Below are 144,179 nucleotides of genomic sequence, written 5' to 3' on the forward strand. Positions count from 1 at the left end.
TAACTAGGATAGTGAATACCATCCAATCTATCTCCTTGTGTATTTCATGAGAGTAAGAGAAGGTTAAAGCTTCCCATCTTACCTGAGATTCACTTGTGTCCAAGTGGACTGAGCTCTCTGCACTATTCTGCCGTTCAATTTGCTTCGGGGTGTGTGATTGGGCTGGCTGCAAATTCTTGGTTCTTCCATATCCTGCTCCACCTCGTGGTTGAAATCTACCTCACTTTGAAGAGCTCACTGCTCTATGGTTGCTGGTATCATGTCCTTTTACAATTTTCTTGCCATACAAACAAATTCCTGGGGATGGTTGCAGAGCAATGGCAAAGAGGGGCTTTTTTCCAGATTCCGTATTGCAGTAAGCATCAGTTCTCTCATGTACATGAAGGTAATGGAGGCTCTCCCAAACAGTACCAGGAATGAGTTAAAGGCAGCTTTGAGGGGTCTCCCCGGAAAGAAGGTAACCAAATTATCAGCAATAAACCAGATGGCATGGTCAAACCAAAGGGGTTGAGCTTTACACTCCATTCTTTCCTCATCGCATCTGCATTTAATATATGGTCTCCCCACATTAAAAATATCATTGACGTATTTCGGGGTTCTCGTTTTCGATTCATTAATCCTACTTTTACATCTGCCGAATACCCCTACTGGGGATGGACATCTGCCTGATGCAAACATGGCCATGAGGAAGAAACTGGCTAGCGCATGGCTATACACAATCGGGATATTAAAGTTCTGAGCCGCTTGTCTTGTTTCCAACTTTATGCTCTTAGTGGACTGCAAAAGATCCGTGAGAAATAACCAAGTGTAAATCCCATACTTTATTATCATGTGCCATAAGTTCTGCTTCCAGCACTCTAGGTGGGAAGAATGGATTGGTATAAGTGGGGCATGAGCTTTTTCAAGTATTTGTTACTAGGGTCACCATCAAATGTGAGAAGATTTTTTCTTGGTCGTTCTGAGATAGTCCTTCCATATTCCAGAAACTGTGTTGTGGAGGGGATTGCATACTCTGTGGAGGGATTAACCATTTCGAACCCATATTTTCTGCAAAAACTGGATTGACTGGGGGGTTCAAATTGAAGTTGAGGAACAGGTTCCTCATAGTATTTGGGGATGATTCCACAAAGTCCAAGAGAGCTTTGTTGTCTTCATGAATGATCTGGTCCAATGATTCATGGAGTTGTTTGATGAGACTAACTGCTTCATCCACTCTTCCTTTGCCGAGAACTAGGACTTTGCACCAATCATTGAAAGATAACTGCATTACTAACAGTCTTCTAGAATCCGAGTGTTCTTTTGCTTCTTGGGAGTCCAAACTGATTATGGTTTCATGGACTCTTTGAGGGAACATGGTCATGACTTCTTGGCATGCTTGAGAAGGGGCCGGTAGCCGATCCTCATAAACAAATTTGGTGAGGTCTGCAAACCAAATAGGTGCCTAGGGGGAGAGAGAGAGAGAGAGAGAGAGAGAGAAACAAACCCATCAAGTTAGGATCTTTGTCATCCTAACGAGCCTATCAAGGTGTGTGTTACCTACTAAAATAGTAAACTCTATTTCACTCTCAATACACCCTCTTGGTTCTCAATTAAGAAGCTACCCTTTGCACCCAATGCATCCTCATTCCCATGTTATTATTGTGCTCTATGTTGCACCATATTTTGTTGAATGTTGCATCCTGCTTTCTATGATGCTGCTCAAATATATCAATGGGCAAACAGCAGTAATTCAAAACTTCAAACTTCAAACTGCCCATTGTGTATACTGTGCAGAATTTGGTTACTTCTTTTAAAAAATGTTTCCAAAAACCATAATTCCCAGTTTGTCCAGAATAAGGTGTATCATAGAGTATCTGATAAGTACTTATGCCTTTCTTGTATCAAGACCACATTACAATATAGACAGCCCGTCATCTGATCTGGTGCTGCTTGTACGGGTCCTCCCAAAAGACATCAAAAGGTGTCAAAACCCTCTTGGGGGTAAAAAGTCTCTATAGTAAACATTCCTAAACTGAGGAACATTGTAGAGTGATCCGACTCACCAGTAAGTGTTTCATTCTCTTCCGTCCTCTTTAACCAAAAAGTTGGGATAGGTGGCTAGACTCACCTACGTCAATCAAGGTAAAACATGAGTTAGAACCAATGCTTTACACCTGTAACCGCAGGCTTCATAGCTCAGCTACTGTTGTTATCCCTGTCATTTCCAGCATTTCAAGAAAGAAAGGAGGATTCTTAAACAAGTGTCACGACTTTTCAAATGCTAATTAATTCTGTTAATAGCGACTACGACTTGCTCATAATCTTATAATCAATTGTATTGCCTAAACCAGAATCATCCAATCTCAGCATTACATAGGAGGATGTAAGCAAAAAGTAATGCTATTATGACTTCCAATTCTCGTCCATATAAGAATTTTCATTGCAAGAGTACATATCAAGGGGGGAGTCCCCCTTTATCCCTCCAAACTCGTGTTAATTTTCTGCAACCTGGAAAAGCAGTCCATCATAGTATAGGGATTATTCTAGTGTTCAAAATGTTATCACAACCAATGCAGTATCTTCATTTAGGGGTCATCAACACCCCTCCATTGTTATTGGAGTCACATTAAAAATACTTGCTTAAGCCGCACACTTATCAAGCTCAAGTAGCGAAGATAATGAACCTTTGTTTTAAAAAAATTTGTTTAATACAAAGCAATGTTTAGCACTATTAGTCTAAAGTTTTAAGAGTAAGAATAATGCACTTTTGTATTCAAAAAAGAGGATTAATACAAATTGAAATAAGTGAGACATAGAAGGGGTTTAATTTAAAAGGAATTTCAAGAAATAGAGGTGGTTTGAAGGGGTTAAAAAGGAGGAAAAGATCTTTAGAAAGTGTAAGCAAAGTGGAAAAAATTGGGGGTAAACCATAGTTTTCAAAAAATCAAAGAAATTAATTGAGAATTAAGGTGCCATGGAATAACAAGAAATAAGGTAAGAAGTTTTTAGTTATAATAAGAGGGGTTAAAGCAAAATAGAGAGAGGGAACAAAGAAGGGGTTAAGTGTGTGTGTGTGTGTGTGTGTGTTGCCTAATAGAACAGTGATTTCTAATCCTCCCTCATTACAACCCTCTAGCTCACAGTTATAAAACTGCCTTTCTCCCTTCATGCAACATCAGTCCTATGCCATTAATGCATCCTCCATTGCATAACATGCTTTAATCATTTTTATCCATACATACATATGCATATGTACAAAGAAATTTACTCCAATCAAGGTGCATAACAAATGGATATTGCAAAAAACAAACTATGTCTCTTTTTCTCAAAATTCTCAAACATAGTTGATAGCTTGATTCGCTCAAGTCATATCCAAGGATGTTTGTTGTTTTAGCAATATATGCATCACAGTAGATAGTCCACCCATTAACCAGTTACAACCAGCATGGGGCCTCCAAAAAAGTTGATCAAAGGCGTCAAAAAGTGAGAAAAGCAACCGGCTATTCTTAAAAACTGTTCCAGTGCTAAGGAGTAAATCTCATTTAGTGAGCCAATGCTATTGTCAAGTGTCATTATCCTCTCTTCTTGTTAACCAAAACAAAGCTAGGTAACTGGACTCACCTGCATCCATCCACAGGCACAGCATGTTAGAACATGAACACAATGCACTCTATAGGCTTCATGGCCCAACTGCAGTTGTTATCCTTATCAAACCCAACAATTTCTTATCAAGAAGGAGATGTCGATGGTGATGATTAGTACAGAGCATAAAGATCTTTCTCATAGATCCTATTGTCTGTAGTGGGTATTAATAACCTTTTCTTCTCAAGGGACTTAAGGGTCATTAGGGATGTGACTACTTAACTATCATCAAGCGCTTTTATTATCCCATTGAACAATTTCTGATTAAACAACAATGCGAATCTTCAAGATTCTAGTAAAAAGGTAATATTGTTGCCATAAAATACAATTAGCCTAAGGGTTACAAGAGAATGTCATTCTGATAACTTAGTAAGACTGTAGTGGGTATTGATAACCTTTTCTTCTCAAGGGACTTAAGGGTCATTAGGGATGTGACTACTTACTGTCATCAAGCGCTTTTATTATCCCATTGAACAATTTTTGATATAAACATTGCAGTCAAGCTTACAACAATGCCAATCTTCAAGATTCTAGTAAAAAAGTAATATTGTTGCCATAAAATACAATTAGCCTAAGGGTTACATGAGAATGTCATTAATAATGATCCCTAATAACTCAGTAAGACATAAAAATGCTCTAGTGTCAAATACCCACACCTAATATCATAGCATTCTTCTAAGATCTGAGGTGTCAGTTCATCCATATACTTCCTGGATCACTCAGGTGATAATAAATAGCTGGGCACAAGTATTTCAGTCATGCTTAAGAGTTCGACTTCATTAATACTTCTTTAACTATTGTTCACGATGTAAATATCTGCAGGGCATACATCCATTAACTCGTTATCAACCATACATCTAGTGTAACATAGACATCTTCCTATCGATATCTCAGATGGAAGGGGTCGCAACTCTCGATTGCAACAGGGAGACAGTGTATGTTATACTCTTTAGTCGCTTGAGATATTATCTTAGGGTCTTGAAGCTCTATTCGTCTATGTCGAGAGCATGAAGGCAGTAATTCTATGGCTTGGGTTCTTCAAGGATCACATTTAGTTATTTGGAGGGGGGTTTTCTCATATTCTTGCTAAGTATAGACCGGGATATCCCTCGTATCTCCGTTCTTCGTATCGTTCCAACAGTCCTCCTCTACTGAGGTGGCATTGGATGCTCTACTATCTCCGCTTAGGGTCGATGCTCGTCTTTTGGGTGCCGATGTGAATAAGGGATGTATAAGCAAGAATAGCTAAAATAGGGGACATATAAGTATTTCACCTTACCTTGGCTTACTGTGCTCTGTTTGTGAGTCGTCACTCAAGGGTTGAGCGCCATCGCATATCATTGTGTGACTCACGATAGTCGATGAAATAACATGAGTTGGGCTCCTCATGTTACATAGGTGCGTATCCAACTTGGAGCGTGTAGAAAGCAAGGTGTATACGACTGTGTCCTATTCAAGTCACACGTATCTACGTCATATGCCTCGCTCAGGGAGTTCTATGAGGCATAAGCAACTTGGCAACCCCGTTCGTTCGATATTACCTCAGTGCTTGGGGATGGCACTTCATGGGCATGCTCTCCCGCTCTAGAGTGTAGGGTAAATCCTCTTGAAGTAGAGACTATATGCCCCGTTCTTTTCGGATTGCATGCAGGCCCCCTAGCACCCAGGACACGTAGCGAGAGTGGACTAAAATATAGTCGTGTATGTAAGAGGTGGATCGCGAGTTGGATCCATGCAGACTTGTTAACCATTCGCTCCTACAACGTGATCCTTCAGAAGCGAAATGCATCTGCTACGGAAATATGACGAGGGGGAGTGTCAAAATATAATGAGGGGGGTCGAAATACGATGAGTAGAGGAGAGGGCAGCGTTCGTTAGTCCATCTCTTAGCACTTTGACGTGCTCCATGGCCTGCAGCATCTCACACTATAGGTGCAAGAGTCTGCGAGATGGCCATGGGTGTCGTTTGCTGCATCCTCAAGCTCTAGAGAGCTCTCAGCTGGCACCGTGTGCTCCTATACTTGCTTCGTGGGTGTAAAGGAGTAGAACACAGAGTAAGGGGGGGAGAGGCAAGGTGGTGAGGCTCCTCCTGACTGCTCAGGAGTGCGAGCAGCTCCCACACGGTGACAAGGGTGGCTGGGCTGGAGGGGGAGAGCGAGTATGTGTAACTCACCTGTGTGCCCTCTGTTGCCTTGTGTAGCTGAGAATCGCGTCCCTCGAGACTGTAATGAAGAGCTTTGTCAGAGCTGGGTCGTCATACCAAGGTCCTCCGCTCCCTTAAGAGCTTCCTGCGTCTTGAAATTTGGGTTGTCAGAGGTACTGAAGGGGTGGGTGTTGGGGACTCGTTGTCTTTACCCGATGTTGGGCTCGAGGCACTTCGCATACCCTTGATGGTATTGCCCTCAAGTGGCCGTTGGGGACCATGCCAAGGGCGGGAAGGAGGGAGGGTAAATATGCATGTGCTAGTGCGCCTAAGTACCATGTACTTCCCACAGGCTGTATGGTGGGGTGCGTGGGCAAGGATGTGGGAGGTCTATGATGTGCTATGAGGTCTACTATGGGGGTCCTCCCCATAGTAGCTCTTATTAATTCCTTTTTGTCAAATATTTATTCATCCTTCCTAACCATCAGGCACCTAATGTGCAACACTCCGATGGACTTGAAGTGCATATCAGTTCTTGGGGGTCATCCAGTGCTGTTCCGACCATCTGAAGGGGTTCACTCAAAGGGTTTTTTGTATGTCCCCAGTTCCTCTGTCAAATATCCCCCAGTATTTCAAAAGGGGTCTGATCCCCTCCCTCTTGGGAGGCAAGTGTGTGTGTGTGTGTGTGTCCTGCCAAGCCGCAATCCAACAGCTGTCCTAGATCCACAGTCCATGTGTGGTCAGCTATCCACCCATCCTCATGGACTGGGATGGACCGCTGCTCCACATAAGGTTTCAAATGGTGTATTTATTATGGGGTATCAAGGGTAGAAGGTGCTTACTGATCCATTGGGTTATCGACCAAATGTTTAGGAAACTCCTCGGGAAGTCGTTTCTTAGGAACTCGAGTATCAATCCCCGACGACTCCTCCAATTGAACCCGTTCCTTTCAAATTTCTTCATCAACTTCTCAATTTGTACGAAGGCATTAAAATTCCCATTCTCAGTGTAGAGTATGGGCATTATTTGTGATAAGATAACTTTTTCCGCAAAGGACTTTGGTCGGTTCGCATTCTACTAGATGTATTGACATACCTTTTGTAATTAAGCTTCTTGAGCTTATCAAACCTACTTGTAACAGCTATCCCATTTTCTAGATGTACAACGATAATGGCCATGTTCAAGAAGGAAGCTTTTGATCCCCGGGGTTCATTCCATATGCCAGAGGAGTATGCTTTTGTAGATAGCAAAATGGTGTGATAGAAGACCACCACGCACCCCCCTAGCATCAAAACAAGAGCTGATTGAGATGAACACATGGCTCCTTTGTAATATGCACCTATCCCTGGGAGGGGAAACCTATAGACAGGTGTTTGGCATCCCCATGGGGTTCGCTTGCTCCCCACTCTAGTGCAACCTTTGCCTTTTTTGGTTCGAATACAATTTCACCATGAGACTTTGGCACCTAAAACAAGGAGAAGCCCTGAAAAACTTTAAGCACGCAACAAGGTACATGGATGATATCCTCTTAGTTAATGTACCAAACTTGAGACGTTTTCCTTGACCCATTAGAGGAGAGGGACCTCAAGAAGCCGTATTGGATCTACCCTCTGGATATCCTGGAAATCAAGGTGACCGGAGAACAATGAAGTCTTCTTCTGAGCATGAGAAGGCCAATGAAATCACCCGCTCCATCACTTGTATGAGGCCTGTTTCCCCTTGAACGGGGATGTTCTCAAAGCATTTGCCAATATCGACTGTGAATACACACGTTCTGGAATCTGGCAAGTTTATGTTTGTGTCATAGATTGATTTGACAATCCAAAGGCTTTAGAGGGGACTCCTAAGTCGTCCATGATTGCTTCTTGTAGGTTTGCACTAGCAACCATAACGGGTTCCAGGCATGCCTGTAGTGATGATAATATAAACGCGGCTATTTTTTAGAAAACACATACATGGGCATTTGTTATCCACCTGAATGAGCTTTTGTGTGCTTTGTATGTGCACATTAAGTAGGGTAATGAGTGTTTCTCAATAAGTGGACATATCTGAAAGGATAAAATGCTCCTAGCCAGTTGGTCAAGGAAGCCCCCATGCTCGACCCGAACAAAGTCCGGGCTGCTTAGCCTCTCATATGCTAGGGAGAAGCCAAGCTTCGTGCATATAAATGCCGACGTGGATGCTGATTTATCCATGGTGGTAACGAAGATACTGGATGTAATACGGTCTATCTCCTTCTGTATCTAGTGAGAGTAAGAAAAGGTTAAGGGATCCCCTCTGATATGGGGTTTAGTGGTTGTCAAGTGTACTAAGAAATTCCTTGCAAATGCTTCAAATGGTTTTGTAAGCGACCGTAGGCGGTCTAATTCCTGTTTACTAGCCAAGTCTATCATCTAGAACCAGGCCTGCATTAATGTATGTTATGTGCCCTCCACCTATGCACTCTCCCTTGGGATATGGTTCAGACCTTTCTGCACCTCAATGCGAAGTTGTTTGTTCTTTATTATGGATGTATCCAGTGTTACGACATGGTTCCAGTTTCTGTTGATAAACCTGGTCATGTCGAGCTAAAGGCAGTGGCATGATGTGTTCCCTTTATCCCTAAAGTATAGCCATGGTTTCATTAACTTCGCTCCCAAGTTGTCCTTAAAGGACCAGCTAATAGATGCTTCCATTATAAATGCACTAGCCAATGGCAAATCGTAATCCAAATAGAATTCAGAAAGCAGTTTCTTGATAGAAAAGTAGTCAAGAAGGAGATTATCAAATTCCAATGTTATGAATCCTTTATTATCATTCAAGCGGTGAGTGATTAAAGTAATTTCCCCATGAGGGAGGTGGATAAAACTCTTTGGGGGAAGGCTGTGTACCTGCAAAACATCAATCTTTCTCACCATAGAGGAGGTGCCTCACTAGCAGCTTTACATTGGTATCTTGTGTAAAGGACATTGTTTTTCCGCCTCTCATAATTTTTTAGGGCCTTACCTGAGAATCTCCTGTGTCCAAGTGGATTGAACTCTCTACACTATTCTGCCATTCGATCTGCCTCGAGGTGCATGATTGGACTGGTTGTGCATTCTTGACTCTTCCGTTCGCTCCCCCTCGTGATTGGAATCTACCCCGTTTTGAAGAGCTGGTTGCTCTATGGTTGCTAGTATCGTGACCCCTCACAATTTTCTCCCCGTATGAACAAATTCCTGGGGATGGGTGTGGGAGCAATGGCATGGAAGGGCTCCTCTCCAAATTCCGTACTGCGGTAAGCATCAGTTCCCTCATATACATGAATGTAATGGAGGCTCTTCCAACCAATACCATATCAAGGGTCTTCATAAACAGTAAGAATGAGTTAAAGGCTGCTTTCAGAGGTCTCCCAGGGAAGAAAGTAACCAAGTTATTAACAATGAACCAAATGGCGTGGTCAAACCAAAGCGGTTGGGCTTTGCAATCCATCCTTTCCTCATTGCATCTGCATTTAATATAGGGTCTGCCCACATTGAAAATGTCATTGACATACTTGGGAGTTCTCTTCTTAGTCTCACTAATCCTACTCTTGCATCTACCAAAGACCCCCACTGAGGATGGGCATCTGCCAGCTGCAAACATAGCCATGGGGAAGAAACTAGCCAACGAATGGCTATATACAATTGGGCTATCAAAATTTTGGGCCGCTTCTTTTGCTTCTGATTTAATACTCTTAGTGAACTGTATCAGATCAGTGAGAAACAGCCAGGTGTCAATCTTGAATGATTCATGTCATGCAGGTCCCATACTTTGTTATCATGTGCCATTAGTTCCGCCTCCAATACTCTGGGTGGGAAGAATGGGTTCGTATAAGTAGGGCATGAACTCTTTCTAGTGCTTGTCATGGGGGTCACCATCAAGTCCGAAAATATCTTCTCTTAGTCGTCTTGAGATAACCCTTCCATATCACAGAAACTATGTTGAGGGGGAGAGAGCAAACTCTGTGGGGGAATGAAGCACTTCAGGCCCATATTCTCTACAGAAATGAGGTTGATTGGGGGAGTCAAGTTGAAGTTGAGGAAGAGGTGCGCACGCGCACACACACACACACACACTCTTCTTTTTTTGGGTGAAACCACTGTATTTATATTAGAAAATCTTTTTACAATGAGAATACTCTACAAAATAGACTATTCCGAAAAATCAAAAGCAGTGGAAAAACACCTCTAAACAAAATACATCCAAGTCATCCTCACGACAAGCATCATACAGAGATTGTCGTAATGAGGCTCTAAAAAACTCGTAAGGTTAGAGCAATGGTTGCCCCAAGAAAACACACACACATATATACATAAGACTAATATATCCAATCGTACAAATAGCTTTGTTGCTATTGTGATTATTGAATAGCCTTGTACAAAAGAAAGGACTGGTATGGTGGTCACAAGCCTTGTTTTTGCAATTGTTGGGATAGTTGTTCCAAAGTATGCAAACATATTTTCCTACACATCTTTTGATAGTCCTACCATATTGCGAAACTAGAACATTTAAATGATCTATCAAAGCTTTAGGTTTTCTCTTTAAATTAAAAAAATAAAGAGAAGTAGTTTGCTCTTTTCTTCATACTTTCGATCAACACAACATGTGCTTTCAAATTTATTAACCTCCAAACATCCCAATTTTACATAATTCTTGTGATCAACACTCGGCATAATCTTGCTAATCTGGGGGTTATCAAGAAAAACTATTCTGGCCATAAAAAATGGGTGTTTCAACCACTATAACCTGCTGGAAGTGCCTTGCCATATTTTAAACAGCTAAATACAATGTAGTATAATTGGCCACATTAGATGAAAGTGGGGCTAATATTCACAATTTAGCCAAAAGCAAGACATTTAGAGTGAACTTAAATGATCTCAGACCGTTGCTCCTCATGTCAGTGGAGCATGCACATGGAGTAAACAACAATGACTTAACATATTAGCACAAAAGCTATCAGAGTAGTAGTCAGAAAAAAGCTATATTCTACTAACAGACCCAATCAAGCAAACCCTATTGTGTCAGCAAGGGAATAGGTACAATGACAACATGTAGAAGAGCAAAAGTTGTCAGTTTAGCCATTCCTACACGCAAGTGCAATTAGCCTCACAAGTCAACAAGAGGGCAAGTTACATAAGAGAAATATGGTGTGATAACGGTTTACCTGTTGTGCAGCTGCCATGACAAAGGGAATCACAGCGCACAATTCGCAAACAAGTCCTCGAAGAAAGAACCCGTTCTCTACATAACCATTGACCCAGAATGCTCCTTTGGCTTCGTAAAACTAGGAGTTGCGCAATGCCTACAAGCTTCTGATAGTCCTGGTAGCTACATATTGACTTTGAATGCCGTCCCACCTGATCTTTCTCGTGTTGGGGTAAAAAACCTTGAGGCAACAGATCCTTGTGACCCCAGCATTGGGCTCGAGGAGATAAGTGACAGTTTACTCGTCATTCAATATCATGACTTTAGCATGCAAGGAGTAATTGTAACTGCAAAGAGGGAGTATCATGTTCAAGCACTGAAAACAATCCCCACAGTATGGCTTGAAACAGATGTGGGTCGTGGCTCATTACCAACACCTAAGTGGAGGTTGGGTGTGGCGCATACCAACAATCAAGGGCTTGACATTGTCTAGTATTAAATATGCATCATTTACTTTGCTAAACATTCCTTTTCCAATTTATTATAAAGCATTTTACTTTTGTAAATCTACATAACCATTAGAGGGCAATTTTAGCCAATGATCTAAACAAGATATTTTCATATATGCCTTGCCCACCATTCCCCACTTTCACAAATGTTAAAATAATCCAATTGTGGTACACTGTGGTGCACCAAGGGATATCATGCCAACATTAAAAAGTAGGCTTCACTATAAAAGAATATATGTGTGTATGTGCGTACACTCACAAATACAGTACGTCAGCCTTGGATTATTTTAAGGCCATTTGCTTAAATATTCCTTGCCTTCTCCAGTGTCCAGGTGATTGATATAACCGTTGGGAATGCCCCCTGGGATTACACTTCAGAATAGACAAAAATAATGCGCAGTTCAAAAATTCTAAATATTTTGAGTCTCTAATTAAGAAGACGGCATGCAGGAAAGTGTAAGCTACAAGCAAGATAAACGGATCCCCATCTTTGATAGAAATGATAACAGAAGGTCTCTTTGTGGCCCGGGAACCATAAACCGCATCTCATCCTTTCACACATGCCTGCCTCATAAACTATGAATAAAAATCTGACTGCCGCTTGTGCATATGAAAAGAGTACTTGAACGAATTTGGCTATGGCTTAGCCTTATAAGTGATGGCTCTATTTTATGTAAATATGGTGCTCACATTGGAGATTACATAAAATATTATTCCATAGACAATTAAATAAGAGGAACGTGTGGGACTTTGAGGACAAGAGGAATAAAAGCAGCCTTAACTGAATCAGGAACTACCATTTGATACATTGATTTCAAGACATCCAGTGCCTTAAGTCATGATAGGCTTATTGGCTTGGACTTTGAGGACAAGAGGAACTAGGGAACAAGAGGAATAAAAGCAGCCTTAACTGAATCAGGAACTACGATTTGATTTCTTGCACATCCAGTGCCTTAAGTCATGATAGGCTTATTGGCTTTGCAGTAAGACTACTATAGAATTAAAGAAACTTTAGAAAAAGACAATACCATGTACCTTTAATGGACTAAACTAGTAGCATGATAAATAAATTCTCTCTTGTAAAACCTTAATGTGGTCGATTCCTTTATTGTTGTGTAAGGAAATTTATCGATCCATGCATTGCTCCCTCCATGAGTTTTTGTACCCACTTGATGAGTCCCGTCAGACTCCAGTAATATTGATGGTCTCCCCATATAAGATCTGCATACTCAGGATGGTCCACAAAAGGATTTCGATTGTGCTGATAGATAGTGCACACTCGAAAATTACGCAACTTCTCGTCAATTGAGGGGGGATCTGTAATGTTCCAATGCAGCAGTATAGACAGAAGTCCCATTTGTGCACTGCCTGCAACATTCTTTGAACTGTGAGCTCTAAGAATTGCCATTTCTAAAATACCCTTTCTCATACCATATGTTTTGCCACAGTTTGGACACCATTGATGGCCATCATGCAATGTAAATTGAAATTTTGTGTTCCCCACGCTGTCAATCAGTATGGAAATTGTACACCCAAAAAGAGTTGCATGCACAGAAAAGTACATAGCAAATCACTTCAAAATAAAACCTGAATGGTGAAGCCTAAAAGTTCTCAAGCAGAGTTAAAAATAGATTTTGTGACAATAAGCCTTTTTAAGTCTTTAAATAAAAAGAAACTTTATTCCTATACAGACTCCAACATATCCTCCCCAGAAGAGGGGCCTTGATTTAAAGCGTTGTACTTAGACACCACCTTAAGAAGTTATGACAGACAGAGTTGAGTTCACACTCGATGTGAAATCAGAGCTTTTGAAGAAATTGAGATGTGAGGGGAGAGATTGCAATTCTTTTGCGTTGGGGCTTGTGGACTCCTGCATGGCCTGTCCACGTGTCTGTCAGTTGTCAGGCTGACATGGCTACTGTGCATAGGACAGCTGCCTATATGGCAACCCATAATGTCTATATGCCATGTGATGACCTGGCCTAGCCAAGTCAGATGTGCATAGTTCTAAGCCCATGACACTCCCTCTACTCAAGCTGAAACAGGGCTAAAGAAAAGTGAATGAGTCCGTGTAAGCGGAAAGGAAATGAGAAGAATTAGACTACGAATCATCATCAATACATGGAGCCTCATGAGAGGCTTGATGCTTGATCTTGACTACATAAAAGCATTTGCAGCTGCAGGTACCCTTCTTATAAATCCTCATGGTTCCTAATCACAGACCTTCCTTGTATTCCGCATCATCTTGCCACCCACACTAGATGAAGGGGTATCATTCCAAGATCCCTTATACTATTGGAAGATACTTCTCTCATCAGGACTGTGTCATAACACTTCAAGACATTGAAAGGAAGCTAACTCGGTCCTCGAAAGTCTGTTCAGCTTTCTAGCTCAGATGAAAACTTGGAGAAATTGGTTTGAATAATTGGTTTGAATACTAGAGTTGTCTAACAAAGTCTTTGGAAAGGGCAACCAACTTCTTATAGAAACCGTTGTCCTTTCTAATTTCTCAAAAATTCTATAAAGCTAGACAGATCTAAGAGATACATTAGGTTTTCCTTTATAAAGGAACAACCACCATGATGTATGGCATGGTCACTAGGTTGGTCATCCTTTGCATTAAAACTCTTTGAACTCGGGAGAGTTGTTGTATTGTTTATTTTAATCGGGGGAACGTGGACTCATTGAACAATCAATATCACAGACACCATGCCCTTAAGGCATTAGCAACCATTTTGTCTACGCCTAGCATGTAGTCAATCATCCCCCTGAATTGTGCTAACATTCGGCTTCATCTAACTTGTCAGTCCAACCATTGATAGCTGGCATCGTTTATAGCCACATCAAGGCCTCACGATAATTGTGCACTCATGTCCAATCAACAAATGCACACAAGTCTTGAGAGAATTAAAAACAGCAAAGAGTTATTTATATCATTTACAGAGTACCGATTCTTGGTTGGAATCAAATTTTGCATGTCAAATGCGATCAATGGCCGTGCTGCTCCAGTACTGCACTGATGGCATAGTTAATAGCATTGATCCACAAATCAAAAGGCTGATCCCACTGTGCTAGAGCCAAGCATGGGGTCATGGTAGCTGTTTCCTTGTTGAATGTGGTTTGCAACTTAGTGAGCATCACCACAACCATACAGGGCTTTCCCTCTAGAAGCCTATCTTTCTGGACTATCATTGTAGAAGGTGCGAAGATAGGATCCTCCTCAACATGCCCTCACCTATCCTTGGATCTGCCACTGGGCCTTGGGCTATGCTAAGATGCAGGTGCGCGTCCGCGACTCAATCCAGGATCAGACCTAGCACTAGGGAACTAGACTTGCCCGGGAATGTCCTCCGGAGGTTAGGTAATGTCTCCCATGTTGCTTCCTCCTCAACATGATCCTTCCACTTGATCTTGTACTCCGTGATAGTTCTATTCTTGATCTGTCTTTCACCAAAATTCATGATCGTCCCTTCAGAGTACTCTCTGGGTGATCGATGTCTATTAGCATAAAATCTATCCCGATCTTGGGCACTTCTAATAGACTCCTTGGCAAACTACAACATTTCTTGCATGTCTTGCAAGAATGTCCTTACAGTATCATTTTGAATTCCCTTGAACCCAACCATAACTGGTGACTTAGTTTGAAACCCGTACATAAGCATAAAAGGACTGTAACCAGTACTTGAATGCTTTGTACTGTTGTAAGCAAATTCTATCATAGGAAGATAATCTTCCCATGAAGACTGTCTCTTAGAAACATATGCCTGAAGCTTATCTTCAACCAATTGGTTAACCTTCTTTGTACTACCATCAGATTGTGCATGATCTGAGAAACCCATACTTAAAGTAGTTTCCAACTTCTCAAAAACAAGTATCCAAAAGTTACTTGTAAACTTAGAGTCCCTGTCACTGACTATGTCAAAAGGCAAACCATATAGCTTAAACAATTGGTCCACGAACTCGTGAGCTAACTGAATAGCTGATATGGTCGATCTAGTAGGTAAGAATCTAGCCATCTTTCTCAGACAATCAACTATGACCCAAATGGAATCATGACCCTTGCGCGTTCTAGGCAAACCGGTAATAAAGTCCATGGAAATACTTTCCCATTATTACCTAGGATTTGCAATGGCTGTAATAAACCCGCGCTTCTAAGGCGTTCTGCCTTAGTAACCTGACAAACTCGGCAACCTACCACATAGCTTTCAATAAATGCACGCATCTTAGGACAATAAAAGGAACGTTTCACAAGAGACAGAGTCCGATGTAAACCTGGATGTCCAACACTAGGAGCATCATGACACTCCCAGAGAATCTTGAATCGAAGATCCAAAACATCAGGCAACATATCTTTCCATTCCGGAACAACAAGCCGTTCCTAATCATCCATTGATCTCCTGCCGCTTGTACCGTGGGTGGCACAATCCTTGAGTCCTGGTCAACCATGGAGCTCCCATCCTGGACCTTCTACCAATAAGAACTGAAATGACTATCAATTGCGCAAAGCCCTCTCAAGGATTGAAATAGGTCTGAGGATATTTTCGTATATGACATAGCATTTACAAACTTGACTCGACTTAAGGCATCCGCCCCACTATTCATCGAACCCTTTCGATAACATATTTCAAAATCAAAATCTTGCATTAGCTCTGTCCATCTAGCCTTTCTTCCCCTCAATTCCGACCCGTCACACACAAAGGCTGAAAGAAAGAACTGGCCTATTCCAAAGAAACCAAGCTCACTGCCTAGGGGATCTCTGATACTGGGGCTAACAACCAAGTCGGGAGACTATACAACCAGCGAATCCCTCGCAGGGTAAAGATGTAGAAAACTCCTGCAAGCCAAGCCTTGCAAAAACAAGCACGCCTCTCGATAGTGACCCTGGAGCCTAGAGTCCCACACTCCTTGGTGGACCGTAGAGTGTAAATGATATCCTGTCAGATGGCAACTAGGGTAGCTGAGGGTGAAACCGGGTGCTCAACTATCACAAGACTGCAACGAGCCACCCAAATGTTCTAAGCCGTGATGCTGGCTACCACCTCCCAAACACTGTCCTCCCTAGGAGGAGGAGCTAGGCTGTCAGGAGGGAGTGACTCGTGGAGTGCTATCCTCTGGATGCTCTAACCCTGTATCCGGTAGGCTAGGGAGATCTCATCAATCTGAAACGTGTGTCCTCCCTCTGTCAACCAAGCCACCATCCCACAGGTGTAGTCTCTCTGAAGGCTCTGCATACGTGTCATGATCCTGAGGGCTCCCATCCAAATCCTCACTGCGCTACGACAACTCCACAGGCAGTGCGGGATAGTCTCCAAGACACCATCGGAGCAGCAATGGCACTACCCCTCCACTCTCATTGCTCCAACCATGGTCCGATGGACAAGCCTCCATGGGTGGCTAGCCAGAAGAAGTATGAAATCTTCCTCGGCCGCAAATTGGACCACAATCGCGTCCAAAACCTGGAGCGACGAACATCCCGGGGCACTCTCTGGGTCACCCAATGCCCCTCCCTCGAGGGGGTCAATCTCGACAAGTCCATCTGAAGCCTCCTACCAATCTGTGTGGTGTAGGAAAAGAAGGGCACCTCATCCACCTGCTCAGCTAGGCCACCCTTGGAAGGCCAGAACCACTCTCCCGAATCCCACTGGACCTTCCTCAGGGGTCTACCCTCCCACAGCCAAAGGCGCCATCTCGGGGCGTCCTGCTCTGAGATACTGGGAGGGTCAATGTGCCACTCCTTTCCCAAACGTCCCACCACTCTGATCATCTGCCAATGAATCCCATCAAGACTCCCATCCATCTCGGGGTCTCTCTCAGTGAGTGGGTGGAGTAGGCCTCCTGGTCCTACACGGAAGAAGCCAGGGTGTGTGTTGCCTCGCTACATCAACATCCTCAAGGGGACACCAATACGGGAAAACTGCCCCAACCATATGATGTCTCTCCAAACGCGAAGTCCTTCCCACTAGGACTCAGGAATGGCTAAGTCAATCTCGCCCATCCGCTGCCCTGTCCCTCACAGATGCGCTAGGGCGTCAAGCCTCGCCTCTGCCTCCATGGGTAATCTGCCCCAATGGCCAAAGGACCCTGTTGGACCACTGTCCCGCTGTGCCCAACCAATGTTAGTCCGTTGTCCGAGCATACGTCCCTCCTAATCTCTGATCTCTGGGTGCCACATAAGGAGCTGGCACTCAAACTTCTCTCTGCATTTGGGCAGAGCACGGATGAGACCCCCTACCAGTCTCTGCTAGACCCTGTGAAGGCTCCTCATCAAGAGGGAACCCATCCCTGTAAGGGGGGTCTCTGAGAAAATCCATCTATGTGAAGGCTGCCACTGTCCCCCAGTGCATGGGGTATTCCTTAGAAGCCCTCGCTATAAGAGGAGCTTCCAAGGCTCTACACCTGGGGTGAGGCCACGAACCACCAACTTGCCCAAAAGGGCTCTGCTCTGCATCTCCGGATCAATGATACCCAAGCCTCCCAGTGCCTGTGGCATGATCACCGTCTGCCAAGCTACTCGGGCTCTAGTGTCCCTTGTGCCGTCTGAACCTACCCAAAGGAGGTTCCGTACCAAACGTCGGAGCTGCCTAATGCATCCTCTGTGAAAGCACCTGCGGGAGGTGATATACCACGCCGTGGCAAGAAGGACCTGGTTTGCCACTAAGGCTCGACCTGCTAGGGAGAGTTTGGCTGAGCTCTAGTAGAGAAGCTTGCACCAAACACTCTCAAGGACCGGGGCAATCTGATGCTCTGCTGTAATGTCAATACCAACCTGGCATCCGAGGTATCTCGCTGAGTAGCGCTCACTTTGCCTTTTCCCTTTTGAGCTGCAGTAAACTTGGGCTTGGCTTTCTCAACTGAAACCTCCCCCATTGGATGGTATTTCTTCTTGTTCTTGGAGCCAAACCTCTTGAATTTCTTCTTCTTGAATGGAGGGATCCCTTGTCCACTTGGCTTGGTCTTGGCTTGAGCATGTCTCTCACCACCATGGTTCTTCTCTTGCCAATCGGTAAGGCGGTCAGCCACCTCATAGGCTTCAGCCACTGTTTTGGCATGCTCCCTCATGAGCTCATCATGTGCCCAAGGCCTCAGTCTTTTGATGAAATAATACAGCCGATCGGCCTCACTCATCTCCTTGATCTCTAGCATTAGGGAGGAGTGAGCCTTGATGAACTCCCTCAAAGTTCCGGTGTGCTTGAAACTGTTCAAGGCATCCCGAGCCTTCCATTCAATGTCGGAGGGCAGAAATTGCAGCCTCAACCTTTGTGAAAGCTCCTCCCATGTCAAAATGGTGTAAGTGTTGCGGTTGTTCCTCTCATCTTCCTTGCAATTCCTCCACCATAGCTTTGCGTCGTCCACCAAGTAGGTTGAGGCATGAAGTACTTGCTGTTGGGGATCGACTATCTTGGCAAGGGCAAGGTATTGTTGCATGTCATAGATGAAGTTCTCCAATACCTTTACCTCTTGTGCGCCCTTGTAGGGTTCGGGCTCCTTAAGCTTCACCTGAAGCCTTCCAGAGGGTCCTATCCCATCATCTTTGATTAGCTTGCTCATCACATGAGCAAGCCCGATCTTTGCTGCTGCTGTAACAGCCCCTGGCTGGCCTGCAACTCACTAAGAGCAAGCTCTATGGCCTCAAGCCTTGCATCATGTTCCCGGAACTTGATCTTGGTCCGACTTCTTGTATTGCTTGGCTCAGCACCATTGACCTCGTTTGAGTGCCCATGACTGAGAAAAAGTGCTTTCAAACTGGCTGGTCTGTCTGTCCCAAAAAACACAGACTGTGGAAAAAACTGTCAACTACCTTGACTTCCCAAAACCTTATCAAGCTGATACTTTGATGAACTGACTCTGCTCAGTTCCTTCAGCTCTGATACCACTGTCACGAGGGCAAAGTTCTCACCTCAAAATTTTACACTTTTTCCTTTGCTCCCTGGATTGGTCCCCTACCGGGATCCCAAAGCTCCATCTCCCTTGCCAAGCTGCTCCTTCGTCAGGAATTCGAATCCCTTGATGGAGTGTTGATGAAAATGTAGGGAATTAGTCCCCTAGCTTCAAACGTCCAGCCGCCTCCTGCCTTTCCTCCTTGGTCCTTTGCCCCAACAGCCACTTGTCCTAAGGGCCAATCAATTCAAACTTGCCCGTTTGCATTTGAGCCCTTCAAGAGCCATGGGTGGGGATCCATACATGCTATGGGCTGCTCCCCTTAGGTGGATCATGTGGACATGCCAAAGGGCTGCTCCCCCTTGACTCAATGGAGGGCAAGGATTTCTCCTTGCTTAGGGTTTGTCGAAGCCGAACCTCGTACAGCTGCTCCCCTAGAGGTATAAGAGCCCTCAGCTCTTAGTCGATGCCAATGATGGTGAACGAGGAGTGGACTGAGACTGTTAGTCCCTTGTCAACGGGCCACCCGAGGGGGGGTAGGGACGCGGGGGACGGGTGGTGAGAGTGACCATAGCAGGGGGGGTTGAGGGGGGGGGGGAGGGGGCAGGGGGAACCCAAGAGGGGGAGGGGGAGGTGGAAAGGAAGAGGGGGAGGGGTTTGGGGAGGAGGAATATGGACGACCGCAGGCCCCCCCTATTGATCAGGCTCATCGGGGCTCTAGATCCACTCCTCCACGGCCGCTATCGGGCTAGCGTCTGCGGCTTCCGCCATCGCCGCATCTAGAGCTCCTGGGGCTCACTACTGCTGCAAGGGTGGGTGCACAGGCTAAACCTCCAAAGCGGGAGAATCGTCTGGATGGGCGGCAGCCCCTGTCACTGGGGAAGGTGGCTCCTGTTGTTCCTCCTTCGAGGCCTCTCCGTCAACCCTGTCCCTCTCTCTGCAATTGGCCCTCTGCCTGTAGCGCTTGCGGGCCTGTTTGCTTGGTTTCTTTTTCTTTTTAACCTGGGTCCAGTCCCCTTCTGAGGGGGTAATCCATAGGGTCTGAGACTCCTGTTGCTCCTGCCTGAGAGGGCGCTGGATTTGGGCCTAGGACTCGGGCCTGCTGACTCTGCCTACTCTACGGGGGAGGGGGGGGAGGCGCATGGGGGAGGCCACGGGGGCAATCTCTTGCAAGGGGCCCACTGTCTGCATCGAAGACACTGGCCTGGTAGCCCAGAAATCTCCACCCTCTGGCGAAGTGTGTCCCCTTCAAGGGTCTCGAGGAGGATCAACTCTGGGAGGGACTCTAGACTCTCAACCACCAATCTGATCCTAGGGACTCCATCATCTGCTAGAACTGAGGCGACCGACTCTGGCGGGGACTCGAGCATTGTGCCAAATGTCTGACCAATGGAGGGGAGGATGGCTCAATACTCCTTGGGGAGCCCTGGGAAGCGGAGCGTAACTGAAAAACGTGGAACATGGTGTGTCGTATCCATGTCCTCCACTGTGAACCCATGATACCAAGGAAAGAGGTAAACTAGATGCGGGCCAAGGAGGATGGGGCTCTGCTCCACAAGTGTCGAGGCAGTGTCAAGGGAGCTCAACTGGATGAGAAAAATGCCTCTTCCATAGATGGTGATCTCCTGGATGTAGTCGCCCTCTAATGTCAAGCTCGCCTGGATCCACTCTCACACCTATCTCCATGTAGGCGTGAGGCCCACAATTCTACCCACAAGCGCCTTGGGAGGGACTAAACTGCCTGATGTACCTGTTGCTTGTCAGCTGGGAAAAGAAGAACCTTAACGACTGTGGGAGTCGAGGGTGCTGCCATAAAGCCCCTCTGGCCAAACCAAAGGTCACCACCAAGATTTTCTTTCACTGTAACAAACACGAATACTCCCGCTGGAGGGAGACAAATGAAAAAAAGGGAGAATCGAAGAAGGGCGAGGCGAGGCGGAGAGGCAGAGAAGAGAGGAGAGGGCGGCAAGGAAAGTAGAGGGGAGGAGAGGAAGGAGGAAGAAAGGCGAAGGAGAAGAAGGAAGGAAAGAAGAAAAGGAAGGAGGGCGGGAGAGGTGGGAGAGGAGGAGGAGGAGGTGGGGGGAGGCGGAATGGCTGGGGAGGCACGCTAGCAGGAGGGGCAGAAGGACGGGAGGAGGTGCGAGGCGGAAGGGAGGAGGCTGAGAGGCAAGGGAAGGAGGGGTGGAGCGGGGTGGAGGAGCAGCAAGGGGAGATGGAGCGGGGCGGAGCGGGAGAATGCAGGGCAGGGGACAGAGGCAGAGTTGGGAAGGTAGGACGGAGCGGAGGAGGAGGAGGGGCTGGGCAGCGCGAGGACGAGGACGAGGGCGAGGCAATGATGGAGGGCTGCGAGGAGGGGGCAACGCGCGGAGCAACTGGGAGCCGCAAGCAGCCTACACGCCACCGCGGGCGCAGGGGGGAGCTCACCGAGCAACTCCATGCCTACCGCTTTGTAGGAGAGAATGAGTTTTATTTTAAGAAATTTTAAAAAAAAGTTCGTCAACCTTATGATCCCAAAACTGCTTCCCAGCTCCACCTGCACCTCCACATACAATCAGCACAGCATCATCTCCAGCAAATATCAGCTTCAGCCATAGCCCTTAACTTCGGCAACAGATGATGCAGGTTACAACACCTCCAGTAGCTCCAATCAATGCAGCATCACCGCGTAGCCCTGCGGCAGCAATTCCTGGAGTCCACATAGCTCCAGCTTGCAACAGACGCAGTAGTCACCTCACCAACAGGCTCTCTAGCCCCTAGAAGATGTTGGAAATGAAGGATAGAATCACTCCAACCTCGCAACCTATGCGGGATAGGACTCACACACTCAATGATGCAGACCACGCAAGCGAACCTCACTTAAAGGATAGAGTGTAGAAAGCATATACAAGAGAGAGAATATGAGAAAGAACTCAAATGTATTCCTCCACCAGATAGTGGGCAAAACCAAGCTCAGAGTGAGCACAAGATATCCACCAAGGGGCTGGCCAAGATCTGGAACTTTTTCTGGTAGACTACTCCTGATCCGTGTTGCCTCTTTGTAGGCTACTGCGGAAATGTGGCTGATGCTGAAATGAGGAGGAGAAGGGCTCTTTATATAGGGGGCTGGAGGCCCCTTGCACTGGCTGACTTTTGCATCGGTTAGCAGGCTGACTGGCGGACTTGCCAATCGGCCTATTTGGGCCCCAACAAACCCCCTCTAGGCAGCCTATAAAGGGCTGCCAGGAGGTCTAGTAGAGCTTGCTGCTCCTGCCTTCGTGGCCTTCTTCCAGCATTCTCTGCTGCTGTCCTGCAGCCCAGAACTGTCCCTTATCCCTCCCCCTCACAATATGTTCCTATGATCCAATGCCCCTTTGTCCCAACAAATTGAGGGCTCACAGGTGGGGTCATTGATCTCTAACACAATATTCCTTCTCTCATGGGTACATTTCTCCCATAGCCTCTACAACATAGCCCCAGCCACCATCAGAGGCACAGTTATCTCCTTAAGATAAGGTTGCTATGATGTAAACTATGATGCAGATGCAGGCTCAATAGACAGAAAACCACTTTGTAGGCAATGTTACGAATTGAAGGGTTGAGGGAAGAACATCTTAGACAAGGAAGAGAAAGAAGCTACCCACGAAACCAGAGAAGAGCACGAAGAAAGCAAAAGAAGCTGCCCACAAGGCCAAAGAAGAGCACATCTGGGGTCAGTGCAAGAAGCAAAGGAGGAACAGGATTGAGCTTTGCTAGTGTTATTGCTCCAGGCCAAAGCAGCAGAGCCTGACAGACTAAAGAAGCTAAACTTTGATAGATGAGATGGAATATTAATGTGCTCATCTCAGCTATAGAGATGATTTCAAAATTAATCATGTTGCAATTGCATGACAACCTATCAACATAAGCCTAGCACACCATAGTTGCTCTAAAAATGCTTCTCTATTTGATCTGTTATTACAAAATCACGACCAATTGATGGGAATAAGATTGGTTGGGATAAATCGCTTAGAATATTTCCTTAGTTACCCTAGATATACCTTGTACATGAAAGAAAAGGTCAATGTTTGTCTTTTGCCAAATGAAGCTAGATCTCAATCTCGTACTTCAATCCAAACATTGTCTTTGTTGACTCAAGAGACAACGAGAAGAGCATCTTGGCTTTCATGCACTTGATAGGTGAAGCCATCAATTGGTGGTACCAATAGCAACCAAGCACTACATGATGTACTAGAGACAGCTCATTATGCATGGGCAGAGTTGATCAACATATGATCCTCATTCACAGTATATGGATAGTCTTCTCAAACAGTTCTTTGAGCTAGTTCAAGGGGCCATGGAGTCAGTAACCATTACATTAATTGCTTCACGCAAGTGGCCATACAATTATAGTTTCAAACAATGACCACCTCAGTACATTTCTGCAGAGTCTTAGGCTTGACATTCAATGATATGTTCGGCACATGCCGTCTGTGATATATGACAACACCTGGGAGCTTGCTCAAAATTTCCATATGAATGGCCGTGACAAGTGGCATTGCCTCCATTTCCATCCTGCAAGAGTGCTCCACTTTTCATCAGGATCTACCACAACTTGCTGACCACCGACAGTTGGCAGGACAGCACCATTCCTAGGTGAGAGGGCTATCTGAATGTGAGTGGGTTTGAGGATACTACCTCCGTGCTCTTGCAGAATATTTCTTTAGTTCATAGATTTTGAAAGAATAGAAGCTGAAATGTACAATATTGCTTGAGTGATTAAGAGGTAAGAATTGCCCCCCCCCCCCCCCCCCCCCAAGCGGCCCTCTTATCCAAGCTCTTTATTACAATGAGATGCAAGACCAAGGTGTTGAACTTAATATTATCGACACCTTCCACACTTGAGACCAAACTAAAAAGACCCACACTTTAGCATGAGCTATGTACAAGACATCAAAATTAAGCTCAAGGCTGAGCAGTAAGCTATATACATAACAGTGTTTTTCAAGATAGCCTAGCTAGGTTGCTCAAGGCTCCCCCAATCCAAAGAGCAGATGCCTGCACAACTACCACTCATTCCACACATCAGTAACACTTAGCAAATGCTTTGAAGATAGAGAGATTGATTTAGCATAACTGTGTTCTTCTAGTTTTATGATGCAACTTCAAACGCTATGCAGAATACAATGTAAATCTGCTACAGATTTGCCTCTAAATTTGAGCGTACTTGTTGGGAGGAAGTAGCATTTCACAAGGGAGAGTACAAGAATTCAGAGGCAGATTTCTCTAGAAACAAAGATTTCATAGGGAGATGTGCTGTTGTAGGACTGTGTGGAGAACAAGCTTGTAGCAACAGCTATTCTACAAATGGGCTGCTGCAGACGGAATTCGATATTGTAGAGAAGCAGGCGCTCCTGCAGAAGGGGCTGCTCTGCAGAGGGAGGAAAAGGGGATGCTGTTGCTGTCGAAGGAGCAGAAAAAGCTGCTGCTGCAGGACTGCGTGGGAAGGAAATGCAGAGGCAAGAGGATGGTGAGCATGAACCAGCAAGGGGGGTCAGAAAGTGCTGGAAGAGGTGCTGCTGCAGAGGGCGCAGAAGGGGCTGCTCTTGTTGCAGAACTGCTACTGTGTGGGAAGGAACTACAGAAGCAGGAGGATGGAGAACTTGAACTAGCAAGGGGGGTGAGAAAGTGTGTGCCAATGACGGGAGGGCAGGCCTTCTTATATAGATCTAGGAGGGGCAGCTTCAAACGTGGGAATTGGTGCCCATTTTGGCATGGAGGCCTGGCTCTCATGCATGGCCCTGCACATGTCCCCACAGGCTGCCATGTGCCCTGAGCACGTCATGGGCTGCCATGTGTCCCATGCCACACGTCATGGCTGCCACTCAGCATGCCATGTCAGACTGCCACATGTCATGCTGAAATTGTGGACTAAGGTTATTTATTTTAACCACTCTTTATTTGCCGGACTATTCAGTTTGGGCGATCAATACTACGATGTTACTTTTGTAGCTCTATACAAAGGGCTAGTCTAGGGTAAGTTTGAGTTTGGATGGCCTTCTTTCATAACCTATTAGGCCTCTTAGTTTGTTGCCTTGTCTAGTATCTCTTTGACTCTTTCCTGTTCATAAGCCCACACAAGGCTACTATAAACATTCTCTTTAACACGTGCTGTCAGTATGCATTCTATGCATTTGACTACTCTCATGTTTAGATACTCGGGTGGGGTGGGGTCTTTGCGTTTCGCATACAGATACCGCTGCCAGGGGTTGGCTCCACGGCATGGCCTATTTTGGCTCTTCCCAGTTGCTCAGGATCACGCTGCTCGGCTACTCGGTGGTAGCTCTTGGACCTGGTTAGCCAGGTAACTCGAGCCCAACACTTTCAGCCTGGCCGGAAGGATGTATAAGACATCCAGAATTTCATGTTAGTTGTTTAAAAAAGTGACTGCTTGAGTTTTTATAGCTTGAAGGCAAACCCCAATGCTTCCACACGAACCAAAATGAATTCTGAACATTTAAGAAAATCGTACACGCCATACAATTATTCGAGAATATTCAATAAAGTGGAAAGATGCTTCAATGCCACATGGGAAAGTGTAAGCAAACTCGAAAAAGAATCCTTGACATTAAAGAAAAGGTTACACATCATACGATTATTCAAATAGTGAGTATTGGATCAATTCATGGAAAGCAAGCATTCGTTGCTCCTGCGAACTCCCTCCCTCCTCCGTTCCCCGTCTACCCCCCCCTCGCGTGCTGTGCAGCCCTCCCTCTACCTCCGTCAGCTGCTGCCGCGCAGCCAGCCGCCCCCCTCTCCTCATCCTCTGCCCGTCGTTCCTCCCCTCCCCCCTCGCCACGCTCCGCTCACCTCACCCCGCCTCACTCCGCTCCGCTCCGCTCACCTCACCTCACCCCGCCTCGCTCCGCTCCGCCCCGCTCCACTCACCTCACCCCCTCTCCGCCCGTCGCCCCCCCCCCCCGTTTCACTCCTCCGCCCTGCTCCCCCCCTCGCCGCATTCAGCCCCCCCCACCCGCCCCACCCCCTCGCGTGGCGCTACCAACCCCCTCGCCCCTTCCTGCCCCTCCCCGCTGCTGGCCACGCTGCCCCCCCTTTTTCCCTCCCCTCCTTACCTCTCCTCCCCACCCCCTCGTGCGGCGCTGCCACACCCTCCCTTCCCCTTCCTCTCACCCCCCTGCACTGCGCTGCCCCCCCCTCTCTTTCTCCTCCTCTTCCCCTGCCAACCCTTTCGTCACCACCTTCTTCCCCCCCCGTTTCCCCGTACCTCTCCACCCCCCCTTCCCCCCGCCCCCACCTTAATCCCCATCCCCGTTCCTTCCGTTTCCTTTCCCTTCCCCCGCCTCGGAGAGTAGTCGAGCGATATGGCGGCTACGTGCCCGGAACCAGTGGCCCAGACGGACCCCCCCCCTCCATCAGCCTATCGCGTTACATTGACAGAGCACCAGGTCTCCTTGGTGAAGCAGGCCGCCACGGATTTCTCCCAGACATCAGATTATGGGAGAGTCATTGGCTACTCCCCTTCACGAGCAGACATCAGGGACTGGTTGCAGTCCACCCTCTACCTCGAGGACAGTCACATTGAGGAGGTTGCACTCATGGGACATGGCATCTTCTAGCTTAAGCTCTCCTCAGCACAAGCTGCGAGCGACATGGTCAGGCGATCCCCTACTTCTGTGGGTGGGAAGATCATCCTCATGGTCCCATGGTACAGGGGTTTCAGTGTAGTGGACTTCGATGCCCACTTTCGCATTCCTCGCCATCCACTTACCCTTATCTTCCCAGGTCTCGCAACCGAGCTTCGCCCGATCATCAAGGACCTGGGGGCGCACTTTGGTTGGCCTATGCAGGACACCTACGTTGATGCGGCGGCAGCCCAAGGGGTGCCACGTGTCAAAGTGGCAGTCCTTGATCCACAGAGCATCCCCTCGGAGTTCGAGATAGAGACAGACACAGGTGTGGTGACGCAGCGCATTCTGGTCACTGGTCGCCCAAACCAGTGTCTGAGATGCCATGGCTTCGGGCACCAGGCGCGCTCATGTCCTCGCTTCACGGGTACAGAACCTCAGAAGACCCCTGTTCAGGCAACTCAGGATACTCCGCACCAGTCAGCGACATCCCCTCCCGAAGGGGAAGGCTAGACGGAGGACAAATGAAAATGGAAGGGAAACAAAGCAGGCCCCAAAAAACCTGCCCATCTACAGCAAGAGCCCCCTCCGATGGTCCCTACTCATCAGCAGCCCGGTAAGGGAAAGGAGAAGGTCAGCCAGCCTCCCCCTCATCCTTCACCCCGCCCTCCTCCCCCTCCCCCCTCCTCCTCGATTCTTTGACCCCCACCCCCTCCAGGATCCCCCTCTGCACCGGTGGTTTCCACTCCACTCTCTTCCTCGAGCATGATCCAGAGGGAACCCCCCCCTCACCTGCGCCACCTGCAGCCCCGAAGCCAGCACAGACCTCACCCTCGCCTATCCCTCCGGGCCCGGCGGAGGGGAGAGGCCCTTCCCCGCAGGTGGCCAGCACCCCTCCCTCTGGTTCAAACTCCTCATCTTCGTCCCCATGCCCAAGGGCTGCTCCTAGAGCTCTTCTGTTGGAGTTTTATCGAGCAGGTCCTTGGGATTACTTGGATGCAGCACGTATTGGCTCCTTCCCCGCATGCCTAGACATCAGCATCTTCTTCCTCCGCAAGGGGGCGGAGGATAAGGTGTCCATCCTTGCTCCACACGATGGTCCTAGCTATTCCTTCACTATCTCCAGTGAAGGGAATGAGCAATGGACGAATGAAAATGTTTGGGAGACGATACGAGAACAGTCCCAGGAGCAGGTGCAGGACTGGATTGGTAGCAGAGCAGCGGAGCTTCTTCAGCAGCAGTGGCAGGAGGGTGATGTTCATCTGCGTTGGCGCCACAGCGCCAAACGTTTCCGACTCCTGGTCATTATTAGACCACCGCTGGAGTGGGCCTATGCGGAAGGGATTCGCCCATGGAGGACATTAGAGGTAGCGGGCTTCTACAGCATTTCCTTGGCAGAGGCGTTGAGCTATTTAGAGAGAGCATACCACCACGGGATGAAGGGCCTTTCCCCTCTGCTGAAGGTTTTAGAGGATGGGTCCGATGATCCGGCCTCTCCTTCGAAACCTTCACAGAAGCGCCTTCGTCTCCACACAGGACATCCTCCGACCACTTCGACTTCGACCGCAAGCAGACAGCTATTTGTGGCCCACCTTCCCTCCTCATGAGTTTACGCATTATCTCTTGGAACGTTAACGGGTTCCACTCATTAAGCACCCGTGGCCCCAAGAAGATGGTGCTCAGACAGGAGCTCCAGCCAGCCTTGGTGGGAAAGGTAGATGTGCTCCTACTACAAGAACACAAGCTTTTGGCTTCACAGACCAGTATTTGTGGGAAGGTCCTCACAGGACGCTCCCACACCTACTGGGAACCTTCGATTGGCAAGCAGGGGAGGAGCGGGGGTGTCTATACCTCCATCGACGCTTCTCTAGTTCAGCATGTGTGTGGTTTTGGCACTATGATCCCAGGACGTGCGCTTTGGGTGGGCTTGCATATTGAGGGATTCCGTATCGGCATCCTCAATATCTACGCCCCGACTGATCTCCGACGTAGATCCGTTTTTTGGAGATCCTTGACAGACTTGTTGCCAGAGATGGACTCTTGGATTGTAGGAGGGGACTTCAACAACCTTGAGACCTTAGAGGATCAGCAAGGACGGGGCCCAGAGTTCCTTGGTATAGCTCAGTCAGAGCAGGCAGATTCGGACTCCTTCCTCTTCGCAGTGGGAGATCGAGACAGTTGGAGGGAGCCTTCCTTTCGCAGATGGCCCGAGAGTCTAGACTTCTTCGGGGGTTACAGGAGGGAGGGAGGCAAACTTCTAGAGCGGCTGGACCGTTTCTATGTCAGTGATTGGGCGCTTGGCAGAGGAGGAGAGTCAGGAATGGTTCCAGGGACGACACTTTCAGACCATGCCCCAGTCATCCTAGTCCTGGACTCAGCCTCTCAGTCCTCACCTCCACATTCATGCCGGATCCCAGACTCCATCTACTCCAGAGCAGCGGTTCACACAGCAGGATAGTGGACCTATGGGAGCAGGATTGGGACCCCACCAGGGATATGGCAGCACAGGTAGCTCAGGCGCTTGCTGAGTCTAGCCTCATTTGCCAGCAGGAGGTGATTCGGGTAGATAGTGGTGTTGGGCGCGGGAGAGGGGTCTCAGACGTGATCTCGCTTCGATTCAGCGGATGCAACAGTTTTCTCCGGGCTCTGAGGAGCTCAGACAGCAAGAGATTCGGGCCCGAGCCATGCTAGAGGAGATCACCCAGCGTCGCTCAGAGTTTTCATTTCATGCTTCCAAGTCCTTCTGGGCTAGGAAAGGCGACAGGATGTGCAGAGAGTTCTTCAGGACTCATTGACAGAGGTCAGCAGGGGAACAGCTCTGTTCTCTTAGGGCGCAGGATGGTAGTGTTAGGACAGATCTAGACGAGGTCCAGGACTTGGCGACAGACTTCTACAGATCATTGTTCCAGCAGGAGCCCCCAGACCCTCGTGGCCGCATTTGCAGGGAGGAGGTGTGGAGATCCACACCGCGGCTCGTGCAGCCTAGCATGAGCGACACCCTTCTCGCCCCTTTCACAGTTGCGGAGATGCAAGATGCGGTGAGCGCTATTCACCGGCCCTTGCTCGCAGCCTTCCAGCACATCTTCTCCATCGGGCAGATGCCAGAGAGCCTTGCGACAGGCCTGATTTGCCTCATCCCCAAAGGGGGGGACCGCCAGGTTATCAGACAATGGCGCCCAATCACCCTCCTCCCGACCACCTACAAAATCCTCGCCAAGATGATCAGCAGCCGCATCCGCCCCCTGTTACACGACTTGATTCATGACACCCAGACTGGTTTTGTCCAAGATCGCAGCATTTTGGACATCTTCACTTTCTCAAAGGTGACGGAATGGGCCCAGCACAGTGGCCAGCACCTTGCCATGCTCCTTCTCGACTTTGAGAAGGCGTACGATAGGGTAGACTGGTCCTTCTTGGAAGGTACACTCTCTCGGTTTGGTTTCCCGGACGAGTGGATCAAAGGTATTGCTAGCCTTTACAGATCGGCCTCCAGTCGGGTTATCATTAGTGGCAAGATGGGGGAGAGATTCACACTCGAGCACTCGGTGCGTCAGGGCTGTCCATTAGCGCCCTACCTCTTCCTATTTTTTGCGGAGGCCATGACCCACTTCCTTCGAGCCCGTACCACTGGTCTTCGCAGCATGCGTCTCCCTATTCGAGATGATGCAGAGCTTCTGGACTCCGAGTATGCAGACGACACAGCCCTATATGTGCAGGATGATGTCGAGTCATTGGAGCGTGTGAGATTGTCCCTAGAGATTTTTTGCCTTACGGCTGGAGTGAAAATCGACTAGCATAAGTCAGTTGGTTTTCTTACGGATCCGGGAGCCAACTCACAATGGGGTATTTTCCTGGGGTTCGCTGGATCCCTAGAGGACAGACGACACGTTACCTGGGATTCCAGGTAGGCCTGGACATCACACCGGCTCAGCAATTCTTGCCGGTCCTAGCCTCCATACGACGGAAGCTTGCTTTCTGGAGCACGGCTCGGCTTTCCTTGGCAGGCAGGGCCCTTGTGGTCAACCAGGTCCTTCTTGCCACTGCTTGGTATGTGGCCTCTTGCTGGTGTTTCTCGAGGACTTGTGTAGCCCAGCTGAGGAGACTGGTGCGGAACTTCCTATGGTCTGGTTCAGACGGTTCCGGCACCACCAGAGCTAGGGTCGCCTGGCAGACGGTCATTCTCCCCCACGCAAAGGGCGGCCTCAGCATCATAGATCCAGAACTGCAGAGTCAGGCACTTCTTGGCAAGCTAGTCATCCACGGTCTGACCCCAGGAGGGCAGACGTGGAAGCTCTTGCTACAGCATGGTCTCAGTGCGTGTACTCCCCAGAGAGGGGGTGTTTGGCAGCTTCTATCCAATGGATCTTCACTTCAGCTCCTTTGACTCAGCCCCGTTCCCCCTTCCTCCGTAGCCTCATCTCGGTCTGGAGGAAGTTGCGACACAGCCTTTCCCAGGTTCCCCCTAGCTGCCGAGAGGAGATAGACAGACAGCCCCTGATCTGGAGCAGCCAGGTGACAGATGTTACAGGTCGTCAGCTTGGAGAGAGATCCCATATCCCTTGGGCGCTCTGGGCGCGTGGGCCAGCGCGCTCGCTCCGGGTTTGGAGGGACGTCTACAGTCAGCTGAGCCCAGGCTAGCTGGCAGCAGCAGTAGGTACGGCACGTGGGATTCAGGCTCGGCGAGCGGAGATTGATGCTGCCATACAGGTTGGAGGATTCCCATAGTCACCGGACAGCTCTTCCCGGGAGATGAGAGGTGGCTAGGACAGTTCACTCCACGAGGCATTCCTTTGGTGGTTGCAAGCCTCTTCTCGGACTCCTCGGTACACTTCTTCTCCGTCACTGATGACAGTCGCCTACAGAGCAGAGAGGCCGTGATCGACCCCCAGCTTCCCTGGCAGTGCCTTCGCATTGTAGGGCTACAAGGGAAGAACGTGGCATATAGACCCCCTGATTATGCAGGACCAGGATTGGAGACTCTCGATATGGGAGGGCCGTTCCTTGACAGAGGTGGAGTGGGACCCAGGAAAGTGGCGTTGGCCACCATCGGAGACCTCAGAGAACCCTACCCCCTTCTTTTCTTACAGTGCACGCACGGGTCGGCGTGCTCTTGGGGCTCTCCAGCGAGGGCTACCCACACAGGCACATAGGTGGTATGCCCAGGGGATATCCTTGGTCTTTCTTCGCACTTTCTGGAAGACTCTTTGGGCTAGCTAGCGTCCGAGGAAGATCTCCTACTTCCTTTGGATGGTGGCACACAAGGGGCTTCCAATTGGCAGCTGGCTGAGACAGATGGGGCAGGAGGGGCATTGCCAGATGTGTTTTCAGGAGGAGTCCCTGAAGCATTGCCTTTGGAGCTGCTCGCATGCGCAGACGGTTTGGAAGGGAATCATGGGGATCTTAGCGAGAGCTAGGACCGATCACTTGGGGAGCCGTTTGCTGGTGCAGCACTGAACCGGGACATCACTTGGCCTATGAGTTCTCTAGACAGGATCCCGTCTTTTTCATCACGCAGGCCACCTGGGCATACATGGACAGCTTCCCTTGGCATCTGACAGAGACAGATGCAGGAGCGATGCCTCGGCACCCAGTTTGGGAGATCATAGGGAGCATTGCAGGCTGGCATATCTGGACTTCCACATGCGCGCAGACTGTAGGAGCTCAGACTACTTCTACTACCCAGACCCTAGCAGACATCTGGAGCACGATCATTCACACGCTCAAGGGTCAGTGGGATCAGATTCAGGGAGAGTCCCAGGCAGGGAAGGAAAAGAGACGACGTTTCCTTCGCGACTGGGACCACCGGGAGTTGTTCTTCCAGCACTCCACTCAGAGTCTTCAATGGCATTACGCCCCTCCACCATGGCTGTTTGTCCACTCTCCGATGATTATGCCCTAAGAGGCTTGTATTTAGCATTTTGACTCCTCGGGCTGAATCCATTTTGTGATTACAGCCCGCTGGCCTTTAGGCCTTCTTGTACTCTCGCTTTCAAGTAATATAACTAGCACTACTTTTTGCGCAAAAAAAAAACGATTATTCAAATATGTCCTATAAAGTGGAAAGATGGTTCAAGCTACAGGGGAAAGTGTAAGCAAACTCAAAAAGTGTTTTCTTAACATTGTTGTCGAGGACATCAACTCTTCTTAAGGGGAAGGAAATGTTGCATCAACGATAATAAGATGTTGTGTTAATGTCGAGGGGGACACCTTAGATTAGGAAGATAGAGATAAGGAAGTGGTCATTGGTCAATGGGTTTAAGTGAACTGTGACCCTAAGCCCTAGTAGTGCCTAGCTAGGACAGCGAGGACAGTTAGTACTAGTCCTAACTCCTAGGTCCAATAAGTGCCCTAAGTGGACTACTGCATAAATAGAAGGTGGCAATTGGGCTTAGGGATGAAGAATGGCTCATTCATGAAGCTTCAAGCCGTGGGACTTCCGTCTCGAGCTACCTAGGCTGGGAGGCAAATTCCTATCAACTATTGTACACAACGTAGTGTGGTGACAAGGGGTTGTAATAGATGCCCAATTCAAAGCTCTCATTTCATCATTTGCACAAACATGCCACACGTCCTCACAACTTCTTTTTAAGCCTTTGCATCATTGATGAGAATAATCCATCTACGTTAGGATGATTTACTTGGTCACAATCTTGATAAGGTCTAATTCCTCAAGAATGGAAAGAGAAGTGAAATGCACCCTGAGGGAGATTTACTTTTCCCAATCTGTCTCATACATAGGTATTCTGACAACTATCAAGATACCTCATCTTCTTCCATTCAACTCATTCTGTAAGGCATCACGCTTACAGGCTGAACTCCTAGAACTAATTCTACCAAATGATCTACCACCCAAACGGGTGGCAAACCATGCACCAACTCAAATGGAAATACATCTGCAAATTCTGCTTTCATTTTGGCAAATGCTCATGTTTCCCATGCATCTAACTTACAGATTTATCAGCATGATCTACTTCAGATGCAAAAATTACACAATACACACTCATACACTTCATGCTTAGAATTCGCAATCATATTAACACCTTCCAACGAGTTTACAAGGAACATCCAAATCACCCTGTAATACATAGGGTACACCCCCTTGGACAGAAGTTAATGATGACTCTGCTAATCAGTTTGGACATTCAACTTATGCAACCTCTCCTATAATAATGACCAAAAAAAAAAGATTGGAATTACAGAAGTAATTAATTTAAATACAACACTTGTACTTCAATAATTTGCTCTCTTTTTTTTCAAGAAAATTACTTCATTAAGTATGAATGAAAACCGCGAGAGCAAGCTCAAATGCGGGAGTACATCATGCAATGCATGAGGAAAAAATAGCTCAAAGTGAGCTAATAAAGAACCAAGGCGGAGGCTGAAAATGCTATCTCAACCCTGAAGGAAACTTAGAGAAGAAAGGAGATCCCCTCCAAACTCTGGAAAAAGAAACTCTCTTGGCAGTGGCTACTATGGAGGATCCGTGCATGCTCGCCCAAATGGCCATCAAAGTGTGTACTGTGTCAACTAGACCTTCTATGTAGATTTATATGGTAACGGGAATCTACGTCACTCATCGATCGCAAATCTGCTTCCCGGTTGCCATGTCCACCTAATTTCTGCATAAGTTTAGCATTGAGAACTACCAGAATCAATCAGGATGTGAACTATTCTACTCACGACCGATCCATATATGGGAACAAGGTCATTGGGTCTGAATACTTTCATGTTAAAGTTACAATCCATTTTGCAAAGACTTTGACATAAGACTATGTGTGCATGGAAGAGACAGTGTCCCCTTTGAACCCAGTCAAAGTTGCATTCTTTTACTTAGTCTTAAGACTTCAAATATTCCATCTGCATGCGTCCCTTTTGTCCACAAACGAAGCAATGACCCTCCTCCAGATACTAAAAGGTTTGCCTGCTTTCTTGACAGACTTTGTAGTCACTTCAGCAAGAGTCTGTAAAGGACTCGTGGCTTGAGTCTGTGAAGGCCTTGTAGGACAGAATTATATCTTCTTCCTAAAGTCCTTTGTCTCGGTGCATGTGGTAGGCTGAGATTTCTATGAAGAAGTGCCTTTGGCCGTAGTGTCAACGTAGATTTTTGCATATCTAATAGCATCCTCCAGGTTTTTACAACGTTATTGTCCACTTGTAGCGGGGAGCTTATCTACAACAACTTGAAGAACAGCAACCTAAAGAGATATATACCTAGATGAATCCAGGAACATTCCCAAACTCATCCTCTAAAAACACAACATAGTGCAGTTTCCATCTCACGATAGTCACTCATAAGATTGAAAACCATAAACTACATCACGCATAGCAAGGACTAGCTACTATGGCATCCCCACTGACGTCATCAGCACCCAACAGTGGGTGTAGACCATAGTATAAAAGTATGCTCTCACACATACAAATCCACACACCCACACATACTTGAGCATCCTTTCATACAAGTGTCTTTGTACTGAGTTTCTCTCGGCACTCCGGAGGTGAAGGGCAGGCTCAGCCATGACGAAGGCTAGCACTAAAGGAGAAGGCTAATCAAAAAGTAGTCCAAAATCTCTTCATCAAGCTACAACTGCTTGTGAAGTCTAAACAATTTAATTTTAGTCTCTCCCAAACGAGCATCTAAATCTAGCTGATAGGGCAACCCACCATTTAAGATAGAAAGAATTATCACAATACGAGCAGGTCGCAACTTGGACGAAAACTTCACAAGGTGAAATTTGCATGTCCGCTAATACGGCAGAAGCATACACCTGGATGAATCCATGAACATTCCCAAACTCATCCTCTAAAAACACAACATAGTGCAGTTTCCATCTCACAATAGTCACTCATAAGATTGAAAACCGTAAACTCCATCACGCATAGCAGGGACTAGCTACTATGACATCCCCACTGACGTCATCAGTGCCCAACAGTGGGTGTAGACCATAGTATAAAACACCTACAACAGGCACACTCACCACACAGGTGGTCACACACATGGACACACAAGCACACACACACAAACATAGGTATACCTTCATCAATTTGTTCTAACACCCATGCCTTGACCCCTAGCAGTAGTCTATGGGAAACTTCATGGCTTGCCGACCTCTAGTGGCAACACACATAATCCCGACCTAGACTCACTCTAAGTTGCATTGCCAGTAGACTCATTTGGACACCCTAGCTCCAACATGATCTCACTCCAATTTTGGTCCCTGGTTTACAATCTCTCTTGAAGGTTTCTTGACAAAATGACTAGCAACCCTTACAAAACCCAATACAATCTTTTCAGGGGGACATCCCAAGGCAAATAACCCTTATTGACCATCAACAACCACAAAAATTCTAAATTGAAGATGTGAGGAAATACCCCCCTTTGATGGCATGTCTTGTCCTTTTCCTTCTTCTCTTCCAAGCTACCATAGTGTGAGGTACATTGTCATTGGAGAGGTTCTTGGTGTAGTTCTTTGTATACCTCTTTTGCTTTTTGATCTTTCTTGCATCCCATATGCCTTCAAATAGATTGAATATGAAGAGGGTCTTACCACTTGTCAGAAGAACAAAGGCAGTGTCTACTCTTATACATTGAAGCTCGTACATAGTCAACATCCATGTCATCACAATATCATCATCATAGAATATACACGCTTTATCTTTGTTGAAGCAAGCATTCATCATGCAAAGCATAGTTTTCATAAAGATAGTCAAATCTTTGACTATACACCACTTCAATATGAAATATACCATGATACTTCCATGGTCCATATTGAAGTCAATACTCAGTCAATTCAAGATCTATCACTTCAAGCAACTAAAACCCATATAGAAGAAAAGTTTTTAAATGACAGACTTCTGGAAAAGTCAAGCTTTGACCAAGATTTCTGAGTTACCCCCAAATTGAGCAAGCAGAGATTGGAGGATCCAATTTGACATGTCCTGAGTAGCAACAAAGGGGGCATTTATAGCGCAATGAAAGCTCTTACTAAGGAGAGTTTTTAGTATGAAGCATGAGCAAAATGGTGCGTGATTTTGTTCGGGAAACGCTGATGAAAAGCGACTATCTTTTTGCAGAATTCTCCTTGGTCAGTGGACCAAATGGTCTCAGACTCGTACCCAAGACGTCTTATACCGTCGCCCAACTGTGGCTTGAAAGAATTAGAAAAGTGTATTCCCTATCGATGGAATTGTGCGAAACTTCGGTGAACAAAGTTAGAGACGGCATGGCGCATATACTGCATTTCTATCTAAATGCTTGCTGTTGTAGGTTCACCCCTACTAGAGGAGTCTACTGCTGAGAGCATTCCGAAAATGGTTGCGTGTGGTAGGAGAACCAAGCTTTGCAAGTTTTGGAGAAAAAGGAGGTGAAATATGGAAGAAGATGGAGAAGATGAAGGAGATGATGACACGTGGCAAAAAAATGGAGGCTAGGTGCTCAAGGAGGACGTGGCTCTGATACCAAATGAAGGGACTGAAAGGAAGTCATGATGAGATCAACAATGAAGGAGAAAGTGTAGTTTATTCATGAGAGAAAGTACCAATATATATGCCAGTGATACATTGTATGTGAGCTCAAGAGAGAGCATCCCAGATCCGCAAATCACTCCACTAATCTCTCCATGAATTTCTCAATCATCCACTAGAACCTTCCACACTCACACCTACTGACTGACACATCATCAATCACACCTACTACAGGCACACTCACCACACAGGTGGTCACACACATGGACACACAAGCACACACCCACAAACATAGGTATACCTTCATCAATTTGTTCTAACACCATCAACCCGACACAAGTAGAAGAAACAAGCCTGCATACGCATTGAACGCATGTGACTCATCTGTAATAACAAAAGCAGACAAATCTAGTTGGTAACCCAAAACATTCATGTAATACATTACGAATCTTTCAAACCTTTTTTTTTTTTTTTTTTTACAAATCTTTCAAACTTTCTACTTCACTATGAAATTTGAAAGGCTATGTCAAACCAGCATGTGGAACATCAGACAATTGTAGATTCACTTCACCATCAGCGTCAATGACTCCATATCGTACTGCCATGTATAATACAGCTCGTGCTATATCTCCTCTAACCTATAAAAGAATATGCAAAGTGTAAGATTGTACAAAGAGAAACAAAAGAATGATTAATATTGAGTCCTAGATACTAGTGCACCTATCTCCCTTTTGCAATGCACCACAAGCAACATAAAAAGATGCCAACCAAGACCTATCAGTAGGTTTCAGAAAGAAGCTATGAGCTGGATACAAGCTTTATTGCCAAAAGAGAAATTGAAAAATTAGAGAAGGCATACAGAGCAGGTAGCAACACGCTGGAGAAGTCAAGATAGTTTAGAAAGAAACTAAGAAGCTGAGAAGAAGGAAATGGTAGAGAATAGGACAATTTCTCAACATTTTGTCCACTCCATAAAACTGAGATGAACAGTAGCGTACGTCCTTGCTTGGAGCCCACAACATATGCACCATGAGGCACATTATGCTGAATTTGTTTGTCCTATTCGACCCTCTTTGCCCCTGCTTAATGGAGATGGTATTGCACATCAAATTGAAACTGAAGATAAAAATAAGCTACCGAGTGAAAGAGATCAAGAGAAATTGAAATGTGTATTTAGTAATAAAGCAGTTTTTCTGGTACATTATCTATAGGCAATAGGACAGTACATGTGTGAGCGGGAGGAAGCAGAATGCACACTCAGCCTACAGTAAACTACTACTACGAGGAACATGGTGATCTAGGATGACCTAGGATGGGTTCCACTACAGAGCTCATGTTGCTGTCATACCTCAGCGGATGTTTGCTGCAGGTGTTGGTACACTTTTGGAGCTTCTTTTGTACAACTTTCTATATGTAGAAGGTATCTATTTTGGTTGTACATCTGTGTACTCCCTCTCTCTTATCTGAAGCGCTCTCTGTATCTATACAAGTCTCGAAGCAAGATAACCTGGGTGTTGTACAGTGGCATATCTTCCGCGCTAGATGTCTTTTGCTTTCTTAGTTGGTAATTGCAATGGCATTTATCTATCTACAGGTGATATTAACTCTGCTACGTTACAGGCAAGTGTAGGTATGTTTTAAAACATTGTATCGATCCAAGGAGGTGAACATCCTTGGTGGTAAAGCCAGATAGCTTACGCAATGGATCAGCTTCAACGATGACTGAAGGTGGACTTTGGTCGAAGAAAGAAAGGTGACTTCAATTCAGCAGGTTGAAAGACACAAGCTGAGCACAAGGTGGACAGGATGTACAAAATGCAAAGATACAGGACAAGAGGTGCAGCATTGAGACACGATTGAGCATGTACACGAGTCTCAGGCTGAAACTGGCCTTCAAATGTCTAAAGGGCAGTGTATCTTAACTAAACTGACAACATCATTTACAGCCATATTCAATAACTTCCAGCCACTTAATTACAATGAAACCACTTAGAAAATAAACTTGCACAAATTAGATAGATGGAGACTAGAATGCCCCTACTCAATGAAATCAGATACGAGACACCCACTGGCCTCAAATGCTTTGGCACCCCTTTCGGTATTCATTTAATTCTTTGGGAAAAGGAATCTGCTTTTACAACAGGGGCTCACCCTTGTGCTATGCTTCCTCCAATTCCCCTGTCAGAGCCAATGCTTGGCCTCAACCTGCATCCAATTCCAATGCACACACTAGTTCCCAACTGCCAGGGCAAGGCTAAGGCATTTTCCCACGGTTTGTGTCCACTACAAAGCTGTCTAGGCATTCCACAAGGCATTAAGCTTGCTACACAGGGTTTGGCACAATGTCCAGCCTCTCAGAGCGACATTGCATCAACACAGGTGTCAAACTGCACATGTGACCTCAAAGCACGAAGAAAATCCACATTGTGCCCCTCTGGCACCAATCTAGGCACACCCTCTGTGACTGGGTGTCTATCCACAGCCTGAATGGCCAAGGGGGAAACTTCAAACAACAAAATGCAACAACAACCTTCCCAAAATGACAAAATGGAAATCAAAGGAGGGCTAGAACGACCGTACTCGCTGTCCTTGGAAGAGGGGTGAGCTCTACCCTCGCATTTATCCCTTGTTTGGCCTCCCAGCAGTGCACAGTGACCCTCAGCCATGAACCAGAGTAGAAAATGAAGGAGAGAATTCACCTCCTGAGGGTAGCAGATCCCAGAGCAAAGGCCAGCAGAAGAAATGGGCACCTAGGAGAGTGAAAGACAGAGAGAAAGAGAGCAAGTGGATCACGGGCAGAAGAATGCGACCGAACAGTTGGCAAGCTGCCTCGGGATGTGTGCAAGGGCATCATACAATCAGCCATACAACAGCCCACACAATCTGAAAAATCTGTCCGTACAGCCAGCAAATAGCTCATATATCAGTGTTGAAGACACCTCAGGATGCACGCAACATGAAACAGCCATAAAGCCTGCATTGTACCATCTGTACAGCAAGAAGGAAAGTCCGTACAGCCTGTACGGAAATCCGTACAGCAATTAATGTACTTCATTCGCCTTGATTTACGTGCCATTCAAATGGAAGGTCTTGAAATGCGTGCAGCCAGCCTTGGGGGGAGAGAAAAATCATCGTACAGTGATCACATAGAGCGAGAGAGAGAGAGAGAGAGAGAGAGAGAGAGAGAGAGATCCATACACAAGGTTAATCCACCAAGGTGCAAACAAAGTCCAAGGGTAGAGAGAGAAAATCCAGCTAGAAACTTGCTATCATATGCACACTTGGGACTGCCACATGGCTCATTAATGCCTCTAACCCTCCTACCAATGACACACTTTGGGTTTCCTTGGGTGCAACTTTATGAGCCCCCTAAACCTTGCCTTGCCCCTAGCATTTGGGTCTAGTGGGTGCACCTTGGGGGTTCTTCAGTGTCCACAGGTTTATTTGCACAACAAAAATCATGTCCTCGTGACACAGGTTGGAGGTGAAAGCATCTATTGATATCAACATGAGCCTTATATAGGATTTAATCAAAAGTGGTCCACACCTCATTGCTTAGATCAGCACGTCTATATCATTGCCTACATCACTCCTATCCCAATCCAAACCTATCACGCACACCCAATCATTATTTTACACCTCACTACACTCACAACACCACTCTAGAGTGCTTCTCTAATGTTTACATTACACGCTTTTTACATTGAATCTTCCCAACAAGCCCTCCTTCAATGGAAAGGAGGTATGAGCCGAAGATAGCCTGTATAGGCCCAATCTAAAGAGGACAAAATGAAGGCAATTCTTGGATGGCCAGCTGCATGAACAATCTTCAACAAAAGCCTCAAACCAACAACTTTGCACCAACCTTCAGATGTGCCACAGGTGAGGATGAGACCAGAAACACATCCCTCCTAGAGCTGGAACTTCATAGGTGGCGAGGGATAGAGAGGTTCAAACATAAAGTGGATGCCTTGACTTGAACCATCATTACTAGAGAGCCGAGATGCCCATTACATGAGCACTACAAGATATAAGAGCAGCAGATTACAATGACAATGACAATCTCCAGATGATATACGGGACCAGTACACAAGCACGGTAAGCAACAAGAATCAACAAACTCGTACAGGACAAGTTACGAAATTCACCTTTGCTTGTAATTGATGGCACATTGCAATAATCAACAAGACTGCAATCTAACCAGATAGAACAAGACTGCTTCATCCCAATTTGAGAATTTCATATGCTCCAAAATTTGCATCACTCTAATTCCCGAGTGCTTATAAGATTGGAAGCACAATGAGATATTCTTACTGCATGTCAAACGATGAATCGAAAACTTAGAAGCACCAATACAAGTAAGAGGATACAAAAAGTGTGTAATGATCCACCTGGAATGTGCTAAACAAGCACCAGGACCAAGTGAGAAATGCTCTTGAATGAGCACACAAGGCTCCAAGAATGTGCTACTTGAAAGCACCAAAAATGAGCTTGCATAGCTCTAAGAATGAGCACAAGAAACGAGAGTAATTATCTAGACGAATCCAAGAACATGCCCAAACTAATTCTCTAAAACCACAACATGGTGCAGTTTCACAAGAAGCAAGAGTATATATCCTGAAAGCACCAGGAATGAGCTTGCATAGCTTTGAGAATGAGCACAAGACGCAAGAGTATATATCTAGATGAATCCAAGAACATGCCCAAATTCATCCTCTAAAAACACAGCATAGTGCAGTTTCAATCTCATGATAGTCACTCACAAGGTTGAAAACCATAAACTCCATCACGCTAGCAAGGCCTAGCTATTATGACATCCACATTGACATCATCAGCACCCCACAGTGGGTGTAGACCATAGTTTACACATATGCTCTCACACATATAAATCCACACACCCACAAATACTTGAGCATGTGTTTATACAAAGGTCTTTGTACTGAGTTTATACAAAGGTCTTTGTACTGAGCATCCGTTTATACAAAGCTCTTTGTACTGAGTTTCTATTGGCACTCCGGAGATGAAGGGCAGAGTAAGCCATGACAAAGGCTAGCACTAAGGGAGAAGGCTAATTAAAATGTAGTGTCAAAAATCTCTTCATTCAAGCTACAACTGCTTGTGAAGACTAACCACAATCTCTTCATTCAAGCTACAACTGCTTGTGAAGACTAACCATTTCATTTTAATCTCTCTTAGACGAGCATCTAAGCAAAAAATGCTTTCACTTTACAAAAATCCCAAAGAATAGTGCAAAAAACTCTTGTTTTTAGGAAGGGATGCAGAACAGGCCAATGCCTAGCAACCTCAAAGAAACCAGGGAAGAAATATGACACAATTTTGCTGTTGGATAGAATGTTGATGATGGAATGTCAGCAGTCTCCCAAAAAATGTCGAATCTATAACACCAACAACACTCTGGGCAGAAAATGCTGGTTGGACAACCCACTCATGTGCTCAGATGCTAGAATTTTATGCTGAGCAGAAGCAGAAGGGCTGATTTCTAATAAGCAACAATAAGCCAGCTGATTTTGAGTAGAGAAAAAAATGTAATTCGAAGCTGAGTTGAGCAGATAAGTGACAACAAACCACAAGCAGGATAGTAGACAGGCCATGCAGATCACAAACTCCAGTAGAGGCAACTCGTAACATATTTTGAGCAGTAATTGAGGTGAGCAAGGTAGATCAAGAGCAAGCTGGGCATGTAAAAGTTTGGCAACATGGCGACCGCCTGATCTGCAACCTTAATACGGCAACGAAACCTTGATGACAATCTGCAGCTCTTAGATGATGTGAATCAGCAGATTTGATGCCTCCATATAGATGTGTGTGAGCAAGGGCAAGATCCAAGCTCTGATACCAATTGAAAGACACAAGCTAAGAACAAGATGGACAGGATGCACGGGATGCAAGATGCTTAACACGAGATGCAGCATTGAGATGGGATCAAGCATGTACATGAGACGCAGACCGGAGGTGAAACATGGCCCACTAGATGGCAGATGCATATAGACCGCCTTGTCACAGTCAAGAGTCACAATTGTAATCTGCAGTAGCATGACTAGCTAGCACAGAGCTCCTGCGAGCTTCCCTCCCCCCCACCGCTAGCTCTACCTCCCCTCCCTAGCCCCCCCCCTCGCCGCGACCACCCCCGCCCCCTGCCTCTCCGCCCTCGCCCCCCGCCCGCCCTCCCCCTCACCCGCCGCCTCTCCATCGCCGCCCTCGCCCCCCATCCCGTCTCTCCACCTCGCCTCTCCATCGCCGCCCCCTCGCCTCCACTCCCCCCCCCTTCCCTCGTTTCACCCCACCCCCCCCTCGCTTCACCTCACCCCCCCCCTCTCGCTGCTCCGCCTCTCCCGCCCGACCCCTCGCTTCACCCGCCTCCCATTCCGCTCCCCACGCCCCCCGCACCTCCGCCCGACCCCCATTCCGCCCCCATTCCGCCCCATTCCGCCCCCCCCCGCCTCCATTCCGCTCCCCTCCGCCTCCATTCCGCTCCACCCGCCCCCATTTCGCCCCCCCGCCTCCATTCCGCTCCCCCGCCCCCCGCTTCACCCCTCCGCCCCCGCCACACCAACCCCGCCCCCCCCGCCCTTCCGCGCCCCCCGCCTTCCCCGCACCCCGCACCCTTCACCCCGCCCCGTCCCGACCCCCCCGCCCCCTCACTTCGCCTCGCCCGCCCTTCCGCTCCACTTCTCCACCTCGCCTCCACCCTCCGCGTCCTCTCCACACCCAAGCTCCACCCTCCCACTTCGCCCCCCCTTTTTTGGGTGGCAGCCTGTTCCTCATCGGAAGCTTGCAGTTAGTCTTGGCGGTATGGCGGCTCCCTGCCCGGATCCGGAGGCCCAGTCGGACCCTCCCTCTCCAGATGCCTACCGCGTTATCCTGACAGAGCAACAATCATCTCGTGTTCAGGAGGTTGCCATTGACTTTGCCCGTACCTCTGTTTACGGTAGAGTCATTGGACACTCTCCCTCCAGATCAGCCATCAGGGACTGGCTCCAGTCCACTCTCCTGCTAGAGGATGGCCATATTGAGGAGGTGGCCCTTATGGGAAGGGGCATCTTCTGGCTCAAACTCTCCAATGAGAAAGCTGCGAGCAACCTGATTGCCGGTTCTCCCACATCGGTGGATGGAAAGATTATCATGATAGTCCCGTGGTACCGTGGATTCAGCGCAGCAGATTTTGATGTTCGGTTCCGTATACCTCGCCACCCAGTGACACTAGTTTTTCCAGGTCTTGCTGCTGAGCTGCGGCCGATTGTCAGGGACTTGGGCTCCCACTTTGGCTGGGTTATGCACGACACTTTCGCCGACGCGGTGACCACGGCAGGAGCCCCCCGAGTCCGTGTGGCTGTGGCAGATCCTGCGACTCTCCTTGCAGTGATCGAGATTGTGACAGATGCCGGCAGCATCACCCAGAGCATGATAGTCACCAGACAGCCAGGTCAGTGCCTGAGGTGCCACGGCTTTGGGCACTTGGCAGCTGCTTGTCCACGCTTCGCCAGCTCATCTCGACCCCCCCCCCCGCCCCCGCCCCCTCCGCCCCCGCCCCCCCCCGGACATCCACGTCAGGAGGAGCCGAGGCAGTCGGAGCCCGCCGGTCCAGAGTTAGTGGGTGGTTGGACCGAGGTTAGAAGGAAAAGAGGAAAGAACAAGAAGATGTCGGATAAAGGCAAGGAGGCAGAGGTTACCCTTCCTGCAGCAGCACCCCAGAGACCTGACAGGCAGCCGCCCCAGGGACCTGGGAGAGCTTCTTCTTCGACGGCAGCCCGCCCTTCACAGCCTCACATCCCCCTCTCTCCCGCTCCCCCGCCCCTTTCCACTCAGTCCCAGCCCCTTCCCCACTTTCCCCTCCCTTCGCCCGACCCGCAGCTTCAGCCCCCGTCTCTTCTTCCTCAGTCTCCTCCTCCTCCCTCTCAACCCCAATTCCAGATGCATCCCCATCCCCCCCCTCCCTCCGTTCCCCTCGACTCTCCTACAGAGTTAGCTGCACCGTCGGCTTCCCAGCCGAGGGCAGCCCCCGCTCCGTCTCCTCCACCTTCTCCGCCAGTCGCCTCCGTGGAGTCCGAGTCGCCTACCCCTCAGCCTCCTCCCCCTCCCCCCCCACTGGCAGGACACCCGGAGTCTACACCACCACTAGAGCAGGCTTCCCTGGCCGCTAGCCCATCAATGGCAGACTCTGATGGGTCTCAGCTTCAAGAGAGAGAGCTTCCTCGAGACTTTTACAGATCTGGCCCCTGGGACTACTTGGATGTGGCCGACCTTGGGACCTTCCCGGCTTGTCTCGACATCAGTATCTTCCTGCTCTGCAAAGGGGCGGATGGGAAGATTGTCGCCTTGGCCCCTAGGGATGGCCCTAGCTTCGCCTTCACGTTCCTCAGCGATGGCACCGAGACCTGGACAGACGACTCGGTTTGGGAGGCTCTCAGAGAGCAGACACACGCCCAGGTCTGCTCCTGGATAGGCCCGTCCGGTGGGCAGCTTCTCGAGACTCAGTGGTCCGAGGGCGATGTGCGCCTGCGGTGGCGTTGCGCCGCCAAACGCTTCCGACTGATTGTGATCCTCAGACCTCCCCTGTCATGGCCTCTCCCCCAGGATGTCAAAGCTTGGTCCCATCAGAAACTCTGAACCTTCTATGGGATGACCACTTCAGAGATCTCGAGCTGGCTCGAGAAAGCATTTGTTCATGGCACCAAAGGCCTCTCGCCTTTGCTGAAGGTGTTGAAGAACGGGCAGGACGACCCCGTCTCCCCCTCCAAACCTTCTCATAAGCGGTAGCGCCTCCATTCCGACATGTCTGATTCTTCATCGACTTCGACCGCGAGCAGACAGTTGTTCGCAGCCCCCCATCCCTCTCCATGAGCCTACACCTCGTATCCTGGAATGTGAACGGGTTTCACTCTTCTGGCACCCGTGGTCCCAGGAAGCTCATTTTGCGACAGGAACTTCAGCCTGCAATGATTGGTCGTTTGGATGTACTTCTGCTCCAGGAGCACAAGCTCTCTGCGGCTCATTCCCGTAGCTGCAGGAAGGTTCTCCCTGGACGTTCCTACACTTACTGGGAGCCCTCGATCGGCGCACAGGGGAGGAGCGGGGGTGTCTGTACCTCCGTGTGCGAGCAGTTAGCCCAGGGAGTTTTCGGTCATGGCACGTTGATCCCAGGCCGAGCCCTTTGGGTAGGCCTGGATTTGGAGGAATCCAGAATTAAAATCCTCAACATTTATGCTCCTACAGACCTCCGATGCAGAGCCACCTTCTGGAGGACACTTACAGGGATTCTTCCAGACATGGATTCCTGGATTGTTGGAGGTGACTTCAACAATCTGGAGACCTTGGAGGACCAGCAGGGCAGAGGTCCGGAGTTCACAGGTATGGCTCAGGCAGAGCAGTCAGCTTGGGACTCTTTCATCTTCGCGACAGGAGGGAGGGACATTTGGAGAGACCCGTCCTTCCGGCGTTGGCACGGGAGCCTGGACTTCTCTTGGGGCTTCCGCAGGGAAGGAGGCAGACTCCTGGAGAGGCTTGATAGATTTTATGTCAGTGATTGGGCCATCAGTAGAGGCGGTCAGGCGGGTATAGTTCCAGGGACGACACTTTCCGACCATGCGCCGGTGCTCCTTTCATTAGATTCGGCAGCCCAGACCCTTCCCCCCCGGTCATGCAGGATTCCCGACTCCATTTTCTCGAGGGTGGACGTGCGCAGCAGTATTTGCAGTCTTTGGGACAGAGACTGGGGGGAGTGCGTGGATCTGGTGGACTCAGTTGCGCAGGCTCTGCAGGAGTCCAGCCAGATCTGCCAGCTAGCAGCCCTACAGGTTCGACAGGATTGGTGGAGTAGAGAGAGAGCTCTTCGGAGGGACCTCGCCTCCATTCAGCGACTCCAGCAGGCTTCCCCGGGCTCGGAGGAGCTTCGGATCCAGGCCCTTCGAGCCAGAGCCCTCCTGGAGGAGACACTCCAGGGTCGCTCAGAGTTTTCCTATCACGCCTCTCTCTCCTTCTGGGCCCGGAAGGGTGACCGGATGTGCAGGGAGTTCTTCAGGACGCATGGCCAGAGAGCTGCAGGTGATCAGCTTCGGAGTCTCAGGACAGCGGATGGTCACATCGTTACGGATCCGAGGGAGGTCCTGGGGTTGGCCACTGACTTCTACAGGACCCTCTTCCAGCAGGAGCCGCTTGCCCCTCGTGCTAGTCGTGCCCGTGAGGAGGTGTGGAGGCACATTCCATCCCTGGTCCAGCCTAGCATGCAGGCGACGTTGTTCGCCGTTTACCTTGGATGAGATGCTGGAGGCCTTGATGGCTATCGACGGACAGAAATGCCCAGGTGAGGATGGGCTATCCCAAGCATTCTTCACCTCCTTCTGGGACCAGATCCATCAGCCCCTCCTTGCAGCTCTGCAGGGGATTTTCAGTAGCGGTCAGATGCCAGAGAGCCTTTCTTCGGGACTGATTTGCCTCATCCCGAAGGGAGGAGATAGACAGGAGATCCGCCAGTGGCGTCCGATCACTCTCCTTACCACTGCCTACAAAATCCTCGCCAAGATGATCAGTGCCAGAGTTCGGCCTCTACTCCCAGACCTCATTCATGACACTCAGACAGGCTTTGTCCAGGATCGCAGTATCCTGGATAATGTCTTCACCTTTTCAGAGGCGGCGGAGTGGGCTCAGCACAGCGGATCACACCTTGCCATTCTACTTCTCGACTTCGAGAAGGCCTACGATCGCGTGGACTGGTCCTTTTTGGAGGGGACTCTGGAGCGGCTAGGTTTCCCGACGGGTTGGATTCAGGGTATCTCAGCTTTGTACAGGACAGCGTCTAGCAGGGTCATCATTGGAGGCAGGATGGGTGAGCGCTTTAGCTTGGAGAGATCAGTGCGTCAGGGCTGCCCCCTTGCTCCTTACCTGTTTCTTTTCTTTGCCGAGGCCATGACTTACTACCTTCGGGCGAGGTCTACCGGGATCAGGGGTGTTCGCCTTCCACTCCGGGAGGACACGGAGCTTTTGGACTCGGAGTACGCAGATGATACAGCCCTTTATGTCCAGGACGATGAGAGGATGCTAGAGAGGGTGCGGATGGTCCTGGAGGTCTTCTGCTCGGCCGCTGGTGCGAAAATCAACTGGAACAAATCAGTTGGTTTTCTCACAGACCCTGGGGCGTGTTCCCAGTGGGGGCGATTTCTGGGTTTCAGATGGATTCCACGGGGACAGACAGCTAGATACCTTGGCTTCCAGGTTGGCCTAGACATCACGCCACCTCAGCAGTTTCTCCCGGTGCTAGACTCCATCCGACGGAAGCTGGCTTTCTGGAGCACTGCTAAGCTGTCTCTTGCAGGTCGTGCCCTGGTAGTTAACCAGGTCCTCCTAGTCACGGCTTGGTATGTGGCTTCCTGCTGGTGCTTCTCGAGATCCAGCGTGGCACAGCTCAGGAGGTTGGTTCGGAACTTCCTTTGGTCTGGGGAGGATGGTCTTAGAGATACCAGAGCCAGGGTTGCTTGGCAGACAGTCATTCTTCCGCAGGCTGAGGGTGGCCTGGGGGTTATCGATCCAAAGCTTCAGAGTCAGGCCTTGTTAGGCAAGCTTGTCATCCGCGGTTTGACCCCGGGGGGGCAGACGTGGAAGATGTTACTTCAGCAGGGAGTCGGCTCTTGTGTCCCGCGCCGAGGTGGAGAGTGGCTACCGTCCCTCACGTGGATCTTCACTTCCGCCCCGCTCACTCAGCCCCGTTCCCCACTCGTTCGTAGCCTCCTCATGGTTTGGAGGCAGCTCCGCCTCAGTCTCATTCAGTCCCCTCCCAGCTGTCAGGAGGAGATCGATCGCCAGCCGCTTATCTGGAACGGTCAGGTCAGAGATGCCGAGGGCCTTCAGTTGGGGGAGAGATCACATATCAGGTGGGATGGCTGGATGAGGGGGCCAGCCCGGTCCCTTCGAGTTTGGAGGGATACGTACAGACATCTGGAGATGGCTGATCTTGCAGACGCAGCTGGAGGTGCACGTGGAGTCCAGGCGAGACGCACGGAGATCGACGGTGCGATCCCAGCTGCTTGGTTGGTTCCACCTGAGCCTCAGGTCCTCATGCCTGGTGACACCCGTTGGCTGGGACAGTTCACCCCCCGTGGCATCCCACTGGTGGTCGCAGGACGTATGGATGACTCCTCTATCTCCTTCTTCGCGGTTTCAGGGGATGGACGACTCAGGAGAGAGGATGCGCTCATCGACCCCCTACTCCCGTGGCAGAGGGTTAGGGTCGTAGGCCTTTTGGGGAAGGTCTGGCGTACCGACCCTAGCATCGAGCAGGACCAGTTGCAGCTTTGGCGTCTTTGGCTCTGGGAGGGGCGGGCCTTGTCAGAGCTTGATTGGGGCCCAGGAGAGTGGTGGTGGCCAGAGATTGTGACAGGACAGGGACCGACTTCCTTCTTCGCCTACAGCATGACTCTGGGCAGGCGAGTTCTCGGGAGGATGCAGAGCCGCCCCCCCACCCAGCGACCCAGCTGGTACGCACAGGGTATTTCCAGGTTCTTTTTGCAGGCATTCTGGAAGGCCTTGTGGGAGAGCTGGCGGCCACGGAAGATCTCATACTTCCTGTGGCTTCTTGCCCACAAAGGTCTTCCAGTGGGGAGCTGGTTGAGGCAGATAGGCCAGGACGGATGCTGTCAGATTTGCCATGCGGATGAGGAGTCACCAAAACACTGCCTGTGGAGCTGCACTCGCGCCCAGGAAGTGTGGAGGTGGACTTTCGGGCTTCTTACTCGCGCAGCACCAGAGCTAGGATTGATCACTTGGGGCGCGTTCTGTTGGTGCAGCACCGCACCTGGTCTTCATCACTTATTCGAGGCATGCCAGCAGGACCCCATTTTCCTTATCACACAGGGGACGTGGGGGCCGCTCGAGGGTATCCCGCAGCACCTAGCAGAGGCTGATACAGGAGTTCGGGAGAGGCAGCCAGTCTGGGAGATTATTAGCAGCATTACAGGGTGGCACATCTGGACCTCGCGCTGCGCGCAGATCCTCGGTGGCACCTCCTTATCGACTGCCAGATCATGGCGGAGATTTGGATTGAGATTATTCATACCCTCAGAGGCCAGTGGGACCAGATTCAGGGAGACTCCCGGGCCGGTCAGGAGAAGCGGAGACGCTTCCTCCGGGCTTGGGACACACAGGGCCTCTTCTTCGAGCAGACTACGCAGGGCCTTCGGTGGCACTACTCACCACCCCGATGGCTGTTCATTCACACTCGTCATATCCCCCCGTGAGAGTATGATTTATTATGCTACCTTTTAGGGCTGCGTCCGGTTTGTGAACGCAGCCCGTCAGCTATAAGCTGACCTCTTGTATCTTGTTCTCGAAGTAATATAATTAGCACTGTTTTTTCGGCAAGATGCATATAGACCTGCGGCCAATCTACTGCATGTGCTGTAGACATCGACCTGGTCTAGGGCTTGCTTTCCTGTCCAACATGATGACCTTGCTGCCCTGGTACAGCCTCTTGTAGGCCACTCTATGGGCTATCCATAGATGCCATCCATTCCTTGGTATGAGACGTGTAGGCCTAGATATAGGCAGTTAGGACATCTGGTACATTTAGTACATGTACCACTTACTAGTTACTACTAGGACACCCTGTCCTAGGGTTTCATTATATTGGGTGTACTTTGTACTAGTTCTTTCATTCCATTGATTCATTACAGTAGCACGGTTTTTCTTTCCACGTTCATTGCTTGCCCTAGTCTACAAAGGTATCAAAGCAGGTTAAGGTCACACCCCTCAGCCATTTCCAGCCACCCCGAGCCCTATAGTTCTCATTGTTGGCGGCTGTTTGGCACCTGTTCATCTGCTGGTCCGCACGTTTTTTCAAGCCGCAGCTGAACGTGTGGTCACCCAAGGCTGTTTTGAGTTTCATCGCCAACAAACACCTCTTTTATGTTCCTACTGCATAGGCGACTACTCCAAAGCTGCATTTTGGCTCATTTTTGCCCTGGTCCAGCATTTCGAAGCACCATAAGTGACTCCAAAGCTGTTCCAAGGCCTACAAGAGCCCTAGACCAGCTGAATTGCACAGTTGTGGCCTGCTGCTGCATTTCGGAGTGCCCTAGACCAGCCAACTTGCATATTCTTGGCCTGCTGCTGCATTTCGGAGTGCTCTCTTGCAGCCACCTTGCTCTCCATTGCTGGTTCCTTATCTCGGGCTGAGAGCTTTTCACCTTGGCTGCTGCTGCATTCATTTTGAGGTCTACTCTAGCTGGCCTTCACTTGTGGAAGCTTCCAAACAACCTCTTGAACGATGTCATATACCCTTGCTGTAACGTCTTATTCCAGCCTCTCTTGGCACCCTTAGCTGCTATTTTCTGTCCATTTTACCTCTCCTACAAGGGTGACTACTTGTCTTCAAGTTTGGAGCATTTTTCCTTGGTGTAATTTTGACCAAAGTCACTTGGTAAGCTCCTACTGCATTGACTTCTTTTATTTCCCAGCAAAACAGTTTTTCTTTTGGTTCCTTGGAATTGTGGAAAGGCCCCGCGTTGCCTTTGGAAGTCTTTTTGCAGCAGGTACACTTCGTGATGGCCACATATTTGCAGTGAAAAAGCTTTGAAGCTTGTGCAGTAAATTGCCTTTGGATTTGGGAGATTGCACTCTTGTCATTTGCATTGTTAGTTGGTGCTTTTGCCTTGCATTTTTGCACTATGGCTAGCAACAAGGATGACTTATTTGAGATGCTTGGATCTGAGGACAAACTTGATGGCACAATTTACCCCATGTGGACTTGTATGATGGGGTACGTATTGGTTGCCAAGAATCTTTGAAACATTGTTGCATGTACTAAGGTCAAACCTACTAGACCTAATGCCTCTGGTACATTTGGTAATGCCTCTAGCTCATTTGCTGATGGGTCTAATGGTTCTTCCACTATAGCTCCCTCTTCCACTACAGTTGCCTCTTCCACTACAGCTGCTTTGCCTCCTACTCAGGAGCAAATTCAGTGGGATGGACATGATACAAAAGCACATGCCATGATTGCTCTGTCAGTAAAAAGGGTTATTATCCCTCATATCCGTTCATGCAAGACAGCTAAACAAGCATGGGATCAACTTGCCTCCTTATATCCGGTATAGAATGAGGCTAGAGTGGCCTATCTATGCAAGCAATTGAAGGACTTAAAGCTTGAAGAGGGTTGTAATATGGATGCCTATCTTACCAATGTTAAAGATTTGAAAGAGCAGTTGGCAAATATTGATGAGGTAGTCCTAGATTCTCGGCTTGTATGACCCTACTTTATGCTGGTCGTTGACGAATATAGTACGTACATGTGGGTGTATCTTTTATGGGATAAGGATGAAGCCCTTGGAAAGTTGAGTGGCACAAGATAGTGGAGAATGAAAGTGAGATGAAGGTGAAAAAGTTTCAAACAGATACAGGATGTGAGTTCATCTCAAAGGAGTTGACAAGTACCTAAAGGAGAATGGCATTCAATGCCAACTTACAGTTGCACATATAGCTCAACAGGATGGTTTATAGAACATTGCAACAAAACTCCATGGAGATGGCGTGGTGTATGCTACAAGGGAAAGGATTGTCTAAGGCATCTTGGGTTGAGGCGGTCAACACTGTAGTCCACATCCTCAACGAGCAAGACAGCATTGGAGGCTTACTCAGGTAAGAAGCCTTCAACTTCTCATTTTAGACTATTTGGATGTGAGTGTTATGCACATGTTCCAAATAGCTCCAGAAAGAAGTTAGATCCAAAGAGCAAGAAATGCATCTTTCTTGATATAGTCACGAATCAAAGGCATACAATTTATATGATCAAGAGGCAAAGAAGATCATAATTAACCGTGATGTGGTGTCTCATGAGCAGCCAAATAAGTGGAGGAGGAGACGGCTCCATCCACTTTATCATCAGCCACAAAAATAACTCGCCTTGTGCCGTACCCGAAGCAGAAATTCAACTTCATGATAGACATCGAGGAGAAGACTCCACTAGCACCACAGCCTGCCTTAGCTCCACAAGGTAAGCCACTTCCAAAGTGTGCACATGGACTTCCAAGGTCAAAGACGATAGAAGAGCAAAGCCTCCGAACACATAGTCCATATGACCTTATGCAAGATGTGACAGCTTCATCAAAAACCAGACTTGGACTTGGTAGATAGGCCTCTAAAAAGTAAAGTCATTGGCACTAAATGAGTATGGAAAGCCAAGTACAAGTACGATGGATCTTTGAAAAAGTACAAGGCTTGACTTGTTGCACTACTCACACGTTAAAGGCTTTGATTTTGAGGGTACCTTTGCTCCCACAGAAAGGATGACCACTATTCAGATAGAACTCGCCTTGGCTACCCATAAGAAGTGGCAAGTCTTTCAAATGGATGTGAAATCAGTGTTCTTGAATGGACACCTCAAGGAGGATGTATATGTGTCTCAGCCACCAGGTTTTGAGTTGCCCAGTTCCAAGAACAAGGTTTGCAAGCTTAAGAAGGCATTGTCCAGGCTGAAACAAGCCCGGAGGGCATGGTATCAACAGATAGATAGTTTTTTAATATCTATTGGAGTCTTGAAAATTGCTTTTAATACCAACCTCTATATTGCTAAGCAAGATGGCAAGCATGCTGTGGTTGTCGTTTATGTGGATGTCTTGATCATCACAGGAGATCATAAGATGATGATGCAGCAAACGAGGGAGTTGCTAAGTTCTAAGTTTGAAGTTCTGAGTTTGAGACTACAGACTTGGAATTATGCATGTTTTCTTAGGCATTGAGGTTTAGCAAGAGCCAAGCAAGATTTGCATTTCTTAGCAGAGGTATGCTCAGGTGACTCTGAAGGCATTCGGAATAACCGAGTGTAAGAGCGTGGTCTCACCCATGGAGGTGAATGCAAAGCTTTCAGTTTAGGATACATCACCACTTGTCGACATCTCCTAGTACAGGAAACTTGTGGGGAGTGTCATTTTTCTGTGTAACACCAGACCAGATATCAGCTATGCAATTGGTGTCCTCAGTAGGTTCTCAAATCATCCCCAAGAGAGCCATTGGAGGGCAAGGATGTGGGTGATTAAGTACCTACAAATGGGGCAAGATCTTAGTGGGACACTGCGACTCAGATTTAGGCAAGAGATTGTGATAATGGAAAATTAGTTTTTGGATTTTGTTTCTCATTTGAATCATGAGTCTTCTCTTGGATCAGTAAGAAACAACCAACAGTGGCATTATCTTTGACCGAAGGTGAGTACAAGGCAGCATGATTTCTGCTTGTGAAGCAGTTTGGCTAAGGAGGGTCTTGGAGTTTTATCAATGAAGCGAAAATCTTGAAGTGCGACAATCAAAGTTGCATGGCCACCGTTGCTAAGAACCCTCAGTTCCATGCCCTCACAAAACACATCGAAATTTAGTATCTTTATGTGTGGGAGCTTACCGAGGATGGAGTTGTGGAGTTGGAGTATTTACTATTGTCCCATGCAGTATAATTGCGCAGACATCTTCACCAAGGCTCTTGGAAGTGACCTCGGCATCTTCATTGGCTCGAGTTGGGTCGAATAGGTAGTTCATCTTCGGGTGAACATTGAGGGGGGAGTTAGAAGTAGCTCAAATGTCCACCTCTCATGTAAGTTACCCCCTCTATTCTGAATGCCACAATGTTATGAAGTCCCCACATGAGGAGAAGCCATGATGAGCACTGGATATAGGGAGGATCCCCTCAGATGGTTATGAAATGGCCTATGTGGACTTGATATCTAGTCGAGTGGGATAGAGCTTGATACTTGCGCCCTTTTTGGGGAAGTAGGTGGCAACCCCCACAGCCAAGGGTTCGGGGGCACTTCGGAGGCCCCAGTCTGACGGTACAACCTCTATACAATCCATCGTCGGCTCAAATATACACTTCTAAAGGATCTATAGTCGGTTAGTCTGACCAACCTGTATGGCACACCATAGAATAGTTGCCCCTCTTGTCTTGAGTAATCTCCGATCATCAGTGCTCACAGTCCTTTGTCCAGCATCTGTCCAAATCACCATCTAAGCTCTCTCTTAAGAGCGCACGGGTGGACAACAAAGCAGCCATCAGTTGTATCAAGAGTTTTGGTACATCAGAATTTTTTATTCTCTCCAGCATTTTATTGTGTAGGTACGTTTCGTTGTTATCTTCTGCTGCAAACATTTTCTTTCAAAATAGATCTCATCTGATGGATATAGAAAGTCATACAAAATCCGAAATTGTACCAAGACCAGTAACACACATCCGCTCATCTAGTCCACGAACCCACGCCTCCAATATCACTAGGTCTTGCTCCGCATCATATAGAAACAACCTTATCCAGTCTGGAACACTAGTATAGTCACTAGTCCAAGTCATTTACACTTTGGAATCTTGAAGATACCTAGGCAACAACAGGCTTGGAGGAAATAGAATGAGCATGGTCTTCAACAAAGATGCAGTAATCATATAGTCCAAAGCCATAAGCATGATGATTGCAAAACCGGAATTGCAACCTCCTGCTGCAATTTTGGCACTTCTACATCATCACCTACAACTCATGCTTACTCCAGGCGGCTATTCCATACAGTGAATGCTGTCCAGATTGATTGCCATTTGTTTTTGAGCTCCTGCTGCTTGACATTTCGGCAATTTCAACTTTTCTAGGCTCTCTTTGAGCATAGTTTCAGTTTTATGATGCTGGTATTTATGAGTTTCTATATATTAAATTGCCAGTTTCTGCCAGCACTAACATGTTTTGACACACTTCATGGTGCTTGGCTACCATTTGCACTTGGTGACTGACACAGCAAACTCTTGCACTAATTGAAATTTGCACAAAAGCTCTTCCAAGAGATTTCGATTAGATTTGAGAGCCTCATATCTGACAGCATTTGCATTTTTGCACTGTATGGCTTCACTTGCTTGATGATTTCACTATTGTGCACATTCTATAGCCCACCAACAGTAGATGCTGGCCCCCTTGCTGCGCTCCAGGATAGCCTATTGTGAGTGGATATGGATGACCAGGGCTTTTGGCCCTTTATATAGGGCTGGAGCCCCCTGAAACCTGCCGGCTGCCTATCTGCTGCAGATTTTTTCACTCTCCTGACCTGTCAAACAGCTCCTAACTACACCTGTCTGCTGCGCATTTCTCCTGTGCAGACATCTGGTGTTTGCAAACCTGCTCCAGCCATCTGGCACGGCCCTGAGAACCCAAACTTGCTGTCCTTGCAATGTGTGGGGAGGGGACCCCTAAAATCCCACCACGGTCTGGTTCATGGACAATATGAAGCCAATCGATGCAGATAGGAGGAGGTGTCTAAAGGAGTCATCACAGGAGCTGGAAAGTGATTATCTATTTCAGCTTTTTTATTCTTTTAAGGCTGAAATTGAGACTGATCCATAGCAAAAACTTTCAAAGATGGGTTCAGCTCTCTTAAACCTAGGAAAGACAAAAAATGAGGAAAACGCAGATCAGCCAGCTAAGGGACAGAATTCAGCAAACGAGAAGGTGCAAGAAATAAGAAAGGTAAATAAGAGGCCCTTGCAAAGGAAAAGACAGCACAGCCCGGAGGGTTTTAGGAGAGGTGAGAGGATGCTATAGGATGATGATGATGTTGAGGATTTACAGAATATGAGGAGGAATGGGAGAAGAGAGGTTGCAAATGCCTAAGAAAATGACACTTCATTGAGGAGTTATAGGTTCATGCCATCCGCTTCTCCACTGATGTCCATTCTAGACAATCTATAGGAGGTGGTCCGTATCAAGTTGGGAGACAAGCATCTTGAAGTGACGAAGTACAATAGTGATCACAAGCCCGAGATGCTTCTTGGTTGGTTACAAACTAGGAGCTCCAGTTTTGATAGAAGGTTCAGCATCAAGCGCTTGCACCCCAAGATATGGTTTTAAAGAATCAAAAAGCAAATCAAACAGCAGTTCCTATCTCCCAATTAGGATTATGGCACACTTGTATTACATTAGCATTGGGGGTCAATATTGAGTCACACATATCATAAAACCCAACTCGCTCAGAAAAGACAGCAATTACAGCTCATAAAAGACAGTAATTATACTTCATAAGCTCTCCCTCACTCCCTCTCTCTGTAGATGCACTAGGGTCCAGGACAAAACATCGGGCTGGACCCCCCCGAAGGTTTTTATTCATGAGAGAGAATCTGTTACAGAAGTTCAGCGCAGAGCTGTCTGGTAACCTCTACATTTCAAAACGTGAAAAATCCACTTTATTACAAGAGCTTCAAGCTCAATTCAAATTGGCAACATGCCACTTGTCTAAAATCTAGACTAAGTCCTATTACATGCCACTAAGGGCCATTCTGGAGTCTTCAAAGCTCTCGGTCACACGAACCGCCTCCTAGTTGCTTGTCAGGCTCCCGTAGCGCTTAGGAAAAATAATTCTTCCTAGTACCTGCAACAATTAATTAAAACGCACCACCATGGCACCCATTAATTGTTAGCGCTTTGCATGCAAATAACACACTGTGGACTGATTCTAGTCACGGTGGGCGTCCCCACTGAACACATGTGCACATCTAAACAAATATATTAAAAAATATATATATTTATTCTCTGGTTGACCGGAGTCAACACTCTTGATTATAATTAAGGAGCTTTGACCAAGGGTCGAGGCGCCTTAATTATAGCCAAGTCTCTCCAACCGAAGTTGGCACATCTTGGTTAACCGGGGTTAACCCTCTTGGCGCATGCCAAGTCTTGTTGACCGAAGTCAACACTCTCTGACCGTAGTCAGCTCTGTGGTTCTCTGGTTAACCGCAGTTAACCCTCTTGGTAATAAACCAAGTCTCCTTGACCGAAGTCAGGTTTACTTGACTAGAGTCAAGTATCTTTGACCGTAGTCAATCCTTTGACCATTGAAATAACTCTTTGACCATAATTAACACATATAAAACTCTTTAATTATGATGAAATAAATGGTCAACTGTACTTTGACTTAGGATATTTACATTGTGGTGACATCCCCTCGGCTTCTATTCAGTTGACCTCAACTGAAAAGCTTCCTTGTAAACATCCAAAAGCTGTGGATGATCGGATAACATGTCTTCGTCCATCCACTTGGCATCTAATGTCATATAATTCTTGAATTTTACAAGATACCTGTAAAACTGCTTACCCTGAGGGCCTTTACGTATAGTATGGTACACAATTTGCTCTAGCTGAAGGACTTCCTCCAGTTCATCCACTTCTGGTGGATCCTCTGATACTGGTTCTGTAGGCTCTGATCCCTGGAATTTCTTTAGAAGACTCAAATGGAATGCATTGTGAATCCTCCAATGCTTTGGCAATGCTAATCTGTATGCAACCTCATTTATTGTTTCTGTAACCCTGAAAGGGCCATAGTATTTGGGAGATAACTTTGCATACACTTTCTGTTTGCCTTTAAACTTGCGGAGCCTAGCTTTTTCAAACCTCAAAAGTACCCAATCCCCTTCCTTGAGATCTAACTGTCTCCTATGCTTATCTGCAGCTCTTTTATGTTTCTCTTGAGACCTTTCAATTGCTGTCTGGACTTGGCTGTAAGCTGTCGGAAGGTCTCTCACAAACTGATCAGCTGCAAATATTTCATCTTTGGTCCTCAATATAGGTGACAAAATCACCTTCCCATATATGACCTCAAAAGGAGCTTTCCCTGTAGAGCTATGTACTATATTATTGTAAGCAAACTCTACTAACGGTAGGTACTTTTCCCAGTCTGAACTTTGGTCACCCACGTAGCATTTCAGCATATCCAAAGCTGTAGAATTTGCTACTTCACTTTGACCATCTGTCTGGGGATGGAAAGAAGAAGAAAAATTCAAATTCGTCCCCATGTTATCAAATAAAGCTCTCCAGAATAGACTGGTCATTCTGGGATCTCGATCACTATCAATGGACTTAGGCATACCATGATGTTTAAAAATTTGAACCATGAAAAGCTTAGCCATATGATCTGCCTTTATGGTTTTGCGAACCGGAATGAAATGAGCTTGCTTGCTGAATCTATCAATGATAGTCCAAATCCCATCATTCCCTGACTTTGATCTCGGCAAATAAAAAATAAAGTCCATTGTAATACTTTCCCATGGTGCCTGAGGCACGGGAAGAGGCATAAGCAGGCCAGGTGCCTTCCGTCTATCATACTTCACTTTCTGACACGTAAGGCATTCAGTAACAAACTGATGTATATCTTTCCGCATCCCTGGCCAAAAGAAATACCTCTCTAGTGCTAGAGTTGTTGCTGTAATTCCTCTATGTCCAGCATAGGGAGGTGCATGGCATTCCCCCAAAATCTTTTTCCTCATCTCCTGGGTGATGCATAGGCAATCATCTTTCATTAAATACCCATCTTTCAGGGAATAGTGATTGGTGGATTGCCCCTCTTGCATTTGCTGTAAAATTTCACCAAAATCTGAATCATGAGCATATTGCTCCCTCATGCCTTCCAGGTCCTGATGATAAGCAATAGTCACATTATTGACCTGGGGTCTTCGGGACAAGGCATCTGCCACTCTGTTCCAAATTCCTGGGGTATGGACAATCTGAAAATGATACATTGACAGCATGTTTGCCCATTTCATATGCTTCTCGGAAAGCTTGGTCTGAGTCAATTGGTCCGAGTCAAAAAGTATCTCAGACTTTGGTGATCTGTCTTAACAGTAAAATCTGCACCCAAAAGATAGTGCTTCCATGTATGGATGGCATGAATTACAACCAATAACTCTTTCTCATAGATTCCTAGATATCTTTGTGCATCCCGAAGTCTCCTGCTTTCATAGGCTACTACATGGCCATTCTGATGCAATGCAGCCCCAACACATTCTCCACAAGAATCACAATCAACATCAAAAGATTGATAAAGATCCGGGACTACCAGAATAGGCTCTGTAGTCAACTTCTCCTTGAGTGTATTGAATGCTTTCTTCTGTGATATTCCCCATGTGAAGGCTGCATTTTTCTTAGTAAGGTCATGTAATGGAGCTGCAATATCAGCAAAATGTCTGATAAACCTTCTGTAGTAAGAACACACGCCTAGGAAACTTCGAACTTCATGCACAGTTTTCAGCTCTGGCCATTCCTGAATGGCACGGATCTTCGCTGGATCCATTTGTATCCCATTCTTGGATATTATATGCCCCAGATAGTGGATTTCTTCCAAGAAGAATTCACTTTTCTTGCTATTTGCGTAGAGCTGATGATTTCTCAGCTCTTGAAACACTATAGCAAGATGTTCTCTGTGCTCTTCTTCTGTCTTAGAAAAGACCAAGATATCATCAAAGAAAGTACCCGTAAAATGCTTGTACTTTCAGAAGATGCGATCCATCATTCTATTGAATGTGGCTGGAGCATTTGTCAACCCAAAAGGCATCACTAAGTATTCATACAACCCGAATGTAGTGCGGAATGCTGTCTTGTGCACATCCTAAGGCTGTATCCTCACTTGGTGATAGCCACTCTTTAAGTCTATCCTGCTGAAAACTGAAGCTCCATTTAATTGATCCAGGACATCATCAATGCGCGGAATAGGGAATCTATTCTTGATGGTCATTTTGTTCAGTGCGCGATAATCGACGCACATACGGAATGAACCATCTTTCTTCTGTACTAACAGTACAGAGGAACAAAAAGGAGACGAGCTGGGCTGAATCAACCCTTTGGACAGCAAATCCTGTACCTGAGCCATAATCTCCTCTCTCTAAGTCGCACTGACTCTATAAGGTGGTCTGTTTGGTGGCTCACTACCAGGCATTAACTCTATCTGATGATCTTCTGGTCTCTCTGGGGGTAACTCCCCTGGCAAAGTATCAGAAAAGCAATCTTTAAAGTTTATAAGACACTGAAACTTATCTTTGTCTGCATCATTCATTTCAGCATGCATATCATTCTCTTTTTCTTTTACAAAAACCATGTACGCAGAAATTGCAGACTTTATTGCTTTACCACATGTAACATCACATACAATGGGGATAGTCTCCCCTTTATTCCTGGCATAGTCACAAGAAACGTTTCGTCTGTTTCGCCGTTTCGCTGTTTCGACAGGTTTTGTTTCGTTTCGTTTCGTGTTGTCAAACGAAACACATAGGTTTTGAATTGATACTTAATATATACCCTTATAGGTACAAAAAGATATGTTATATTTAAGTTAGAGTGAACAAAGAGAAATATAAAGTCAAGATACTAAAAGGAAATTCAAAACATAAACACCTTGGATTCTAGAAAAAACGGGGCAAAAACGTTTATTTTGATTTGGGCGAAACAAAGGTTTCGTTGAGAGCGTTTCGTCCTATTTCGAAACGTTTCGTCTATTTCGCATTTCGAGGTTTCGAAGAGGACGAAACGGGTTTTCATGTGACTATGATTCCTCGCAATTAAACGCTGATTTTTTCCCCTATGCACAAACTCCAGCACTCTTTCAGGAAGGGTCAACTTCACTGCCTTGCGATGAAACCAAGGCATTCCCAAGACTACATCATGATGTTTCAGTGGAGAAATGAAGAAGTCTTCCTGATCCACATAACTCTGAACATGAAGACGGAGCTTCCCTATCAAAGGAGTAACTGGCACAGGATTCCCACAGAACATCTGATCGGCATCCAAAGCCCTGAGATGTTCGGCATCCAAAGCCCTGCCCAACTCCTCCGTTTTTATTCCCAGCCTCAGGGCTAGATCCTCTAATATGAAATTATCAGTAGCCCCTGGATCAAATAAAATTAGCGCTTGCTGGTCTCTAACTTTGCCCCATGATAGCAGAAATTCTCGTTCTTCTGGGTTCAAAGCATGGCCCAGTATGTCAGGAATTCCCCCCGCCATTGGCTTTTGCGGTCCTCGTGGCTTCTCTGCCTCTTTTCCCTTCGAAGTTGAAGGCTTTTCTGGGCACTGGGCAGCCACATGCCCCTCTTTGCCGCACTTGAAGCATTTCCCATCTCTACGGAATTCCGCTATCTGTTCAGGGGTGAATAGAGATTTGCCCTTATAAGTTCTTGAAAACTGAGTACCCCTCGGCTTCTGAGGCTGAAACCCTTTCTTTTCAACCTTGGGGTACTCTTTCTTTTCTGATTTTGAAAAATCAGTTTTCTTTTTGTCAGCACGTCCTGCATGCAAGGATGGCACTGTAGATGGATCTTGTAGCGGCACAAGACTCGCTACTGAAGCTGAATGCATAAGGTCTTGAATGTTCTTTGCCCCCAAAGCATTCACTACTGCCTGAATTCTTGGAGTGAGACCTGCTCTGTATTTTCTCATTTGGGTGCCTTTGGAGATCTTTTTGAAAGGTGCAACCTGTAAATAAGCATCCCAAAACTTTTGGTTGTACACATCCACTGTATCTCCTGCATCCATATGCAAGCTGTCCCAGTCTTGAAGAACATGGTCTCTAAACTGTTTAGGCATAAACTGCTGGTAGAAGGCTTTCTTGAAGTCCTTCCACTTCCTTGGGGCTGACCCATCTGTGATCTGTGCACTCCACCATGCACTAGCTGTTGCTGTCAAGTGCAAACTGACCATTCTTAACTTGGTGGATTCTGAAAATTTTTCTGTACCGAATGCAGCATCAAACTGTCTGATGAACTGCAATGCTTTGTCTGTATGACCATACTGTCCATTGTAGGTCATAAACTTGACAGATTTTCCTCCCTCTTTAAATTCCTTGGTCTCTTTGGAAGACTTTCTCTTCCTAGACTTCTTGTGTTTTCTTCTTTTCCTGGATGGTTTATCTGATAAGGAAGAAGAAGACACAGAAGTCGAACTCGAGGTAGACGGTGATGGACTAGGAGATCGGTGATGATGCCTCGATCTCTTTTTGCCATGGGACCGTCTCCTATGAGATCTCTTTTTCTCAGGCTGTACACGAGAGTGTGCCTCTAGCATTGGCACGTCATATACTGGATTAGGCATAGCTTCTGCTTGAAACAAATGCTGAGCCCTTGGATCCCTTTTGAGATTTTCCATCTCTTGTATACGAGTGCGTACCATCTGTTCAAATTCTTGTTGAGTTTGCGGCACACTTCTCTGTCTTGGATGTACATCCCTATCTTGTGAATCCCACTGGATAGGTGATTGATCCATATTCTGAGATCTGCAAATTTCACACACCGTGTAGGTAATTGATGCACAACTACCTTTGCTTTTCCAACAGAAAAATACCTCAACAAGAGGTGTTTTGCATTCACAATCTATGCCAGTACTGGCTATCAATTCAAGGCATAAACCCACACAGTTGTCAAAGCATCAACAACTATATTGCCCTTTTCTGGCTGCTGCAGATGGCTTCAAAAGGCATCTGTTTTTCCCTCTTTTCACTGCTCCAAGGCATGCATACTCTTTTTCTGCAAATCTCTGATTTCTCTGCTTTTCTGCTGCTTTTCTGACAGTAAAAGTCTAACAGATAAGTGAAAATTGCTAGCAGAAACAGTCTCTGCAACTTTTTTTTTTTTTTGTTTTTTGGTGAAAAGAACAGTAACCAGATGGAGTAACTGGCTAGTTACTCTAACCAGACTGACTGGTTCTGGTCTGGTTAGCTTGCAACTGGTCTAACTGGACTGGTCACAGTCTAGTTACAGTGACCAGACTGGTCTGGTTGGGTCAAGTTAACTAGACCTCTGACCAGAGTTAACTAACCAGAGTTAATTTAACCACTGGTTTGCCACCTCAACCTACCACGTGTCAGTGTGCCACGTCAGCTCTGAGCTGGATGCCACGTGTACTGCCACATCAGCACCTGCACGTGCATGCCACCTGGCTGCCACGTCATCTGCTGAGCTGTCTGCCAGCATGGACTGCCACATCATCAAGCCAACTGCTCATCTACCACGTGTACACCCAGCTGGCACCCTGGCCACGTCAGCATCCTCGTGGACGTTGCGTCACCTTAGCAGTTTCGTGAAGCTTTAGCGTAGAGGGCATCGCCAAGCATCGCGTGCACACAGCGTCACGGGACTAGCAAAGCTTTCCGTCCACTGGCCAAATTAGAACGATAGCGTGACTCGCCGCTCCTTCGCACCTTCTCCATGCCTGACCATATATGACGAATCTACATCATAACAAAGAAGACGCACAAGGCATCGCGTTCTTGGGACAGACGCTTCACTTTCGCCAGCACCTCGCACCCCGCTTCAAACGTTACGCCAAAGCACTTGCGTGCTATTACGTCAGTGAAGCACGACCATGGTTCGAGATTTTAATCCAGCCCACCAGCAGGTCTCATACGTCGTTGCTCCATCTTCCTTTGCTCCTAGATACGGGCTCCCTCGACTTGGGCTTCGGGTTTCTCTGTGAACTACGTGGTCAATGAGCACGGGAAATTTCAAAAGAAAACTGCACTCTCAGCCCTTCCGAGTTCTCGTCTGTCCATCCCTACGTACGATAATAGCACCCCTTCTTTGGAAATTTTCGACGCAACTAGTACTTGATCGTCACAGCTTTATGAAGCTGTGCAGCCAGGCTCTGATACCAATAAAACCCAACTCGCTCAAAAAAGACAGCAATTACAGCTCATAAAAGACAGTAATTATACTTTCATAAGCTCTCCCTCACTCCCTCTCTCTGTAGATGCACTAGGGCCCAGGACAAAACGTCGGGCTGGACCCCCCCGAAGGTTTTTATTCATGAGAGAGAATCTGTTACAGAAGTTCAGCGTAGAGCTGTCTGGTAACCTCTACATTTCAAAACGTGAAAAATCCACTTTATTACAAGAGCTTTAAGCTCAATTCAAATTGGCAACATGCCACTTGTCTAAAATCTAGACTAAGTCCTATTACATGCCACTAAGGGCCATTCTGGAGTCTTCAAAGCTCTCGGTCACACGAACCGCCTCCTAGTTGCTTGTCAGGCTCCCGTAGCGCTTAGGAAAAATAATTCTTCCTAGTACCTGCAACAATTAATTAAAGCGCACCACCATTGCACCCATTAATTGTTAGCGCTTTGCATGCAAATAACACACTGTGGACTAATTCTAGTCACGGTGGGCGTCCCCACTGAACACATGTGCACATCTAAACAAATATATAAAAATATATATATATTTATTCTCTAGTTGACCGGAGTCAACACTCTTGATTATAATCAAGGAGCTTTGACCAAGGGTCGAGGCGCCTTAATTATAGCCAAGTCTCTCCAACCAAAGTTGGCACATCTTGGTTAACCGGGGTTAACCCTCTTGGCGCATGCCAAGTCTTGTTGACCAAAGTCAACACTCTCTGACCGTAGTCAGCTCTGTGGTTCTCTGGTTAACTGCAGTTAACCCTCTTGGTAATAAACCAAGTCTCCTTGACCGAAGTCAGGTTTACTTGACTAGAGTCAAGTATCTTTGACCGTAGTCAATCCTTTGACCATTAAAATAACTCTTTGACCATAATTAACACATATAAAACTCTTTAATTATGATCAAATAAATGGTCAACTGTACTTTGACTTAGGATATTTACATTGTGGTGACACATATCCTAGCTGCAGCTCATAAACACGAGGAAAGTCGACACAACTTCCAATGCAGGCCGGGCAGAGACTAGGGGAAAATAAAGCCACAAAGATGTCAGTGCAAGTTTCCTAGGGAGAGACATGAAGCAGCTGTTCAGCAAACAAAGCAGAAGGCAGCCCAATCAAGAGGAGTGAGGCAGCCAACGAGAACTGCCAAAAAATGGATAAGGAATCCGGGTCAGCAGCACATCCTCACCAAAGCACTCTGAAGGGATGACCGAAGGGCAGGGGATGACCAAGGTAGCACTGGGCAGCAGCAGAAGCAAGCAACAAGGCAGTTAGATGGACGTGGGGCACATCAAGATGAAGACTGTGGAATGGAGAAATGACCCTTCTTTTATAAAAGGAGGGGCCAGCTTAGATGGACGTGGGGCACATCAAGATGAAAGGAGGAAAGATTGTGGAATGGATAAATGTAACCCTTCTTTTATAAAGGAGGGGCCAGCTTAAGGCAGCCCTTATGATATTCCAATTTAGTCCATGAGAGAAGTCTCTAGAAAATGCCCCTCTTGTTATTCAACCACCTCTAGAAATCTCTAAACTCCATCAATGTAGCTACACGTGGAAATTCGAGAAACAAACATGTATTATTTGCTTGTTTGATCATTCTCGGAGCTTCAAGAGGGCTTTCGACAAGCCAATTGAACTGGATGGTCTTGACCATTCTTATTGTTGCATTTACAGGCAATGATGAGTGAATACACACTGCTCAGGATCTTATCATGTTTAACTGCTCAGGAGCATAGAAATATGAGCTATTTGAGGTTTCTTAGATCCCACAATCACCATTAGGGGATAGTCAGCGCCTCCGGAATTATCATTAGTGGCAATCATTAATACCACATCATAGGACTACCGTCAACCAAAATGCTTCTTGGGGAACCAGCATGGTTCACCTGGAACCATCATTTATTTGAGGATCAGCTTCTACATCGTCTCTACCTGTCAGTCCCCCGAGGTCATTGTACACCCACCTTGCCATTTCAACCAAAACCTTCTTCACGAGGGGTTCTTTCATAATAAGGTTCCCTTAGATAAAACATCAAATTTGTTATCTATAGCATGTAAACCAGCATCCAGCATGCACAGTTTGTCATCAGAAACATTATAAAATCATTGCATGCATTGTCCAAGCCAAGGCCAAAATCTCGATTCTACTGCAATTCCATCTTGAACATGGAGTATTTCCTCTGGAGATGGTAACATGAGATACAACATGTGCAAGCAGTCATGCACTGTTTGTCATTAAAGCATTCATAAAATCATTGCATACATTGTCCAAGCCAACATGTGAGTTGGCCAAAATGTCGATTCTACTGCAATTCCATCTTAAACATGGAGTATTTCCTATGGATATGGTAACATGTAAGACAACATGTGCAAGCAGTCATGCAAGAGTGGAAACAGACAAAATTCAGTTTAGACCTGTGATGGTGGTGTCCAGCTCTTAGTGTCTGTTGCTGTATCTAGGGCAGCTTCACGGTGTGCAGGCACCAAGCATGTCTTGCTCCTGCTCTCTGTGCACTCCCCATAGTATTTCTTACCTCGTGCAGAATTGACTAAAGCCATGCAACCAAACCAGGAGGTCTCAGGTTCAATCAGACTGCCACCACCAAAGCTTGAAGAAAAACTAGTGGCAGGGTCAAGCATTTGAAGCTTTGAATACTAGTCTACCATTCACATCTGCAGGTCGTAGATTGTGCAAATCTGTGAACTCTGGCTTTCCTTTGGTCAAGCCATAAGAACGTGGCCATAGATGCTCCCCTATAGAACAAAGAATATTAGCAACATAGAAAGAATAAAGCAAGACAGTAACACTATCACAACACTCTTTAGACATGTAGACAAGTAGCCTTCTTTTGTGCACTTACTGTTCCACCCCTCTGGTTTTGCAGCTAACGCTTTTGGAACAGCTCTCTGAGTATAGATCTCAATACTGCAAAGTCCAGTTTACAAACCAATAAGAGGCAGCATTACTTGTCCTCGTCAATTCTTTGGTGAAAAATGTATTTGACTATTGTAAAATTTCAGCATTCAAGAAGTGCAAAAAATGTACACACTACATGTCGTGAGACAATTCAGGGTTGATCGGATCAGCAGCATCAAGAACTTTCAATGCACCCCAAACCTGCCAAATTGAAAATTCCAAGATCACTGGTGGTGTGTCCTTTGATACAAAGCAACACATGGAAAATTCCTTGCCAGATACAGACTGTGGTCTAGCTTGACCATTTTCAAGGAAACCGACATGAGTTGAACTAAGACTATATCTGGCATAAAGATCTTGAACAGAACAATAATTAAAGGTTGAGGAATGACCTGAGCATAAGAAACAGTACGATGACTACGGATAATCATATGCAGCCTTCTTTTCAAATCGTTGCCCTTCATGCCATCCACACTTTTGTAATACTGTGATATATTTTCGCAATCATAGACTGGCTTTGCATGTTGGGACATATTGGAAACTATTGCATGGCTATCAAAAGATTGTAAAACACAAAGTATAATTGCTAGATAACACTCCACAGGGCTCTTTAGAAGTGTTGCTGATCCAGCCTCGGAGTTGGAAGCACTCTTGGACACACTGCACAACCCACAACCAAAACTCTGATAGATAAGGGCTTTGGCACTCATGCAGAAGATGATGCAGAAGAAGCTGAAGTCAAATTCTCGTTTGCCAGACCAATAATCTAGGCAAAGAGTGTCATCCACATCTCAGGACATACATGTCTGTCTATTGAAGGCGTATAATATAGAAATAACAGTAAAGAGATTAGAATACAGTGTCTGAGGACTCTGATATTCTAACCTACCTCATTCACTCCACAGATTGCCTTTGTCCATTGAAGCAAGTCAAAGCTTAGCACATGATAACTTTGGGAAGATCTTATAAGAAAATGTAAAACAGAAAAAACCAATCGAAGTACTTCTTATGTGCCATGATATTTTTAGGTAAGAGTGTTTTTTATCTTGGAAGTAAGATTATATTTCAGATTTCAAAAACACTCTCTCTGAGGAATTCGTAACTGTTTCTGATATGCATTACCCAGAAGTTGCCAACAAGGAAACAAAGTCCAGCCTGGATCAAAACAATGACAACAGGCAGTACCCCAGGCATGCACCTCCTGCCTGCCCTAGAAGAAATAAATTCTGGGTTCAGTATCCAAAGTCTTTCTGTAACTGTGTTACCAGCCCCACGGTTGCATGCCCCTTTGAGTAGCACACTTAGTTAGACGCCTAGCTAATTGACAGCTGCCAAGAAGCCTGTAAATTGCAGCTTGAGATCCCTGCTTCCATTGACTCCTGCTTCAGGCATTTTTACACGCTTCAGTTTATTGCTAGGCTCCTTCAGCCCTAAAAGCCCTCTTCCTCTTCTGGCAAAAGTTCCACACGTTCAGAATTCTAACTTGACCTGCCATTGAACCCAAAGCCTCTACAGGTCAGCAAAGTTGCAAACTCATATGCACATTAACCCATAACAGCGATGATATTTGATGTGCTTGCTTTTCTTCAACTGCCTTATCTTTGACCCATTTAGGATATGTACGGCTGTATTAACTCCTCACCCCAATAGGCCTTCGAGAGGTTCTTTTCCCTCGTCATGGTCGATCTCGTTTTCATTATGACACGGTTCTACCTTTCAGCAACTCCATTCTCCTGACATGTGTGGGCTGCAGTAAGCTGTCGTTTGATCCGTTCTTCTTATAAAAAACATCAAATGCTTCTGAAGTAAACTCCACCCCTCTTTTCTTTTTTTTGCAAAGAAAGGAGCCTTCTATTAATGCTCGAAAAACTTCATACGAAACAGCAGCCTCGAAAATGCTGAGTATGGAAAAAACTGGAAAAGGTTGAAAGAAGAAAAAACCGGCCTGTTCCAGAGAAACCCAACTCACTGCCTAGGGGATCTCTGGTACTAGGGCTAACAGCTAGGTGGGGGGACTATACAACCAGCGAATCCCTCGCGGAGTGGATATGTAAAAAACTCCTACAGGCCAAGCCTTGCAAAAATGAGCGCGCCTCGCAACAGTCGCCCTAGAGCCTAAGGTCCCATGCTCCCACATGGAGCAGAGGGTGTAGATGATATCCTGCCAGATGGCGACCAAGGTAGCTGAGGGTGGGATCAGATGCTCACCCATCACCAAACTGCAGCAAGCAACCCAAATGTTCCGCACCGAGATACTAGCTACTACCTCCCATACATTGTCCTTCGGAGGAGAACAAGGAGCGAGGCTATCAGGAGGAACCCCCTCATGGAGCTCTATCCTCTGAATGCTCTGACCCTGTATCCGGTAAGCTGGGGAGACCTCATCAATCTGGAACGCGTATCCTCCCTCAGTCAACCAGGCCACCATCCCCCAAGCGTAGTCTCTCTAAAAGCTCTGCATCCGGGTCATAATCCTAAGGACTCCCATCCAAATCCTCACTACACTGCGATAGCTTTTCAGAGGCAGTGAGGGATCATCTCCAGAAAACCAGTAGAGCAACAATAACATTGCCCCTCCACCCGCATCTGCTCCAACCACGGGCCGATGGACAAGCCTCCGTGGGCACCCAGCCCAAAGAGTAGGAGATCTTCCTCGGCCGCAAACTGGACCATAACCACGTCCACCAAAACCTGGAACGGATCTCTTGGGGCACTCTCTGGGCCACCCAATGCCTTTCCCTCGAAAGGGTCCAAATTGAAGAGTCCATCTGAAGCCTCCTACCAATCCGTGTGGTGTAGGAAAAGAAGGGCACCTTATCCACTTGCTCGGCAAGGCCGCCCCTGGAGGGCCAGAACCACTCTCCTGCGTCCCACTGAACCTCTCTCAAGGGCCTACCCTCTCAAAGCCAGAGGCGGCATCTGGGGGCATCCTGCTCTCGAATACTGGGAAGATCAACGTGCCACTCCTTCCCCAGACGTCCCACCACTCTGATCATCTGCCAATAAATCCCATCCATCTCTGGGTCTCTCTCAGTGAGTACCTCAAGTACTCCAGGTCCTACACGGAAAAAATCGGACTACGTAATAATGCCTCGTTGCATCATCATCCTCAAGGGGACACCGGTCCGAAAAAACTGACCCAACCATCTGCTATCCATCCACACGCGAAGTTCCTCCCACCAGGACTCGGGGATGGCTAGGTGAAACCGGCCTCCGATAAACAAAAGGGCAGTGATCTTCTTCTACTCAGTCATAAACTTCATAAATGGCCACAATGCAAGCTTCGCTCACTTCAATTACTTAATGCTTCTAAATGGAAATGCTTTACAACAAGGGTTCAACCCTGCACTGTTCCTCTCTGCAAATCCTCTACTTGTCTTCAAGGCATCTAATCCAAGTGCACCACTAGAATTCCCACTGGCAAGGCATACTCAGGCATTCACTTCTGATCTGACACAACTTAGAGGCATTCAGGCATCCAAACCACTGGCAAACTAAGATCAAGGCAGCCTCAAGGCTATCACATAAATCCACATTGTCCTTAGGCCATCCACAGGATCACCCTTGCCTTTGGGTGCTTGCTAGAACCTGTAGGAGTCTTGAAAGGACTGCACACAACACGCATGCAATGCAAAAAGCTGCAAAGCTAGAAAGAACAAGGAAAAACAAAACCTGGAATCAACTCCCGCTGTTTGTGGCAGAGGGGCGAGCTTCTTCCTCGCACCTATCCTCTGTCCAGGCTCCCCGCAGGGTGCAAGTGTCTTCCAGCAATCAGGAGAAGAGAGAAATGAAGGTAGAGAGCGGAGGGTGAACAAGAAAGAGCTGTAGAGGAGAGATCGTTCACAGATTTGCCCGAAATGATTGCCTCGGGATCTGTGCCTGAGTCCTCCTAAGAGAGGGAGCCAAAAGCAATAGGGAAAGTTCCTCCTGCACCATGCACAGCTCCAAAACAGCTCCAGAAGCCACCACGCAGCTAGAAACATGTGCACAAAGGTCCAGCATAGCAAAAGACAACCCCAGGCACCTGTTGGAGGCAGCTGAACACGTCTGTACCGATTCCGTACGGACGTCCATACAGCCCGTACGAATATTTTCAAAAAGTTCAAAAATGACTTCTGGCACTTCCTAAAAGTGTGTACTAGCCTTGGAACAGTCAAAACAGACTTAAAACGGCTGAAAACAGGCTTGAAACAGCTCAAACACTACACAAGAACAACTGAAAACGTCCAACATCTCTAGGAGAGTGAGGGGAGAGAGATGGAAGGTGGGGGAAGGGCATGCATTGGACAGAGAAGGGTTTGCGAAGATCTAGCAAAATAATCACAGGATCTGAGCAGAGTCGCTCCTTCAGTAGGTCAAAAGCTGCAATTTCTTTGGGACCCCATCTGAAAGCGACCCCTTTCTTCTGTAAGGCATTTAAAGGAGATGCAATCTCTGCAAAATACCGAATGAACCTCTTGTAGTACGAGCACAAGCCCAGAAAGCTACGTACTTCATGGATGTTCTTCAAGTGTGGCCAATTCCTGATGGCCTCTACCTTGGCAGGGTGTCCATCCTAACTCCATCCTTGGAAACAATGTGCCCAAGAAAATGGATCTCATGCATGAAGAATTCACTTTTCTTGGCATTGACAAGCAGCTTATGCTTCCGTAGCTCCTCGAGAACAATTGCCAAGTGCTTCCTATGTTCAGCCTCATCCTGAGAGAACACGATGATGTCATCGAAGAAAGTGCCAACAAAGGCTCAGTGCTCTCTAAAAATCCTGTCCATCATTCTGTTTAAGGTGGCAAGTGCATTGGTTAACCCAAATGGCATGACAAGAAACTCGTACAGACCAAATAAGGTACGAAATGCTGTTTTTTGTGAACATCCTCTGGCTGAATTCTGATCTGGTGATAACCACTCTTCAGATCAATGCGGCTGAACATTCCAGACCCTTGTAACCTATCCAAAATATCATCTATCCGAAGTATAGGGAATCTGTTCTTAATGGTAATCTTAGTGAGGGCTCTATAGTCAATGCGCATCCGCCAAGATCTATCCTTCTTCTGGACCAAGAGCACCGGTGAGCAGTAAGGTCAAGATCTGGGCTGAATCAGCCCCTTCTCCGGTAGGTCCTTGACTTGGTTCATTATTTCCTCTTGCTGGGCTGCACTGACCCTGTAAGGAGGTCGGTTAGGAGGATTGCTACCAGGGATTATATCTATCGTGTGGTCTTCTGGCCTTTCAAGGGGCAACTCCTATGGAAGTGAGTCACAAAAACAGTCCCTAAACTGAAAAAGAAAATCTGTCCGCTGTTTTTCCAGCTTAGAAAAATGAGACTCTTCTTCTACTGACTTCTTTTCAGATGCAAACACTAAGTACGCTGAAAGATGCTTTTTCATTACGTTGCCAATGGCAGAAGCAGATACAACAGGGATGGTTTCCCTCTTCAATTTAGCATCTAGAACGTGGGTCTTGCCACGGTGAGTGATTGTGATTGTTTTATTCTTTGTATCCAAAACAGCCCCAACACGAAAGTGCCAAGCTATCCCCAGTAACACATCACAACCATTCAACGGCATAATATAGAACTCTTCTGTGTCCACGTAGCTCTAAATATGCATCCGCAGCTTGCCTATCACCAAACTAACTGACTGGTTGAGTGCCGGACAAGCCATATCTGCATCACACAAAGGACCCATCTCTTTTGCCCTTATTCCTAACTTTCCAGCCAGCTCTGGAGAGATGAAATTGGCCTTGGCTCCCGGATCGAAAAACATCAAAGCTGTCTGGTCTCTTATCTTGCCCCATGCCCGGCATAACTCTGTAGCATCTATACTCTGAACAGCCCCAATCAAGTCTGGCAAAAGACCAGCAATGGGCTTGGGCTTTTTACTTTTCTAATCAGTCCTCTTTTCCTCCTTGTGCTCGCCCTGCTCAGAAGGAGGGAACTTCCGCTTCTTATGTGGGCATTCAAAAGCCATGTGGCCTTCCTCCTTGCAAATATAACACTTGTTGGCATCATAAAGAATTTGCTTTTCCTCATCAGACATGCAGGTCAGTACTCGCCTCTGTCCTCCAACAAACTTCCCTGCTCAGAAGGAGGGAACTTCCGCTTCTTATGTGGGCATTCAAAAGCCCTGTGGCCTTCCTCCTTGCAAATATAACACTTGTTGGCATCATAAAGAATTTGCTTTTCCTCATCAGACATGCAGGTCAGTACTCGCCTCTGTCCTCCAACAAACTTTGCCTTCATGGGCTGCGAAAACTTTCTGAACTTCTTAGGGGATTCCGTCTTGCTGCCCTTTGACCTTGATGTCTCCTGTGAGCTTCCTTTGAACCCAGAAACTTTCCCTTGCATTAATGCATAAGTTGTAGTGGCATTCTCAACCAACTGAGACATATTGGAAACCCTTGTCTTCGTGTAGTAGTCCCAAATCTCCTTTGGCAACCCGCAGCAATATCTTTCAATTCACTCGGACAGCAGTACATGTCTGTAAGAATTCACTGGCAGTAGGGCTTCCCAAAACTTCTTACTGTAGTCCTCCAAATTTCTGCAATTTGCAGCATCCAACCTGTACCAGGTGGTCATGATATTCACCTCAAAAGTGGTAGTGAGCCATGCTGTTGAGAAGACTTGCTTGAATTCGAACCAAGTGGTAGGTGCTCTGCCTTGCAAGAGGAGGTTGGTCCACCATTGGAGCGCATTGCCCTTCAAAAAGGTGGCTTCCTTTTGGACTTTGGAGGATTCTGTGAAGTGTCCACCTGAGTAAGCAGCATCAAACTGTTGCACGAATGTCAAAGCCTTCAATCTATCCTGCATCCCATTGAAAGTCTCAAACTTGACAGTTGCCCCTCCCTCCTTGTAATCTTTCAATTTGCATTTAGGGGTGAGATTGTCATAAACGGGGGGCTGTAAAAACGGTGGGGGCATCACTGCTCCCGCATTCTTAACCATTCCAGCCGTACCCATGGTGGGGTTTGGCATTCCAGGTCCCACTCCCTGCATCTGTGGCATCTTCCAAGTATTGCCCATTGTCCCAGGCATTCTTGTCTGCATTCCAGGCTGCATCCCAATGTTTGAGTACATCATATTGGCATTTGCAAGGGGCATTCCACCCATCATAGGTTGCTGGAAATTCTGCATTCCCGGCTGCATGCTGCCCACAAAGCTACCTGGCATTCCGGGTGCCTTTGCGGATGGTGCCACCGTTGCCTGAAAAACTGATCCCCCTCCGAAATATCCTGGATGCATCGTGGGCTGAGGAAGGGCTTGCTGTCCCTGTTTAACTGAATGAAAGTTATTGGCATTACCCGCTACAGGGGTCATCGAGGGCATCTTTGACGGCTGTCCACCGAAAGAAACATGCCTAGGAGTCTTCTTATGCTTCTTATGTTTCTTCTGAGATGTCTTTTTGCTTCCAGAAGCAACCATAGGGGGAGGAGCTTGCATAATCTCCGTGACAGCATGACCTCTCACGGTGTGACATGCTTGCTAAGATTGATGGCTATAGCAACAATTGCGCTGAAGGTGTCCTTCACCCAACACCACCAAGGCTCACCTCTGTAGGAAGATGGTGACGATCCCGGCAATGGAACCACTGAAACCGGCCTTCGATAAACAAAAGGGCAGTGATCTTCTTCTACACAATCATTAACTTCATAAATGGCCACAATGCAAGCTTCAGTCACTTCAATCACTTAGCACAACTTAGAAACAAGCTTCAACAACAACAAAGGTGAGGCTAGAATACCCCTGCTCAATGAAAATAGTACACAGTGCACCCACTGGCCCCAAATGCCTTGGCACCCCTTACGGTATTTATTTAATGCTTCTGAATGGAAATGCTTTACAACAAGGGTTCAACCCTGCACTATTCCTCTCTGTAAATCCTCTACTTGTCTTCAAAGCATCTAATCCAAGTGCACCACTAAGCCATACTCATGCATTCACTTCTGATCCGACACAACTTAGAGGCATTCAAGCATCCAAACCACTGGCAAACTGAGCTCAAGGCAGCCTCAAGGCTATCACATGCATCCAGACTGTCCTTAGGCCTTCCACAGGATCACCCTTGCCTTTGAGTGCTTGCTAGAACCTGTAGGAGTCCTGAAAGAACTGCACACAACACGCATGCACTGCAAAAAGCTGCAAAGCAAGAAAGAACAAGGAAAAACAAAACCTGGAACCAACTCCCGCTGTCTGTAGCAGAGGGGCGAGCTCCTTCCTCGCACCTATCCTCTGTCCAAGCTCCCCGCAGGGTGTCTTCCAACCATAGTTACGGGAAATGCGCGTTTCAGGAGAAAAAATAGGCGAAATGGCATTTCGGGGTTGATCTAGAATAGAAACGGCGTTTCTGTGGGAAACGTTTCCCCCTGGGGAAAACGACGCGTTTCCCCGTTTCACCCCTTGGGGAAACGTGCCGTTTCTGCCTGCAAACCCTGACAAAACAAAAAAATTCCTGCGCAGCCCGTCACTTTTGTCGCTGCCTGTTCGCCGCTCCTTCCCTGCTTGCTGCTGCCCGTTTTGTGTCCTCCCCAGTGCCCAAGGCTCAAGCCTCAAGCCTCAAGCCGTGTCCTCCCGAGTGCCCAAGGCTCAAGCCTCAAGTGCCCTCAGCCTTCAGCCCTCTCTTCACTCTTGTCCTCCACGGTGCGCAGGCCCAAAGGCCCCTTCGATCTCGTGTTCTGCATAACCTCCAAGACAAAGGAGACCTGTACGGCTTCAATGACATGTTGTCCATGGGAGAAGAAGCTTCACCAAAACCCTGCGACACTGCCCGGCTGGCTGCCTTCCTATCAACAAAGGTGAAAATGCCGATCGCATCTCTGCTAAGAGAAAATCCTATCCTATGGCATGATCTATCCAATTGGATGAATAGGCCGTTCCTACCTCCAACCCTTGCCAGTCCTAAGCCCAACCAATCAATGCTAGAAAAGGGGCAAAACCTACCCAAGATTCCCATCAACAAGCTAGGCCAATATTTTGAGGGTGATGACACAAACGCCTCTATCCCCATGGTCTACCAAAACCAGAAGGTGGAAGCCATCCTAAATGGGGGAGCAGGAGTGAGTGTCTGCACCAAGGGATGCTAGGAGAAATGGGGAAAACCCGCACTCGAGCAAACCCATCTGGTAGTAAAGCTAGCTGATGGAGGAACCATTGAACCTCTGGGAGTGTTGACTGGCATAAATATTAAGGTGTTTGGATTCACGTACCCTGTCAAGTTTGTGGTCATGGACTTCACTCGACATCCAGGATATGAAGCTATCCTAGGCAACCCTTCTTGCGAATGTCCGGACTCGTGCATGACTAGCGCAATGATAATAGCTATTTATGGCACAAGGAGCAGACCATGAGAGTGGACCTACAAACCTACAAGGCCCACCCATTGGACACCTCTTTGCCACAGAGTATGACACCATTGCCCAAACCACCTCCATAAAACTATTCCAACCCTGTGACAAGGAAGAGGATGAGAAGGAGTCTAATGAGTTCTGGTATGCACCTCTCCCTGAGCCAGAATTCTCGCAGAACTCGATGCCCATCTTAGCCAACATAGATTTCCCAGAAAGAGGAGGGTTTTAGATCACCACCCCAGAGCTCAAGGGGCTGACCCCAACGGTCCCCCTAAGGATGTTTAAAATGCTCAAACCTCGAGAGGTAAGCAAGGGAACCATAAGGGTAAAATCAGATCTTCACTGGCTATCCTAAGTAGGCAACCACGAGTTCTCCTCTTACTGGGGAAATAGGGTAAGTAGGGTAACCACCCCTGTCGGCTCTATAAGTACAATGGAAGAGCCCCCTTCAGGTCCCAAATCCCCTATATCCAAAGGCAAGGCTAAGGCCAAAAACTCCACTGCTCCAGCAAAAAAAGAGAAGGAGATTGAGGATAAAGAAGACCTACGGCAGGTACTAGCCCACTACAAGGCCTACATTATTTAGGATCGTAAGATCTTATACCAACAAGATAAAAGATCTCGAGAGGATGGTTGTTCTTAAGGATACGATGGACCGTCGGCCCAGATCAAAGAAGTAAACCTAGCTTCAGAAGGGCAGGACCCACAACCCATATTTGTTGCCGATGACCTAACTCCCAGTGAGGAGAATGCCTTAGTAGCTCTCCGACAGGAATATAAGGACTGCATCGCTTGGAAATACATGGACATGAAAGGAGTACCTGTCATAATAGTACATCATACAATCCCCATGATGGATGACATCAGGCCAATACAGCAACACCCCTACCCTATGAATCCTAAATATGCACTCATAGTGAGGAAAGAAATCTAGAAACTCATAGATGCAGAATTCATCTATGAGATCAAGCATACAGACTAGGTATCACCCATTGTGATAGTCCTGAAGAAAAATGGAAAAATTAGAGTATGCATGGATTTGAAGAAGGTTAATGTGACACGAGACGTGACCACTACCCCCTGCCATTCACAAAACATTTTCTGGAAAGGATAGCCGAAAAGGAAGTGTATAGCTTCCTAGATGGATTTTTAGGTTACAACCAAGTCTCAATCGCCCCCTAAGATCAACACAAGACCGCCTTCGCAACCAAATGGGGTGTATATGCAACCAGGGTGATGATATTTGGATTAACCAATGCCCCTGCTACCTTCCAACGTATGATGATTACGGTATTCAAGGGGACTTTGTGGAAATCTTCTCGGACGATATCTGCGTGAACTCAAAATGGGATGACCACCTGAAAGATCTCAGGCTCGTCCTCGAGAAGTGCAACTTATGCTGCCTATCCCTCAACCCCCTTAAGTGCCAGTTTCCAACATGGTGTCATCTTGGGACACATAGTGTCCCAGAATGGAATCTCTACGAAGCACAACAAAATCAAACTCATTTTGGAGTTACCGCCCCCCACCGATGCTAAGGGAGTCCAACAATTTAGTGGCCATGCAGGCTATTACCGGAGATTCATCTTGTTCTATGCGAACATAGCCCACAAACTACCAGTAACCTTTGAGTGGACCAAAGAATGCCAAACATACTTTGAGACCCTCAAGCTACCTCTAGCCACCGCACCAGTATTGAGGTCTCCAAACTGGAATTTAATATTCCACATCCACATTGATGCCTCTAACTTTGCCATTGGATGTGCATTAGCCCAACCCAGGGAGCATAATTTGGATTACCTGATATACTTTGCGAGCTGTCAACTAAATGAGGCTGAAGTTAACCACACCACCACTGAGAGAGAGGGTCTCACCATGGTCTATGCAGTCAAGAAGTTCAGGCACTACTTGTTAGCTAACAAGTTTGTCTTCTTTGTGGACCATTAAGCATTGTTGTACTTGGTCAACAAACCCTACCTGACGGGATGCATCACTAGGTGGATGCTGATCCTGCTAGAATTCAACTTCACACTCACTGTGTGTAAAGACAAAACCCATGTTCTAGGCTAACCACCTATCGAGGATCCTGAACGGCGAAGCTCCAACGGGAGTAGAAGATGATCTCCCCAGTGCTTCCCTCTTCTTCCTCGATGTCATTTTAGAATGGGCCGCCAAAATTGGCCACTACTGGGCCAATGGACTACCCCTAAGCCAGGACCTCAAGAAGGATAGAGCCCGTAAACTCATTAAGGATGCAATGCCATATCAGCTGCTGATAGCGGGCCAACTCTACTGAGTGGGTAAGGATGGCATATTGTGAAGATGCATGGGCAAACATGAATACATCGAGGTGCTTGAAGAAGCCCACTCAAGAATCGCAAGAGGTCATTTTGCGTTTGATGTTACGGAACATAAAGTGCTGCAAGCTGGTCAGCACTCTTCAGAGACGTGACCGAATTTGTCAAATGATGTGACCCTTGCCGCCGTATCCAAATTTCACACAGGGCAGACATGATGCCCCTGACCGGAATCCTATTCGACCAACCCTTCAAGAAATGGGGCATTGATTTCATTAGTCCCATAAGCCTAGCTGCTAAGGGGACTGGGGCATGATACATCATCCTCGCCACCAACTACTTCACTAAGTGGGTAGAAGGAAGAGCCACGGTAAAGGCTGATGCAAGATCCATTACCAATCTTCTTGGCATTAAGGGAGATCTGCTTGCAAGTACCTTAAGAACAAAAAGAAAGGATGCAACGGGAGGTCGAAGCATTGCTTAGCTCAAAGAGGACAAAGACCACAACATCCACAGATGCAGGAGCTACTTCAGGTTCAAGTCCTCATGTGGCTACTGCATTTCGAAGTCCTCTTCCTTCTTGTGCTACTGTTTCTTCTTCTAGGAGTGCACAAGTTCAGACACCAAATGCTCCTTCAGCTATCCAACCTCCCAGACATAAGCAAAGCAGCTTATACACATCATGGCACCCGCAAAGAAAGGCACAAGTAGATGCATCGGTGGCTACAATGGCTTGCCATTCGGATTCTTAGCCAGGGTTGTAGCTCCTCTTCTTGTGAGCGCTTGTGGAGTAGCTTCGCCCACATCCACACAAAGAAGAGGAACCGTCTCGAAGTACACAGGGCTAATGATCTTGTCTTTGTCAATGCAAACTTGTGTTTGCTTAACAAGATGAGACAGGAGTATACACATGACAAGTATATTGGTTTTCATAGACCAAATGGGACCAATGGTACTAGGTTGAGGTTGAAGAGGAGGATCCCATAGATCCGCCAGATGTTGATGTATAGGTCTTATGGGCCAAGGCTTAGGGCCTACACTTTTTGGGCTTTTTACCTTTGTAGTATGTACTCTTTCATTTTTTTCCTGGAGGCTGAGATGGAACTTGGAATTTTGCAATGCCATTTTGTTACTCTTGAGTCATTATGCAAATTGTAAATGCATGACACATGTGGTGTATATACTATAGTTTATAATGTATTGGAATTTGGCATTGATGATTGATCATTGGTTGAACTTTAATGTTGTCTTTCTTCATGTATTCTCAAATGTGAGTACTAAACGGTGAGTACTTCTAGCAAAAATCCGTTGCATATAAGCTCTGAGCTGCTCCTGCGAGCCCTCCCCCTCCCTCCCGCAACCTCTACCCCCCCCTAGCTCCTCCCCACCTTGACCGCCCTCACCCCCCTGCCTCTCCGCCCTCACCCCCTCGCCCTCCGCCTCACCCCCACCGCTGCTGCCTGCACCCCCTCGCCTCTCCGCTCTCACCCCCTCACCCCCTCTGCTCTCACCCCTCGCCTCTCCGCCTCACCCCCTCGCCTCTCCGCTCTCCCCCCCTCGCCCCTCCGCCTCACCCCGCTGCGCCCTCACCCACCCTCCCCCGCCCTCTCCCCTCGCCTCTCCGCCCTCATCCCCCTCGCCCCTCCGTCTCACTCCGCCCCCCTCGCTACGCCTCACCCCCCCCTAGCCTCTCCGCCTCACCCCCCCGCCCCCTCGCTTCGCCCGCCCCCCGCCCCCCCACTTCGCTCCCCCTTGCCCCCCGCTTCACCCCCCCGCCCCCTCGCTACGCCGCCCCCCGCCCCTCCCACCCTTCCGCCTCGCCCCGCCCCGCCCCCTCCCGCCCTCCCGCCCCGCCCCGCCCCACCCCCACTCTCGCCTCTTCACCTCACCCACCCTCCATCCTCAGCCCCCACCCCCCACCACCTCCGCCTCCCGACCTCGTTTCCACCGCCCTCCGCCCTCCATCCTTCTCGCTCTCCCCCTCCGCTCTCGCTTGCGCCTCTGCTTCCCCCACCCGACTCACGTCGCCCCGGTTCGCCTCACCCGTCTTCTTCACACCCAGGCTCCACCCTCCCGCATCTATCCCCCCCCTTTTTTGGGTGGCAGCCTCTTCTTCATCGAAGGTCTCGCAGTTTGTCTTGGCGGTATGGCGGCTCCCTGCCCGGAACCGGAGGCCCAGTCGGACCCTCCCTCTCCAGATGTATATCGCGTCATCTTGACAGAGCAACAATCGTCTCGGGTTCAGGAGGTTGCCAATGACTTTGCCCTTACCTCTGTCTATGGCAGAGTCATTGGACATTCCCCCTCCAGATCAGCCATCAGGGACTGGCTCCAGGCCACTCTCATGCTAGAGGACGGCCATATTGAGGAGGTGGCCCTTATGGGAAGGGGCATCTTCTGGCTCAAACTGTCCAATGCGAAAGCTGCGAGCAACCTGATTGCTGGTTCCCCCACGTCTGTGGATGGAAAGATCATTATGATAGTCCCTTGGTACCGTGGATTCAGTGCAGCGGATTTTGATGCTCGGTTCCGCATACCTCGCCATCCAGTGACGCTAGTTTTTCCAGGTCTTGCTGCTGAGCTGCGGCCGATTGTCAGGTACCTGGGCTCCCACTTTGGCTAGGTTATGCACGACACTTTCGCCGACGCGGTGACTACGGCAGGAGCCCCCCGAGTCCGTGTGGCTGTGGCTGACCCTGCGACTCTCCCTGCAGTGATCGAGATTGTGACAGATGCCGGCAGCATCACCCAGAGCATGGTAGTCACCGGACAGCCAGGCCAGTGCCTGAGGTGTCACGGCTTTGGGCACTTGGCTGCTATTTGTCCACGATTCGCCAGTTCCTCTCGGCCTCCCTCGCCCCCTCCCCCTCCGCCCCCTCCCCCCCCCTTCGGGCAGCCACGTCAGGAGGAGCAGAGGCAGCCGGAGTCCGGTCCAGAGTTAGGTGGCGGTTGGACTGAGGTTAGAAGGAAAAGAGGAAAGAACAAGAAGATTTCCGATAAAGGCAAGGAGGCAGAGGTTACCCAACCTGCAGCAGCACCTCAGAGACCTGACAGGCAGCCGCCCCAGGGTCCTGGGAGAGCTTCTTCTTCGACGGTAGCCCGCCCTCCACAGCCTTAGGTCCCCCTCTCTTCCGCTCCCCAGCCCCTTTCCACTCAGTCCGAGCCCCTTCCCCAGTCGCACCCCCCTCTTTCCGACCCGCAACTTCAGCCCCCGCCTCTTCCTCTTTAGTCTCCTCCTCCTCCTTCTCAGCCCCAGTCCCAGATGCAGCCCCATCCCCCCCCTGCCTCTCTCAACTCTCCTGCAGAGTCAGCTGTACCGATGGTTCCTCAGCCGAGGGCAGCCCCCACTCCCCCTCCTCCACCCCCCCCGCTAGTCGCCTCCGTGGAGTCTGAGTCGCCTACCCCCCAGCCACCTCCCCCTTCCCCTCCACAGGCAGGACACCCTGAGTCTACACCACCACTGGAGCAGGCTTCCCTGTCCGCTAGCCCCTCAGTTGCAGACTCTGGTGGGCCTCAGCTTCAGGAGAGAGAGCTTCCTCGTGACTTTTACAGATCTGGCCCCTGGGACTACTTGGATGTGACCGACCTTGGGACCTTCCCTGCTTGTCTCGACATCAGTAGGGGCGGATGGGAAGATCGCAGCCTTGGACCCGAGGGATGGCCCTAGCTTTGCTTTCACGTTCCTCAGCGACGGCACCGAAACTTGGACAGACGACTCGGTCTGGGAGGCTCTCAGAGAGCAGACGCACGCTCAGGTTTGCTCCTGGATAGGCCCGTCTGGTGGGCAGCTTCTCGAGACTCAGTGGTCCGAGGGTGACGTGCGCCTGCGGTGGCGTTGCGCCGCCAAACGCTTCAGATTGATTGTGATCCTCAGGCCCCCTCTATCATGGCCCCTCCCCCAGGATGTCAGAGCCTGGACCCCTCAGAAACTCCGAGCCTTCTACGGGATGACTACTTCAGAGATCTCGAGCTGGCTCGAGAAAGCATTTGCTCATGGCACCAAAGGCCTCTCGCCTTTGCTAAAGGTGTTGAAGAACGGGCAGGGCGACCCCGCCTCCCCCTGCAAACCTTCTCATAAGCGTCAGCGCCTCCACTCCGAAATGTCAGCTTCTTCATCGACATCTGCCGCGAGCATCTGCCGCGAGCAGACAGTTGTTCGCAGCCTCCCAGTCCTCACCATGAGCCTACACCTTGTCTCCTGGAATGTGAACGGGTTTCATTCTTCTGGCACCTGTGGTCCTAGGAAGCTCATTTTGAGACAGGAACTTCAGCCAGCAGTGATTGGTCGTTTGGATATACTTCTGCTCTAGGAGCACAAGCTTTCTGTGGCTCATTCCCGTAGCTGCGGGAAGATTCTCCCTGGACGTTCTCACACTTATTGTAAGCCCTCGATCGGCGCACAGGGGAGGAGTGGAGGTGTCTGTACTTCCGTGTGTGAGCAATTAGCCCAGGGAGTTTTTGGTCATGGCACGTTGATCCCAGGCCGTGCCCTTTGGGTAGGCCTGGAGTTGGAGGGTACCAGAATAGGAATCCTCAACATTTATGCTCCCACAGACCTCCGGTGCAGAGCCACCTTCTGGAGGACACTCACAGGGATTCTCCCAGACATGGATTCTTGGATTGTTGGAGGTGACTTCAACAATCTGGAGACCTTGGAGGACCAGCAGGGCAGAGGACCAGAGTTTACAGGCATGTCTCAGGCAGAGCAGTCCGCTTGGGACTCTTTTATCTTCGCGATAGGAGGTAGGGACAGCTGGAGAGACCCGTCCTTCCGCCGTTGGCACGGGAGCTTGGACTTCTCGTGGGGCTTCCGCAGGGAAGGAGGCAGACTCCTGGAGAGGCTGGATAGATTTTATGTCAGTGATTGGGCCATCAGCAAAGGCGGTCAGGCGGGTATAGTTCTAGGGACGACACTTTCCGACCATGCGCCTGTGCTCTTATCATTAGACTCGGCAGTTCAGGCCCTTCCCCCCCGTTCGTGCCGGATTCCTGACTCCATCTTCTCGAGGGAGGACGTGCGCAGCAGTATCGGCAGTCTATGGGACAGAGATTGGGGCGAGTGCGTGGATCTGGTTGATTCGGTGGCGCAGGCTTTGCAGGAGTCCAGCCAGATTTGCCAGCTCGCAGCCCTACAGGTTCGACAGGAGTGGTGGGGCAGAGAGAGCTCTTCGGAGGGACCTCATTCAGCGACTCCAGCAGGCAGCCCCGAGCTCGGAGGAGCTTCGGATCCAGGCCCTTCGAGCCAGAGCCCTTCTTGAGGAGACTCTCCAGCGCCATTCAGAGTTTTCCTATCACGCCTCTCTCTCTTTCTGGGCTCGGAAGGGCGACCGGATGTGCAGGGAGTTCTTCAGGACGCATGGCCAGAGAGCAGCAGGTGATCAGCTACGGAGTCTTAGGACAGCGGAGGGGCACATCGTTACTGATCCGGGTGAGGTCTTGGGGTTGGCTACCGACTTCTACAGGACTCTTTTCCAGCAGGAGCAGCTTGCCCCTCGCACTCGACGCTCCCGGGAGGAGGTGTGGAGGCACATTCCATCCCTGATCCAGCCCAGCATGCAGGCGACGTTGTTGGCACCGTTCACTACGGACGAGATGTTGGAGGCCTTGATGGCCATCGACGGGCAAAAATGCCCTGGCGAGGATGGGCTATCCCGAGCTTTCTTCACCTCCTTTTGGGATCAGATCCATCGGCCCCTCCTAGCAGCTCTTCAGAGGATTTTCAGCAGCGGATATATGCCAGAGAGCCTCTCCTCGGGACTGATTTGCCTCATCCCGAAGGGAGGAGATCGACAGGAGATCCGTCAGTGGCGCCCGATCACCCTCCTCACCACCGCCTACAAAATCCTTGCCAAGATGATCAGCGCCAGAGTTCGGCCTCTACTTCCAGACCTCATTCATGACACTCAGACAGGCTTTGTCCAGGATCGCAGTATCCTGGATAATGTCTTAACCTTCTCAGAGGCGGCGGAGTGGGCTCAGCACAGTGGGTCACATTTAGCCATCCTACTTCTCGACTTTGAGAAGGCCTACGATCGAGTGGACTGGTCCTTCCTGGAGGGGACTCTGGAGCGACTAGGTTTCCCAGCAGGATGGATTCAGGGTATTTCAGCGTTATACAGGACAGCTTCTAGCAAGGTCATCATTGGCGGCAGGATGGGAGAGCGTTTTCGTTTGGAGAGATCAGTGCGTCAGGGCTGCCCCCTTGCTCCTTACCTGTTTCTCTTCTTCGCCGAGGCTATGACATACTACCTTCGGGCGAGGTCTACCGTGATCCGGGGTGTTCGCCTTCCCCTCAGGGAGGACACGGAGCTCCTGGACTCGGAGTATGCGGATGACACAGCACTGTATGTCCAAGATGACGAGATGATGTTGGAGAGGGTGAGGATGGCTCTAGAGGTCTTCTGCTCAGCAGCCGGTGCGAAAATCAACTGGAACAAATCAGTTGGTTTTCTCACAAACCCCGGGGCGTGCTCTCAGTGGGGGAGGTTTTTGGGTTTCAGGTGGATCCCGCGGGGACAGACAGCTAGATATCTCGGCTTTCAGGTCGGCCTGGATATCACGCCAGCTCAGCAGTTTCTCCCGGTGCTAGATTCCATTCGACGGAAGCTGACTTTCTGGAGCACTGCTAAGCTCTCCCTTGCAGGTCGTGCCCTGGTAGTCAACCAGGTCCTCCTAGCCACGGCTTGGTATGTGGCTTCCTGTTGGTGTTTCTTGAGATCCAGCGTGGCACAGCTTAGGAGGTTGGTTCGGAACTTCCTGTGGTCCGGGGGGGATGGGGTCTCAGAGATACCAGAGCCAGGGTTGCTTGGCAGACAGTCATTCTTCCGCAGGCTGAGGGTGGCCTGGGGGTCATCGATCCAGAGCTTCAGAGTCAGGCCCTGCTGGGCAAGCTAGTTATCCGCGATTTGACCCCAGGGGGGCAAACGTGGAAGATGTTACTTCAACAGGGGGTCGGTTCTTGTGTCCCACGCCAAGGTGGAGAGTGGCTTCCGTCCCTCAGGTGGATCTTCACTTCCGCCCCGCTCCCCACTCGTTCGTAGCCTCCTCATGGTTTGGAGGCGGCTCCGCCTCAGTCTCATACAGTCCCCTCCTAGCTGTCAGGAGGAGATCGATCGCCAGCCGCTTATCTGGAATAATCAGGTCAGAGATGCCGAGGGCCTTCAGCTGGGGGAGAGATCACACATCAGGTGGGACAGCTGGACGCGGGGGCCAGCCCGGTCCCTTCGAGTTTGGAGGGACACGTACACACATTTGGAGACCGTTGATGAGACCGTTGATCTTGCAGACGCAGCTGAAGGTGCCCGTGGAGCTCAGGCGAGACGTACGGAGATAGATGGAGCGATTCCAGCTGATTGGTTGGTTCCACCCGAGTTTCAGATCCTCATGCCTGGTGATGACCGTTGGCTGGGACAGTTCACCCCCCGTGGCATCCCACTGGTGGTTGCAGGTCGGATGGACGACTCCTTTGTTTCCTTCTTCGCGGTTATGGGGGACGGCCGACTCAGGAGAGAGGATGTGCTCATCGACCCCCTACTCCCATGGCAGAGGGTTCGGGTCGTAGGCCTCGTGGGGAAGGTTTGGCGGACCGATCCTAGCATAGAGCAGGATCAGCTGCAGCTTTGGCGACTCTGGCTCTAGGAGGGGCGGGCCTTGTCAAAGCTTGATTGGGACCCAGGAGAGTGGAGATGGCCAGAGATTGTGACAGGTCAGGGGCCGACCTCTTTCTTTGCCTACAGCACGACATTGGGCAGGCGAGTTCTCGGGAGGATGCAGAGCCGCCCTCCCACCCAGCGGCCTAGTTGGTATGCACAGGGTATTTCCAGGATATTTTTGCAGGCCTTCTGGAAGGCCTTGTGGGAGAGCTGGCGGCCGCGGAAGATCTCCTACTTCCTGTGGCTTCTTGCCCACAAAGCTCTTCCAGTAGGGAGCTGGTTGCGGCAGATAGGTCAGGACCGACCTTGTCAGATCTGTCATGAGGACGAGGAGTCACCAAAACACTGCCTATGGAGTTGCACTCGCGCCCAGGAAGTGTGGAGGTGGACCTTCGGGATACTTATTCGGCAGCACCGGAGCTAGGATTGATCACTTGGGGCGCGTTCTGCTGGTGCAGCACCGCACCTGGTTTTCATCACTTATTCGAGGCATGTCAGCAGGACCCCACATTCCTTATCACACAGGGGACGTGGGGGCCGCTCGAGAGCATTCCGCCGCACCTGGCAGAGGCTGGCACAGGAGCTCAGGAGAGGCAGCCAGTCTAGGAGATTATTAGCAGCATCGCAGGATGGCACATTTGGACCTCGCGCTGCGCGCAGATCCTCGGTGGCACCTCCTTATCGACTGCCCAGATCATGACTGACATCTGGAGTGAGATTATACACACCCTCAGAGGCCAGTGGGACCAGATACAGGGAGACTCCCGGGCCGGTCGGGAGAAGCGGAGACGTTTCCTCCGGGTTTGGGACACACAGGGCCTCTTCTTCGAGCATACTTCGCAGGGCCTTCAGTGGCGCTACTCACCACCTCTCTGGCTGTTCATTCACACTCGCCTGATCCCTCCGTGAGAGAGAGCTTTACCCTTTTGTTACCTTTTGGGCTGCGTCCGATTTGTGAACGCAGCCCATCAGCTGCAATGCTGACCTCTTGTATCTTGTTTTCGAAGTAATATAATTAGCACTGTTTTTTCGGCAAAATAAACGGTGGCTCCTTTTCCCTCTCGTAAAAGCCCCTTGCTGACGTGGCGTTTCCCCGTTTCAGCCCTTTCAAAAAATCCCAAAACGTTTCCGTTTCCCCCCTTGCCGTTGCCGTTTCCGTTTCCCGTAACTATGCTTCCAACAATCAAGAGAAGAGAGAAATGAAGGTAGAGAGCGGAGGGTGAACAAGAAAGAGCTATCGAAGAAAGATGGTTCACAGATTTGTCCCAAAATGATTGCCTCCGGATCTATGCCTGAGTCCTCCTAAGAGAGGGTGCCAAAAGCAGCAAGGAAAGTTCCTCCTGCACTCTGCACAGCTCCAGAAGCCACCACGCAGCCAGAAACATGTGCACAAAGGTCTAGCACAACAAAAGGCAACCCCACACACCTACTGGAGGTAGATAAACACGTCTGTATGGATTCCATACAACTGTACGGACGTACGTACAGCCCGTACGAAAATTTTTAGAAAGTTCAAAAATGACTTCTGGAAGTTCCTAAAAGTGTGTACTAGCCTTGAAACAGTCAAAACAAACTTAAAGCGGCTGAAAACAGGCTTGAAACAAATCAAAAACCTCAAAAACTGCACAAGAACAACTGAAAACGTCCAACACCTCTGGGAGAGTGAGAGAGAGAGAGATGGAAGGTGGGGGAAGGGCATGCATACACATGCATGACAAATGGCATCTCCTCCTTGCCATTTGCCCCTTCATTAAAGTCCTAACCTCCATACCAAGAACAACGTTGGTTGTCCTTGGGCCCAACTTTTAGACCCCTCTTTAAAGCCTTTGCCTTGCTCCTAGAACCTAGTGGTGCACCTAGACTTTGCCCTTAGGAACTTCTAGAAAGTGCGCACTTCCTCTAGCTAGTCCCTCACGGCCAAACCACTATAACCCCTGGGTTAAGCGTAGGTTGAGTTACAAAGATACTTTACATCACTTTTCACGTCCTCGTGACACTAGGTCAATCTCTCTCATTCGTTGCCCTATCCCTCGTAAATGCGCTAAGGCGCCAAGCATCGCCTCTGCCTCTGCCTCCATGGGTAATCTATTCCCTCTACCAAAGGAGCCGGTCGATCCACTGTCCCACTGTACCCACCCAATGTGAATCCGCTGCCCGAGCATACGCCCATCCCGATCCCTGATCTACACGTGCCAAGCAACGGGCTAACGCTCGAACTCCTCTCTGCATCGGGACTGAGCACAAATGAGGCCCCCTGCTAATCTCTACCAAACCCTATGGAGGCTCCCCATCAAAGGGGAACCCTTCCCCGTAAGGGGGACCTCTAAGAAGATCCATCGATATGAATGCTGCTGCTGTCCCCCAGTGCGTTGGGTGTTCCTGAGAAGCCCTTGCTGTGAGAGGAGCTTCCAAGGCTCTACACCTGGGGTGAGGCCGCGCATAACCAACTTTGCCTAAAAGGGCTCTGCTTTGCATCTCCGAATCAATAATACCCAAGCCTCCCAATGCCTGCGGCATGATCACCGTCTGTCAAGCAACCCGGGCTCTAGTATTCCTCGTGCCGTCCGATCCTGCCTAAAGGAAGTTCCGAACCAACCATAAGAGGTCCCCCTTCCCCATAAGGGGGACCTCTAAGAAGACCCATCGATATGAATGATGCTACTTCCCCCCAGTGCGTGGGGTGTTCCTGAAAAGCCCTCGCTGTAAGAGGAGCTTCCAAGGCTCTACACCTGGAGTGAGGCCACGCATAACCAACTTTGCCTAAGAGGGCTCTGCTTTGCATCTCCGAATCAATAATACCCAAGCCTCCCAATGCTTGCGGCATGATCACCGTCTGCCAAGCGACCCAGGCTCTAGTATTCCTCATGCCATCCGATCCTTGCCCAAAGGGAGTTCCGAACCACCGTCGGAGCTGACCAATGCACCCTTTGTGAAAACACCAGCAGGAGGTGATATACCATGTATACCATGCCGTGGCAAGGACGACCTGGTTTGCCACTAAGGCACAGCCCGCTAGGAAGAGTTTGACCGAGCTCTAGAAGAGAAGCTTGCGTCGAACACTCTCGAGGACCGGGGCGATCTGTTGCTCTGTTGTAATATCAATACCCACCTAGCATTCAAGGCATCTCGCTGTCTGATGGCCCCGCGGTAAACAGCGGAAGCCAAAGTCACTCCCTCACTCTCAAATCTTCTATGTCTCCTTAGAGCCTGTGAAGAAACCTATGGATTTTGTCCAGTTAATCCGCGCACCCGAGGCCTCACAGTAGATAGCCAAGGCTCCCCTGACTCTCTCCAAACTCGTTCTGGTGTCCTCTATGTACAAGGCCATGTCATCTGCAAACTCAGCATCTAGCAGCTCCTTCTCTAGTCTGATTGGGAGCCTCGACCCTATGAGACCCGCCACGTGTGATCTCAAGTAGTAGCCCAGAGCCTCTGCCACAAAGGAAGGGAGCGAGAGGGTAGTCCTGGCTGACCGAGCGAGAGAGAGGAAAGGCCTCGCCTGTGTGTCCACCGATAAGCATCTAACTAGAGCTCCCACATAAAGCGCAGAAACTCCTCTGATCCATCTGTCTGAGAAACCCAATCTCCCCATGGTAGCCCCCAAGAAAGACCACTCCACCTTGTCATCATAAGCCTTCTCAAAATCCAAGAGGAGGACGGCCAAAGACTGTGACTCCTCCCTGAACCAATCCACTACCTCCCAGAGCATGAAGATGTTGTCCAAGATATTGCGCTCCTGAACGAACCCGGTCTAAGTGTCGTGGATGATGTCAGTAAGACCGTAACCACAAACTCAAGACCTTGGCGAGGATCTTGTATCCAGTATCAAGCAAAGTGATCGGTCTCCACTGTCGGATGTCTGACCTATCTCCTCCTTTTGGGATCAAACAAATCCACCTCCTACTCAAGGCTAAGGAAGGGAGCCTGTGTCGAAGATCTCCTGCCAGGCTAGGCAGAAAGAGCTTGCTGTAAAATCATCCTCTCCATCTGAAAGAGCTCGCTGTAAAATCATGTGGTCACGTCTAAAATCTCATGCGGATCATTGTCCATGATGTCTTGCAGATCCCATAGACGCTATAACTGCGTGTCTGCCGATCGTGGCCCAGTGGTCTGAAAGAACTGCTTCGTCATCCTGTCCCCTGCTGTACCTACCGGGTCCAAGAGGAGTGATAGGAGAACTCAGCTTGCCAAACCTCCGTGTCCTGAAGCTCAAGACACGCGCTCTCAAGCACATAGGGAAAACCAAAAATTACCTTTTCATCTGCCAAGTCTGTCATGAATGGAATGCTGCCAAACATATATCCTGATATCCCCACCGTCACCTTCAAGTCTGACGTAAAAAGACGTAATTTGAAAGCATTTCTGGACTCCGTGATTTGAGCGATCAGATTTTTCCCAACAATTTCATGTTAAAAGGTTTTAGGGAGCCGTCTTTCCCTTTAGATATCAAATCGACGACACTAATCATGATTAAGGTATTCATCGAAGCGCATTCTGAATGAATTGTCATAGAGAGAAGACCGCAATAGAATCTCCTGTAAGAATTTGACATGAGCACAAACCAACAGACTACTATGAGTTATAACTTTCTTCACAGCTATATGCGCTATTTCATACAAGCACCTCAACTCTCTACTCAAGCCTCAAAGGACACCAGCCGTCGAGTTCCAAATTAAGCGCCATGCACACGCGCAGACACAATATAGCAACTCAAAAGTATGTCCAATTCTAAGAAACGCGATAACATACTTGTCAGTCACATATGGTAGGGCGTCCCTCTTGCGACAAATTTCCAAAGTTGTCGATTTTGAAATGCGCTGTGGCTTGGATGCAAAGAAATGAGCGTATGCGCACGAGAGTTGAATGGGGGAGCTGAGAAAAAGCCCGCCCGGAAACATATTGAGCAGTTGTTGATGCTCGAGAACCACCGCCTTCATTTCGCTGAGCAATTTAACTTTTCAGAGACACTTTTAACTCATCAACAGTTGCAACAGAACTCTCTCTCGGATGCCCAGCCCACCCCCAAGCTTCATGTGTTATGATCGCATTTAACAAAGGTTGCCATGTAGCTTGTTTACTAATCCAGGATTAAAATATTGGTTAAGTTCACCATTTTAAATGTTGGTTTAGTGGTTGTTTAAGGCTTTCTAGGGTCAGTTTTGGCCATCCTAAGTGCTTTTGTCTTTCATAATGCACACTAACACTTACACCTACAATAGCATTCCAAGGAGCAGGCCACCTTAGAGGGATTGCCACCTTGCTTTTTAAACCTTTAAAAATTTATATGCACGAGAGCCTTGACTCGTCTACGGCGGGTTAGCGACGCACCTTCATAAGATCTCATGCTAGGAATTGGGATCATATGAATAAGGTTTTAGGTTTTATTTATAAATCGCAATATTAGAATGCTTTTCAAAAGTTTTCAAATTGAATCCCGGGCATTACATACATCTCTTTCTCTCTCTCCCTCTCTCTATAATGAGAACACAATGATACAAAACAAAGTAGTGAGGCCTCCAACTCAATATGAAAATCAAAATGGTACGCAAAAGTGCATATCCATATACAAAAAGATATAGTATGTCTACTTAGATATCTCCCAATGAAAGGATATTGTAGATCTTTCCTCTACAATATAAGAGCCGCTAATCAAAAAAGGCGTTGTCTATGTAGTGTTCCGAGAGTCCTTGGTTGACGCATATACTCTGGACCTCCAATGATGCATATCAGACCTACGCAAATTTTTAAAAAATAAGATTAAGAATTCTATATAGTCAATAAAAAAGAAATTGCATGTTCAATGATAGGACACTTACTTTCGCGCACTAATGGTTGCACAATAAGCGGCGGTGGTCGCCTAAGAGGTCTCATAAAGGTGTATGCATAATCACCATTTTGTGGCCCTAATAAAAACATGCCAAGGCCCTAGTTCATATCCCAAGAAGCTTACAAGATGGTGTATGGACCGGCAAGTCCAGTAGCTCTATGTGCGTGAATTCTGTAAAAGCCAAGAGGAATCCACTCCCCTACAAAAACCCAGTCGCATCCGCTAATGCTCGTGGGCACACAGATCCAATGGTATCTTGAAGCATGAGTGTACTGTCCGGCCATTTGTGAATAGCAATGCTGCATGCCAGAAGACACGCATGCTAAAGTAATGTGTCCCTCACCACGCAACTAAGAGAGCAAACAATTGTATAGAAAGACCTTTCCAGATCCTCTTGGGCCATCAAGAAAAAACACCCCACTTGCCCTTGCATGTACTGCCACCAAAATTTGTTCAAGGGTAGCCCGCTAATAATTATTTAAAGTTATTTCCATACGTCGAGCGATTTGTGCATGTTGCCCAACATTGAGCATTCTCTCCTCTTGCAGTAAACTATTTATGACTAAGAAAGATGATCTGTCCACCATAGGCAACCCATCAAAATATGATAACCTTCGTCCATGCTGCAGAAGATTGTGCTCCAAATGCAATAGGGTCTCCTTTACTACCATTTCCTGACGATAACTCATATTATCCATAGTTGATTCAAATGCATGGAAAAAATAATCCAAAAGTTCCAAAGATATTGCATTTGAACCATTCTGTAAGAGTAGTTTTTCTGTTTTGTTCCCTGTCCACTATATTCCCAAATCATCATCATCCCAAAAGATTAGCATTTACCTTCAATCATGCAAGTAGCAGAGGGATTCAGTGCACCACATGGACCATGAACATTACACTATTTAATGACTTCATGCAACTCTTGAAATAATGCCACATCAGGAAGCTCAGCACATACCAATTGATCATAGTGGGTAACCTCTGTAGGTTTGAATGCACCGTCTAAAATCAATAGTATATGTGTGTGGCAAACCTCTCTTTTGAAATTCTATCACATAGACATACCCAGCCACTTTGCCAAACAAATTATCATTCAGAATTGATTGCATCATGTCTTTTTGCTTTTGATAAAACACACGGGTTGTCAGATTTGGTCGATCCTGTGCACTTTGGCCTAGCAATAGCTCTAGCTTCAGATATTTCATGCCATTTTGGACTGCAAGTGCATGTAATAAACAAATCAGGTTTACCTCTTTTTCTGACAATAACCATTGCATCTTGATATAACTGACACATATATCGTGGTCCTCCTATAAAGGAAGATGGCAACACAATTCTCCACCTTGAAGCATTGCCAATTACATTATGTGTCCCATCAACTGCATTCACCATGTCCCTCAATCCTTGATAAACTTCTGCATGCAGAGATGCTTTATTGTTCCATATCCATATCAGCCTAGATTCTTCTATGCTATTCTATGCATCGACAATGTATTGTTGTAGCAATCTTCCTCCACGCAAAAGGCAAGAATTTGTATCTTCTCTCACTTGCAGACGGTATGCATAGTATTGCCTTTGTGTAATGCTCTTATGACTCTGTATCTCATGTAATGGCATGTCATCAAGAACATCATTGTATGGCATGTGTACATGCCAGCCATCCTCCCCTCGAGGAAAGAGAAGAACGTACATGAGAGGCATGTATGATCGATGCAAATTGGATATTCTTTTAATAATCCCATTGCAGCTTAAAATTTGGATGTCTTGATTTCCAAGATCAAAGTTGTCCCCTTGCCTTGGCATGATAGCAGCAACCTCACTGGCAGTGGGAGCTAAGTATTGTTTGGAGGTTGAGTGATTTTCACAAATCACCATCTTCAAGTCTACATATGGATTTCTTTTTAAAACTTCCCCCACAACTAGCAACGCACTGCATATGGGTTGCAGGCATGCATCATTCCCTACAACTACTCCAAAATACCAGCATCCAACCCAGGCATCCCATTCAAACAATTATGTAATTCATGCTCTATGTCAAACATGTATAGCTGTGCAAAATGTGGGACTTCTTCTCTAATCGCATCAGGCAGGCTTATTCTACATTGGACCCATGTCCCCTAAAATCCTCCTCAACCACACTGCCTCATAAGAAGCAAAACATGCTGATTTGTACTCAGCCTTGGTAGAAGAAAGAGCAACTATAGGTTGCTTCTTGCTGACCCATGACACAGCTTTAGATCCAAGTGAGAAATAGTAACCTGTCACTGATCTCCTACTGTCACGTCTCCTACCCAATCCAAGTCACAGAATCCGGTCAAGATGTTGCCCTTGGTATTGGTGATGCCATAATCAAGTGTGCCTTTGATGTATTTCAGCACCCGCATCCTTGCCCTCCAATGGTTCTCCTAGGGCTTATTGGAAAACCTGCTTAGTACACCAGTCGCAAAGCTGATGTCCGGCCGTGTGTTGCACAAGTAAATCAAACTGCCCACAAGCCTTCTGTACTTCGCTTCGTCCACTAGTGGTGATGAATCCTCGTTTGAGAGCTTCACGTCAACCTCCATAGGGGTGCCAACTGTCTTGCACTCAGCCATGCCAAATGCCTTCAGTATCTCTCCAGCAGCATACTTCAGCTGTGAAATGAAGATCTATTTTGGCTCTTGCCAAACTTCAATCCCTAAACAGAAATGCATCAGTCCGAGGTCTATCATTTCAAACTCTCTTCCTAGGAAATGCTTTCTATGAGATCTTCTCTTCATGATTCCCTGTTATGACAAGGTCGTCCACATAAAGGACCACGATCATACACCTGCCTCCTTCTCTATAGATATACAAATTTGCATCAAATGGGTTCCTCTTGAACCGTTTTGCAGAAAGTAGGCATCAATCCACTGGTACCACACTCGTGGGGCCTGTTTCAACCCGTAAAGTGCCTTCTTTAGTTTACAGACTTTGCCTTTTGAACCGGAACTGGGGATCACAAAACTTGATGGTTGTTCCATGTATACCTCCTCCTTGAGATCTCCATTCAAAAAGGCGGATTTTACATCCATTTGAAACACGGGCCAAGTTTCCTGTGCTGCTAAAGCCAAAACACTATGAATTGTGGTTAGTCGAGCTATGGGAGCAAAAGTATCATGATAATCAAAACCATGTACCTGTGCGAATACTTTTGCCATATGGAGCCATACTCCGACTGCATAGCCTCCATCCACTTATCATCACCCTGTGCTTCTTCAAGACACGGGTTCTTCAGCACGGATCACATCTGTCATCAAAGCGTAGTTGACCAAGTGTTCCTGCACCCTTCTTTGCTCCTCTAATCTCTTGGACTGGCGGTGTTTGGATGGTTCCTCCTCAATGGTTGGAGGTTCTCTACCGTCCAAAAGCTGCTTTACCCACTTCGAAAATGGCCATTGCCATTGTGGTTCTGCAGGCTCTTCTTCCTCTTCTTTATCTTGAATCCTCCCAAGCACCGTTGGGGGAGTTCAATCTGCTGTTGGTGGTTGTATTGGATGGATATCCTGGTCCTGGTTGTTTGCGAAGGAAGCATCCTCCTCTAATTGATGCGGCTATTCTAAGAAGACCACATCGCGACTTACTATTACCTTCTTGGTAACATGATTATAGAGATGGTAACCCTTTGCCTCTTCACTGTAGCCTAAGAAAATACACTTCTGGCTCTTCAGTTCCCATTTGGTCCTATTAGCATCAGGGACATGCACAAAACAGTCACATCCAAAAACTCTGAAATGTGCAGCTAAAGGTTTCTTACGAGAAAAGTCCTGTAGTGGAGTCATCCCATTCACAACCTTCCTGTAGCTATGATTCAGAATGTAAACTACTGTGTTACATGCTTCACCCTAGAAAGACTTTAGCAAATCTTTCCCTTTCATCATACTCCTGCCCATTTCGCAGACGACGCCCATCTTGCGCTCTGCTACTCCATTTTGCTGTGGTGTATGTGGCAGGGGTTTCTGCCTTTTGATCCCATGACTTTTGTAGTAACTTTCGAATTCACTTGATGTGAACTCTCCACCTCTGTCTGATCTCAACTTCTTCACCTTCCTCCCCGTTTCTTTCTCGACCATTACATGCCATTCTTTGAACGTACTAAGACCCTCATCTAAGTACATCCATATCCTTCTATTGTAGTCGTCGATTAGTATCATGAAGTAGTAGGAACCACCCAAAGCTTTCGTCTCCATATTTTCGCAAAGGTCCGTGTGAACGAGCTCTAGAGGAGCCTTTGCCTTGCTGGCCTCTTTAGGAAAGGGCTGCCGATGCTGCTTGCCCATCATGCAAGTTTCACATACATCGGGCAGATCTATAATTTCTGGTAGGTCTACAATCATTCCACTTTTATGCATCTCCTTTAAAAAACTAAGGTTCAGATGACCAAACCTCTCATGCCACAGTAGTGTTGCTCACATCGACTTGAGCATTGAAAGCTAAGAGTTTGTAGATGTTGTGTCGTGTATCTTTACCAATGACCTTCCCTTGAATATCCAAAATCTGTGTGCCATTCTTATCGAAGTGAACTTTGAGGTCCCGATCCATGATCGCAAAAATGGACAACAAGTTCCTCTTGATATCTAGCACATAAAGAACATTGGACAACTGTTTTACAACTCCATCTAACTTGAGAGCAATCGTACCTTTTCCTTTTTTGGACATTTGGCATCATTGTCGATTGCTACCAGGATGTCATTCCCTACCGGATGTAGAGAGGTATGCCAATCCTTCTGACTGGTCATGTGGCGCGATGCACCACTGTCAATAATCCAAGGTTCATCTGCAGGTACATGAACTGCTTCTATGCAAATCTCCTCAATTGCTACGAATAGCTCTACTAGTACTACCTGCGCACTGTTGTTGGACTCTTTCTTTACTCCGTTCTTCTCATCTACAATCTTCTTCCAGCACTCATTCTGCTTGTGCCCTGCCTTGCTGCAATAGAAGCACTTGATCTTCTTCTTTCTCTTTTTATCATCAAAAGAAGATGGGTTACCAGAGTCCTTACCCTTTCCTTTCTTTGATCCAATCGAGAAAGCCGAATCTTCTCTAGTCCTCATCTTTTGACACATCTCCTCCTCCAGAAGCATTGCGTTGAAATCCTCAAAGTTGAGGGGTAGATTTCTGTTTTGCGTATTCAGCGCTATAACAAGACTGTCGTACTTTGGTGGGAGAATCCGTATGCACCTTCGTGCTAGATTCTTGTTGATGATGGTGATGCCAATCGCAGTCATCTGATCGCATAGATTCTTCACCCTGATGATGAAATTCTCTGCGGTTTCAGACTCAGACAATTTCTCATTCGCGAGTTGAGTCTCCACATTCTGAATCTGCATCTGATTCGTGGTCTCCTACTGAATGCCTCCTCCGCTATGGTGACATGTTGAATTAACGCCATGACAGAATCACTTACACTACAGACAATAGAACATTGCGCATCTGCATTTCTTCTTGTCCATGCAAGAATCTCATCCGTAGTTGGTATTATTTGTTGTCCTACATTGGCTGGATTCGGTCTCACAACTGGCTTCATGTCCACCCCAGTGGCAGTATTCCAAAGCTCATATGTGCTTAGGATGGTCTTCATCTTGAACTTCTAGAGTGGATAGTTAGTGCCATCCAACTTTTCGCTTTCGTTGAACGGTGGGATTCGCAGTCTTGCGGGTTGGGCCATCTCTCACAATCTACTCGCAAACAGAAACACACTACCAAATCTTCTTGCTAGAGCCCAAGCTCTAATACCATGTAAGAAAACAATACAACGTTTGTGCTCAACAGATAACAGGATCTCGTATGCAAGAGAGAAAAGCAGATAGTATGGAAAATAAAAAATTTGATTACTATAAAACTGATACAATAGATGGCACTCCCTCCCAACCGTGCGCTCTTGTGTGAGAAGCTTCGATTGCATGCTAGAAATAGTAGAGGACGGAGGCTCGATGCTAAGGAATCAGGGTTGCCAGACAGTGATGATAATGGGCTTCATGGGCTTGCTCTTATATAGCCACCAGTTGTAGTCGGTTAGACCCAATCGGGAGACCGACCCAATCGGCCCAAAACAGCCGAGGTCAGGTCCCGAAATAGGCCACCGACCACACGTTAGAACCGTGGCACAGAATAGAGCAACCAACCTACGGTTGCCATTCGGCCCATCCCGAATCATCTGGGGCTCCAAACGGGCCCCGTAACCCGAGAGTGGGCTGCCTCAGGAAATGCTCTGTCTACCCTCAGTGCGGTCAGTCATGGGATGCCTTCCCGCACTTGCATGTAGCCTAGTTGACAGTGTGCCAACTCTATCTAAAGCCGTCCAACCATTAGGCCACACATGGCCCCCATCTGCTGGTGTCCAAACAAGGACCTACCGGATAACGTAGCTACTCAAATGCCTTCTCCTCATATGGGGGGCTTACAAGTAGAGTTAGTTGGTTCCCGCATAGTGACATGGGAGTGGAGCATTGATATCTAACATCTTCCTCCCGTGTGATGTCATTATGCGCATCTACCTCTTGGCTCATATTGTGATCTTCATCTTTTTCACTAGATTCATCTGGATCAATTTGATCCGACATTGGTAGTGGCATCTCCATATCCACATCTCTATCTTCAAAATTTTGCTTACTTCATGGTGCAACTTGGATCATGTACCACCATCTTGGATCAAAACAATCTGCATGAAAAACCACCTATATTGAAGATGGGTGCCAAATGTCGTCAATTATATATATGAAATTATGCTTACGTACATGTATCAATGGATCTTTAAAACCAAAAGCTTCGATTAATTAAATCATTAGTATGCACCTGCTCATAGTGCTCGGGAAGAAAAAAGTATCACTTTCATTGGTCCAATGTTTGGTGGAGTCTATTGCAAAGAAATCGCTACTATCTTTTCTCACTGTCGCATGGGGACCATTGTAAATAGTTCTAAACCATTTTACATCAAGAATGAAAATACTAAATCATTTGAAATCAACTTCATAGATTTCGCGTATGGTTCCACAATAATCCAAGTGTGAGGAGAGAAGATTGGTATCTGAAGCACTTGCTCGGCTATCTTGTGTGATGACTTTACAATCATACGTGACTCTCTTTGAATTGATGCGTTCCACGTGAAAATTTCGTCCATATGACCATAATGCAGTGTACTTTTTGTACTATAAAAGAGCATCATTAAAATAATGAAGATGCATCTATTTTATAGCATATATTGCCACAAATAATCACTTAATTACGTCAAGAGATAAGAAACTTACATGCATCATACATCCAGATGATAACTCTCACTCGCGCTCATTTATTGTCTTTCCATCATGTTCGGCTTTACATAGAGCCAATTGTAGCCAATCAAGTGACATGTGAGTGGGGAGAAGAGCCAAATCTCGTGGATATGGTTGTGATCGCCTGTACATTACTCTGAATCTCATCCTTGCTGCATCTCCTTGCTATTGAGGATACAAACCTTATTGAATTTCTCCATTTGCTCTTCGCTCATCTTTCTTTCAATCCCTTTTCCTTAGGGAACCTCGCCAATGATGCGATCATCATCCTTGTTATGCTAAGCTTGCGGCATATCGGGATCCGTGGATGCAAGAAACTCCGTGATATATACTAATGACTCTTGCACAAGCCAACCCTCTGCCATGCTTGCTTCTGGTCTTGCTCTTTGTTTTACAAATCCCTTCAAAGTTTTCATAAACCGCTCGAGAAAAAACATCCACTGCCGACTATGAACGGTACCTGCAATAGCCACCTCATCAACTATTTGCACAAGTGGACTTGAGTTGTCATAATGCTCAAGGGAAAGTTCTTCTTAAGCAAGCATATGGCTTCGATGGATTCCACCCTAGCCTTCTCGATGCTCGATATGGAGATTTTGAGATATCCACCTATTTCACATGCCCATGTAAGATATTTTTGTAATCAATCTACAGATTATTTATCTTAAATTGAAGAAAATGCAATCAATGTGATTTGATAGTAAGCATACCTCACAATACCACTGATCTTGAATATAGCATTTCTAACGTCTTCTTATAAGCACCCTTTTATTGTAATTGGGAGGATGAACTCTCAAAGCAACAAAGAAGTCGTCAACAATATAACATAATCATAATTATGCTAACACATCACGATTATCAGTACACTAATTCTACAACTTAGAATACTTGTAAGACCTTGTGCCAATCATGGGACTTGAGCCCACTAAGCTTATTGTCCTTTGAAAATGCTCCTTTCAAGCAACGCATGTACCCTATCGGTGTTTGAAAAGAGGCAATGTCTGCCTTGACCGTTGCCTCCTCCCTCGTAGAGAGGATCCACGTTGCTTTCGGGAGGATAACTTTTCCCGAAGCATGCACTTGGGGCCACAAACGAGACATCCTATTCATAGCACGCAAGTCATCTCGCACTCCTCTCGAGTCTTTGGAACCAACCACATGTGCCCAAATAGTAGCCCCCACATTCTTGAAGATATGCATGGGATCCAAGACATGATTGATTTGTAACTGACCCCAATAAGGAAGCTCGTGAAAGATCGATAGCCTCTTCATACCAAGAGGAGGTTCCTCTCCATTTGCCCTCCAAGCCTGAATCCAGTCACTTGCCTTCAAATATGATGGTGGTGGATCAAGCTAACCTCCACGCGCGAGATGGTCCAATGGAAGCTATCGAGCATGACCTTCATAAACATTTTTCCTCATATGTTTGGAGTATCGTGCAAGCAGTTTCAAACCCAATCCACAAACAGGACAAGCATGGTACCCACTTGTAACAAGTCCTGCACGCATGCATGAATGTGTTAGTATAAGACATGAGTGCGAAAGAGAGTCATAAAAGCATAATCCTATATTATACATATAGAGACACAACCATGTACCTGCGCACTCTCCATATCTTGGGTAGTCATGCATGGTCCACATCAAGATACCCCTGACCAAAATATCATTGGTATGTCTAGGAGCTCTGGAAATATCAAAGACCCACACTCCTCTCCATAATATCTGTAACTCCTCTATCAAAGGTGCCATGTACATGTCCATATTTTTTGCCTTGTACTTCCCTGGCACAAGAAGTGCATGAGGTGTCCCTTTTTTATTGTTAGCCATGGTGGGATATTGTAATTCACCACGACTATGGGCATGTCGACCAAGATGTCGAGCGTAACCCAAAAGGATTCATGTGGCGAGCCCAAGATGTAAGTTGCATGGCTCTCTCGCAAAGTTTGGCCACTGATTGTCTATGTGCTTCCAAGCTACACAATCTGCGGGAATCCTCAATGTGTCATCAGTGGACCGATGAGATGCATGTCATGTCATCAACTCCGCTATGGATTTGCATCTAAACATGTGCTGTATTCTTACAATGATGGGAAAGTGTCTCAAGACCTTTACTAGTATCTGCTCACCCTGCAAGTCATCTCTATATCCTTACAAGTAGCCAAATCTCCATGCTCATGACAAAAGAGAATACAGTCATTACGGCAAGCATGGATGGTATCATAATCCATACCCACCATTGTTAACATCTTCTTTGCTTCATCTCTTGATGTGGGCATGGTATTTGGTATAGGCAACATCTTCTGGAGCAACCTATCACAATTCAAACATACATAGGCTTCGAATAATGATGATTTGATACACTAATCCATACATGATGATTCTCAAAACAAACAATATCCAAATAATGAGTCAAATTAATGCAGGAGCTATATTTAGATCTTGTCTCAAGGTTTCTTATCATAATGGTATCCAATATTAACCACGAAGTTAAATAGCTTTGACTTACCGATACTGATGGGATATCTCAAGGTGTATGCCCCAGGCACACCTTGGTTTCTATGTGCGTGTGCTAGAGGCACAATTAGGTGCCATAAGCACTATTAGGTGGTGGTAGATGCCACATAGGATGATTGAGAGATTCTAGGAGCTGATTGAGGAGATGATTATGGAGCTTGGTGGCTCATGTAGAGGTGCCTACATATGGACCTCACCTTTCTTCATTCCATAAGCAAGTAAGCATTCTCTCATTTTGTGTTCAGCTTCATGCTTTCCTTTCACTTCTTCAACATGGTATCAGAGCACTATGATCCTCCTTGAGCCCATTTGTGCCATGTCATCTTCTTCATCTTCTTCTTCTTCTTCACCTTCCTCTTCATTTTGCCCCTTTCTGCCCAACCACTTGGAGGGCTGAGTTCCCTACCTACAAGCAACCATTCCCAGGGTCCTTTTGGTTGGAGAGACCCTTCATATGGGCAAACTTCCACATCAGAGGAATTAGATAATGGTGCCCACGAAACCGTGCAACGGTCATCTTCTTCATGATGCCATTTCATACAATGCGACTTGCTAGAACAGCCATTCCAAAATTCCTTTGAGCCAAGCTTGCACAACAGTATGAGCTAGCTCCTATCCAGATTTGAAGGGAAATGGTCTACCAGGGAGGGAGAAAGAGCCAAAAAACCAGTCAACTTTCAAGCTACTGGCTATGGTGACGTGACATGGCATTTCACCTCTCTTCTTCAGTGGCTCTTCTGTGGTATGCCAGCTTTGTTTTTACCTAGAAATCCCTCTTTTCTTTGCTTTGAAGAGTGAGATACAAGCCCTCCAAGTTCAAGCCTTTGTTTTGGATAGTTTTGATAATGTTGTGAGTTTGGTGCTACATTAGATGCTACTTTAGCATTTCTGATGTTTTAAAGTATTGAATAGCATCAGTACAATTGTAGCTATAACTTTCCTTTAGATTGTTATACCTAGATTTGCTTGGAATACTTTCAAGCATGCAAGTTGAAGCATCATTTCCATTATGATTTGTAGTATGGAATTTGGCTACAAGTCTTTGCTACAATAAATGCTTGTACTTTGAAGCTTTTCAACTCTTTCTAGCCTTGTAAGAGAGTAGACACTACCCATTTTGGGTTAGACCCTCTCATGGCTACCTTCTTAAATATGGATAAGTTAAATGGTAAAGGCTTTCACACATGGCAAATGAAAGTTAAGTTTGCATTGATGAGGGAAAACCTCTGGGCTTGTAAAACCTGCTTCAACTTCTTCTTCAACAGCCTCTAATGCTGGAGAATCCTCAGCTCCTACACACTCGGCACGAGATCCTACTAGAGAGGAGAAAGCCTATGGCATTGTTGCTCTTGGCTTAGGAGATGACTATATTCATCACATTTCTGATTTGGAGTCTCCTTCTGAAGCTTGGCAAAAGCTTGATATTATTTTTGGTGCTAGCTCTCACATCTCAAAATTATCACATAAGATTCCTTTCTTTGAATTGAAGATGGCTAGTGGCACTCCCTTGGCTGCTTATGTCAATCACATGCCGAGTCTCACGAGTCAACTTGCTTCTATCAACTCTCCAATCACTACAAATGATGTAATGGCAGTATTGCTCAAAAGTATGCCTGAAGATTATGATCATGTTGTTACCACATTGAAAAATCTTCCTAATCCTACTCTTGAAGGTCTTATTACTACTCTTCAAGAAGAAGAAAGGGACATGGAACTCCGGAGAGGCAATGACACAGCCTATGCCATAAAAACTCAAAAGGGCAAGTTTTCACCTTGCAAACATTGTGGGAGGACTAATCACCTCTCAAAAGATTGCTTCAAGATCAATCCTTGCAAACATTGTGGCAAAAACAATCACCATGAAAAGTATTGTAAGGTTAAAAAGGAAGCAACTACAAAACCAAAGACTGCCAATCTACTTTCAGTTGATGTGCCTCCACCAGATGAGGCCTCCTATGAAGATTATGCTTTTTGAACCATCTCCATATATGCTCCAGATCTCTCTTTTTATGTTGAGTCAAGGTACTCTGCCTAGATATTCCTCCAAAATGAATGGAATAAACTATTGTGTGCTTTGTAAACACCTCTGGGCACCATATGATGTAGGCCATGTGTATGTGTTTTGCTCCATGGTACCTCCTACAGACATTGTGTGCATGTACATGCAGGGGAGATAACCATTTGAAGGTCTTATGTATTCCTTTTGTTGACCTCACACCCTTGGGAGCCCTTGCTAGCATGAGATCCTAGTAATAGATTTATCCTTGCCCATAAGCACTGTTAGGGGGTGGTAGATGCCACATAGGATGATTGAGAGATTCTAGGAGCTGATTGAGGAGATGATTGTGGAGCTTGGTGGCTCACGTAGAGGTGCCTACATATGGACCTCACCTTTCTTCATTCCATAAGCAAGCAAGCATTCTCTCATTTTGTGTTCAGCTTCATGCTTTCCTTTCACTTCTTCAATAAATAATCCATCAACACGTGCAACACCAATGGTGGGTACTGGTTCGGGCTCCTTCCCATACATCCGCAAGTGGCACATGATAATATGACGTTGATGTCGTACTTCTTACTTGCAATGAGTGCAATGACAATACAACCTCTCCGTAAGCCTCTTTGTGCTCCCGGGCATTGGTGCATCATCTGACGAGCTTCCACTCATCCCTTCCATCTGCACACTTCTAAAATCACAACATAAGTTGCAAGGAAATATATTAACAGTAATAGAATAGCATCTATGAGCTTCTTTTTTACTTTAAATAATAAGTGTCCTAAAGCGTCACTATATAGCGATGTTTTGCTTTGTTTAGTTGCTATATAGAGACAATTTGCTCTGTTTCATCATTATATAGTGATTGACTAGCATCGCTATATAGTGATGCTGTGGGCTAAAACCTGAAACCCCACGACGCGACGCTTTCTTTAGCATCTCTATTGTGAAAAAAGTAATCTCTCCTCCTATCTCATATCCGATGACCTCGCTTTTCTCCTCTCTATTCTCCACTCCTCACCACTACTCAATCCCTCTCCTAACACTTGTGCTCCCTCTCCACCCTTCTCCCTCTTTGCTTGTGTGAAAAGAAGTTTTTCAAGAAGGTGAGTCTCTTTAAGCAATGTAGGTTCATTTTTTGTGAGATTTCATTTTGTGAGTGTTGAAGCATATTTCTCCTTGTATTGCTAAGGCTATGTGCTAGTTTTCATGCTTGATTTTCAAGGGTTAGACAAAAAATGAGATTTTGTGAAAGAAAGAAGACTCACCTCTTCTAGTCTTTTTTGTATTTCTCTTCCTCCTCTTTCTCCCTGTCTCCTCAATCCAATCCCTTTGAGAAATTACTTCTTTAAACTCCTCCTTCCTCTAACTAGTTATTTGAAAAATGATATGTTTCCTCTCTTTTGTAGGACCAGTCCACAAAACATTGAGCGGGACTATTCCAGGTAAGAAAGTGCTTCCTCTTTTTTCCTTTTGTTATTTTTGTTATTTGCATTGGCCTGCAATAGTGATGGGCGTAGGAACCCTCTCTTCCCCTCTCTTCCCCTATTTCCTCTTCTTTCCCTCTTTTCTCCTCTTCCTTTCTCTTCTTTTTTCCTCTTCTTTTTCCCCTCTTTTAATCTCTTTTCCCCTCTTCTTTTTCCCCCTCTTTCAATCTCTTTTCCCCTCCTTTCCTTCTCTTCTTTTTTCCCTCTTTCAATCTCTTTTCCTCTTTCAATCTCTTTTTCCCTTCTTTCCTTCTCTTCTTTTTTCCCTCTTTCAATCTCTTTTCCCCTCTTCTTTTTTCCCCTCTTTCAATCTCTTTTTCCCTCATTTCCTTCTTTTCTTTTTTCCCTCTTTCAATCTCTTTTCCCCTCTTCCTTCTCTTATGTTTATGCTCTTTTCCCCTCTTCTTTTTCCCCTTTTTCAATCTCTTTTCCTCTTTTCCTCTCTCTTTCCCCCCCTCTTTCCCCTCTTTCAATTTCTTTTTCTCTCTTTTTCTTTTATGCTTATATGCTTTTTTCCCTCTTTTTTCCCTATTTCAATCTCCTTTCCCCTCTTCTTTTTTCCCCTCTTTCAATCTCTTTTTCCCTCCTTTCCTTCTCTTCTTTTTTCTCTCTTTCAATCTCTTTTCCCCTCTTACTTCTCTTATGTTTATGCTCTTTTCCCTTCTTCTTTTTCCCCTCTTTCAATCTCTTTTCCTCTCTCTTTCCCCCCCTCTTTCTCCTCTTTCAATTTCTTTTTCTCTCTTTTTCTTTTATGCTTAAGCTTTCTCTTTTTTTCTTTTATGTTTATATGCTCATGCATAAGCATAGGCATATGATTTGTTTCCTTTCCCTCTTCTTCCTCTTATGCATAAGCATAAGCATATGTCTCCTTCTCTTATGCTCATGCATAAGCATAAGCATGAGCATATGTCTCCTTCTCTTATGCTTATGCTTATGCATGAGTATATGTCTCCTTCTCCTTCTCCTTCTCCTCTTTTCCTCCTTTCCTCTCTCTTTCCCCCCCTCTTTCCCCTCTTTCAATCTCTTTTCATAAGCATATGTATTTGCCTATGCATAAGCATAAGCATATGTCTCCTTCTCTTATGCTCATGCATAAGCATAAGCATAAGCATGAGCATATGTCTCCTTCTCTTACGCTTATGCTTATGCATGAGCATATGTCTCCTTAAATGCTCCCACCAATCATCATGACACCACAACTCATGTTCTTCGCTTTGATGATGGCAATGATTAAATGTGTGCATCTGTAACTTCTTCCTGCTACTACTCTATAAGGAGTCTTCTTTCTTCTCATTGTTTCTCCTTTTGCAAACGTTACAAAAGTGTCTTTCGTTGCTGTCTTCATAACATGCCATTGATTTCCTCAACCCGCAACAATCAACTCCTTGTCTTGACCAAGCTTTTTAGCTTTCATGTCTCACAGCCTCTATCTACTTCTCTTTCAAGCCATGGCAAGCTGCATGTTGCCATTGATGACATGGTAACGATCAATAAACTGCCAGAATAGACCCTCCAGAACAGAGAGAAGCTAGCTTGTGAGGTGATCAAAGAATAGAAGATAACTTACCTAAAAGATGACAATGCCAAACCAAAGACGATGCAATGTCATGTCGAGGAGCGTGCGGGTTGCAGGTTATAGGTACTTAATATTCCAAGTTCAACAGATAAGAGATGTGAAAATTTTAAATTTGCAGGAGTGGTCGGGTTTCCCCCCTCTGACGATACATGTCAACAGAATTGGATATCCCAAACAAGTGCAATGTGGCCTAAAATGCTACAAAACAAAAATATACAAAAGGGCATGCTATTGAGTTTGATGTTGTATATTATGAAATGCAATGACCTTTGGCATGCTTATGAGCCATATAGCAAGCAAGTGCATGGAAAAAGAAACAATTCAAAATTGTAAATAATGCTGGATTTATTAAAAGATATTTGCACATACACAAATTCCACATTTTCAACTTCTTCCATTCTAAAGTGAATCTAGATACCAATATCAACAACTATCAATGTTTTAAGACCATCATGCAGTAGTACCAAGTTTGGATTCCAAATTTTCAATCCACTTTGGTATTCAACAAATCAAAAAAGGTTATGGAGCGTGCCCTCAAATGGGTGTGCATAACTTTATCCTTGGGTTGAGAGAAGCTCATGTAGTTTACTTTTGAATGATTACTTGGTTGCATGTACGTATAGAACAAAATTTTGATGTTTTTGAATAAATTGCTATATCTGATACTCTTCGGGATGCATGCTTCACATGCAACATAGCACTTGTAATGCTTTAATGGTCTCATTCCAAATAATTATTCCATAATTTTTTGGTCTCATGTTTAATTTTGAAATGTGCACTACAAGTTGAAGACAAAGCTTGCCAAATTCCATTGAGCAATGCGTAATTATGGGTCATGCAAGATACCTATATATAGAAAATTCCCTGAACCTTGCCAAAAGTGGCTACACCCAAGCAAACAATGACCCTTGACCATCAATCTATGAAATACACTTGCGAGTCATTCATTCTTATTTTTTCTTACACTTTAAGGGCTCTTTTAGTTTTTCTTAGTGCTTCTTGTTCCCCTAAGCCCTTTTCTAGCCTGCACTTCTAAAACCTATATTTCTTGCTCGATCTTATTGGTCCTTCTAGCTTTGATGATTGCCCTTTTTTTCTTGGTATATCTTAGGAATTTTTGAGCCTCAACCTAAGCAACAAAAGTAGAATTATGCTTATCAAAAGGAAGCTTCCACACCCTATTGAACTAGTCTTGGATTGACTTTAATTGAAAATGACTAGAGTCAGCAGTATGGTGAACCCTTACTCTTGTTAAATCAAACCTTGTGAGCACTAGTTTGTGGTCTAATAGAGAAAATCTAAGAAGAGTGAATGATTATTATTTCTAGGAGGTCCGGAGAGATATAGCATCTATCTAGTCTAGCTTCCCTTCTATTTTACCTTGCTTATCTCTTACACCAAGTGAAAATGTCCTCTGTGCTAGCATAAGCCAATTGTAATGAAACCTTGAGATTATCCCATACCTTCAATTCTCTCTCCCTAAAAACTCAACTTTTTTTCATTCTTATACTTTTGACTCTCTACAATGTTAAAATCTCCTAGAACAATAGTGTTGCCCCCAAAATACTAAGAGGGTCGCAAGTTGCTTTTTTGTATTTGGTTCTTGTGGGTGCATATAAGGAAATAAAAATATAGTGATACCCTTGAGGAGAACCCACCTCTCTTCTAAGTCACAAGAATGATTGATAATACTATCTTTAAAATGAGAAAGGATACTGATAGCTATTCCTTATTTGCCTTCTTCATGGTTGGTATAGAACCATTTCCTCCTTTTGTCCATTGATTTCAATGTATCTTCCAATTGTTTAGTAACTTCAACTTCCTACAAAGCTAAAAAGGTAGGGGTTAAAGTATTTTCCCTCAACCAAGAAGATAATTCTCACCCTCTTGAAGAGTTACTTTGTCCACACACATTAAGTGTGAGGAAATATAGGTGCTTACTTACCATGTTTGTTCTTCCCTTCTTAGCCTTGGGGGGAGGGATTTTTGGCACAATTGTTGCTTCCTTCAACTGTGAAAGTATTATTTTATTATGTAAGGTGACAATTGCTTCACCTTGGATAGAAAAGTCCTCCCCCCCAATATTAAGAAGGGGAATCTATTCTTTTAGTTCTTCCTTAGCAGCCAAATTTGTGACCATAGCATCTACTTGATTTACTTCTTTTTCAAAATACATGACTTGCTTGGCCTAATCTCAATGTTTGCCATCTCAGCATTGTTCTCTTGTATCCACTCTTTAGTCCCCTTGTCCGCTAAATCCTCAAAAGAATTTTTTTAATAAGGAGGGAGGCCACTTTGCTCTTTACCATGAGATTAACTTAAATTTCCTTTACCACTAGTTGTCTACCCCCCTTAGCCCCTCCTTCTTAAGGTTGCTTCTCTTGTGAGAGGACGAGTTAGTTTTGGAAAACTTGTCATTCATAGTAAGGGGGAGTCTCCTTGACCACCTTAAAATTATTCTTTCTCTAGGGACAACTTTTATAGCATAGGAAGCAAGTCCATAGAGAAAACAAGAATGAAGGAGGTTCTTATAGACAAGTGGTTGTTCTCTATAAACCTCTCCATTTCTACTCATGATAACATGAGCTTTAGGTAGGTCTTTAGCTAGGTATAGCTTTCTAAAACTTGGGGATTGCCTCTTAGGTAAATAAATTGTTCTCTTTCTATTCCTACAACCTCACATAGACCTCAAAATAGATTGGCATCCTAATTGCACATTGAGAGTCGAAGGTCAGGGGTTTTACCAAATAGGGATGTCACTTGATCTAGGGTTATCAAGTTAGAAGTAAGGGTACCGATGTTCAACATAGAGAGGTGGGTTTCTCAAGGTCCAAAGTCCCTAATTTAGAGCCATGAATACCATAACTTCCTTATAAAAAAGGAAAACATAGTAACCTTTATGGAGAAATGTTACATTGGTGACTATTAGACCCTTCCTAACCTGAGTCGCGATACTGCATTCTTGAGGCTAATGGTCAATGATTGCTTGAGTAGGTTCTCCAGTGAGTTGGGTGTGCATTTCACTATTTGGAAAAAAGATAGAGAGAAGTTGTGTGAGGTATAAAGCATAGGCAAAGATAGAGAAATGCCACTCCACACAATCCTTTTAAATGAAACCACAAACCCCCAAACAATATGTCCATTATGCCAAAACATCAACAAAGAAAAACAAGATTTGTAAGTAAGTAATAACTACATTGAGAGCTTTGATGACTACGACATGGAAAGACCAAAGAGGTCCAATGAACAAAATAGACACAACATTGACATAATTAACTGCTTGATCTCATTAACTCCAACAAAAACATATGAGTCATTATTAAATATCCTATTTGACTCCATAAGGTCATCAACGAGCTCATGTACAAGCTGATGGTTATTATTTACAAGACTAGATCATATCCATACTGAAGAAGACATTACAAAAGACCATGTCATAATAGATGTTGCAACTACCTCTTGCCCCAAAGCAATCCTTTGCAACTCTCTTACAAGATTCTTGAACTCCTTACAAGTTGATTATAGCATACTTTGATATGATGGCTCACAATTGGCAATACCAAAACATATTTCCACTATCAAAAAGAGGTAAACACACACTATACTTATAGATGATCCATGCTAGCCGCCAACTTTGATGCCACTTTTCAAAAGAAGAAAAAGCAGAACCTACAATATATGGAGTGGAATTGAACAAGCCGTTAATCTTGAGAGAGCTATGTAGGAGTTCTAGGGTTCAAAGAGGGTTGTAGGGAATAGGAGGAGTCCAGGGTTGAGAAGTGGAGAGCTATTCTCCTTCGTGGAATTGAGGGGTAAGGGTTGAGAAGGAGGGACAAGGGAGGATGGAGGACAAAGGAGGAGGGAGGAGGAGGAGGAGGAGGAGGGAAGAAGAAGGGAGGAGGAAGGAGGAGGAGGGTGGGGGAGGGAGAAGGACGAGAAGGAAGGAGGAGGAGGAGGAGTACAAGGGTAGGGAGTGCAAGGGTAAGGGCATCCTAAAACACAATAGTGTAAGAGAGCATGGACGCAATGGAGATCAATCACATGAACACAATAGTGAACTTGAACACTGAACCCCAAAAAGTGGGAGCTTAATTCCATTGAGAGATATTTATACATGTTGGTCTCTACACAATCCGTAGGTGCCTCCATAGTGGAACATCTTTGGTAGGAGACCTTTGGACAAGAGTCCCTCCACATTTGGGGGGGACCTTTTGAGTCTCTACACAAAGTGGGGGGATCTTTTGGGTCTCTACACAAAGTGGGGGGACCTCAAAAAGTGTAGGCTTTTAGTCTTTCTTTCTCTAGATTTAGTATTTCTCTCTGTAGATCCTAATTTTGCAAGTATGATTGGATCTTTTCTAGAGAGGATTTTGGCTATCCTCCTCCTTTAAGATTCATCATACCATCTTTTAGGCTCAAGATATTACAAGCTTTGCCGCTACTCTATACACACAATGCTCTCATCATTGTTGCCCTAGACTACACTTCTTGCCCTTGTTGCCACAAGGTCAACAATTCCCTTGGACCGATTTGATTACTTGTCCTCGAGTTATGGTTGAGTCTGTAGATGATGTGCTGTTGCAGTTGCCTTTACCCAATGAGTATGGTAAAGACGGCATCGGTGAGATAGATGGAGCGAGCTTCTTGTCAATCTTTTTTTTGTAATCCATGAACACCATAGAGTGTTTGCTCAGTTTTTAAGAAGACAGTGTCAACCATTTCTTCAAACAAACACACATAATGCCCTTGAAGAGATATGGCTCTTTGAAAGAGGTGACTTGTTGTTTGAGCATCTATCTGTTGATTTGGATTGAAGCTGATGTTGGGTAAATGGTCATCAATGGTCAGGGACACCTCCAGGATACCTCCAGGATTACTGCTAAGGCTTCACTCTATTTTGCACTTTCCTTGAGTGTTTTGTCATAACTGCCCTGCATAATTGATGCATGTTTGTCCAAGGCTCCGATGAGTGTTTCTTGGCTTGCCCATTTCATCTTGGAGGAGCATCTACACTATTTGGATCATGATGATTGGCATCCCACCGATAGTAAAGGGGTATCACATCAAATGTGGGATATGTTCAAAAGGAAGATGGAGCTTGGTACTTTTTGTTGAGCAGCTTTGGTCTATGCCAAGCAAGCAATGGCTCCAATTTGTTTTTGATGTTTGGGATGATTTGCGCTTGGTGAATACTCATTGAAATTTCGGAGAGGTCCCATCCTCCTCTTGACAACATATATGGATATTGCCTCCAAAAATCACCAATGGGATTCCCAAAAAGTTCCCAAGCATGGGAATCTATTTGTATTTTGTTACAACTCTCATGTGGGTATGCGATTAGGATTGTCCAATTCTTGAAGCTCATTGATGGAATCATTAATGGTCTTCCATTGAAAACTCAAGGGAGATCTGAGGAATATGTGGTCTTGGGGGAGAGGAAGAGGTTATAGGGGAAAAGCTTGAGGTCAAAGCAAGTAGTGAATTTGAGAAGGTAGAAGTACGGATGTTGGTGGAAAGTGGAGGGAGGGCAAGGCAAATGGATTAAGTGACTTGATAGTCCTCAAGGGATGGATTGTCAATTGATGGAAAAAAGTTAGGTGTAACTAGATGATAGGAGTTAGATTCTTGGATTAGTAGGTGGTAGTGCTAAGAGACATGGTGAGGAAAATGGGTTAGCGTGGATTTCTAGAAAGGTATGGAGGATAGTACTAGAGTTAGCAAGGGATGTGAGAAGATCAAAATAGAGAGTGGCAAGATAGGGGAGATTAGATTGACCACATATTCCTTTGGCAGATCTTTTTGTCACTTCTACTAGGCATTGTCAGCTTTAATGTAGGATTTTTTTGGGAGTTTTATCCCAAGGAAGTTGTTGGTGATTGTTGCAGTAAGGGTAGGAGGCTAGCTACTACCCAAAGAGGGGGGTTTAGCATTCATATAGTAGTATTGCATTAGGTTTTAACCATATGAGATTTGCATGCACTGAGAGACAAAACACATTTTTCTCATCCTCATCCATCTTCTAACATAGATCTTGGAGAGTCTTTGTGCTTACTAGCTTGGTCCAACCAAGACCAGATACATGTAACATCTTGATTTGCAAGTGTTTCCATGGTATGCGTATTCTTCCTTCAAGGTGATCCTCTTGCTAGTGGGCTACAATAAGCTCTTGGTATAATGTAGTGATGCCCTGTAGCAAAAGATCTTGTGCTGACCCATTAGCATCGTCATCGGCTTGACTTAGTAGTTGAAGTTCCAACTTGGAAATTATTTCCTTTTGATTTTGCAACTATATGCACTTTTCTTTATACTTACCCAGTGTTGAGGTGTATGCAAGCTTTAGACTATTGAATTATTGAGCTGCTTTTGGCTGCCCTGGCAATCGATCATTAAGCATACAGAGTTGGAGTATTGCTTGTTCTTAAGCATCCAATTCTACTTTGATACTCATAAGTGTCTCCCTTGATGCCATGCATTCCTTCTCTATTGCTTGAATTTGATGTTTACCTTCTTTGAGGTTGTTTGGCAACTCATTGTTTGTGTCTATTGTGGCATGGACCTGGTCCTATTTAAGTAGCAGTCTTTCATTTAAGTGCACCATTTACTTTTTGAGATCCTCACAAGTGACTTGCATTTGGGAGAGGGTTAACTCAACCTCTTCCTTTCTGTTCAAGGCATCAAATAGATGTAGGTGTTTTTCTTGGAGAGAAATCGTGGGTTGTAGGGCATCCTTTCTACTTTCTATTAGAGAATTTTGTGCAAGGAGCTGTTGCTACATTTTCTTTGCCATGCTTTCCTTGAGCTTATGAATTTCAGTCTTGGCACTTTGCAACTTGGTTTGGAGTGATGGGAGCATCTACCTTTCCATTTCTCTTTCTTGCTCATCTAATGCCATGGTAGCAAATAATTGTGACCATTGTTGTAACTATTGACTATGATGTTGTTTGCTCTGGAATGTGCTATGACCTTGCTTGTATTGGACATATAGTTAACTCCCATGCGCCCATGTGGAATTTTGATATATTTCTTGAACAATAGTCTATTTTATGGTGCCACTAGAGACATTTGAGGGTTGTGACTCTAGAGTTGTGGAGTCATCAATGTTGGTGACTTGTGATTCTTGAAGAGGCATACTATTTGGCTCACTTGCAAAGTCATTGTGTGGCATGGTCTCCTCTTGGATTTCCACGCTCGAGGGCCTTCTGTTATGATAGCAATATTGAACTGACTTGCAAGATTCTTTGGCTAAGTTCAAACATAGCAGGTATTGGTACGAAGGATTGTAGCTTCTCAAAAAGACTTCCTAGACCCTTTGACTGCAAGAAGTTGTATGCATCCGGTTGACATGGCGAACGTTGAGACTCATGGCCATACAAGCTATTTTGTTTCATCTGTTGCTAGCTCTTTGTTGGTTTGGCCATCAAGTTGTTCTACACCTGCATCCTGCATAGTCAGTTGCTTGCCTTGATTTCTCCTAACTCTAGGGTCCTTTGGTTCTGTGGCATATCTCCTTGGCATGTTGCATTTATTTTCTCATCGATATCACTGTCCAAAACTACTAGCCATAGTCGTTTTGGTGCTGACCTCTGGGTTGGTGATTCTCGATCTTGTCCTTCTTAAGGTTGGTGATTTGAGGAGGGTTGTTGAGGTTGAGATTTGGGCCATTTGGCATGGTGTCACTTTGCCAATGGCATTGTAGGACTTTTTCCCATCTTATTGGATTGTCTTTATGTTGGAATTTCACACATGAGTCAGACCCCAATTTGATAGTGCCGATATAGTGCCATATACTAAGAGTGCCTGTTTCTTTTGTGAGTGGCTAATGTATTCTACTCTTTTTGTGATGAAGGTGCTGCGTGTGTGGACCAAAGCAAGAATGTCTTAGGGCTTTTATTCATGCAATTTATTCGTGGTGCTCAAAATGTGTGAGTGCACTATGCATGACTAGTGAGGCAGGCATTCCTCTTATATGCTTAATTTGCTTAGGAAATCATAGGGTAGCTAGGACTCATTCATTACCTCTGAGCCCTAGGTTGAAATCGGTTGAAACTACCTATATGTGGAAAGATGTACATATGCTAGTGAGTGCTCATGATACAATCTAGTCCTAACTCTGGAAGACTTGGCCCCCCAAAGTCTTCATTAATGTCTAGGATGGCTTGCATGTTGAAGTAGTAGCGCTTCAGCCAGCTCCCATTTATTGTTGTTGTGAACTGGACTCCATCCAATGTTTCTAGAATGACAGCTCCGATGGGGTTCATTTTTTTGACTCTATACGTAGAAATTTGAGTTTGCCCTTATGGACTTTGGTATTGTACAGCAAAGCCACGTCACATTCCTTGATGTCTTTAGCTGTAAGGTTTCTATCAAACCATGCCTTCCTTCTACATTTTTCTGTTGTCATGGCATGGTAGGTGACTACTCTAGTCTCTGTGTGCTTCTCGGGGCAAGTTGTTGTGCATGGTGAAGATGCAACTATTTTTATCATGCCCACCGATTGTACAAACGTGGCACCACAACCTTGGCGGTGGATTGGCTTGTGCATTGATCTTGGCTCTTAGGATGGGGCATTCATTTGCTGTATGATTGGCGATGCAATATGGACACCTTACATTTTCTTGCCTTGGATAAGTTTGAGGTGGCAGCTGAGATATGTGAAGCTTTTGTTCCATGGCATGCATCATTTCTTCTCTGAGCTTCATGGTCATGGCCTCTAGGTGATCTTCATTAGATGTTTATGTATTTGACTTGGCTTTGCTCTTTTTAGAGCGCTTATCTCATGCACTTGCTCTTTCATCTGCACAGATGGTGTCAGAGTTTGTCATGCCATCCTCGATGTCAATGGTTGCCGCATGAGCAGTGGTGCCAAAATGTTGTTATTTTTTCTCCCGTGTAGGTTTTGAGGGTGTCGATCACCTAGAATCGTCTCGTTGCTCGTTATAGCATAGGTGTTCACAAGTGTAGCATAGGTCCTCGAGTCCTATTCCAATGAGAGGTGTAGGCTAAAGCATGGAAAGCAAATCTCATGCGTGCGTGGGTAAGAAAGAGGGCTTGATCACAACAATTGATGGAGGCTCTCGCCTCCTTGGGAGTTCAAGGTTTAGAAGGGGATTGCAGGGTTCAAAAAGGAGACAAGGTTGAGAGAGCTATCTAGGAGTTCCAAGGTTCAGAGAGGGTTGCAAGGTTTAGTAGGAGTACAAGGTTGAGGAGTGGAGAGCTAGTCTCCTTCATGGATTTGAGGGGTAAGGGTTTAGGAGAGGGACAAGGGAGGAGGGAGGAGGAGGAGGAGGGAGGAGGAGGGAGGAAGGAGGAGGAGGAGGAGTAGGAGGAAGGAGGAAGGAGGAGGAGGGAGGAAGGCGAAGGAGGAGGGAGGGAGGAGGGAGGAGGAAGGAGGAGAAGGAGGAGGAGAAAGGAGGAGTACAAGGGTAGGGAGTGCAAGGGTAAGGGCATGCTAGAACACGATAGTGTAAGAGAGCATGGAGGCAATGGAGATCAATCACATGAACACAATAGAGAGGATTTGGCTATCCTCATTCTTAAGATTCATCATATCATCTTTTAGGTTCAAGATATTACAAGTGGATCTTTGCTGCTACTCTACACACACAATGCTCTCATCATTGCTGACCTAGACTGCACTTTTGGCCCTTGTTGCCAGAGGGTTAACAATAAAGGTCTCTCCTAAGTTCACATGCATTTGTTGCGGAACATTAACATTCAACAAAAGGCTTAAGAAGCTAAGTCCATCCATAGCCAAATTCTACAAGACCATAACTTACTACTACCACCTTTTTTATCAGTATGAAGGGTGCTTTGCGCATCCTACAAAAACCAAGCATGGAAGAAGATGGTTGCGATATTCAACGTGAAAAACATGACTATGGCAAAAAAGATGACATCGGTTCCCACGTTAAACAAATCAGGAGTCCATTTTGCCAACTAAGAGAACTAACATATGATGGACAATATGGAATACATGGAAGTGTAGTTAATGTCCTTGCAGATGTTGAGACATCTCAATGCATCCTTCCACAATTCATTAGTGATAGCACTACTATAATGGTAACTATCAAAAGGAAGCTACAATATAATCACAACTACATGGGTGGACTTGTCCGACCAACATTGACGTTGAGAGCAAGAGTTAATGAGTTGCCCTTGTACCAAATGCACAATGTGAAACTCAACACTAGCTAGGCCGAACACATAAAGAACATGCAAAACTAAGAAACTACAATGTATGGTGATGAAAAAATGATAGCTACAATGATAGGAGAGGATGACATCAAAAGAAATACCTTAGTGCACAGTATATATAGTAGTCAACAAGTTGTGGACTTGAGGATAAAACCATTGTCATTGCACCATCCGAAGGATTCAATCCTCTAAGCATGTTCAAAGATACCCATTGTGAGGAGTTGGAATTCCCAAGTATCTTCTATGGTCAAGCAAGAACATATAATATCCTAACATGTACACCTTATCAGACCATAGCACAATGGGAATTAACAAATAATATCCCAATATCTACACCTTATCAGACCATAACACAATGGGAATTAACAACTAAAGATAAAAGGTTTGCATTAAGCATTGAGAACTTGTTCTTTAAAATGATGAAGATATTAGTTTGGAAAGTTCTATCTTCAACATGGGTACGGATGAGGAAAGCAAAAATTAGCAAAAGAAGAGAAGTCCATGCAAGAGAAGCAATACCAGACACAAACATTGAGAGATACTAAAATCCAACATTGGATTTTGAGATCTAGTGTGCCTTCGAGCTTTTCTAGACTATAAGCATAAACTAAAGAATAATCTCTTTGCAATGGTGCAATAACTAGGATCTCCCACGTTCTTCATAACCTTCTTTGGAAAGGAGAGATCGTGGGAACCTCTAATTTTGTGCTTGGAAGAACTCAGAGGCAATGGATCATAGGCTCTAAGAGCAACAACAACATTAGAAATACACGACATGATTTGATCAAGCCTTGTCATCACTACTAGTCAATATTATATGCACGGATTCAATGCAATGAAACATTTGCTACAGAAGGCAACGATTGTCAGAAAAGTATTGGACTATTTGTTCATGACTGAATTCCAAAATTGTTATACCCAGTATGACCATGGCCTATTGTGGATTGCACCAATGCTATAGTCATCAACTAACCAAGATATTTGTTGTATTCATAGATCCATATATTACAATGGACTCTTCATTGCTAGAGACAACAAAGAAGGACATTCAAATGCACAAACACAAGAGAACATGTAAGAAAGGAAGAAGGGCATGTAGATTTGGATTCCCGCAGCCACCAATATGTACAACACAAATTCTATCACCACTTAATGCAGAACAAAGCAATGTAGAACACAAGAAAACACTCTAGAAAATAGAATCTATACTAAATGACTCCTCAATCATGTCAATCGACTTTGACACATTCTTGTCGACATATCTGAACAAGAATATATTACCACACTGAGATTCAAAATAAACGAGCCAACATTTTCCTAAGAAGAGATCCAAAAGACATTTCCACAAACAACATCAATGCTACGATAACAGTGCCCTGGGGAGCAAACACGGACACACAATTCATTCTAAACCCACATGGTGATGTAGCTTATTGCACCTCATACATTGCAAAGGAAGATAGAGCAACAAAAGAAGTAGTTAAACAAGCATTGAATGAGAGTATAATGTCCAAAGCACCAGCTAATGAACATGTACATAAAAGAGGAAATGCAATACTAAACACTCAACACATATGTGCTCAATAGGTTGTCTACCTTTCCCTATCCCTACCTCTAGTAAATAGTACTAGAAGACACAGTTACATAAACACTAGCTCACCCAATGAGTGCACACTCTTGTTAAAGAGAAGGTGGGAACTAGAGAAGATGGACTCAGAAAGCACAGACATCTTCTTTGATGACATTATCACTAAGTATCGAAGAAGTCCACTACACCTACACCACATTTGCCTTGCACAATTTGCAAGCGAGTACTCACATGACAAGAAGGCAACAAGAAAGAGAAGAAAAGAAGAGATCTTAAGATTTAATAACTATAGCAAGAATAAGGACCCCAAGAACCACTACAAAGAAGAATGCCTTCTATACTTATTTTTCATCGAAAGGGAACACTCTCTAATAGAAGAGCTTCCAACAACATGGCATGACTTATACAATGAGAACAAGCAAACCATTAAACATAATAGAGCCATATTTAATAAAATGTTACTACCAATAATAAAGTCACCATCACATAGTAACACAACATCAAGCTCATTGGAAATGACAAGACAAAATGAGCATCAAGAAAAATATGATATTTGTATGGAAATGGAAGGCTTAAGTAAGAAGAGGAGCATCGACCAAAGTCAACCCAAGACACAAGGTAGGATGCAAAACATAGAATATCATGAACTCTTCAGGAACTTAAACAACGAACAACGTATAATAGTACAAGACATTACCTTGGAAAAAAGAAAATATGGAAATAAGCAATTCATTCTTTTTCTATAAGGAAATGTGGGAACATGAAAAACTTACACTCTCAACATGATAGTATAAGCATTGTTATGACATTACTCTCGTAAAGAGAACACAAACGTTTAACTCCCACGAGTGCTTCTACTGGCATACACAGGTAAAGCCACTTTCAACATTGGTGGAACAACAATTCACTCTACGTTGCACCTACCTCTTCTCATGTCCAACTACACATGCCTTTCAATGCTATACTAAAATTTGGAATTACAAGTTCTAGATGAATTTTCATTGATTGGATTAAACACCTTCATTGCCATTAACATGTGTATGAGAGAGATTAAGCATAACCACCACTCAGAGCCATTCGGAGGAGTGGATGTGCTATTGTGTGGAGATCTTTGCCAAGCAAGCCCGACAAAGGATAGTTGGATTTTCTCACAAAAAAACACATCCTTCGCAATAATGCCCCATATGGCGAGGAAAGGTCACACACTATGAATTGATTAAACCAACGAGACAATATATTGACATGATCAATAATAATGGATTAGGACAGCAACGAAAGAAGACCTTCTTCACTTGAACGTGAGATACAGATGCAAACCCATAGATATGACAAAAGTACCACACTTATTTTACACAAACACACTTAAGGATAAACACAACAACGAGGTCTTCACCATTCTTCAAGGTAAAGAACACATTCTACATGCGATCGACAAGAGACATAATACTTGTAGCAAGTCAATACGCACATCAGATGACCCAAAAAACACAACTGGCTTGCATTCAAAACTACAACTGAAGGTGGGCATGATCGTGGAGATTTGTTCAAGAAATCTGGACATTAAGGGTTTGTCGACATTAAGAATGGCCTCGTCAATGGGGCCGATGCTGAAAACATGATGCATCAAGTAGTTTGGATACAGTTCAATGACATTAGGACTAAGACATACAAACCTTTATGTGAACAACACATCAGATACATGAACTCCATTGACCCCGATCCAATATGAATTCCATTAGGAAAAAACAACTTGAACACAATCAAACGAACACAATTTCCAGTTCAACCTGCATCCTCACGAACAATACATCGTTTACAAGGACATTCGCTTCTCTATAGTACCATCGACTACCATTGAGGCGAAGCGACAAGTTAAATGAGAATAAAGGCAAGCCCTGGTGGCGTTCCGGACGGATGGTGTGAACGGACCCTTAATGTAACCACGTTTTGTGAGCACATTCTTGTGTCTTGTTCACGCTAGTTCTCAACTTCACAGAAATGTTGTCGGCTCCGACTTTGATCTCAGGCCCTTATCATCAGGACGGCAGAAACAATAGCACAGCTGGAGCACGAGCACGGGCATCGCGACGGGCTCTTCCTGCGGCGGGGCTGCCTAGCACCTCTCTCTGGCCTTCGTATTCCAGGCCAGTTGTTGTGAAGGGCAGAGTATTGCAAAACAAGGAATGGAGCAAGACTCCGCCACGGTGTGATCTTCCTCATCCTCAAACAGGTGGTCAACAGTCAAGAGATGCGAAATTTGTTCTGCTGGTCCTTTTCCAACTACTTCAAGAAGTTCTAGTGTAGACTTGCTACTTCGCTATGGCGGGACAGATCTTCTCTTTGTTCTTTTGTCATCGGGTTTTAGTGTAGATTACGTTCCCGAGCACAAGTTATGTACAAAGCGTTTATGGCAGGAAGAGAGTGTCGATCCCTCTGAACTGTGGGACAACAGAGTAGGTGACCAACGGGTATGGCACAAACTGCTCTGCATAGCTGAAGATGTAGAGATATGTGAATATCATGCTCTAGAAATAGTGTGCTGATTACGAGTCTGGTGATCTGTAACAGATAGACATACAGGCTAGGCATTGTTTAAGTACCAGAAAGGTACTGTGGATAGACAGCTGGAACGATCCAGGTTGGGTTACAGGTACGGAGGCTCAAAATAATGAATGCCAGGGAGTCAAGGAAGTTAATGAGGGCAAAGCACCTGATTGGCATGAAAAGCAAGAACGTGCGTGCTCAATCTCTGGAGAACCTGACTTGACCCAGGTGCTAGCGCACCGTGGCTGTCTGTACAAGGCTAGCTTTAGACTGGATTCACAAGCTCCACGAGAGGGCATCGGTTGGCACATGCTGAGCTTAGAGGAGACGCTCGGTAATTTGGATCGGACGGCTGAGCTGCCGTCCGTTGAGAATTGCATTTACGTTTCACGAAAGGCTAGGAAAAATGAAAATCTAGCATATGCCAAGCGTGCACATGAACACATTTGCAATAATGGGCTGGAAACTCATAGAGCTGTTGGGAACTATGTTGTGCCAATGTTTGTGGAATGTGGAAGTGTGCCGGATGCTCAGCAAGTTTTTGACAGGCTAATACATCTGAATGTGCATTCTTGGACTTCTCTTATACTAGGGTATACGCAATGTGGGCAAGCGCATCATGCTCTCAGCTTGTACCAAAAGATGGTAGAAGGTAGTGTATATCCTAGCAGCTACACGTTTATGGCTGTACTAAAATCCTGTACTAGTCTGAAAGATGTTATAAGAGGCCGAGAAATGCATTCTGAGCTTGCCCAAAAAGGATTTGAAAGAGAGATTTTTGTTGGCAGCACTTTGGTTGATATGTATGCAAAATGTGGCTCACTTCCAGAGGCACAGGAGGTCTTTGATAAATTGCCAGTTAGAGATGTGGTCTCGTGGACTACACTTATTACAGGTTATGCTGAACATGGACTTGGTCAGGAAGTGCTGAAATATTTTCAACAGATGCAAATGGAGGGTGTCCGTCCAAATTCTGTCACGTTCATCGCTCTCTTGAAAGCTTGTGGCAACTTGGGTGCCATAAGCAAGGGCCGAGAAATGCATGCTATGATTGTGCAAACAGGATTTGAACGAGATCTATTTGTTGGCAGTACATTGGTGAACATGTATGCCACATGTGGCTTGCTTTCAGAGGCACAGGAGGTCTTTAACCATCTGCCAGCTAAAAATATTGTCTCATGGAATGCGCTTATTTCAGGTTTTGCAGAACATGGATCAGGTCAGCAAGCACTAAAGTGCTATGAACATATGCAACTTGTTGGCATCTCTCCTGATGGTGGCACGTTTGTCTGCATCTTGAAAGTTTGTGGCAGCATTGGGGCAATTCGCTTGGGCCAAGAATTACACATGGAGATTTTAAAAAGGGGACTTGAGAGAGATCGTTTTGTTGGCAACTCGTTGGTTGACATGTATGCCAAATGTGGCTCACCTTTAGAAGCAGAGGAAGTCTTTGGCAAGCTTCCAATCCGAGATATCGTATCCTGGAATGCGCTTATTGCAGGATATGCTGAACATGGATGTGGTCAGGAAGCACTGAAACGCTTTAAAGATATGCAACAAGAGGGTATCCCTCCAGATGCTGTCACATTTGTGTGTGTCTTGAAAGCTTGTGGTAGTATAGGAGCCATACGTCAGGGCAGAGAAATACAAGAGGAAATTGCACAAAGGGGATTTGGAACAGATCTTTTTGTCGGCAGCACTTTAGTTGACATGTACGCCAAATGTGGTTCACTTTCAGAGGCACAGGAAGTCTTTAACAAGCTGCCAGTACGAGATGTTGTTTCTTGGAACCCACTTATTGCAGGTTATGCTGAACATGGACTTGGTTGGGACGCACTGAAATGCTTTGATGAGATGCAATTGGAGGGCATCTGTCCAGATGCTCTTACATTTGCTTGTGCTTTGAAAGCTTGTGGCAGTATGGGAGCTATAGGCAAGGGCCAAGAAATACATGCTGAGATCACACAAAAGGGATTTGAGAGAGATCCTTCCATTGGGAGCACATTAGTTGACATGTATGCCAAATGTGGATCACTTTCAGAGGCATATGATGCCTTTGACAAGCTACGAGCTCAAAATGTTGCAGCGTGGAGCACAATGATCAAAGGATATGGCATGAACCTTGAGGGTGACATGGCTCTAGAATTTTTCAAGCTTATGCAAGAACAAGGTGTGAAGCCGGATGCCATTACATTCACATCTCTTTTTACTGCGTGCAGCCATACAAAGCTTGTATTCAAGGGGCAGGAGTATTTACAGTTGATGAGAAAACAGTATAGGATTGTACCAACAATAGAGCACTATACTTGCATGGTTGATCTTCTTGCCCAATCAGGACATCTGTATGAGGCAGAGGAATTTCTTGAAACTATGTGGTGTCCTCCATCTGAAAGGACATGGACAAGTTTACTTAGTGCCTGCAAAATTTACGGGGAAGCAGAACTTGGACTGAGATGCTTTGAGCAGCTTGACCGGATGAATCCAGAATCTGCTGTTTCCTGTGTGCTTATGGCAAACATCTATGCAAGTGCAGGCAGGTGGGATCATACATTTTTACGAGAGGGGCTGAGGAAGACATACGGGGGCAAAGAAAGCCTGCAAATGCTTTATGGAGGTGAACAAGATTGTGCACGTGTTTGTGGTGGGTAACAAGAGCAGTACAAATTTCGTCAGGCTAGAAAGCTTGAAAAGGTGTTGTGCCAAATCTGGATGTTCTCATTCTTATAATAAGGAGATAATGTGGGCAATGAGAGAAAGGAGGAGAGCTGAGAGGCCCTTTCAGACATGAACAATGTTTGTGTCCTCTTGAGGAATCTATTCCCTTGCCTCCCCATTATGGGTTAGTTCTGCATCTTGCGGTCCTTGTGCTATGCATTTTCTCACTCTTAAAATAGTATATAAAAGAGACAAAACAAAACGGGAGGCAAAGCGATTCTGAAGGATGCAAATTGTGGGAAATGGTTACATGGGAGAATCCTCGTGGGATGTGTTTTTGAAGATGCAAATGTGGATGCCCATAATGGCATTGATGAGAGTGAAAATGTTATGATATTGTACCTTTGGCGTTTCTATAGGTATTGAGGGTCATTGCCTATTATACTTTGTCCCTAATTACATACATGGTAGTTTGACAATACCATCATGCATGACCAAGGTCTTGGTATTTTCTTAGGCATTATCATGGGTCATATTTTTGACAACATTGCTGCTACTTTCTTCTATTCGAGGAGACATTGATTTCTTTGAAGCTTGGTACGTAGAATTGAAGCTAGAACTTAGAATCTAGAATAAGTGAACCAAGAACGTTGGAGTTTGTAACATAAGACAAGTGAATCTAGCATCATCGAACTTGGAAAAAGTAAATAACAAAGTTGAAAAACCCTAAAACTAGTGAATCTAGTATAACAGAACTAGGAACTCTAAACTCGTTATCTTGAGAATCTAGAACTAGTGATGGGGGAAACCAAAATCCTCCATAATTTGGAACTTGAAACCAAAGTTTTGCATGTCATGATCATGGTTAGTAATCACTACTAAGAAAATCATAATTAGTGGTGATGTGTTAACAATTACTAGGATGACCTACCTAATAGTAAAGTTTTATACCAATGGTATATTAATACTAGTGGTATAAATATTCTACCATTGGTATGAATGTGTTTATCAGTGGCACAAATACATTGCTATAAATAATATAACATTGTTGTACTATTACTAGTGGTATAACTACGTTGGTATATAAATACATCAACGATATTTGATTGTATGCTAGTGGTATATTTCAGGCTCTTATACCAAGCTATGCATTGGAACTTAACCTATAAGAAAGAGAATGGAGGGTGTGTAGCTTATAGAGCACTAGTATGTCCTTTTTCTTAGGATTGTGAGTTTTTCTGCCATGTGCATCGGGGATAGACCAACTCTAAGAAATATAATGTAGTACAGAGACGTAAAGATGTTTGTTTTCTTGGGATTGTGAGATCCTTTGGTTCTTAAGCATTGTGTCTTTGGGAAATTCTTTGAAAGAGATTACGGTTTAGAAGTTGCATATGAGAATATGTCCAAAAACATGTTTTATAGCTCCTAAATGGTGTGCATATTATGCACTCTAACTACGAGAAACCTTTATTCAAACCAGGTATACATTGGAAATAAAATGGTCAAGAATGGAACCTCCATTCTTGACCATTTTATTTCCAAGTTATGCCTAGTTTGAATAGAGGTTTCACACACTTAAAGTGCATGATATCGCACATCATTGCCTTATCTACACAAGAGATGTTACTAGATAGTGACATGTGGCAATTGAGGACCACATCATCACCTTATCGAGAATCAAGGCACACGTGGTAAATAGGTTACACATAATGCATGATCACCTTGCCACATCACTGCATAGTGTCACCTCATCACTACCATGTAAGAACACATTGTGCTACCTCACCATTCTACATGACCATCCATGCCACCTCATTTTCACTTTTTTTCATGTGCTTGACTTATTGCCTTGGGTTTTTTATTATGGGTATTTCACATTTAACTAAACCTAGAGCCCATTTTTGTGCATAGATGATGACAAGGCATGGTAATTGGGCCTCGAGGGAACCTTGCAAATGAGATGATGGATGGATGGCAAGGCCATTGCAACCCTTAACTACCCACGCCACCTTATTTGTTCTATGATCCATGGGTTTACTGAAGTTACCAACTCTGGAGAATCAGCTAAGATTTTCAATGGATGTGAAATCACTTTGTTTGGTGCTTAGTCACTTTTGCAAAGACAAGAGTTTCTCCAAAGGGAGGAGAAGCTTCGTTTGAAGCTTTAGAGTGCACAACGTTGTAGGGTAGATAAATGTGATGGAGGTTCTAAGTAGGGGTACCTCTCCTTAGTTATTGGATTATCTTAGAGTTGGCCCAATCGAACTAGCTAAACTGTGTCTATAGTTGCGTAGGCCTTAAGTGGCCTCTCATAGAGCTTGGACTTCATCGAACCTTGCAAAAGAGAGCCTCTAAAGGCTCATTGGCCTTTGGTTAAGGCTTGGGTGATTGCACAATGTGAGCCTATAAGCAATCAAGTGCCTAGTGCAAAGCTTCAATTAGGATCCAATATTTACAGGAATAGGCTACCGCACCAGGCATTGAGAAGTCACATAAGCTCTTAGCCTCTCAATGACATCTTAGGTGGCCATATCAAGAAGTATACAAGCTTCTTCCTCAGATTTATGTCAATTAAAAACTTGTAAGGATTCTCTTTGCTCTCTCTTTCACACAGGTTTTCTTCTCTTAAGTTCTCACATATACTTAAGAAAACACACTAACCCTCAAAACGGAATAACAGAGCTCTAAGAATCAAAATGTGTAGCTTTCGTAAGCAGGTTGAAGAGGAGCTCTACAAGATGTGCTTCACAAAAGAAGCAGATGCTAAAAGGAAGGGCTCCAACTCGTGTAGGAGCAGTACAAAAACTCTATTACCATGTTTGTAAAATGGGAGAGAGAGAGAGGAGTGCGCATATAAGATGACTATGTCAAAATCAACAAAATGAGGATTATATACATCTTACCCCTTAGGTTTGGGTTTAGGGTTTGTACAATGCTATATAGCCCTTTATCGATATTTGCAATTCCCCTATCTTTAACAAGTCAACAAGAACACAATATTGGTAGGCAATTACACACATAAGATTATGCATGTATGTAGGCTAACTATACACTAGATTGCAAACGAAGGGAAATGGGCTGTACACACACACACACACACACACACACACACTTACTATCCCTTTCCCACTTTACATTCAACTTACCTTTTATCCCTTTCCCCCTATTTATTTCCATGTTTAATTCCCCCCCCCCCTTGCCTTCCTTTTCCCTTCCTTCCTCCCACCCCCCCTCTAATTTTGACCTAGTTTCCCCCTTCCCCCCCTTAATTTTGCTTAAATTTCCCTTTTTGCTTTATATATATATTTTTTCTATTTTTCCTAACCCCCCTTCCCCCCTTTTCCCTTAATTTCCACCTAGTTCTTCTCCCATTTCCCCCTATTTTTAACCCCCCTAAATTCCCCCTAATTTTCTCCCAATTTCTTCCTTTTTTTTTCTCTCTAACCTTTTTTATCTCTCTCAACCACCCCCCTTCTCTCTCCCTCTCTCTCCCCCCCCCTTTTTTTCCCTAACTGCACTCACTAACTTACGTGTTACCCCTAACTACCCCCTAACCACCTTAACAACCCCCCCTCCCTTAACCCCTAACTCAACTAAATCTCTCCACCTTTCTCCCTAACTCCGAACTCAACTAAATCTCTCCACCTCCCAATCCCTCACTCGACTAACGTTTACTCTTGCCCCGCACTCGAGTACCGACTCATCATATCAACTTCTATATAAACATAGTGCCTATCCTATGCTTCCCTGCTCGGCTACCTCTAAATGACTGCCTGGCCTAGCTAACTACTGCCCAACCCCTTTTAATGTGCTCTGCCCTATGCATTGCCTGTAGCCTATCTTACTGCTCCGTAGACTCCTAGATAGTGCCGCTCTGCTCAGGCTTTCCTTCCTATTGCTGTGCTCAAGCTATCCTGTCTCTGAACTCCCGCCCTCGACTACTGCGCTACTTGCCTATCCTACTTCTCATTTACCGGTTCGCATGGCCTCGTGTATTGTGCTACTGCTCGGTCCTACTACACGACTGCCGATTCGCACGACCTTCTAAGCTCCTTGGACTCACAGACTTCCTTGCTTCCTGAAGCCTCAAATGCTGGACTGCAACCCGATCCCCTCATTGCTCAGTACGCCTTGCACCTTGCCAGAAAGTCTGCTTTAATTTTCTACTACCACCCAAGTTGTCGCGCTTAGATACTTTAGAGCTTTGTACCTTTCGATGGACTCGACGGAGTCTTCGATCTTAGGTACTTTAGAGCTTTGTACCTTTAGAACTCCCCCCCCCTTTTTTTTTCGATTTATTCATGTATTTAAACTCTTTCCCTCTTTAAGTCTCTCTGTTTATTCCCTTTTAGGAATTTATTTCTTTTCTCCCTTCTCTTCTAAATCTTTATTTTGCCTATTTGCTCAACATTTTTTAAAAACCCACCATTATAGTAAAAGTACCTTACTATTCTTTTTTCTAAATTTTCATTACCCCCCATCCTTATCTCAGTTACTTATTACTCTAGTTTGCTCACTAACCCCCCTCTTATCCATCTATATACCTCTCTCTCTCTCTCTCTCTCTCTCTCTCTCTCTCTCTCTCTCTTTCCCCCCCTTTTTGTTCTAATTATCCCCTCTTTTTTAAAAAAGTCATAACCTTTTCTAGCCTCCTTTATCCATATTCCTTAAATGTTCTCTTAATGGTATCTCCTAACTTCTTCCTTCTCCCTACTCTCTATTTGCTCATAATACTTTAATTTTTTCCTTCAAAGCTTAAAGTTCTCAACCTTTTTTGCAATGCCTATGTCTACTCTTTCACCACACCTCCACTTCATTATCCCCAAAATTCTCTTAACCCAATTCTACAATCTTGCACTAATACCTTTTTTACTAACTAGCTTTGTAAGTCTATGGTCAAGGGTTTATATTTATTGTGACTCCAATAACAAGGGAGGGGTGTTTATGACACCCGTTTTCCCAACTAAGGTTTAACTAGTTCTCACCATGTTTTGCTTGTTGGATGGTGGTAGGTATGTAGACTCCCCTCTTCAATAAAAGTGATGCTTGCCACGACTTATCAAAGCGTAACGTTTTGAACAATTGTGCATTCTACAATTTTTTGACCTTTTGGCAAAACATTAGCGTTCAATATTTTTTCATTAATTACAATTGCTCTCTCTTTTGAGCTACATTGTTTTCATTTCACTATGGAAAGGGGTCATTTCAAGTCTAAAACACAAACATAATGTTTCCCTTACAACTTTGGACGGTTGCACATAGTATATTTAAGTCATTAAGGCCTTCTTGCATGTTGACTCACTTCTTTGCTCGTTGAGCAATTCCCTCTTCCCCACTTACCGTTTTTATCTTGCTCTTCTAGCCCAAACAATTCCCATAGTAGCCCCAATAAAAACTTCTATCCCAAATAATTCTTAGTTTAACCCACGTCCCTCTCCCACCTCGGTATTGCTTAAACTTTCTACCTACCATATACCTCTTCTTAAAACATTTACCTTTGCTTGTTGAATTTCAAACTCACCATACTCTAATACATCCTTTCTACTCCTTTAAATAAACACTTCTATTCCTTTTCGGGTAGACAGTAGGTCATCACACTAGGTGATGACCTACTATCTCACCTAGTGTGTTGCATCCTATTGGGGTTAAGTTGGGTACACACACACACACACACACACACACTATCCCTTTCCCACTTTACATTCAACTTACCTTTTATCCCTATCCCCTATTTATTTCCATGTTTAATCCCCCCCCCCCCTCTGCCTTCCTTTTCCCTTCCTTCCTCCCACCCCCTCCCTCATTTTGTCCTAGTTTCCCCCTTTCCCCCCCTAATTTTGCTTAAATTTCCCTTTTTCCTATATATATATAGTTTCTATTTTTCCTAACCCCCCTTCCCCCTTTTCCCCTTAATTTCCACTTAGTTCTTTTCCCATTTTCCCCTATTTTTTACCCCCCTAAATTCCCACTAATTTTCTCCCAATTTCTTCCTTTTTTTCTCTCTCTAACCTTTTTTATCTCTCTCAACCACCCCCCTTCTCCCTCCCCCTTTTTAATCTTTATTTTGCCTATTTTGCTTGTTGGATGGTGGCAAGTATGCAAACTCCCCTATTCAATAAAAGTGATGCTTGCCACGACTTATCAAAGCGTAACCTTTTGAACAATTGTGCATTCTATAATTTTTTGACCTTTTGACAAAACATTAGCGTTCAATATTTTTTCATTAATTACAATTGCTCTCTCTTTTAAGCTATATTGTTTTCATTTCACTATGGAAAGGGGTCATGTCAAGTCTAAAACATACACACACACACACACACACACACACACACATTTAGTTGAGGACCCTTGTGTGCTTCAAGCTTGTCAACATATTGATGGCCTATGAATGTAGGAAATCATATTGAGGTATTTCATTAAGATTATGATGTTCCACTTATGCACAGGCTCCGTCCATCCCAGGCTCCGTCCTGTAGAGGTTATTGCATCCTCTCGAACATGGTAATGATGTTTATTATTGCTCCATAATGCTTTTTATTATTCAACATGGATATATTATACTAAAAATAATGGAGGAACATGGCTAAGTTATTATTTATTATGAACTTTATCCATTAGCAAGGGAAAGTTATAGGATTGATTAAGTTTTAAAACACCAATTATACATGAGAGAACCTGAATAATTGAAAGGATTGTCACTGATGGAAAAAATACTAACACAATTTATATCGCCTGTGATGGAAAGGGACTGAGAGTTATTGGAAATGGGGAATACTCCTACCCCTACTATGGCATTGAGAGTAGAGATTTGGAGAATCCGCATGACACTATTAGGAGAATATAAAAGTACTAGATGAGTGTAATAAAAAATTGGTACTTGGGGCTGATGAAGGAAATAACCACATCCCCTTTTTTTCCCCCCTTCTTTTGCCTCGGGGAACCATATATGTAATTTTATAAAGAAGTACATATGAGACTTTTCCCCCCCTTTTTCTTTCCTCCCCTCCCCCCTCTCTCTCTCCCTACTCCCAAGATGGGGTATCCAATACACTTTACACAAACAGGGTGAAGGTGGACTGCATATACAGCTCCCGAACTCATGTTGCAGGAGAATGAGAACCAGAGTGTTGGACCTGTAGCCTCAACTCATGGACCATTTGGTAGTACTTCGAATAAAAAGGTTAGCAGAGTTTGGCCTCCTCCATTTCCTTGTAAAGAGAGAGAGGTTAGCAGAGTTTCGCCTCCTCCATTTCCTCCATTTCCTTGTAAAGAGAGAGACTCTACTTGATTTCCTTGTAAAGAGAGAGACTCTACTTACTCAGGATGAGCATCATGGGTATAGTGTGAATGAATCCCATGGACATTCTTCGAAGCTCACGGATCGTGTTGTTACTGCATCGCAGAGTCTCCAAGGTAGTCGTTTCACTTTGTCATTTCATAATGCCTACAACGTCATTTTACTATGACCACTCATGTAAATAGCACACGCCATACCTTCTACTACCTATGTTTTCTTATCATATTGTGGTCTTCAAAATGGAGGAGATGAAATAGGCTTATGAGGGAACTCGCCCAGCAAGTTTACGTAGCTTCTCTACACCACGAAACTTGAGGAAGAAAGCTTTGTACTATCTCCCTCTACCTTGGCAAACAAGACTAGTGGAGTCTATAGCAAGTCTGCTTGAATATCTAGGTTGTGAAGATATTCTGAGATATATTCTAGAACCACATATACTCAACTATCGAAGAGATGTTATCAACCACATTGGTTGCTAGAAGTTACGCCTTGACTATTGTTGAAACAAAGGAGCCGAGGGGCTTGACATATCTGCATATGTCTTGGAATTATCCCAATACTCACACACTTATACTTGGATAGCCCTATGTTTTGGAGCGGCCCCATAACTGACTTAACTCCTAAAACCTTTGGTAAATGGTACCAAGCTCTATGCCTCAACCCGGTCTCAGGCAGCGTAGCACTTATCAGGATGAGGGTACTATGTTGGATACTCTATTGGGTGTCCCTTCCATCCCTTCTAGAGATAGATAACATTTGTCTTGCACTCTGGGAATTTTTTACACTATTGGATGACCTATAGTGAATAGAGTATCATCAAATTCGACCATCTTTGTCTGGTCATCGTCACCGACTTGCCATTTTTCTCATGAACCTTGCTGCTGCAACACTTTGCGCCTATCGCTCCTATGCAACATTCCATTAGGATTGTTATGCATATGGCACACATTCGACTCTCCTTCTCTCCTCCATTGTTTCAACCTGCAAATCAAACAATGAGGTAGCTTCAAGTCAGCAAAATAGTCTTTCTATTAGCGGGACCCTAGTTTTTCTCCTTTATTTTTGCCTAATTTTGCTTTAAAATCCCTTAAATTTTTTCTATTTTTTCTAATTTTCCTAACTTCCCCTCCCTACCCCCCCCTCCCCCTTTTCCCCCCTTAATTTTCACCTAGTTCTTCTCCCGATTTCCCCCTATTTTTGCCCCCCTAAATTCCCCCTAAAATTTTCCAATTTCTTCCTTTTTTATCTCTCTCAACAACCCCCCCTTCTCTCTCTCTCTCTCTCTCTCTCTCTCTCTACCCTCTTCTTATTTCTCTCTCTACCCTCTTCTTATCTCTCTGTACCATCTCTCTCTCTCTCTCTCTCTCTCTACTGTCTCTTCATTTTTCTCTCAACATCCCCTCTTTCTCTTTCTCCAAAACCCCCTTATTTTACCTATTCATCCCCTCCCTAATCTTTCCTAATTTTCCCTAAAATTTCTTAAGTCTCTACCCCACCCCCCCCCTTTTTCTCCTTTATTATTATTTAATATGGTCTCCTATTTTCTTTGCTATTTTTCCCTTTTCATATCATCTTCTAATTATTTCCTGTCCCTCTCCTATTTTCTCTATCTATCCTATAGTTCTCTGTAACCCTTTTTTTTTCTCATTTTATAAAAACACCTAATTTTCCCTCATTTCTTTCCTTTCCCCCCCTTTTTTTTCACTAAATGTCCATTGATTCTTCCTATTTCTTTGTTTATTTCCTCCCCATCAGTCTCCTTAACCCCCCCTTACCTAACTAGACCTCACCTCTCCTTATCCTTAACTAAAGCTATTACCCCCACTCCCCCCAACCTCCCCTCCCTAATTAAATCTCTACCCAACCGCCTAGTTTACTCCCTCCAAAAGAAAACCCCTTGTCTTCCCCGACCCTTCTTTTCCTCGCTTGACAATCGCTTCCAACTACTGATTGGCCTCACAAGCTACTTAACCCCCTCCACTCTCAGTAATTGTCCTACGCTCTAAATTCTCCCCTCTCTAAAACTCTTAACCCTCCTGTTCGACTGATTGGTTTTTTGTCGATGGCGTGCCTTCATCCCGTCAACTACGTAATGCGTGCAACCTACTTTAAGCCCCTTGCCTATTGCTCCCATCATTGTCCTATCACCTCTTGCAACTCTCGTCTGCGGACCTCTCACCTTTAGCTAGTGCCCTTCCTTCTAGTTCCCTAGTAGTCTCTGCCTTGTAGTTGTCTCTGCGTCTCTTTATGAGATAGTCCCCAATTCTCGTCCCCTCTACACTACCTCTCGACTCCTTTGCAGTTGTGCATGGTCCTCTGATCACGTGGCACTCCATCATTGTACCTTATTGTACCTGCACCTATCATTACGACTTGGACATTAAGGTCCTCTCTTTTCAATCTCCCCCCCCCCCCGCATTTATTTCATTTAATTTAGTCTTTTACAATCTCCCCTCCCCCTATTTATTTCCCTGTTTAATTCTCCCCCCCCCCCCCCTTCCTTTTTCCCTTCCTTCCCCCCACCCCCTCTCTAATTTTTCCATAGTTTTCTCCTTTATTTCCCCCTAATTTTGCTTAAATTTTCGTTAAATTTTTACTAAGTATTTTTTCTAATTTTCCTAACCCCCCTTGTAATTTTCCTCTAGTTTTCTCCTTGATTTCCCCCCTAATTTTGCTTACATTTCCCTTAAATTTTTCATATATATTTTTTCTATTTTTCTAATATTCCTAACTCCCCCTCCCTACCCCCCCCCCCCTTTTCCCCCCTTAATTTTCACCTAGTTCTTCTCCCAATTTCCCCCTATTTTTGCCCCCCTAAATTTTCCCGATTTCTTCCTTTTTTATCTCTCTAAAATTTTTAATCTCTCTCAACAAACCCCCCTTCTCTCTCTCTCTCTCTCTCTCTACCCTCTTCTTATCTCTCTGTACAATCTCTCTCTCTCTCTCTCTCTCTCTCTCTCTCTCTATTGTCTCTTCATTTCTCTCTCAACACCCCCTCTTTCTCTTTCTCCAAGACCCCCCTAATTTACCTACTCATCCCCTCTCCTAAGGTCTATTCCTAATCTTTTCTTATTTTCCTAGTTTTCCCTAAAATATCTTAAGTCTCTACCCCACCCCCCCTTTTCTCCTTTATTATTATTTGATATGGTCCCCTATTTTCTTTCCTATTTTTCCCTTTTTATATCATTCTCTAATTATTTCCTATCCCTCTCCTATTTTCCCTATCTGTCTTATAGTTCTCCGTAACTCTTTTTTTTCCTCATTTCATATTTTCCCTCATTTCTTTCCCTTCCCCCCCCTTTTTTCACTAAATTTCCATTGATTCTTCCTATTTTTTCTAATTAGACCTCACCTCTCCTTATCCTTAACTAAACGTATAACCCCCACTCCCCCTAACCTCCCCTCCCTTATTAAACCTCTACCCAACCGCCTAGTTTACTCCCCCCAAAAGAAACCCCTTGTCTTCCCTGAACCTTCTTTTCCCCGCTTGACAGTCGCTTCCAACTATCGACTGGCCTCAAAAGCTACTTTACCCCCTCTAGTCTAAGTAATTCTCCTATGCTCTAAATTCTCCCCTCTCTAAAACTCTTAACCCTCCCTTCATCTAACTGATTGGTTTTTCATTGATGACATGCCTTCATCCTGTCGACTGCATATAATGCCTACGACCTACTTTAAGCCCCTTGCCTATAGCTCCCATCGTTCTCCTATCACCTCGTGCTCCTCTCATACGTGGACCTCTCACCTTTAGCTGCTGCCCTTCCTTCTAGTTCCCTAGTAGTCTCTGCCCTGTAGCTACCTTTGCATCTCTTTACAATAGTCCCCAATTCTCGTGCCCACTCTAAACTACCTCTCGACTTCTTTGCAGTTGTGCATGGTCCTCTGATCACATGGCACTCCATCACTGTACCTTGTTCTACCTACACCTATCATTATGACTTGGACATTAAGGTCCTCTCTTTTCAATCTCCCCCCCCCCACAAATCCTTTACTTTTCCCAGTCCTTTATTTCCCTTAAAACTTTATCTCTTAATTGATCATTTAGGGCTCTAAGGCTTCATTTATTTAAGTTTTATGCTCCCTGTCTTTCTTTTTAAATTTTTCATTTTATGCTCCTCTTTCTTATAAAATTTTCCCCTTCTTTGCTCTAAATCTTAGTTTGACATTTAATGCTCTATGTATTTATTTATTATCGCCTCTTTCTCCCTTTTTTTAATTCTCAGCACAAATGCATTAACATTTTTTCATTGCATAACCATAAAATTGCCTTTCCTTCAACACAACCCAACTAAATTTACACGTACATCATTGTGTCAAAATTTAGCTTTATGAGGTTGTAACATGAGCAACTATTTTTATTGTGATCCCAATAACAAGGGAGGGGTGTTTATGACACTTGTCTTCCCAACTAAATTCAAATATGTTTCTTATCAATTTGTTTGTTGGATGGTGGCAGGTATGCAATCTCCCCTCTTCAATAAAAGTGATGCTTGCCATCCACGTTTCTCAATTTTCATTACTCATTCTTACCCTTTCTTTTGAATAAATCTTTAATATTCTTTCGATAGAATGTGAATGAATGATTTGCAGTTTGAGTATATTCTTTCGATAGAAATGGATCCATGTCTCAATTTTCATTACTCAGTCTCACACTTTCTTTCGAATGAATATTTAATATTCTTTCAATAGAATGTGAATGAATGATTTACAGTTTGAGTATATTATTTCGATAGAAATGGATCCATGTCTCAATTTTCATTACTCAGTCTCACACTTTCTTTCGAATGAATATTTAATATTCTTTCAATAGAATGTGAATGAATGACTTACAGTTTGAGTATATTCTTTCAATAGAATATGAATCCTTGTCTCTCAATTTTCATTACTCATTCTTACACTTTCTTTTGAAAGAATATTTTATATTCTTTTAAAAAATGTTAAAAATGAATTATCATATTCTAGTGAGGATATAATCTTGTGTGAATGAAATATAATTATTGATGAATGAAAATAATCTTGTTTTTTGATAATGATATTTTATTGAATGACAATTAATATATTGCATTCTTGAAAGAGATTTTTAAAGTATATTTGTCGCTTTTGACATAATGTGTATTGCAGTATGTTTCTATAGCATACACAAATTTATATTTTTGGATTTTGTTTTTTTTGCAACTTCAAAAGCATGGTGCATGGCAAGATTTGGACATATGTGATGGAGAACGCAAAGTGCATGACTCGATCTCCTTTCTGTAGTGTAAATATTGTGGACACAAGTTCACAGGCAGTTCTACTCGCATCAAGCAACATTTTCTCGGAATTGGTAGTGAGGTTGAAGCTTGCTCATGCACTCCATCTGATGTTCTTCCATTATGTAAATCGTATTTAGAGAAAGTGAAAAAAGAGGTTAATCTTACATTGATAAGGAATCGTCCAAGTCCTAATGTGAGCAATGAGGTTGATGAGACTGTTGAAGGAGAAGCACTAATAAATGTGAGGGGTGTATCAATACATAAAGGCGATGTAGATTTGCTAACAAGCGGATCGCAGGTGAGTTTCTATGCCACAAATGTCAATCAAGTAAAGAAGAGAAAAAGGGGAGACCAATCATCTATGGAGGATAGTTTTATTCAACAACAAGTGCATGAAGAGCACTTAAGATGGACAGAAGCATTTGTAAAAAATGGTATACCATTCAATGTCATGAGAGATGAGACGTTTTGTAATGCCTTGAGGTCATGTGCTAGACCAAGATTTGTTTTGCTGGATTAAAATAAAATGCGTATGGATCATCTTGATAGAGTTAAGTAGACTATAGCAGACTGCTTAAAGTAAAATATATTGGACTTTACTCCTACATACGGGTGCACTCTTGCTTTTGATCAATGGACTACCAAGCAGGTGTTCTTTATGCTTCAATTCAAGAAGCTTAGTGTGGACATCTACTTCATTAATTTCCTATCTGAACCTTTTGAGGAAAGCCTCTAACATTTGCTACCAATCCTTGAAGTAACCAATCAAAAATTGGTTAAACCAATGTTGGGATATCTTGATCAATGTACATGAGTAATAATTCACATATTTCTCTTTTATCTCACAGCACCATTAATATGCCAAACATGTAAAAACTCTACAAGAATCCTCAGTCATGGAACTTTACTTTTATAGGCATGGCTACTTTTTCCTTAACATGCACTAAGCTACATTTCAACATTGGTGCCTCTAGTTCACCTTCTTCTTCTACATCCTTATGGTATCAACCTTTTCCATGTTGGGATTTGTCATGATCAATTTACTCATAATGATATTGTCCTCCTTTATTAGGAACTTGGGTTGTCACTACAATATGCCTTGGTACCTATTCAAATGTTGGACTCAGTAACCCATCTTGAGAAGATGGTGTAGGAATACTTTGTCCTCATAGTAAAGTAGGACTACTTTGTCTTGACAATGATGACTATTGTTGTGAATGCCCACTTCCATGACAATGCTTAGTTTCACATTTTGAAACTCGATCGAGCCTGCTTGGCTATTTTTCTTCTAACCCTTGTGCAGATCTTCTTTGTTGTGCTTAGTTAGACCCACTCCATCCTTAGAGCTTGAATTGTGTTATCACCTAGGAGAACCATGATCATGGCCTAGTCTATATTGGGACCCTTCAAGCTCTTTGGTATGGATACTCTCTGTAGAAGACTACTTAGAATACTCATGCTAGTTCTTGAATGCTTCCCTAAGGTTTCAAATTCTTGTGAATGAAATTGTGGAAATTTCCTGTGTTAGTGTCATATCCTACATCCTCTCTCTATTGTTAATGTAGATGGTTCTCTGGATCCTCTACTTGATTCCACCATTCATCAATTATTGGTTTTGAGTTCATAGCATCTTCCTAGTCCTCCATCAGTTGCTAACTTCTTCGGCCTCTACGTAGATATTATTATCATCTTGCCATATAATTTTCTCTCTACACTGACCATATATTAGATATTTTGTAGCACCTAGATGGTGTGAGTGGTTGCCTAAGAACACGCCTTAGTCCACACAGTAGTCATCAAACAAGTCTATAATGTTCAAAAAGATTCAAACTATCCAAAGAGAAATTTCTTGTAATAATTTGCTGAGACGAGTAATTGTTGAATTTTTGCTTGGCTTATCATCAACTACTATGATGGATTCTTGTGTATGCAATCCTACTATCACTCCAATCAATTCCTCACTAAACACTTTCAACATGTCAATCCCAGCAGTAAGATTACCAAATGTTGATGGGTTTTTCTTCTCATTGTACTCCCGAGTTGCCCAACTCCCCAGTGCCCAAGCGAGTATGGGTGCCCAATGATTAGTGGAACTTGCCCCTCTCACAAAGAAGCTATCTCTTGCAATCCCTAGGTTGTTGTGAAAGTCTCTTATAAAATAATGTTGTGGAAGGAACATACATCAAGGATCTAATAGATTGGGGTGACATGCCAAGTAAGCAAACCATGTGAAGACAAGTGCTATGCACTTGAATAGAGACAAAGATAGAGAAGATAGGTGGAAATCACTTGAATAGAGACAAAGATAGAGCAAAGACATCTTGAAATCATATAACTCATAAGGAATACTAGTTGCAACAACTCAAGGATGCACTCTACACATGCAAGTCCTCACCTTGACTTAGGTTAGCAGTAGCCAATGTCTCAACTAAAGATCTAACCTACATACTTGCCTTGTCCCTTACACCTCTTCTAGAAGTGTTGTCCTTCTACATAAAACGAATTCACTTCTTTACCTTAGGCGACTGAGTCTAATGCCTTCTATTCCTATTCTCCGTTTGATATTGAGAACTGCTTGCTATCACTGGACTCCGACCCAACCATTGGCACTTTGCGAGAATCCTACAAGGTCCATCAATATATGGAGTGGCCACTTTGGTGTGTACAGTCACCTATTATGTCTTCACCACCGAGATTTGCTTCTCCAAGTTGGTTAGTAACCGAGCAACACTGAGCTTAATTGAGCCCAGGTACCCTATTCACCAAGGATTAATAGTGTGCTAGCACACATCCAAAATGGCCTCTTAGAGTCCCTAGTTTAGACCCCCTTCGATGCCCAATAATTCCTGTGCTCGAGGCATCTTGAGAAATCATTTTAGGAATAGTGGGGTGGAGGTGGTCTTAGAATTGGGACTCTCTAGATCCCATTTTGGTGTGCACTAGTGCACATCCAAAATGGGCCTCTCAAATTCCTAAGTTTTGACCCCCTTTGAGGCCCAATAATGCCTATTATCAAGCCCTACCAAGCAATCACTTTGAGGCTAGTGGAGCAAAGATGGGGTCAAAATCAAGACTTTCCAAAGCCCATTTTTGTGTGCACGAGTGCACATAAAAAATAGGCCTCTCAAAGTCCCTAGATTCAACCCCATTTGATCCCTAACAATGCATGTGCTCAAGTACCATTAAACAATCATTTTATTGTGTGCCAAGAAGAAGTGGGATTAAATTAAGGACTCTCCAGAGCCGAATTTTGTTGTGTTCTAGCGCACATCCAAAATGGGCCTTTCAGAGTTTCTAGTTTTTATCCCCTTCAAGACCTAGCAATGCCTGGTGCTTGAAGCATCTTGATCAATCATTTTGGGTCTAGTAGGGTAGAGGTGGGCTTATAATTAGGAGCCTTTGGAGACCATTTTGGTATGCACTAGTGGAAATCTAAAACGGGCATCGTAGAGTTCCAATTCTTGACCCCCTTCGTGGCTCAACAATACAGCCAATGCCTATGTTTGAGTCCTCGCAAACAATCATTCTAGGGTTTACCAAGTAGAATTGGCTCTTTCCAAAGAACATCTTGATGTGCACTATTGCACATCCAAAATGTGCTTCTTAGAGTTGCTACTTTTAGCTTCCTTTGAGGCCTAGGAATGCTTGTGTTTGAGTCCTATCAAATAAGCATTTTGAGGCTTCCTAGGAAAAAGTGGGCTCAAAATAGAGACTCTACAAATTCCAATTTGGTCGATTGCGAGATATAGTGCTATGGATTTGACCTTGCCCTATACAGGTGCATAAGAGTCGGTCCAAGTTTCATTTTTTTTCGAGCATTGATGCCCAACATGGGTATGGAAAACTAAATTTGGATACTAACACTTGTGGTGCCATATCACACCAATGACGTAGTGTTAACATATCATACCCGTGCCGCCATATCAACCAATGATGCTTCACTCGCCAGCTATTACCTCTTACAAACTGATTTTGAATATTATAAGGTGTTTATTGGCACTGTTATAATAAAGTCCTTTGAGATTTTATCACAGTTACTTTTCCAAAAGGTGTTTTTTGGCACCGTTACTAAGTCTTAAATACTTTAGAGTTCTGAAACTCTAAAAGGTGTTTATTATAACACCATTATTAAATCTTGGAGAATGTAAAGAACTCTAATTATGAATATGAATATGAATATGGATTCTTGTCTTTGCAAACAATAATAGCACTAGAACTTAAACTTTTGATTTGGGAAGGATTTGTTCACAAAATGAACTTATGATTTTGGAAGGATATGTTCACAAAGTAAACTTTTCATTCCGGAAGGATTTTTGGGCTTTGTTCAAAAACAACTTCAAAAGTTCAAAATTAATGAAATGGGCTTTAATGCAAACAAGGATGTCCCTTTGCCAAGCGTATTATGAGTAATTGCTTGATTCTTTCTTGACTTCATAGCTGTAACAATGATATGCAAGAACCATAATTATAGCCAAAATGATATTCAACAATCATGGCAAGTGTTGCACTCCAAATCCTCATATAGATATTGGCAACCATTCATAAATAATTATAGATTTAGCCAACCATATATGTATCTAGTGCTAGAATAATAGCCAACCCTTGATAAATGTACAATGTGCATTACTCCCAAGGGAACAATGTTTTTAGAGAGTATTGATACGTCTCTAAAAGAAAAAACTTCAGCATATATTGTAAAAACATACAAAAGAGCAATTCATAAAGTTGGTGGCAATGAAAATGCTACCGTATTAGTAACAGATAGTGCATCGAATTATAAGACTGTGGGTGAGGTGATCATGGCAAAGTATCCCACTATGACATGGGTGCCATGTGGTGCTCTTACTCTCAACTTCTTATTCAAAGATGTTGAACAATTGCCATTTGTGCAACCAGCGCTACAAGATGCTAACAGTGTAGTCAGTTTTATAAAGAGCCATCAATACTTGCATGCAGTATTTAGAGATCACTTTGTGAAGCAACTAAGGCAATTTTGTCAAACTAGATTTGCCACTTCTTTTCTGGTTCTTGCTAGATTGTTGGAAGTGCGCCAAGCTTTAGTCGAGACTATTGTTGATAGATGATGGGCAAATTAGCTCACGAAAAAGATGCAGTATGCAGTACCAGGCAATAAATGTGTACATATTGTGCAATCATCAATATTGTAGAAAATGGTAGAAAGAATAAAAGGTGTGGAGCCATTTGTGATAGTGTTGAGGATGGTCAACACTGATGCCTTTGTTATGGGTAAAGTGTCTTGGAAGATGTCCAAAGCAATACGACAAGTTAAAGAATTCATGCGCTTTGCACCTAGGGAAAAGCAACAAGTGGTATATTTAGCCGATAAGAGATGGAAGCAAATGCACACCCCTTTGCATGGAGCCAGGTTTGCAATACATCCACAATATTAAATGCATGCTCAATCATAGAATCCAGAAGTCATAAGTAACTTTCGAGAGGTTTGTAATAAGAACTTGCTTTCAGGAGATCAAGGCAAATTGGCCTACCAACAACGAGTGAGGTTTATGAACCGTGAAGGCTCTTTTAAAGATCCTTGGAATCTTGATGCTATTAAAATGACGATCGCACCTACGCAGAAGGAATATGGTGGAGAGAATTTGGAGTTGCAACATGTTGCAACACGTGTGCTCTCTATTGCTGCATCATCGGGTGCATGTGAGCGAAATTGGAGTGCATACAATTTTATTCATTCTAAGAGACACAATTGTTTAAAGCCATCAAGAGCTGCAGATTTAGTCTTTTGCTTTGGGAATCTACGATTGTTAAAAAGGTTTAATGTTGGCACTAGGGCAGCAAGCGAAGCCGTTATAATGAGAATTGCTGGGCAACGATTGACTACAGAGATAATTGCCGAGGGTGCATTTTAGCGAAGAAGAAGATGAGCTTGAATCCCAAAAAAAGTGACTAGTATTGAGAGATGGGAAAAAGAAAGATTGATTTACATGCATTAGTGAATTCAATGCGTGAAAGTCATCTTCTTTGATCCTTTTTTAAAGAATCTCATCCAGTAGCTCCTTTTAAGCTCCAAACACCCTGCATCATTCATGGTTCGCTCAGAAAATTGATCGCCTTTACTTCCTGAATGAAATGATTAAAAATCATGGGAGAATCTTAGATGAGAGAGGAAGTGGCAAGATTTGAAAGAGAAGCCCCCAAAATAGAGAAAGAAGAAGGTAGGGTGAATCTCATTCAGAAATCTTGAAAGTTTTGAAAGAAAGAGAGTGAAATGGGAGGGAAATGTAGGTAGAGAAGAGAAGTGATGAGATTTTGCTATGAGAGTCCATCCCATGAGAGGGAGAAGAGAGAAAGAAGCCTCTTACTTAGAAGCAAGCAAGAAATTTGAAAAGAGGGCTAGAGCAAAGAAAATTTCAAAATGGTGCTCAAAAATGAAGGGGAAGGAAGAGGAATGAGAGAGAATGAAAGGAGTGTGGTAGTTGGGTACAAGGATTTGGCGTTAGGTCAATTGGTACAAGTTTTGTTAAGAAACTAGGTCTCTCACTTTGGTTACAATTAAAAAAAGTGATGGGAGAGTTGAGGCAACAATTGGGTGCTCCACATCATTGTTTGGGCCATTGAATAAACAAATAGAGAAGTGAGGCCACTTCTAATATTCTATTGCCCTCCACTAGCCAATCTTATATTGGGTTTTATTCACCTTTTTCTTCCATGTCACCAGCTTAAGGGATCCCTTACAGGTCCCTTTTTGAGTCTAATGTTTTTGTAATGCTGGATCAACATGGCACAAAGGATCCTTGTAAAGTCTAATAATAGTCCAAAAGACCATGCATCTAGGAATGAAAATTATTATTCATCATTGGATAGATATCCACATCTCGTGGCCAATAGGTGAGTGAGCTCCTAGGACCTCCAAGAAATTAAAGGCTTTTAGAGGAATTCTAAGAGTCACTGCATTTGTGA

General features: G+C 45.4%; 2 protein-coding genes and 2 pseudogenes across 10 annotated transcripts; 2 read left to right on the top strand and 2 right to left on the bottom strand.

The window, feature by feature from the left end:
• Positions 1 to 3,481: 3,481 nt before the first annotated feature.
• LOC147880803 (uncharacterized) lies at positions 3,482 to 92,065 on the bottom strand. Of its 8 annotated transcripts, none has more exons than XR_015540577.1 (9): positions 91,768 to 92,065; positions 68,123 to 68,390; positions 67,867 to 67,931; positions 67,675 to 67,739; positions 67,478 to 67,567; positions 67,229 to 67,362; positions 37,891 to 37,996; positions 12,454 to 12,786; positions 3,482 to 3,600 (listed from the first exon to the last, which is right to left on the bottom strand). XR_015540577.1 is itself a non-coding variant. In XM_087370999.1 (9 exons), the coding sequence occupies exons 1-9, from the start codon at positions 91,953 to 91,955 to the stop codon at positions 3,597 to 3,599; spliced, it is 1,122 nt and encodes a 373-aa protein (XP_087227125.1). In that variant the 5' UTR covers positions 91,956 to 92,065; the 3' UTR covers positions 3,482 to 3,596. The 8 variants fall into 8 exon arrangements, 6 of the variants coding, with proteins under 6 accessions (XP_087227125.1, XP_087227124.1, XP_087227126.1 ...); XR_015540576.1 differs by having other exon boundaries at positions 67,864 to 67,931; XM_087370999.1 differs by having other exon boundaries at positions 12,588 to 12,786; positions 67,864 to 67,931.
• On the top strand, positions 28,930 to 29,463 carry LOC147880804 (uncharacterized; annotated as a pseudogene).
• LOC147880805 (uncharacterized) lies at positions 72,809 to 74,685 on the bottom strand (annotated as a pseudogene).
• Positions 92,066 to 121,470: 29,405 nt separating the features above from the next.
• Positions 121,471 to 125,212, top strand: LOC147880806 (pentatricopeptide repeat-containing protein At3g03580-like). 2 transcript variants are annotated; one of them, XM_087370942.1, is made up of 2 exons: positions 121,471 to 121,957; positions 122,058 to 125,212. In XM_087370942.1, exon 2 carries the CDS (start codon positions 122,343 to 122,345, stop codon positions 124,680 to 124,682), a length of 2,340 nt encoding a protein of 779 aa, XP_087227068.1. In that variant the 5' UTR covers positions 121,471 to 121,957; positions 122,058 to 122,342; the 3' UTR covers positions 124,683 to 125,212. The 2 variants fall into 2 exon arrangements, with proteins under 2 accessions (XP_087227068.1, XP_087227069.1); XM_087370943.1 differs by having other exon boundaries at positions 121,471 to 121,719.
• The last annotated feature ends 18,967 nt before the right edge of the window (positions 125,213 to 144,179 follow it).

The sequence above is a fragment of the Dipteris shenzhenensis genome, chromosome 32 (genome assembly GCF_047967505.1).
Source record: "Dipteris shenzhenensis isolate YYH24624 ecotype China chromosome 32, Dip_SZ_1.0, whole genome shotgun sequence".
NCBI lineage: Eukaryota > Viridiplantae > Streptophyta > Polypodiopsida > Gleicheniales > Dipteridaceae > Dipteris > Dipteris shenzhenensis.

Excerpts from the sequence above, each read along its gene's own strand:
- LOC147880803 (XM_087370998.1), bottom strand. The coding sequence starts at position 91,955 with ATGAAGGCGGTGGTTCTCGAGCATCAACAACTGCTCAATATGTTTCCG. Across the intron at positions 67,740-67,863 it reads GAATTGTCTCACGACATGTA|TATTGAGATCTATACTCAGA; the intron begins GTGTGTACATTT and ends TGGACTTTGCAG. Across the intron at positions 67,363-67,477 it reads ACGACCTGCAGATGTGAATG|TCAATTCTGCACGAGGTAAG; the intron begins GTAGACTAGTAT and ends GCATGGCTTTAG.
- LOC147880806 (XM_087370942.1), top strand. The coding sequence starts at position 122,343 with ATGCTGAGCTTAGAGGAGACGCTCGGTAATTTGGATCGGACGGCTGAG.